Source organism: Rhamphochromis sp. 'chilingali' (assembly GCF_963969265.1).
Source record: "Rhamphochromis sp. 'chilingali' genome assembly, chromosome: 20".
In the NCBI taxonomy this organism is placed as follows: domain Eukaryota; kingdom Metazoa; phylum Chordata; class Actinopteri; order Cichliformes; family Cichlidae; genus Rhamphochromis; species Rhamphochromis sp. 'chilingali'.
In genome coordinates, this window is record NC_137947.1 from 21,908,566 (window position 1) to 22,052,744 (window position 144,179).

Sequence of the window (144,179 nt, forward strand, 5' to 3'; positions counted from 1 at the left end):
AAAAATTGAAACCTGCAAAGTGTTCCGAACACCCTGCTCAATTACGCAGATCTTCACATCTTTAACATCAACCCATCAGAGCTCAAATTTGAGTTAAGTAAATCTGATATAATTATTTTCTAATTCACAGGGATGATTAGGATGTTCCTGAGGCGACCATAATGAAATTAGCTGTTTGATTAGTGATTTCATGCAGTGGAGTGTACATTCTGTTTCTGTTTCATTAAGAAAAACCTAATGAATGGACTGCTATGCCACACTTGTGGACTCATACATATCCTCCCCAGATGTGCCCCATTTGAAAATGCAGATCAGTCTTTGACCTTCATGCCATAACAGGACCTCTGGAATATGATGGTGTCATTTTTTTAAGACAGCATTGATGTCATTATTGCTGTCACTAAACCCCCATCACAGTGTCAGTCGATGCAGCGCCCCTGCAACCAAACAGTCCTGCAGGCCTGGAAATTAGATGCAGCATCCCAGTAGGGGGCAAGCCTGGGGATCCCCAGAGGCACATAGTCCCTTGCCTGATTGCTGAGCTGAAGCTATGATGGAGAGGGTAACTAAAAGAGATGAGAGCATTAATAGTGCATGAGACATTGTGTGTGTGCTTGTGTGTTTGATGAGACTGGGATGAAAGAGTGGTAGAAAGGTGTAACACTGATCTGGGTCTCTTGTGTAACGTGTTCGGTTTTCATATGTATGACTACAGAAATATGTAAGGTAATACAAAAGGCTTTAGCTCCCAGTAAATGTTGAAGCACATCCACACAGCAGTCAGAGGAACATTCACAGATGTTCATCTGACATCTTATACAAGCCCACTGCTTCCATGGATACCGCCAAACAAACAATGAAATACTCAGTAACAAACACAAGGAGACATGAACACCTGATCACAGAGACCATTTATATAAAAATACAAATGACAAACACAGCATCAACAGGCACACATACTTTTATAAATAAATAAATAAATAAATAAATAAATATATATATATATACATACATACATACATACATACAGCAGCAACAATAAACTGTAACATTATTTATGTGTGCAGGCAACAGGAAAGCAGGCAGGCGGTTGCAGCAAACTGACTTTAATGGAATATTACACAAAAGGATGCCAGCAGGCAGGTGCAGGAAGAAGCAACTGCCAAGGTGGTGAGAGCGAGCATGAGAACCAATCTGACAGGAAGAAAGTGTAACTGGCTGGGAAAATTGGAAACAGGTGTGTGAGTGGGTGTGACAGATCAGCGGGTCAGGGGTTAGTGCGTGGCACGTGGATGTGAGAAGGAAAGACAATCTGAGGACATCTGGTGGACCAATGGTAAATGGACTTGGACTGTAACTGCAGAGGGGCCAAGAGATGAAATGAGAGGAACAAATACAACCAGTGGAAGAAGCATGATAGCATAACCCTGTCGCCTGGAAATTACACTTCTGTACAACTAAAATTAATTTCTGGCCCTCTTAAGGAATGACAAACCATATTTATGAGTGCGAGAGGGTAAATACAGCTTCCTTTTGTGACTCTCACACCAGAGTCTCCTCTGTGTTTTAGGTTTAGGCAAGAACAAAAAAGCTAAAGCAACATTTCATTGTAACAGTTCTAGTAAATCCAATGTTTTCTTCAAAACTCAAAGTGCTAGAGTATTTGCAAAAATATATTTCATTCTCTCTAGTGTGTATTATATGGATTCATGCTTCAGCAGCCTGTGGCCGTACCTTTACTATCTCTGTGCTGTCAGAATAAGAACAAAATAAAAGAAAATTGATTGGGAAGACTGCAGACAGTCTGATTGTGCAAATAAATAAGAATGGGGAGGAAGTAGGACACAAAGAAAGACAGAGGAGACATATTAAGCTTAAAAAATGGATATGTATTCTTTCTCACCCTTCTCATCTTTTTCTTCCCCCTGATAAAATTTTCTGGTGGTTTGGGTGTAGCTCAGAGTGGACAACTGAGGATTATCAGAGCAGTGATGTAGAAACTCTACGTGAACTTTGGAAAGTCTACCAGGCTGTGTCAATACAAGCCGAAGCTTAAGGAGAGCAAAGGAAGCACACATTGTTGTTCTGGATTTACCATGCAAATGTTTTTAGTCATGCATGGATTAAGAACAACAAAGCCACTTTAACACCAGAGACCTCAGTTTAAAATGTTTTTATGGCTGGCAAGCTAAACTCCGCTCTTAGAAAGGTGTGCAAAATGGGTGTCGGCACCGTTGTGTTACTCTGCGTTGATCAATAATAGAAACACTCTGGAGATGGACGGGCCCACCATTGCAGACAGAAAGACCTCCTCCTGCCTAATTTTCAGTGTTTGAAAGGAACAAATGAGAGTTGTAGTTACATATGCAGAGTTTCACATCAGTGACCTCCTGACTCACCAAAGGCTAATTATCTTTTCTGGTGTTTTTTTTTTCCACAGATACATTTGGGAAGATAAGTAGATAAACTTATCATTCTTTTTAGCATTCAAGGTCTTACCGTTCAAACCCGGTTCATAGTCATTAACATGAACATGTTGAAAAGATGTGTATATCAAAGGGTGCAGCAGTGAAGCTGTTAATTTGTTGCTGTAAGGCAAATATGAGCTCACCATTAAGTCATTTCTTGTATTTTTATTATACATTTATCAGGCAAATGCAACACTTAATTAAACAAATTGAAGATTTTATTCATTTGTTTGGTTGTCCATCATTGTTCTTGTAGAATGCAGAGAAGCATTTTGCTTTTCCAAGCATATTTCTTTCTTTGTATGCAGCAATGCAATGGAAAAACACTGTGGACACTTCATCTTTCAAATGTTCTGAGTTGACCTGGCCATTTGTGTTTCCTGCAACCATTAATCAGCTCTAGATGACATGATGGACAACAAGCATAAAGGTTGCCTTTGAACGGGAAAAAAAAGTCAATTTTAAGCAACATAGCAGCATAGCTTTATGGCAATCTATTGTGTTCCCGTGTTCACAACATCCATAAGATGGATTTCTGTGCAGTTTTCCACAGGCAGTGATGTTCCATGTGGACAAATCCTATTGATTTTAAGTAAGCCCATGACTTGACATTGTGATCTGGGTCAGGATTTCCAGTTTTTAATGTATTGATGTTTCAGTATCAAAAGCAAAGCATACATATAAAAATACTGCACAAAAAAAGTTAAAGGAACGTGTTGGAAATGTATTAGGGTGAAAAAAAAAAATCATGCTGGATATCTATACTGAAAAAAACTTTTCAACATACCGTTGCCTAGCCTCCACAGGTGTGTGTCCCTCAATAGATATAACTCCGCAGACTATCAGTGACCTACCAGCAAACCATCCATGTTCAGAGATGTTACAGGCAGCTTCATGTTCTCCAAATCTGTTGCATGTGCTCAGGGCGAACCTGCTCTCATCTGTGAAAAGCACAGAGCACCAGTGGTGGATTCTGGTTTTCTATGGCAAATCACAACTAGTACCACTCAGTGAGAACAGGGCCCACTAAAGGATGTTGGGCCCTCAGGCCACCTTTATGAAGTCTGTTTCTGATTGTTTGGTTAAACACCTTCACAACAGGATTCTCACAGTGCTCATCCTGTTACTCCTTGCACAAAGGAGCAAATACCGGAACTGCTGATGGGTTAAGGACCTTCTACAACCCTGACAAGCTCTCCTAGAGCAACGACCTGTCTCCTGGAATCTCCTCTGTGTTCTTGAGTCTATGAGTCACAGCAAATCTTCATGTATGCCATGTGCAACCTCTGTAGGGTTCATGTATTCCTATGTTACCAGCAGTGAATTGTCCCTAACCAAATGCAAAAGAGAAAAGATGAGGTGGAAAAAATTGTCAGTGGCCTTCACCTGTAGATTTCCTATTTTGGGGGTTGTCTTATTGTTGCCTCTCTAGTGCATCTGTTGTTCATTTCATGAACACCAAAGCAAATGAAACTGATCCAAAACCTCTGATTCTTAACTGAGCAGATGATGATCTGTAACGTTTGAGGAAAATACTTGCTAAAATGGTTACTTGACTGGCATTTTGGCCTCTTTGTCATGTTACTCCAGCCATTCTGGATGCTTTTTGGGGGATTTTTTTGTTTTGTTTTTTGCAGGGTGATGGAGTACATATTGTGAGTGCTGTAGCCATGGAGGTGTGATTGATCTGCAGCAATATTCAGGTGGGTGGTATGTGTCAGAGTGCCATCCATATAAATGCTGGGTCCAAACATTTCGGAGCAAAATATTGCATTGTTATGGAAATTAGCGATCTTATTCACCTCACCTGTCAGCAGTTTCAGTATGTATAGTGGGCGGATGCTGTGTGACATGGCACAGGGGTGAAACTGAGAACACAAACAGGGCTCCAACCAAAATATTGGCCCTAGGAAGACTTTGGCATTTAACTTAACACAGTTTATAGATGTATTAAAATAACAACAAACACACATGTACCAATGCTTAATTTCATATTTATGTCTAACATAATCACAAGGATAATAATATACAACAGTTAACACACTGGAAATAACTTTCACAGCATTTTTGTAGTACTAACATTAGTACGTTAGTTCCCCTACGTGTAGGATGTACAGAAAGGACCAATGATCCTTTGTACTTATAGCTTTCCTTCTGACTTTCTCAAAAAAAATCTTGTCTACAGTTACCTCACACAGACTTTCCATATTTCCTGGAATTGCTTTCAACAACTTTGGAGAATTTCTCTGTGGGTTATGGCAGCGAGAGAAGTAGTGATACAGACAGGTATAGCAATAGCATAATGAGACAAAGATAGTGACAGCTTTTTTTTCCTAAAAGAAAGGATACGTGTTTTACTCAAGCACTGCATGTCTTTTCAATTGCATCATGGTCTATCAGAGGTGCTGCTGTGGATTTCGATTGCTAAATGTCAGTGCAAACCCTAAAAGCCTATTATTATGTGTCATTGTCATCAGTACAAAGGCTGCAAACAAAATGTTTTGCATCGCATTAAAACTGAGAAAGGACTCAAAAGTGTAACCACATGACCAACAGTTTCATTTCAGCAATTTCAAGATTTTCTACGAGTACAGATTTCGTGCCATTTTGTTTTGGTATTTTCTTAAGATCTACAATCTACATCAAGGAGTCTCAGTGTTATTTTGCATTAATAACTGTATTTATAATTTCATAATTTTGTCTCCTTTGATGACTGTAAATCACAACACATTTAAAATGCTTAATGTTTCATTTGTATCCCTGTGAAAAGTCAGTCATGTTTACACATTTGAATTACAGCTGCACAGGGTCATAAAATAAACATGAGGCAGTCTTATTTATAATGAATCTGTGCTTTAATTTGGATAGTGAAGAAGCTTTCTGCAGCGAATACTGAATTTCAGATTTCCTCATAATGTGCTCCTGACCAAGCAGGGAAGACTAGAAAATCAGTTACCTGAAGACACATAATGTACCAGTGCTGGACTGAGTGGTATAACATGCCTAAAGGGGTTTTCATCTCTTCAGTCTTTTCAGACTCTGCTGAACAGAGCTGTCTTTTACTTTATGTAAAAGTCTTTGTGTTGACAGTTATGATAAGAACCTCAGTGAATACGAGCTCACTTAAAAATCACTGCACCTGCTCCCTGGATTCATTATTATACATCTGAAAAATAGATGAATTTTAATGATGAATGCAAACAGATGAAGGTTATAACACAATGCAACTTGGTTAGAAACACTCATATGTTCCAGCACTGTCACGCAGCTAGAAGTTGTAGTCAGTAAGGCGAGAAGCGAAAGGCAACTCTTGGGACATGCCGGCCCGAATGATTGCCTCGCACTAAACTGTTAACACTCTCACGGGGAATTAAATGCGCGTATGGAAGTTTCCTCTGCTAAAAGGAAACATGCAAAATCTAAAACAGGCTCTGACAGTAAAGGTTTCACTGTTTAAATGCTGTTAGCAGGTTTGTTCTGTTTAGTGTGTTAAGAAAATGATAAGCAGTCCAGCAATGAATCATTTCAGTCAAAATGCAAAGCATGTTCCATTTAGCGACCGCGGCGGTAAAACAGTCCCAAATCAATGCTTTCCTTTGTTAAGTGCGCAACCACAAACTTTTCCTTCCCCTCAGGGGTGAAACTGTTTTTATTTCATTTTTTGACTATGAAAAAGTTTTTAAAGTTCTTTGCTTTCCCCCCCGTCTTTCTTGTTTTTCTATCTCGGTAGCAGACTAGATGCATCTCAGGAGTAAGACTCTCCTTCAACAACAGGGAATAGGGTTACCTATATTTTCCAAAGGCGGCTTACCTAGTTTTCACAACGTTTAAAAACTCCATTTAAAAAACATCTACTCACAGGAAACAAAGTGTGCTTTATGACAAAAAAACGTAGTTGTAACCAGACAGCTATGATATACACCACGAGCAGTGGCATGACACCTTGTGCATGTGTAAGACGTTGGTCACTGTGAAGAGCACATTAGATATTAGTACTCAGCTCTAGCATGTTGCTCGGGGTTTTCAAAGTCCAGCTGTTTTTGATTTCTTCTCACTGCTGTCATAATTGGCATTTCTTTTAGATGCAGCAGACACCTGCACAAATATCTCAAACTCATCCAACATGCAGACAGACTGGAACAGAATTTAAAGTAAGAAAATGATCTTAACAACAAGCAGAGGGCAGGACAACTGACACCAAACAAATAAAATGTTACTATGTACCTGCTGGATGTGTAAAACACCAACTGCTAACTAACAGGTTCACCCCCCCTTTTTTTTTTTTGTTTAGACAGATGGCACTTAAATCCAAAATGTAATACGCTATGTTTAAAAAATGTATTTGTTTACACAAGAAACTGTTAATTATTATTATTATAAAGATTTTTTTTTAGAGAGCAATCTCTCCCATTTTGAACTGTGATTTAGTGGAAGAGTTATTAAAATGGCACCAGTTATTTTATAGGATGAAATTGGTGTATGAAGCTTTGTGTTAGGCAGGTTTATTAGTGTCGTTCTTTGTTGAGTCGCAGCACTCGCGGCTTCAATAATATCCACGCACAGATGTTATTGAAGCATTCTTAAAATTATTCTGGAGAACCCCAGAAGAGCAGCTTTTGCTAAAATACAGTAGATAATTGGGGTCTTATATAAAAAAAAAAGAAAATTCTTCCACTAATGAGGGCGAGATGTAGCCGAAAGTTCTGGAAGAAGTAATACAGCTGGACCTGGAGGTGAAACATTTCTATTGAAATACTTTTTCTAAAAAGTACGTGTACATGTCCGCATTGCTTGTAGACATAAGTCTAAACATGTTTAAACAACCTTCTAACACTTTAAACCCTGAACCATCAAGTAAATTCCAGAAAATTCTCCTTTTTAATAGTGTTCATTCATTTATTTATTTATTTACTTAATTATTTGATTTTGTTTGCAGTTTATTTCTTTAGAATTTATTGTGCAATTCAAAGGTTTCTCAGGGGGAGACGTAAACTTCTCCAAAAAAAAAAAATCACAAAACCTCATGTTTCAAATGTGATATAGTTGGTGTTACATCTCTATAATCTCTATAAACAGATATTTTCAAAACAAGATGTACAGAATCTGTAGGAAAGGGATAACACTTTACAGACATACATTCTATTAATACAAAACCACTGAATATTCTTTTACAACTTTGTTTTTTTACTGAAAAAAAGCCGTTAATATAAGTGAATTTGTGTTAGATTTCCCTTCCAATATTCTATTTTTGCCTGTTTGTCAAAGCCTGTCTTCTTAGCATATAAAAAAGTTGATAGGGTGTGAGCACTGACTGTAAGAAGTTCTGGTTCTTTGTGCAAATTAACTGTCTTTTTTGGGTTATAGTTAGCATATGCATCAGGACTGGTGATAAATACATATTTTTTGGGACACAAACATGATTATTCCAGAATAGTTCTATATCACCCTCTATTACATTGCAATTAATGATAGTAAACCTTGCCAATGCTAAATTGCGAATATTTAGTCAATGTTATAGCGCCATCTAGTAGCAACAGGAAATCAGCAAGTGGTAATACACATCATGCTGAAATTTTAATTGTGGGTTCCACACATGGTATGCAGCAACATGGCATATTATTCTGTGCGTTTGCTCGAGGAAAAAAAACACCTCGTGTGCATAGGAAGTGCTAGTTTGTGCAACAGCCAATCACAATCCTAGATAGCCACACTGCAGCATGCTTGAGTGTGCCAAGGTGCAAATGCCTTATCATTGCTGCTTGCAGATTTAATTTACATTATTTATATAAACAACAGGAAGTTGTGGTTGGGCTTTCTGCTTGCTATACCAGAAGCACCAAAATGTTATTAGTGGTTCCCAAAGCAACTCCTCTGGGTTCAAAAAGACATCCTTTTCTATAGAACTATACATTTATGGTTTATAATTTCAGATAAGGTGTAAATATAGCGTGATATTTATTGTGTAAATTACAGCCCCAATTAGAGTAAAAAAAAAAAAAAAAGGACAATAAAGCAGGCTTTGTGTTCTGGTAAGCCTAAAGTACATTGTAACGTGCAGCATGCAGTGTCCCTTAGTTCCTCAGTTAGTTCCACCACGCTCGTCATCACATCCAGTTTCTTAACACCAAAATGATGAAGAAGAAAACTCTCTCCTTGAGACTTCACAAGGTGACTTCACTCACCAGTGGTTGATGTTACTGTAATATATGTTGTCTATGGTCAAGACGAGATGAGTGCCCAGACTGAATGTCCACTAACTGCTGATTTTTGATGTTTATAGGAGAATTTCTAATTACTGACAAAAACACTTTTAAATTCCTCATCTGTGTACATTGAAGTATGAAGCGCTAATTGGCAAGGTTAAAATAAAGTGTGTGAAAAGCTCATTTTAACAGAACGCATCAGAAAAGAAAAAAATAATCATCATGTGCTGAGCCTTCGGGCTTGTGACACTGACAACCTCTGATTTCCTCCACACATTTCTGCATTCAGCAAATTCCCTCTGCAAACTACACTGTAAAGTGCTAAAGGGTCCCAGGAGTGCGATGTTCATTAAATTGGCTCTACTATATGTGGTAAGTAAAACTTTATAGTCTACATTTCACTGTGAACAAGTACCACTTTCCCTGACATGTGGAAACTCACACTTACTCCGACTGTTTCCTGAGCTGCTGTGAAGCAGGCAGTTGTGTGATGTAACCCAACCAAGTCAGGATTTAAAGGTTGGTGTGAGGTTCTTCTGTATTACGTCCCCCCTATGAAGCCCACGCATTCAAGGGCTCTTTAGTCAAACCCTTGCAAAGCACAGTTCAGCCACCCCATCCAGTGATGCTGCATGTTTTACTTGAAGAGGATCTTGGCATGTTCTCTGCATTGTCTCTGTGTTCTGCCTTAGGCACAACAGCTTTATGGGGCACCGTGCCACAGGAAAGGATGAATATTAATTCCTTTCCAATTACTCAGAGATTACGCAAGATAATGCAAATAGTGAGTCTTTCAGGTCTGTTTTACTTCCTACACAGAAACACAAAGCCAAAATCTGCCATTTGGAGCAGGATTGTTTGATGCAGCGATTTTCTTTCCCTTTCTGCTTGTGTGCACCTTTGGCGAGAGAGCTTTTTCTCTGTGCTGGTGAAACATGTGAGTGTAAGGGTAATCACATCTGGGAAATAATGCCACTGTTAATGTATAATACAACTAAAACCTCACCATGAATCTGTCATCAAACAAAACTTCAGTATTGATAGAGCTTTTTTGACTTGACACCTCTCAGCGTCAGAGGCGGAGCAGGAGGAGGGGGGCGGCTTACTGGGCTTAAGCCAGAGTTGTTTTTTCAGAAGTCCGGGGTCTTTTGGAGTGTAATTTCTTTTCATAGTTACATGCCTGGCTGACAACTGTATAAAACAAAAACTACACACAATATTCGAAGCACATAGTGCACGCTGTGGGAATTTACGACTGTGCGTAAATTCCCCTTAATATTGGTATGATCCGAGCTCAGACATGAGGGGGTGGGGGGAGCTGCTGCCTGCCAGTACGCTGTTGGAGAAACGCAGCCAGGCAGACAGAGGAGAACTGAAGTTTGACCAGGTAGCAAAGCAAATCATTCGTACTGTACAAATAATGTAAATATGACGGTGAATCACAAAAGATTGATATCAAACTGATCACTTGACCCATATTACGTTACTTGCTCTTCGAGTGAATCAACAAATGGCGAAATGAAAAGCCGAACAACAACAATGCTGTTTCTTTGGAGTCTTAGCTTACATGTGTGTTTATTTCCTATTTTCAGTTGTTACCCTCCACAGCTAAATAAATCGGTTTCAGTAATGCACTGATATACAAGAATGGACATAAGGAGCTTCTTTCAAAGAAAAAACTCTGGTAGTATTTTATATATTATGCTTTGTATGTTGTTTAGTATATTTTTATGCAAAACAAGAGGAACTTCAATACACAGCAGTATATTCACAGTTTAAACCAGATACTTACATACACTTTGTGGAAAACACAAGGACATTTTTTTTTACTGTACAACATCAATTTAGAGTAAACTTGTTTTGTTTTGGATAAATAAATATTGAAATATCTTTTGAATTAGTTAAATGTCAGAATAAAGAGACAGAGCTGTCTATTTTTATCACTTTCATCAAATTTAGGAGTACATATACACTAAGTTTATTGTTAATTAATAAGAAAACTCAGACGGTTCCATTCTGAGCTGAAGAAGCTTCTGATAGGTTAGTAGAGTCCATGTGAGTAAATTGGTGGCACACCTGTGGATGCATATAAGGCAAAACACAGAGCCTGTTTCTTTGACGTGGGAAAATCAAGAGATGTCAACCAAAACACCAGGAAAAGAATTGTGGAGCTCCATAAGTGTGGCTCAATTTTGAATACAATTTGGTGCCATTTACAATTAAGAAATACAGATATTTGTTAACTTTAAGAGTAAAGGGAGAAACTATGTTTTTTATATTTATCAACCTAAAAAAAATAAACATTTAGTCTGATTTGATGTTACAATTAAAAAAAGTATTTGTGTTTTTATCTGAAGAGTATGTAAATATCTGGTTTCAACTGTATATTTGATGATGTTGGTGTTTGGCTTGATTGTCAGCACAAAGAGGGAGAGAGAGAGAGAAGCAGAGAGGGAGAGAGAGAATGACGACAGAACAGAGATGGAACAAGAGCAGGTGAGACACACATGTTAGTCAAATGGTCGTTTACCAAAAGTATCACCGTATCATAGGTACTCATCGTACCTAGTGTTTCTTTTTAAGTTTTTTATTTTTCAAATTCTACAATTATTAAGTTCTGCAGGCTTGTTTGCACAACAAGGCTGAATAATTATATAAACTTTTCTGAATCTAAATAATGTACTTTGGTAGAAATAAAAAATAAGTGTAGTGCAGGTCTATGATTATTTTTAGTGCTACTATCATCTAGTTCTGATTCTGGTTCTGTCTTGGTTAAGTCCTAAGTAGTCCTGATTTTGAACTGTTGTAGTCCTGTTTTAATTCCAGATCAGTTCTTGGTCTGGTTGAATTGGGGTTTAGTCCTCGTGTCTTGATACAGCCCCGACTTTGTTCTGCCTTGCTGCTTAATTAAAAAACTAGTTTAAGGTGTCCTGCAGATGTGATATATATATATTTTCCCTATATGAAGTCATTCTTTTTTGAACAAAACTCTAAGCCCTGGGTGTATCAAATGTCTGCCTCCGCCTCTGCTCAGCGCTGCACAAAGTTTTGCCTAGCTGAATGTCAGCCTCCGGGGAAGTATCACAGGGACCATTAGACCAAGAAAAAAAAGAGGTCTTCAAGCTCCATTTAGAGCCTTGTGCTGCTGATGTTTCGGTTTGCTTTTTTGAAGCCACAAGGGTCTCTGCTAGTTGGGCTGGCATGCCCTGAAATGTTTCACACTGGCAGTTAATCACTTAGATCTCAGCAACAAAACCAACCAGGCAAAGTGAGAAAGAAATACATAAAAGAGCAGAAAGAGCATGACTGAGAATAGACACACAGTCTACAAGGAAAGAAATACTGCACAAAATAAAAAGGTAAATATTGTTATTGCAAGTAGCCAGACCTTCTACATTTTATTTTCTGTTTTTGTGATACATATTTCCCAATATAAAAACCTACTTTTCATTAGTACAAACATTATAGCATGCCTTCAATAAGGAGATCAGGACATAGTGAGTCTCAAAACAACAAAAACCGTACACCACGCTGCTGGCATTGGACCAGCTTCTTGTTTAAGCACCTTCAGACTAAGTCCCTGCTTTGAACTAGCAGATAAAAACAACAGCCAATCCCTTTAAAACCCTGCAAATCACAGACACTATTTCACAGGCTTTACAGCATCTAAGATGAGAGCATGTTTACTGACCTCTCGACTGAAGTTGTCACAACACCATTTAGATCTCTACAAACCAGCATCTCTGAACACAGATTGTTATAATATCAACACGTCATCCAGTTTGTCCATATGTCCAAAAATGTTAGGGGGCCAGGGACCTTTATGGGAAAAACAAATCTTCAGATTCAAGGACTTGTGGCTAAGTCAAATATTTCTCTAGCTGAATGGTTAATAAGCCAAGCTATGCAGTAGCAGGAACGGTGAAATGATTCCATGACAGATTTTCCCCTTTGTGTCTCAATCATATCAAATGATGAAAACAACATCTACAACTACATCCACTTGATATAAAATTTAAATGGTAAATGGCCTATATTTGTATAGTGCTTTACTAGTCCCTAAGGACCCCAAAGTGCTTTACACACCCAGTCATCCACACACTGGTGATGGCAAGCTACATTGTAGCCACAGCCACCCTGGGGCGCACTGACAGAGGCGAGGCTGCCGGACACTGGCGCCACCGGGCCCTCTGACCACCACCAGTAGGGTTAAGTGTCTTGCCCAAGGACACAACGGCCGAGACTGTTCAAGCCGGGGCTCAAACCGACAACCTTCCAATTATAAGGCGAACTCCCAACTCTTGAGCCACGATCGCCCCAGCCGCCCCAGATTAGGTGTAACTAAATCACATAAACTCTTGGTAAACTCTTACCACCTCACAGCAAGAAGGTCCTGGGATTGAATCCACACAGCAAATTCAAAAGTGTTAAATGTTTTGGTGTTAATAGTCTTCTTGCAAAAGCAGAGTTAATTTTACTCTAAGCAGAGTCACATTCTTTGAATGTAACTCTGAGGTGTAAAATGATAGTAGTTAAAATCGAGTGTTAAAAATGAGTGTTTCTCTGTCAAATCTGGAGGTGTTACAATGGAAACATTAACTCTTGACCTCTTAACTCTGAACTCCTACAGGGGCTATGACACCAACAGAGTAAATTCACAGACTCCGCCCCCAGCACGGCTCCAATCGAAGCTGAAGTGAAGCCGTTTCAGAACATTTTGCTCTACATATTTGAATTGTTTGCCATGCTTGGTAAGTCATTTTTTTTTCAAAGATTGTTTCAATTATTTCTATTAGCTTTTACTTCTGTGGCTCTTTGGAGTTGAGACAAAGCTGTGTGAAAGGCATTAGCCATGTTGCTCGCTGATAGCATAATATTCTGTTTTAGCTAGCTGAAAGGTATTGTTTGCGGGCAAATACCACAGCACTGAAAAAAAGCTTGCATGTGAATTTTCAGTCAAACCTTTGGTCAAATACGCCTAAAACAATGTCTAGAATGTGAAATGTTGGTATAATGGTGCTACTTGAAGCCTGAAAACGATCGCCCATAAAAAAAAAAACGAGCAAACAGCAGTAGCAGACGTCCTGACTGGATTCTACGTTAGCATAGATCCCTCCAGAGTTTTGTGCACACGGTTTAGGTAAAAATGAAAAAGGTTGAGGTTTTACATTTAGTTCAGTATTACCTGTTGCCTGTGTCTTTGTCTTTTGGGAAAATACTTTACACAAGTAATGGCTCAAAGAGGATTCCTTTTTTTTTTTTACTGTGCTGCAATTGTTTACTGGATTATTTGTGCCATTAATTAGTGTCAACTAATTTATATTCGATCTCCGCACAGGATATGCTTGTGAAGATGGAATATGGGGGAGAGCAGATGTGCGTTGAAGTTCCACAAAGAGATGAATGAAGGACATGCATATTGTATTGAAGAAATAAGTGATGAGAATGCTGTTATTTGCATTTACCATGTCAGACCTTTTGATAAACAAAATTCTAATGAAGTGAGAACATGTATACTGTTACATTTTTCAGAAAATGTTTTGAAATTGTGGTGCACAGTTCAGAATAAATGTTTTTCAAAAACCATTGCATCTTTTTAGTAAATGTTTATTTCCAAAAGAAATTTCTAGAAGTTCAGAACAGGAAAATTCCCGCTTTTTAGAATGAATTAGAAGATAACTCTTACGTAGTTAAACTAAAATACTCTTTGAGAGTTAATATATAAACTCTTAACACCAAGTGTTAAATTATCAACTCCAGACAGATTTGGTGTTTAACACTAAATCAGAGTTAACGTACCAACTCTCCAAAAAGAGTTAAATTAACACTCTCTGGTGTGGACCCATATAGACACTTTAATAGTGTTGAAATCAAATCCGACAGTGTTAATTTGGACATGCTGGATTTGCTGTGCAGTGTGGGGCCTTTCTGTGTGCAGTTCGCAAATTCTCCCCATGTCTGAATGGGTTTTCTCCAGTTACTCTGGCATCCTCCCACAGTCCAAAGACATGCATGGGGTTGGATCTATTGGTGATTCTCAACTGACCTTAGGTCAGAGTGTGAATGGTTGTCTGTTCTATGTGTTAGCACTAGGGATGGGTATCGTTTAGGTTTTATCCGATACCAGTGCCAAACCGGTACTTTTGAAACTGTGCCGGTGCTTAAACGGTGCTCAAACCGGTGCTTAAAGAATGGAGAACACAAAATTGGTCCAAAAACCTCTCATGTTCAGCTGTTTTTTTGTAAAAAGATAACAATGTTAGCCTTTTCTGCAGCTATAGGGGATTTATGGCATCACTCTTGGCTGGAAGCAGTGCTTAAACAATGGAAAAAATACAAACTTTGTCTAAAAACCTCTCATGTTTAACTGTTTTCCACTTTTTCTTTGGTCATTTTAGCCTTTTTGACCAGGGTGAAGGGAGTATCTGCCATCAAACAAGAAGACAGCCGCATGTAGCTATGATGATGTTTGCTAGTTCACCTTACATGCATTAATGTAATAACGTGGTTAGCCTAGGGCTGCTCAATTAATCGAATTTTAATCACGATTACGATCTGGGCTTTCAACGATCATTAAAAATGACTGAGCCGATTATTAGCCCCTCCCTCATTTATCCGCGACACCTTATAAACCGGTCCGTGGTGCAAAAAAGGTTGGAGACCGCTGATTAAGAGGACCCGAGGGAAGCTCGGAAAGCTAAGCAGAAGTTATTTGGAGAGGAGAGTGACTGCCGTTGGTTGAAAAGAGAGGTAAAAAAAAAAAAAAAAAACCTTCAGTGGTGTTGCACACTATTTTATATTATTTTTTAAAGTCATTATTCAATACATTGTTATTGTTAACCCTTTAGCCGGTCAGAGCTGCACGCTCAGTTTTGTGTAACTAATTTTAAATCCCTGTAGAACCTGAACCGTGTAAGCTAGCGCAATATTTTGTTTTACATATGAAACCAGAGGAGTTGTACTTACATCTTATGCCATCAGCTTGTCCTCGGTCACGGTTTCCTTCCACATAAAGCTTTGCAAAAATTGCATAAAAAGCACTTGCAGCAACAAAAACATAATATTCCAGAAACACGCTTTGCTGATCCGATCAGCTGTTCATAACACTTCCTACAGTGAAACAGACGTCAGCGCGAACTATGGCATGTCCGCCATTTCCTGCCCGAAACCCGAAGTGATGTCATTTTCGTGGAAAATGTAGTTTTTTTACTTGTAGGCCTTAAAAGCCTATACTGGTCATGTTTGACTTTTCTGAATAGTTTCTGGGATGCTTAGAACTCGAATTGCACTGCTGGAAATAGTTTATTTTGATGCACCTGCTGTTTTCTTTGCAAATTTGCATCATAGGATTGTTTTTTGTTTTTCCTGCAGTATATAAAAATTGCTGTATCGCCAAAATAAAACTATGAAGACACTCAAAATAAATTTCCTGTTGTTGTAAACTATTTTTTGCAACTTTTTTGTATTTAAAGTTTTGAGGGATAAGCCTCTTAAATTTCTCCAAGTAGAAAATATGTAAAAAAAACAAAAACGATTTTCAATTTTTTTGTAGTTTATTGCACTTTTTTGCAATTAATGTAGTTACTATGGACTTAATGCATACATATTATTAAAATATGGGCTACAACAGTTGTATACCAACTTCAAATGCTCCCACAAATGGCACTACAACATGTAAAAAAAATAATATAAGCTCTGGCGGACTTGGTTCTATAGTAGGTCTTAAAGGGTTAAATAAATATCGTCAAATAATCGAGATCTCAATTTCAGTGAAAATAATCGTGATTATCATTTTTGCCATAATCGAGCAGCCCTAGGTTAGCCTACTCAATGTAAATTCACACGAACAACATTAAGCTACTCACGCAGAGAAGAACGGCTGCTGCTGCTGCCATCATCATCCGTCATCATTTCTGCTAGGGGCCAGGACTCTACTCTTCAGGTTTTTGGGGGATGTTGCTAACTCCGGGTCCAATAACAGGCACCACACCCGCAGTAGATGTGTGAGGTCTCACAGCAAGCTATCAAATACGGCGCATTTTTCAGCTTTTAAAAAAAAACGCTATGCGTCGCCAGGTGTTTCATCGGATTTGAGTTGTTACCTCCTTTGACAGTATCACAGTATCAGCTTAAAGCACTTGTTGCAGGCTGCTGAGTTTGCATCTTTTGCTGTGAAGTATAGCCAGACTTTTGACCGCTTTGCCTTGGGCATTTTTAATCTGTAGCTCTGCCCTAACAGAACGTACGTACCTGGCCCCGCCTACTATCCTCGGAAACGTAAAATGATTGGCTAGAATCTAAAGTGTATCACAGCTCTGGAAAAAAAAAGCACCAAAATAAAGCACCGAAATAAAGCACCGAAATGTGCGCTGCTTTTCGGTCTGGTTACTACCGTTTATGTCAGAACCGGTGCCATCATGGCACCGGATACCGGTACCCATCCCTAGTTAGCACTGTCACAGATTGGTGGTTTGTCCAGGGTGTACCCTGCCTCTCAGCCCATGACAGCTTGGATAGGCTCAAAAAACCCCTGCAATCCTGAACTGGATAATAGGAAGAAAATGGACAGATGGAACTTACAGAATCTTCATGAATTTCATTAGTAACACTATTAACTGCTATTTGATGTAAAAAATGGCTGCTGTGAAACATGCCAATTGTCCCAGTCTGTATATATATATTTGCATTTTAATGAAACAGCACAGATTACTTTCATGACTCCTTGGTTATGGGTTGTTGACTATTGGGGGTCACTATTGGTGCATTCCATTTGATGTTGAAAGTTGTCATTTCTGTGTTCCCAGTCAGAATTTTCTGGAAGTCTGGAAGCCAAACTCCCAACTCACAAAGTCAGCACAGCCCTACCGACTTCACAATGTAAGATGGCAGCAGTGTATGTAAACAGTAAAACTTGTAATCTGCGCTGCCACTGTTTTGTCTTTATGACTGCCTAAATAAGCCATACGCAGAGCACTGACAAGCCTCCATCCATGAACCTACAGCAGCTGTGTTTTGAGTAGGGATGGGTATCGTTTAGGTTTTATCCGATACCAGTGCCAAACCGGTACTTTTGAAACGGTGCCGGTGCTTAAACGGTGCTCAAACCGGTGCTTAAAGAATGGAGAACACAAAATTGGTCCAAAAACCTCTCATGTTTAACTGTTTTCCACTTTTTCTTTGGTCATTTTAGCCTTTTTGGCCAGGGTGAAGGAAGTATCTGCCATCAAACAAGAAGACAGCCGCATGTAGCTATGATGAGGCTTGCTAGTTCACCTTACATGCATTAATGTAATAACGTGGTTAGCCTACTCAACGTAAATTACACACGAACAACATTAAGCTACTGACCCAGAGAAGAACGGCTGCTGCTGCCATCATCACCAGTCATCATTTCTGCTACACTGGCAGGGCTAGGGGCCAGGACTCTACTCTTTGTGTTTTTGGGGGATGTTGCTAAATCCGAGTCCGATAACAGGCAACCCACCCGCAGTAGATGTGCTCGGTGTGAGGTCTCGCAGCAAGCTATCAAATACAGTGCATTTCTCGGCTTAAAAAAAAAAACAAAAAAAAAAAAAAACGCTATGCATCACCAGGTGTTTCATCGGATTTGACAGTATCAGCTTAAAGCACTTGTTGCAGGCTGCTGAGTTTGCATATTTTGCTGTGAAGTATAGCCAGACTTTTGACCGCTTTGCCTTGGGCATTTTTAATCTGTAGCTCTGCTCTAAAAGAACGTACGTACCTGGCCCTGCCTACTATCCTCGGAAATGTAAAATGATTGGCTAGAAGTGTATCACAGCTCAGGGGGAAAAAAGCACCGAGATAAAGCACCGAAATGTGCGCTGCTTTTTGGTCTGGTTACTACCGTTTATGTCAGAACCGGTGCCCGGTACCCATCCCTAGTTTTGAGTGCAAAAAACAAGCTGCATTGCACCGTTTTGCTAGAGATGCATCAATAGTTCTACCTAGCAAGACACAGTCTTTTATGACTAATCCCAGCTTGAGAAACAGAACAGTGTTTCAGCATAGTTAATTGTTGAAAATAGAATTTTCAAAAATAACTATGAGAAAGTCATACATGGTACACGTAGATCTTTCGAACAAACTCAGTCCTGTTGGCAGAAAAGCTAACAAGTCTGCAAACCTTTTTGGCTGATGAAAATTCCTGAGAATAAAATGCCAGGACAGAGCAAACAACAAAAGGTACATTCAGCTACTGGTTTATTTCCCAAGGGATTGCCACAGAAGATGGAACTGCATGTTTGATTTGGCAGAGACTTGATGAGGGATGCCCTTCCTGATGCAACTCTGCCATTTATCCAGGTTTGGGACCAGCACTGGAGTACAGTAGCTTGTGACTCCCTGAGGCTGGGTTTGTATTTCTTCCCAATCTTGAAATGGGAACATCATTGTGTTAACCGCTACATCGTGGTGTCACTAGGGGAGAGTAAAGAAAGAATGAAAGAATGAATGATATAGATATATCTATATCTATCTATCGAGAGAGAGAGATAAATAAAAATCATTATTATTTCTTATTGTGGGTAATTTCCACTTTTAACAGTTTTGTTTTTGTTGTCATCAACTCTACAATACATTTTATATTTTTCTGTTTAATCAGAATTACTTTATTGCCCTGATTTTTACAGGACAATCGTTTTATTTCCATGCAAGATACAATGCAAGGTGTACTGATGTAGCTTATGGTGAACTACATTTATATATAGTTCATAAGAATAAAGCTAGCTGTTTTTAGGAGAAAAAGAGAGAGAGCACCATGCAGGTATTCAATGGAAAATGGTGGTGGCAGGGAGTACAAAGTGTGCACTGGGTTTTTTGTTGAAGTGCTGAAATAAAGACACTGCTGGTTATAGTATCTGCCTGAGTCTCTGGTTGCAGCTTTTAAGTATTGCACTTGGCGTTTTTTGAGCTTAATGCATACATGTTTTAAAGATCTCCGCTTTACATTAGTGCAACAGGATCACAGGAGTGGGTTTTAAAAAACTGCAGCAATACCTGACACAAATCATGATCTGCTGAAGGAAACAGAACTCTGTTCTACCTTATTATCTACTATCTACAGTGAAAATGAATGTGCTGTAGTACGTCATATGACAAATTATAAGTACAGCACTGCAGATTGGAGATTTAGGAATCTAAGATTCTGCTAATATAATGACATTTCAGATAAGACACACTGATAATTGCCAATGCCTGATTCAAATCCGAGTGCCCTGGGATCTTTTCTGCCTCTTTGCCCATCTTTCATCAGCCTTGAAAAATAAAGCCAAAAATACAGCTGTAATAATAGGGTGATGATAAAAAACAAATAGCCGGGCCGATGCCAGTTTCCAGTTGCTATTTTTGTACAAATTCCTTTCCCCTGACCTTATGATCTCGGATCTGATGCAGTTGCACAGACACTGGGCTTCAGAAAGCATTCTTGCAACTCAACCCACATGCTTTGCCTCTCCTCCGAATCTCCTAGGATTTGAAGACAAATGTGTTTGCAAAAATTTGAATCAACATAAACCAAAGTAAAAATGATGATCAATAATTAATATCTGTCTGCTTATTATATAATGTGTGCGAAAAAGAAAAAAAAGGCAGAATCTCCATTGCTAATGCAAAACCCTGAAGAAACTTACAGTGATGGCCATTTCAGATGAAGAACTTCATGCCCTTTTTATATCCACACACATACACACACAAACTGCTTCTTGCCCTAACGCATTAACACAGATGGACTGCCATAAATGCACAAACAGGAACCCAGCCGACCTCACACAACACTCATCAGGCTCCACCCTGCTGGCACAGAGAGAAAGAAGGCTGAGCCCGGAGGTGGAGAATAGCAAAAGGCAGAGCCAGTGTGGGATAGTAATACTACTACTCTGCTCTGCTCCTCATCTGGCTCGCCTGTGGTCAAAGCCCATCCGTTAGAGTGCAGGTCACGCACACCCAGGAATACAGATGGGCTGGTGAGTCTTTCTGCCCTGCCACTCAATGATTTAAGGGGTGAGATTAGACAAGAGAAACAACCTGGCTATGAATGAGCAGAGAGTGATCTGTGTGCTGCGTTTGTTTGGACAAAATGCGAATGTATTTGTGTTTACACATTTGTTATGCAGCACATGTGCCGTAGTGATGGCTCTTTGTTCAGTGCTTATATTGCGAGGTGTTTGCAGGGGTGTGTGTATTCTTTCATGTGCCTGGCCTGGCTGACGGTGTGTGTACCTTCAAATGTGCGTGTGAGTAAACAAGACACCGGTGAAAGCATTCATTTAGGCTGTAGAGCACAGTTTGCTGTGGCAGCACAATAGGGCGGCACTAGTGGACAAACTGTTTGAATAAACTCTTTGTAGCGAAAGCTAAATAATCCCAGGCTTGTACAGAAATCAGTGCGTGCTGGCTCAGCTTTGTGGCCAATGCAAAATTCCTCATTCAGTTGACAGTGTGATGCTCAGGGTTGATTCTTGGTTCCCCTGCAGTTTCAAGATAATGCGCTCTGTTCAGCTTCAGTGTTTAGCCTCTGACTTAATCTGTCTTGACATATAAATTGGAGAGCACAAGAGAGAGGGAGTTGGTTTTAACAGCAGTGGCAGAAGTTAACAAAATACATTAACTCCAACACTGTCCTTAAGTACAGCTCGGACACACTTGCACTCCAGTTCACTCCATTTCTACTTCCTACAATTTTTCCGCATTTATAGACACATGTTATATCTAACTTGACTGTAACTGTTTCTTTAACAAATGACTGACTCCTGAAATGTTTCGTAAGAATAATCCAGTAAACCAACATAAAATGTGACACAGACCTCCACAATAAAAGCACAAAACGGTTAGCCACACACTGGGGCGGACATTTGGTCCGATTGCATTAAATGTGGGCACAAAACAATTTCAGGATGTTATTGATGTTGCAGTTAGGTCCAGAATTTGATGGACAAAGAAACAGTTTTTTTGTACTTTGGTGAACCTCCACTGTGGATTTTAAATTGGCAGACATGCAGCTTTAAAATCAGGGGGGGGGGGGGGGGGGGGGGGGTCGTACCAATAAAATAAAATTAAAATAATAACTGTTTAGTAATTACAGCCATTTTTATGAACCAACCCCCAGAGGTCAAAAATTAATTGCACAATTGACTGACAAGCAGTTTCATGGCTAGGTGAGGTCTGTCCCTTGTTACCTCATGACAAATGAAGCAGACATAATATCTGAAGTTGATTCAAAGTGTTGAATTTATATATTCTTTTCATTTTAATTTCAAATATGTAGCCCGGGGACATGTCAGTGTATGTGAGGGAGCCCATCATTGGGCTGAAAAAAACAAAATAATATTGTTAGAGACAGAGACAAAAATTTTGCTTAAATCAACAGTCCAGTCCGCTCTTCAAAATAATTAATATACCTCAGGCCAGCTCTGGCCAGCTGAGCAACACCAAAGGGCCTGAAAAACAGCAGAAGAGAATTAAAGTGCATGATAGCAGAAATATTTCAAAAGTTAAGAAGGAACTTTTTTTACAGCATCTTACCAAGTCAAGAACAGTCTGGAGGAGGGAGGTGTATCATTGTCAAGGTCTACTACCAAGAGATGCCATCATGGAAATGAAAATTCAAAAAGCAAAGAAACATCATGTGAACTTCTGAATAAACAATTAAATTAAAAATTTAATAAAAATAACCTTTGAACAGATGAAACTAAGATTAACTTGTACTAGAATGATGGAAAACTACGGAACTACGGAAACTAAGGAACTGCTTATGATCCAAAGCATGCCACCATTATCTATTAAACATGGTGAAGGCAGTATTATAAGCATATACAGCTGCTCTCTGCTCGACCTGACGTTCAGACTGAGACAAATACTCAAAAACTGACAGGACAAAACCTGCAAATGAATAATGATCCAAAACGTATAGCAAAAGCAACCCAAGAGTTTCTCAAGGCAAAGAAAGCCCAACAGAGAGTGCTTCTCAGTTATTAAATACAAAACTCTATGAAGAAAGAATTTTAAAAAACCAATAGCAACTGAACGTGGCTGTAGTAACGACTTAGAGCACCTCGAGGGAGGGAAGGAAATGCAGAGTTTCGACCATGAGTTTAAAAACCAGCATGATTTTAAAATATTAAAACATTGTTCAGTTTGTTGTCCAGTTCATTTTGAGCCCATGAAAGGGGGGACAGTAACAGTAAATGCAAAAATATTTGTAAAACCCTTTAAATTAAAACTCAGTCTGCCCTTTAATCACATCTTGATTGAAGGTGCAAAACTTCAGCTTTTGTCCAAAAAATTATGGACCCAGCTGTACCAGAGAACCAGACCTGCAATATACTACCATAAAAATTCTGTTTCAGTGCAGTTTAGTTTGCAGACTAATATCTGCTGAAAAAAAACTTCAGTGCCAGTTAAGTAAATTACTCAAGACTCGAGTGATTTTTAAATATGTAGATCTTCAGTAGGAACCATTTGTCTTGGGGCTTATGCCACATTAATACTATATTGAGTTTCAAAGCTCTAAATAACATTCCCACCAGCTTCCAAGTTGTAATTACAACTGGGAAACTCAGAGTTTTCGGAAACTCCAACTTAAAACTGCGGAACTGTGTGAAAGCCTGTCACAGATGCCTCACCAAGTACCCCATTTGGGGTAATTAAAGTAAAACTCGCTACATAGTGTTATCTATTAACGTCCTGACTTTTTTCTGTGAGGTGAGCACTCAGAAGATGAATCTTTTTTTTTTTTTTCATGAACTCATTAAATAAAAAAAATAATAAAAGAGATCTATTGCCAGTCTTATCCTTTAATTACATCTCAATGACATTACTCTTGTACTACTTCTTAAGGAAATGTTTGAAGGCAAAACTTTTGTTTTTGGATTAGAATACTTCAAGTATTTCCTCTTTGCCCAAACGCCTCAGTTAATCTTCAGACAAAGGTAGGGTGAGTTAGTTTGTATCCTTGAAGAATTAAAACTGTGAAAACACGCATTAGAAATGCTGTACCGATGTATTAATAAATATATAAAACCTCTGAAAGCAGGAGTCTTTCTAAAAACATTTCTTCACCCACATAACTGTCATGAGGAGCACTTGCAGCTGCACAGACTGAGGAGACGAACGAGTCTGCACGTTCCCATCTGAGTTTCACGTGTTGGTGCACAGGTGGTACGACGATTTCTTCATGTGACAGCTTGATTTAAGTGAACAGGGGCGCTAATGGTCAGCAAAGCATCAACAGAGCCTCTTCATAAATGTTTCACCTCCCTCCGGAGCACGCATGCACGTGACTGCATCAGTGAGACCAGCGCGTTGCTCTCTCCAAAGACAGCAGAGTTCTTACAGCTCGAGGGGAAAATCCTTAGACAACACCACGGATGAGAAGATACTTGTGCGTGTGTGCACTTTACTTCAACCATTCAGACACTGCGATCAGAGGCTGAGTACTCACACCACCTAGTGGCATTACGGCCTTGAATCCTTTTGGTTTTGCTTTTTGTCAAGAAGTTGTAAAAACAAAACAATTCTTGCACCTGCAAGCTAATCACCTATTCACTCCCTCCACATACAACAAACTGTGAGATAAAGCATCAAATGGAGCCGCAAGGAGTCAAAAAAAAAAAAAAAAAAAAAAAAAAAAGCTGCATTTTGCCGAAGTAATTCCCATAATTAAAACCGCAGAAACCAGAACACAGCGGTTTCTGAAAATCTAAAGCAGCCTGTGCGCAAGGGGAGATGCTGAAAAGACAAACGAGTCAAGCCAGGAGGAAATGTAGGGATGAAAGAATGAATGCTGGGAAGGGGAAAAAAAACAAACAAACAGAAAAACAAAAAACAGTTGTAGTTGCTCGCCGTAGGCTGCGCAGCCTCACTGAGAGGGTTTGGACTGACAAGTTGGAAACGTTAATCTCATGCCTCTGCATTCTCCTTTTCCCCATTTTTCTCCTCCCTCACATTCACCAACAGCGGAGGACATCCTACGAATCTTGTTAAGCTATTGGAAATGCTGCGTTTTTCCTCTTTGTTTACTCATCCACTTCCTTGCCACATCGATCATCACAGAGGGAATGCTCTCTCTGCCTCTGACCTCCCACTACTGAGAAACTGCCATGAAAGCTATAATGTACAGCAGGCGGATGAAGGCAGAGGTGCCCATTGTCTGCAATCATGCGTTTTAGAATTTTAATCTGCTCTTCTGCCTGCATCTAATCATGTATTTGCATGTTGGGCAACAAAACATAAAGACATAATTACATGTTATCTGTGCAATGTTTACTCAACATGTTTCCCTGTCTTGACAATTCCTGACGCTTCACATTTCGAGGCAGCGTTTGTTGAATCGTGGTTGACACAGCTGTCGCCTGTATGAAATCAGTGTTGTCAGATAGTATATCACTACATTCCCCTCGTTCCCCAAGCTATTTGTAAGTTTGACTCTTGGCTAGCAACTGCAACAAGAATCTTTTGTTTCCATTATGCAGCAGTCAGTCAAGCTGAGGGGCCACGTTCACAAACTGTCACCGCTGAGTGCTGTTAAGTATAGTGACCATGCTTTGGACTCTCACTCTATCCCAGCCAGTTTGTCAGGGATGAGCGAGATCCAGGGGGTTTTGCACATCCACACGCACACAGGCACAAACTGGGATACAAAGTTAAGCATTCAGCAGCTGCTACACATACATGAATACAAAAAGGAAGCTAAACACCACTTGTGTTTAGTAAAGTGTTCACCTCCCGTAGCTCTGAATACATAACATTTTTTAACTTGCTCAGAATGAAAGAAAACAATAGAAGGAAGAAACCACATAGGGAGTGTACTGAAAGTAGCAACTTTTTTTTTTCTTTTTTGAGATACAACTATTTACATGTAACCAAAGACAATGTCCTTGAAAGGGGTACAAACATTTTTTTCCTCTTCCTGCAATTTTTGTTTTTAAAACAACTCAGAAATATTGTATAAAATAAAAATATCAGCTTCAGGGGAAAAAAGTAGTCTAAGCATCTGAAATGTCCATTAACTGGTATGTACAGGAGTATTTACATTCGGACCAGATTTTTTTTTTTTTTTCCTCAAAGTGATTAACAGTAAAATGCAGTTGCAGTTCTGTTCACTGCAGCCCTACAAAGCAGATAAAACTAACGTTTTTACAGGTATGGCTGTCATTCAAATCAGTGATCGTACATGTGAGCAGTACAAGACAGAGGCTTTTCCAAGGATCAGGTCAACATCATCATCAAGGCTTAAATGACACCAATATAGAATAAATAAATGGGAGCTTAATGCATGTTATCCAATGCAAACATATCATGAGCAAAAACATGAAGCTGCTTGTGGCTGGACACAGGAAAATATTAGACTCCCCTAACCAGTGTTGGTCAAGTTACTTGAAAAAAGTAATCAGTAACAAATTACTGATTACTTCCCCAAAAAGTAATCTCATTACTTTACTGAATACTTATTTTCAAAAGTAATTAATTATTTAGTTACTTAGTTACTTTTTAAAAACACGATTTACAACCTGAATAGGTGATAAAGCGATAGATCTTTCAGCCCAATTCTACTTTTTCTGCATAATCCATCATACAAAATGTTATCAAATGGAAAAGTCTCTTTTTAAAACTTGTTTTATCAGTTTTAATCTTTTAACTTTATGCATCAAGCAAAAATTTAATTATATGTAACATTCTCTGACTGGAAGAAATTTGTTTAATATTTAAACCTATTTTCTGCACATTCCAGCACATAAAATACATTTTTTTTTGTGTTTACACTCACTCTTTCAAATAGATGCAAGTAAAACACAGCAGAAAATAAATAAAGTCAAAGACTCAGCGGTCCTGTTGCTCTATTTTCACCTGTAAAGCAGGAGTGGCATAGGCGGAGGTTTACCCTGGTGCAGGTGTGCCGCAGTGGTCAGTGGAAGAATCCGCGAGTTTCTCTGTGAGTTTCTCATTACGTCGTAGCTACTCGGTGCTTGCTTGGAAGTTTAGGGTTTTTTTTCGCTGTAAAAAAGTTTTCTTCCCACGCACGATGGACGCTAATGTTTTTGTCACTTTTTATGGAATCAAACTCAAAGTAAGGTCAGTACTTCCACGCTTTAAACGCTGCACGCTCATACTCTCTCCCACACTCAATATATGATCCATTGTTGATCTGCACACAGCTGTTGTCACGAACGTCGCACTCGCTTACGTCACTGTCATGACATTCTCGCAAAAAAAAAAAAATCACGGTTTTAGTAACGCAGTGTTCCTACGGGAAAGTAACGGTAATCTAATTACCGTTTTTGCAATAGTAATCCCTTATTTACTCGTTACTCGAAAAAAGTAATCGGATTACAGTAACGCGTTACTGCCCATCTCTGCCCCTAACCCCATCCCACTTATGTTGATCAACATGTGCATAATATTTTAGTGATTGATGTTTAAAAACTACAATTTAAGCATAAATTTAGCCACTCAGATGTGCTGTGCCCAGCCACACAGCTGTATCACAAGGGGTGGATTATAATGAGCCGATGTTGGACACAACTGGGATCTCATTACGTAGGCTTTGCATTTTACACAAGAGGAGAACGCATTAAATTAAATACATTAAAAATAACTTCATTACAAACATAAAGGAAGCACAACAATCATAATTTTGAGTAATCCATCACGTTATACCAGTGAGTTTAAATGCATACTCTAATTACACACGGCTGAATTAAATGAACTTTAAATAATCTAAACAAACTAAAATGTGAGCAAACAGACAACGGCTGAGAAGAATTCTAACTTTTAGAAAAGCTCGTAATTTTCCGAGTGCCGTCACCAGTCAAATAACGGACATCCTATTAAAAGTCAGTATGTCACGCAGTCCTGATTTCTTTAACAGTAACTCATAATTTTGGTAGAGAAATGCCCTCAAGGCAAAAAGAAAAATCTAAAAATATAATGAGCCAAAGCCTACAAAAATCAAGCTCCCAAAAATTACTCGGCACAAAATGAAAAGCTTAGAAAATAAGCTAGAAATTCGATTTCCCTTAAACATTCAAGCCAATTGCAAATGTGTAAGTCAATGGGATTTTGCATTCAAAAATCATTCCATACAGGTTTTACGTACAGACACATCATTCAAACGTCTGTGAAAATGATTTCATGCTAATCTATGATTTCACCCTTGGCTTGGACGTGGACACGCACAGAAGAAAATGTAATGATCCATAAAATTTGATTCAGTGGTTCACACTCCAGCTAAGCAGCCAGAAATCAAGACCCGGCAGCAAACGGGAGACTCCTCCTCAGTGGCCTGCTACCGTCACACATCTCGGGACGATGTGTGAAGACGTCTGCTTCGTTTAACTTTCCGCGGATTACGGGGATGTAGCCTCGCGTCTGCCCGATTCTCACCTGAGGATGAATCTGGATCTGACTCTAAATGGGCTGTTAGCCGAGTGGAACTGAAGTTGTCTGCATGTCTGTCAGCTAGCAGGGCTTTGGTTCGGGTTGTGCTCCAGACAGGGAGTGAAACTTGTGTATATCTGTATGCGTGTGTTTACGCACATGTCAGTGTATGCCTTTTTTCCTCAGAGTTTAGAGTGATCGCAACATCTGCTGATCAGGTGAAGTCAAGAGAATGCTGCTAAGACTCCAATGGCCCCTTGTGGCTTCTAATGGGTAGTGGAGAACAAGAGTAACCTGGAAACCGTTTAATGTGCAGTCGGAGTAAGAGCTCGATAGTTTGCTGTCTGTTAACAGTGCTCCAGGTAGTCGATGACCCGTGAGATGGACTTCTGTCCTGTGGTGCCCATTGCACACTGTGTGGAGACAGAACAGGAAAAACAAAAACAAGTGTGTGAGGATGCCAACAACTTTACTTGTGAGGTCTCGATGCAAACACTGATGATAACAGGATGCTTCTGTTCAAAGGGGATGTTTATGAAACAGATGGTTCCAATCTTCAGCTCTGACAGGATGTGTCACAATCAAAGCTGCTGCAAAACACACATCTGTGGCGTGGTAGTGCTAGCATCACAGGAATCCTTGAATTATTTGAAAATTCTGTTTTGCAAATTTTATCATTTCGATTATGCCTCTTGGACATAAAAAAATATTGAATTGTTAATAATCTGTTGAATACATTTAGTATTATAAAGAAGTAGTACTTCATAAAAGCCAAGTGCTACTATAAGCTTTTTATTTTTTGGAAGATGAGCAACAATCAGAAAGGCTTTCATTTATTCATCTTTCAAATGTTTTGAATTCCTAAGTCATTTCATTAATAAACAGAAATAAAGGCTCAGCATTTCACTCACTTTCTAGGGGGTTCTGAAAGGAGCTGAACTGAGCTATAGAAAAACTGCAATTATTTGAAACTAAAAGGGAAAATGTGGTATTGTACAGAATTACTGGGCCTCAAGAATGTTTATTTCATCCAAGCCACTTCACTGCACAAAAATGTGCTTTTGCTCAATGGGTCCAATTAAACGGCTTTTTGTATCTTCAGTTTAATTTGCCTGAAGCCAAGGATTGCATCAACACTCAGAGGCGTTAGGAGGAGGGGGAAAAAAAGGACGAAGACCTTCAGTGTCAGTATTTTCACTACACTGTCACTAAAATATAAGTATTTTTTGTTTGTTTGTTTTTTAAGAAAAACACTTTGATTTGTTGAGCCTGTATAATTCATCATGTATTTGCATAACTGTAGATCATTTTAAACTTCGTCAATCTCAACATGCATCATCACGTAACACTGATAACAGAGGGCTGATCTGAATAGTCACACTCACAGTGAGGTTCATGAAGCTCAAGAACTTCTTCAGCATTTCTGTCATGATGGAGAAATCTCCTTTAGGTAGATTTTCTCTCACAGTAGTCACATTAATCTGAGGATGGCAAAAAAAGGAAGTGAGCAACAACACATATTATAGATTTTTTTTAAAGATCTGGACAAAACAAAATGTATAAATCTGCACCGGTTCTTACCTGGCTGCCCTGACAGAGGCAGCCCAGCAGCAGGGCTGTGTATGAAGCAACAATGCTGTCCTCCATATGCTTGCCTGCGTGCTGCAGAGCTGCAGTAACCACAAAGGAGAAAGACAAGGTTTCCCAATATATATTTAGCTGTAATTCACTGATCAGCTCATCCAACACTTCTACACAGCATTAAAAACAATGAGTCCATGATGTTCACAAGAGTAACATTAACTCCTGTTTTACAGTGCTCATGGAGGTCACATTCAAAGGACTAGCAAGTACTAAAGAACAAAGGTTTGTATTTCGCAACCTAAACTTCAATGGAGCTGCAAAAACTAATCAACTGTAACAATAGCTGGACACAGGTTTCATTATTCATTAGCAAAGCCTGTTATGATGCAAAGCATGCGCTGTGGCAGAAACTAACGACGCAGCTGAGAAAAGCATCAAGGCTAAAGCTAAACAGATTAAAGTGTAGAAGTCAATTTGCCAAAAATCATGGCAGCACTCTACATCAAAGCCTGAGAAGAACATTGAAGGCAAAACAACAAGAGCTGTTGATCTTGCATGACAAACTGACACAACATCACTCAATGACCAGAGAAAGTATGGTGGAGACTTGTAACAATCCCCCCCCCCCCCCAGATATACTTATGGGGTTCCCATGTTATTTTCAATAAAAATCATTGTTTTGTTTTTTTAAATGGCATAAATAAATAAAAACTAAGAGCAAGCAATTTGAAAATTATGTGTTATATTCAGGCTTTTATAAACAAGCTTAACTTGTGAAGACAGCACTTTGATTTTTCTTTAACAATTTTCCTTTCTTTGGGGAAAAAAAAAAAAAAGTGATGCAGCGAGATAAAATTCTACCAAAGACACAGACAGAGAATAATCAATGACATATTTTTAAAATATTGGGTGGATGTGGGTGTGCCGGGTGGGGAAAACCCCACTCGGCACACCCACAGGTCGCACACCCACGGGTGCGACCTGGCCATCCTAACCCATAGTAATTTAAAGATCAGGAATCTACGAGTTCAAAAAAAAGAAAAAGTTTTCTCCATGTCGATCTAGAAGTTTTAAAACTTTGGGAAACATTAAAAAGAAAAACTGGAAATGTCATCTCAAAGGAAACTGCCCTTCCTTTGTCTGCACAATTTCTTACACAGCTTATACACAAAACTCAGAATTTTAAGATGAATGGATTAATAAATGAAATTATTCCCATTATGGATAAATGTTGTGAATCTACCCCCTCCTCACCCCCAATCATTTGGTGTGTAAAATTCAGCGAGAATGTCATTTGAAAAGCCAGAACTGAGCAATGTTGGATAAATTAGTTTTAAAAACAAGTTTTTGTTATTGAAGACAAGTGTGGTCTCCCTTAATAGCCTTATTAGAGATTCGGTTAATGAATTCTTAATAGGGATATTTTTCAAAGCTTTATAGTTACTGGTATCTTCATCCTTATTGCAGATATTATTAACTCATGCTTAAATTGAGTCAGCATTTATTTGGATTGTAATTTTACTCAAAGCTACAAACAGCTCCTCTTATATGCACAAACCCCAAAATATCTACCTTTATTTAAGTCCAACTCTTCATCCTCCTCTTCTTTCTTCTCGGGTTGGCTGTCATTTGTTTCGGATGCCACCCACTGGATCTCTCCTGATGTCTCTTGCCACTCTCCGCTTTGGTCTAGTGCCGGTTTGGGGGCCTCACTGATGAGGTCGTCAGTCTTTGCCTCAGCCAGGATGGCAGCACGCTCCCTCTCAAGGAAGAGCTGGGATTCCAGGGGAAATAAACAGATGTGAACTCCAAACACAAGCCAAAAAACAGGAGCCAAGTAACACAGCAAATTTTTCATAATTCAAAGGGAATAAAAGAGTGGCAGTTTAGCTTGACAGCAAAGGTATTTCATCTTGGCAAAGTTAGGAAGCAAATAGGCATGCCAAATACTGTGAAACTAGCCTGTAATACTTGGGCATGAAAAGTAATTTTGAGGTTAATTGCCATTTTTTTCTTTAAAAGTTTCCAGACTTTTTGAAAATCTGCAAGAACTCTGGCTGCAGTGATGTGTTACCAGGTAAATGAGTGGTTCACGAGTTCTATGATACAGACAAAAGAAATTGCAACACAACACCCAATCACTTTGTTTCTGCTTAAATTAAGAATAGGAAAGATGTATTCAGCTCTTTAAACTGTATTAAACTATTGTTTTGTGGGGGTTTGGTTTGTTTTTTTAAACAAAAAGACAAAAGAGAGCCACATCCAGTGACTGCTAAAATATTGATGTATGAGTTCTGGCACAGTTCCTACCTTCACCAGGGCAGCCAAAGCACCGCAGGACTTGGGCTTGTCAGCCGTATCTGCCTGAGTCTCAGCTGATTCTGCCAATGTGTCAGATTGCGTTGGGTCAGCAGGCTGCATGAGGCTGTCTTCCAGACAGGTGTCGTCGACATTGTACTCCATGTCCACCAGACAGTGGCGGTTTCTGGAGCTGTACTCCACAAGGTTAATTAGTAGACCCAGACCCTGGTATACACCACAGAATACACAAATGAGACATTCACATACATACATAAACTTACCAAACAGCGTGTCAGCAACTGTGCCGTTGCGAAGATGTTTTCTGTTGTTGAAGAGAACCTTACCAGCACACGCACGTCAAATCGCTGCTCCTGGGGGATGTAGCGTGGGACTTGAAGGACACAATTTAGAGCAGTCACTATTAGCTGATCCTGTTCACCCGTCTTAGTGCTTCCCCACTCTGTAGGCAAAAATAACCTTATTATTAACCTCTGCTCACACATGTCAACATGATTCCCTGCTAAGCACCTGAATATTATAGCTCACGGTACAGACTATAATCATACAAGATACAACTGAATTCTAGCTGACCACATTAACACGAATATATTCATTTTGTACAGAAGTACACAATGAGCCATTTCATCTTTGTATATTTATAGAACTACAATCCAAACAAAAAAACTACAGTAAATTGAGTTTTTGCAGTTTTCCATAAATAGTATAAGAAAAGAAAAAGGAATGAGAATACCATTGTCATGGGTAAGGTTGAGCAGCACTCCAATAACAGCCCTCATACAGTCCTCCACCGCCTTTCCCACATTTGTGAAGCTGCAGTGAGGCAGTGCAGCAGCCGATGAAGACAGAGAGGTGTTGTTTAATGCCCTGCTGTACCGCTGGATCATATCCTCACAGTATCGCAAAGCTCTGATAAAAGTAAGAAAAAGATATTGTTGACAGAAAGTAAAAAGTGACATAACAGAAATAAAGAAAAATATTAAAGTGCAGAGTGGAAAGATAATCCTAAATGCAGAAAGTGCAACGAGCTTGAGCACAATTGATCTTCGATATACTGTGTTCATGAATGCAAACTAAGAAGAATCCATGGTTAAAACTAAGATCTAACTTTTGCTATCAATTTTAGAAACCACAGACCTGGTTATCAGTGTGGTTACCTTTATCCAAATCTATTATCCTAGGATTATTTTTATTTGCCCTAATGTTGTTTTTGATGGGCATGAGAAGCTTTAGAATTGCCCCGAGGTGATGATGAGTAAAATGATCTTACAAAAAGTAAAAGAGACAAAGTGAAAAGGACCTGTTGTCACGATAGCCACTGTGTCCCAGTATGTCTGTAGACAGTCAATAATAGCTGTAAGCAGTAGCTGGTGCTCACCTGGCAGAGGAGACAATAAGCTGAGAGTCTTTGTAGGCAATCAAGTAACTCTGATTTTCAGGGTTCTGCACTGTAACCTGTTGGCAGGAGATGAAAGAGAAATGAAATCAATAGAGGGAAAAAGTACACCAAGAACCTTGAAAACAAGACAAGAAACACAAAATTAAGGGAGACCCTTTATGTTTAGCTCGGAAAGCTGAATGGCATTTTAAGATATAGCTGATAAAGACACATTCAGTGCTTTAAGCAGAGGCATTTAATCGGGTAACAAAGGTCACCAGCCAATTCACAGCTTAGTACTCAATTACTGTTGTCCTTGAGGCTCACTCTAGTGTGACTTTGGTGCAAGAGAGAATCCAACTTGACAGAACTGTACTTACACTTTCAAGCACTCTCAGACACCTCTCAGCCCCCCATAAAGATGCTACAAGGTTCTCCTTGTCATCCTCTTGGCTCAGGTTGTCAACACACTCTTTCACTGTGGCAATGCAACACACACGACATGTGGCAATTACAAACCGTGACAAACAAAATCGTTGCATAGGTATACACATATGCACTGTACAGCATGGCTTTGAGCACATTAGTATCCAACACCCACCTTTGTCAACAATATGGTCCAGGCCTCCCAGTAGCCGGAGCTCCTCTTTGAACCAATCACCAGCTCTCTTGGAGGTTAACGACAGAAGTGTCTCCATGGCAAGGTGCCCTGTCTGCAGGGATAGAGGACAGAAGCATGTTTAAAAAAAACATCACTGGAATTTTATGTATGCTTGTATTACAAACCCACTATTGTAAAAGTCGTCTACACTAAAACACACATTTTCCCCCCTAATTAAGCTTGATAAGAAGAAATATAAACCAGTTCACCAAGAAAACATTACTAGGTAGTAAAGCATATGTAATATTAATGCTGTCATTTTATCAAATCAGCAACTTTTCTGACTGAAATATTGTCGATCAGTTGTGACAGGTCAAAACTGACAGCTGAGCTGCAGTAAGATTAGTGTATTTGCATGCAGAAGGGGGTGCATACAAAGAGGTCAGACTGACAGATTATATTTTTATGAAAAACCTTTCCATTAAAGTAGTTTAAAAATGTACATAGTGTTGCTTATTCAATAAATATATGAACAAGAGACTGTGGTTACTGATTAAATCCAAGATTCACCAGTTATGTGATGATGTTATGATTTCTTTATTGATGGACAACCTACCGTGATGTTTTCTAAGTCAAGGTGCTTGTTGTGCACAGTCTCGCACAATTTCCTGATCTTCTCTTTGACCTTTGCCATCTCCTTTGCTGTGAGCTGATCCTGGTGACCCGAGTAGTCCTGGTCTAGTTCCAGCAGCTTGATCATTAGCTCCAGACATGCCCTGTCCAGATCCATGTTAAGACGATCCCGGCTCAAAATGTACATCAGTGCAGCCGTGCACAGAGCGAGGTTCTGATAAAATGACAGATCAGGTTTTACAAAGGGGTGCAGGCAGTGTAGATCATATGGAGAAAGCTCTGGATCAGTAAGAAAAAGCTTATTGTGTGTCACTTTCACTACATAGTTCTCAAAATTACAAAATTTATACTTAGATATATATAAAAACAACATGAGTTGATTCAAAGTGCTATTCAGTCAAGGATTACAACCAGAATACAAAGAATATGTTAAAAACAGCACCAAGAGAAAAACAGAAAATACACACAAAAGAAATAAATAAAATAAAGATTAAGACAAACTGACATCAAAAAAGGTCCATCCGGTCACAAATACTGCCATATCATAAAAACATAATACCCACCACAAGCTCTTCGCTTATTTAAAGGAAAGACTAATATATTTTAAGACACTACATTAACAACAGAAAACCTACTTGTTGAGCAAAAAATAAAATCACAAACCTATTTATACGTGTGCATATCTAACCCTGGGATGTCATTTGAATAACTACTGAGGTCTCCTTGCACTCTTCTTGCATTTTGATAATTTAATACCGAAGAAACAGGGCTCGTGATTCAACACTTCATCTTAGATGGAAAAGTAATGGTTCATGTCACAAAATAAATTGTGAAAGCACAAGTTATTCAAACATTGTATTACCATCTGTCAAAACTTCAAGGGAGATGATAGAAAGAGATTGTGGCAGGAGGTGACAAAAAAATAATTAATTAAAAACAAAACTTTGACTGACCGGGTGTTGTGGAGCATCGTTGAGCATTTTGAAGACCTGTGCGACTTTCCCTCTTGCCCTCAGGTGCATCCTGAAACTGGGCATGGCACACCGTGTGGCCAGGCTGATTATACTGGAGAAATGAGGGAGGAAAGTGGAGAATAGAGGGAATGTTAAAGATAGATTTATGACAATGAAATCAGCCTACTTTTAAATTAAAATGTCACAAATGGCAAACTAAAGAAATATAGGGAAAGATTTAAAGACTAAGGCTTCAATGTTGCCCATGCTATGCATCAATCCAATGTTCTAATGGTATAAAACAACAACAGCCTGACTTTGGCTTTCTGCTGATGCACAGCATGGATCCAATGCAAGCATTAAATTATTAAGCTGTTTTTCTCAGTGTGAGAAAGAGACTGGGAATGATTCTTTTATGTGTAAGGAAATGTCAGTGTTGACTTAAACATCACCTTTCTAATTCTGTAACTTCATATATCACAAATAAAAAAAAAATGTCCAATTTATTCAATAGGTAGCAATAAGTAAAAACAAATAAATACAAAAAAAAGACTATAGGACGAAAAAAAAAATACAATGTAAAACTAATTTAGTTTATTATTATAGTTAATTATAATTTTATTATCATCATCATCATCTCAACTCATTATGACAGTTATTTGAAGCTCTTCAGTCATTACTTGACCAGTTTGATGTACAACATTGTAAACATACAGTGAAAACTTGTTGGTGTCCCAGGTGTGAGACACCTTCAGAAGTGCTAATGTTTTACATATATTAGCCCAGACATAATGTAAATATCGGATTGGGTGTGGTGTATGGCCACACATTAACTACCTGTACTGCATTTCTAGTTTAAATTATGAATAAAATCACTTAAATCCTATGAAAACATTGGATAAGAAGTGTGATTTACATCATAGTTTCAATGTTTTAACTAAATGTGATTTTGTTATCACATTTAGTTAATCAGTGACACATGATCAATAATTATTTTTTCATGGTTTCAATGAGAGAGCAATGCTGTGAAAATGAACGCAGAACAATATTAGTTTAATCTTGGATATATATTTTTTTATTATTCATAAACGCTGCAAGTGAAAAATCACAATTGGAAGTAAAATGTGATTAACAGGCTGAGGCACAACGGTGGAAGGGAGGCGAGCAAATGCAAAGGGACAGAAATGATTGAGAACTTTAGCTACACATGAAGTCTCTGGGCTGGAGTGCAATTCAATTAAAATTGATCATCTGTGCTTGTTTTTAAAGTATTAACTCTGCGTTTTCTACCTCCTTCTACTTTGTTGCAAGAATAATAACTTACTTTATGAATTTTGGTTTTAGGTACTTTTATGAAATATTAACTGGCATATGCTTGTACCAGTCACTGAACTTTGTAAACTAAGTAACATTTAGCAAGTCACAACAAAGAAATTAAAATCAGACCAAATATAGAAATGTTCCTCTACAACACAACAAAGAAAAATTCCCAGCTGGTTATTAAACTTACCTAAGGCATCTTGTGTTGAGCGGCTGACTACTCTTGAGCCCCGTCTCCAGGTACTCAAAATCATCTGTGAACTCTTGATTCTCTCCAAACTCCACCACATCGTTGAAGTGTTTCACATGCTGCACCACAGTATACAGCTGGTAGTAAGGGAAATGGGGTTAATTGTAGCTAATTGAGAAGCACTGCATCTGTCCAGACCCTCAAATTGCTCACACACACACACAGCAAATTGCTCACATTTCTAAATTCCTCTATTGGTTTCACAGCCAGCAAAAGCTTCAGGTCAGTATGATCAGCAGTTGACACTGTATGTATATCTATATCAGCAGTCACACTGTGAGGGGGCTCAGCACGACACAGGATGGAGGACCTGGGTTTATAACAGAATCAGTGTGTGGTGACAGCTTAGTGTAGCTGAAGCCATTTAACCTCAGGGGATCTGTGGCTAACAGCCTGATCTGGGGCCAGAAGGCCCATCTGTAAATGACACAAGCTGTATGGGAGTAGCACTGGCACACATCAAATGAATGCCAACCCTTCACTGGCTGAGTGTTTAAAAAGGAAGGGGGGAAAAGGGGGGGCTAGGGGTAATTCATACTGGCAAGCAAACAAAATGTGAAGTAAAAACTGATCAGAAAGATTTATCTAACAACTGCTGTTACTCAGCAAATCTGTGTAACCTGGACTCACCTCCTTGTCTTCTTTTCTGCATTTGAGTGCTGTGACAATATCCTGGTTGAGTCGTGTGGGGATGGTCTCTGACTTAATGACTTTGGGTGGCGGTGGAGGAGCTTTGAACAAGCCGTCATCTTTATGGGAGTTGCTGTCCTTGCTGCTGCTCGATAAAATAGCCTAAGGACAAAAAAGAAGCTGAGAAACGGGGCTCATACCAAAGCAACAAAATCTGTTTAATGACATGTCCACAAGATTTACCACAGCTGAACAGTCTGTTAACCACACAAGTCTTTAATAAGTGCTGTTAACAGATGTCAGACGAGGTAGTGCAAAGTTAACAATAACTTTTAAATCCCAGTCGCCAGAGTCTGATTAGCTAGTCTCTAAACAAACATTATTTCCATTGGGGTAATTCAATACAAAACATACAAGCAAACTTCACTTGCCTGGAAAAGTAATTTCACTTGAACAGCAATACTAATTAGAGCAATTAATACAGAAATTGTGGACTACTAAGAGACCAGTAAACAGTATCCTAATATGTGGACATTAAGAACACAAACACAAATAAATGGCGCTAGTTAATAGCATTTTCTTTACATAATAACCCAGTAATAGTGTTTACCCTCTCTGTGCAAAATGAATGTATACACCCTAATGAGAACTTTAAACATACAAATACACTCTTTACTCACAATGACAGATTTACATTTTTGTTCCAGTTCCTGACAAGTAAACCAAGCAGTAACCTTGCTGAAAAATTAAGACGAGGGAAAAAAAACTGTGGCTTCTCTTATAGCAATTTGAGTTTGGCTCCAAAATTAATCAATGTGTGATTGACTTGTGGTATTTTAAAATGCCTAGCTTCAGCCATGAAAAGAACACCTGGCACAAAGAACAGATTTAGTCTACATAGCCAACTTCCTCCCCCATAATATCTGATTTTTTAATAGCTCACATTGACATTTTATTATAGCTTAAAACTGAAAGGCGTGCTAACATTAGCTACAGTGGATTTTGTGCAATACTTTACCTTCAGTACTCAACTGGACTAGACTGAACTTTTGAAGCATTTTTAATGTACTTATCTGATGAGTAATATGGCTTGCCAGGTGGCACAGCCCATCCGAAAAGGTTGATATTCAGTTTCAGTGACTGAAATTCAAGTATTATAATTCTGTTAATAAGCAGATACCCGTGTTTGTGCTTTGCTAGGATCAGCTGATGATTTAGCACCCCACCAACTGGCCTAAATATGGTCTCTACATCAACAAAGTCAACATACCAGCAGCTAAAACACAAATATTATGGCTTCAAAATGCAGGTTTAAGAAGCTAATAGATGATGCCACATTCTGTCCATCTTTTACTAACAGTCTACAGTCTACAGGCAAAATACAGTATCTTACCGGAGCAGTCTGAGATCGAGAGACTGGAGGCACAGGCATTTCTTCAGGTTCGGGCTGGTTCCAGTGGCGAGCATTGTACACAGCTTTAGCAGGAGACTGAAACACAGCAAGAACTTAAAAATTTGTCAGTTAACTAAACGGATACACATATTTAGTGATTACTAACAGCTGGCATAAGAAAATACTGATGGTGCTTTCAGATTGGTGCATTTCAGTGATGACAGTTTAAAAAAAATAAATTTAAAAAATTACAACAACAACCTATATGCCAATATTTTATTCTCTAAAGAATACCACGTTCCAGCTGTAAATGAGCAGAACTGAACCCATAAACACTGCATGCTGAATTCATGTTGATAGACTAAGACAACAGCAGCCTCAGTGTAGAACACAACAGTCCCCAAGCAGCACAAAACATTTCCTGAAAATGACAGATTGTGAAACTCAATTATATCGTACAAAGACAATGTAGGAAGTTTTGCTGAGGAAGTAGAAAGAATAACTACACAGAATTAGTAAGACAGACTACAAATAACCCAAAGCCACTTCAAAACATGATCTAGATAAAGAGAGAAAATGTGGGCATTACACAAAACAGCACAGCATTACAAATCAAAGCAGAGTTATGAGAAAATATGTGCCTGATGAAGAGGTAATATCCAAATCCCCTTCAAAGTGGAAACCCATGCATGCTACTGAACGCACATTTATGGGATTCAAAGGAGACTGCTGTCAAAAGTTATTCCCTGGGCATCACAGTTCAATGCCTTAAGTCTCTGACTGTAGTTCTAACCTGCATCACTGCTGAATCACAGAATTGGATTACATAAAATGACAACCATATAAATTTAGTTTTCAGTCGAGCCTCTTACCCGCCCACTTGCTCTATTTTTCTCTGATGCTCTCCTCACTCTCGTTATCTCAGGCTATTTTCAGACAAGCTGGGCATTCTGTTATGTAAATGTCATCTAAACATCAATAAGCCAAGACGTGTCAGACCTGCTTTAAACCCTGGTCAGGAGTAAGGTCATCAAAAGTGCTAGATGACTTGTACTGAGACACTTAGATTGATCAGACTGCAGTTAAAAGGTTTGTGCCTATCCCTTGTCTATGCAGTTGTTTAAAAAAAAAAAAAAAAAAAAGTCTCATGGGCAAATATTCAAAGACACTGGATGGCACAGGACAAAGAAAACATTTGGTTGAAAAGCGAGCCAAGAAACACACGGCCAATTTTAAAACATGCTTAAATACCTTTTTGGGTCCACTGAAAATCTTTTTCAGTCCACTGCCGACGTCCTTGGATTTGTCACTTGGCTTCCCTGAGCGTGCTTTCTGGCCCTCGGTACCACCAGGACTTGAGTCATCGGAAAAGTCAAAGGCATCTGCTGGATAAACCAGATTGTTGATGATTAAAGGGAAAAAAAAAAAAAAGCATGAGTTTGTAAATGGATGGAATATTAACCAAAGTGGGTCATCCAAGCACTTCTAATTTAAAGAGAGGTTTGAAGTTTATGTCGTTACATTGGATCATGCAATAAAATGACAATTACACCAACACCAGATCTGTTTTTAAGGACTGCTTTTACCTGTATTACTGCTAGCATGACTGTCTTGAGAGTCACTGGTATGAGGGCTATCCACGCTGGAGCTCAAAGCAGCTAAGGCTGCGGCTGCCTTCCTGGCCTTCTTTTCTTTGGCTTGGGAGCTCTCATCATCACTGTCACTCTCACTCAGGTCATCAAAGCCAAAGTACTTGATCTTGTAGCTACTCTTGCCAGCTTCTGAACCCTCCTCCCCCTCCTGGTCCTCTTTGTCCTCAAAGCCAAAGAACTCTAGCTTGGTCTCGGTCTTGGTCTTCTTGGTCTTTGTCTGTGTGGGTCTGAACCTACAAACAAGAAGAATTTTTTTTTTTTAGATTATTTTGTTTTTAAGTATTGTGCCTTATGGGATTTTTCAAAGGAGATAGAAACTGAAGCAGGACAAAGAAAAAACTCTTTTGTAGAAACAAAGAAAAGAAAATGGGATTTCAAAGTGGGTGCCTAAAATTACTTAGCTGAGTGAATAGAAAGCTTTTTTGTCAATAAATGTTACTGTTTAGAGACATCTAAAAAACTGTAGACTTTACAATATAGAACAAACACTAATGCACGTTTCTCCAAATAGTTGATGTCAATAGTTTAGTTTAAAAATAATTCTTATCAAGTTAATTCCGTATAAATGGCTGACATGAGATGAGATCACACACACAATGACACAGACAGAGCACACATTTTTGCCACCATCTGCCATTTTGACTTGTTAGAGGGGATTTAACATTAATCTAACAAACTAAAGGTTCACTCCCTGCTGCCTCTCTTGCCACTGGTGATTCAATCTGACCTGCCTCTCAAAAGCAATGAAATGAAAGCGCAAGAACATATCAAACTTCAAAGTATGACCCGAAACTTTGAATTTTAAAGCCAGGGACACATCAAGGTAAAGCACATTCTTTCAGAGCAAAAGTCTGGCCAATACTGTATAACAATACGATACATGAAAGCATAATCTAAGTGCCAATGAAATCTTTATTAAACCTGAACTTCAGTAGCGTCTGCACTTTGTTCCTCAGAATATGAATGAATGACATTTTTATAAGACCCAGTACTAGTGAGAGATGAAGCAAAGTGTGTATGAGCACACAATGAAGTAAGATATAAGGTAGTATGTATTATTATATTTAAATTACTAACCTACCACATGATGGCTGCCTTATGGTATCGTGTATACACGGTAATAAATATTTAACCTGAAAATGTTTACTACAAAAACAAAATCTTGAATGACACAAGAAAATATACTCAAGTCACCCATCCATGTAATTAGCAATGGTGGATAGGCTACAATTGTTTAAATAAGAATTCAGAACATAGTATTTTGAGAATTCTCCCTGCAATGTGGCTTTTAAGACACAGAACTATCAGCCTTACCTAGTAGGTTTGGGTGGTGGTGCATCTGATTTCTTCTTCATCTGCCCTGCTTCTCCAAGGTCAGCTGGGGGAGCGAGGCTGACCAGTTCGTCAATGCTCCGCTCCATTGAGTCCTGGATGGTGACATTGCACACTGACAGGCAGGAAGGGTGGAGAACCGTGTAGTCCCGTACCCTCCCACCACCCCTTCCCACAGGCTTGGCTGCTGTTTTAGCACTGGCAGCAGTACTACTTGCACCAGCAGAAAGGGCACTGTTGGGCTTATCTTGGGCACTTGCACCATCAGTGGACTTGTTGCTGTTACTTTCTGCAAGTTCAGACGATGATTTGTCAGGACGGCCTGGCCGCTGGTATTTTTTGCAATTTGAGGCCCTCAGGGTAAATGGGGAAGGGGGAATATTGTCCACTGGCTCTGGTGGGGCCTCCGCTGAAGGCTCCACCTCTGCACCTTTCATTTCATCTGACAGCAAGCCATCACAAGAAGATGAGGATTGGAAGTCCCTGCTACCACCTGGCACATCAGTGAACAGTTTAACAGATGTGTCTATATTAGGAGAGGAGGAGGTGGACCTCTGGGAGAAGTTCTGATCATCAGAGAGGACTGTGCTTGACAAAGAGGTCCCCCATGCAGGTTTCTGGCTGCTCTGTGATTCACTTTTGTACCACGGCTGGTTATTTTTACCTACTTTCTCCTCTGTTTTTTGTTTGCCTTTGAACAAAAGAGAAGATAAATGCAGGTTTGTTTAAACAAAAGACAGGAACTACTATGCTTCTATAATAGTTAGAAATCACTGTAAAACTTAAATAAGCAGGTTAAAATAAATTTGGATAAGGAGTTTAAAAAAGTGCATGGAAAAAAATGAAAACTTACTCGTGAATGTGGCTGTTGAACATGCAGAGGACTGTGCATAAGTCACAACAGCGGCTGTCCCAGTGCTTTGCACTGTGGTGGTCTTCATCACCTCCCCTTCAGCAACTTTTGCCTGCGACACGTTGTGGGAGGTTACAGTCTTGGACTCTTCATCACTGTCAAAGCCAAACGGGTCTTCCTCACTATCACTGTCCTCAAGCCTGGGCCTTTTGGGGACCTCAGAAACGTCAGGTTTTAACAAAGGCCGTTTGGCTCCGAGCTGAGCCTTGTAGGTGGTCTCCCCCCATTTGGTGGTCAGAGTGGGCTTTTTATTGGAAAAGACCTCCTCAAATTTCGAGTTAGCCTCCCCACCTTTGCGGTTGTACGTTTTGCCGAATCTGGATGTCATGTTGGCTGCTCTATGTTACATATTCCCTGTGAACAGCAGCAGAGACAATAAAACATTTACTATACCAATAGATCATCAAGAACATTATAATCTGCGCACTTAAATTGATACGAACGACTTAGCAAAGGAGTGTTTAAAAAAAAACATAAAACAAAAACAGGCTGTAATCGTCATGAGTGGTTTGGGGAATGTTATTTATATTAATCCGGCTAAGTTATGTTTCAGCTGTTGGCTGGTAGCGCACAAATTTAGCATAGCTAGCTCAAGCGGTATAGCTTTCCAAACCATCATCGGTAAATGTGAGCAACACGACAGAAAGCGTGAACGATTTAGAGCAACTTTAATACAATTTGAAACTCTTTACCTATCAGCACATACTTACAGGACAGCTAAGTACTGTGTTAACTCTAGCTCAGTCAGCCCTTGTTTGTAAAGTTAACTACTATAAAGTTAGCCACTAGCCATTAGCTTAACATGGCTAACTATGCTAACGTAAGTCTGTTTACATTTCTCACCTGGCTGCCTCAAATGTCAGAAACCTTGCGTTTGAAACAAGTTTTAGTCTTTTGACGTAATGGTCTGAATGGAAATACTATGGTGCAGAAATCGTCCGTAATTACAAATGAGTAATAATGCAGTGTTACCTTTTAACTCCAGCGAAAGGCTAACCGTCCGCTTGTTTTTTAGCCAGCCGGCTAGGCCTGATTTCCCACTCGCACACAAATCAAGCGGGTAAAGTCCGCTCAGCAGAGTACAAACACCATTACAAAGACATCTCTATTCCGAATATGTCCACGCAGCGATGCTTATCAACACAGAAATGCGTACTTAACGCATCGGTGCCTGTAACAGTCTATATATGGTAGATAATCCGGACTTTTTGCATTTTGTAGTGCTACGGACGGCCATTAAAATATCCCCTCCCTCCTCGATGCTTGGCAAGACCCTCATGTAAAGGGCTGGTCGAAGGCAATCGACCAACCAGCAACAGGAAAGGTTTCCTGTGCGTTGAGACTTTGTGAGCAAACGCGACTTCGATTGGTTTAAAAATTAAACCAAAACAAACAATAGGGGGCGCAAGAGGACCACATTAGTTGGGTTGAACTTGAAGACGTGCCAAAGAGAAGCTAAATGAACGGCCGTGATCGGCATTAGTTCTATCCATAGACCTTCTTTGGGAAAGAACAGATGCAATATTAAAAAATGGTCACTCAATATTTGCATCGGTCCACTCAATTTATACATTTGTGAACAGCTTAAAGGGTCTAATTTCCGAATCTAATCTTCTAATGAAACCCTTTACACATGCAATACTGTGTAAATTCCACCTCTCATTTATATTTGTGTGTTTTTCCATGCAAGTATGTTTTACTACATTAGCAGTGAGTTTGGATTGTTTTTATGCTGCAAAATTAAACAGTTATTTTTCATTAAACAGATGCTTTTCAGTATTGCAAGGCAGGTCTGCATTCATATTGTGATACATTTTGACAAGATCATTAACACCGCCGGGTTGCTGTGTCTGGTCTTTGCTTAAATATTGTTTCCTATTTCTTAAGGACATGACTTTCAGTTACTGTTCATTTAATGTAGGCAGTTTTTAGGCCAGCTATTTCTTTTGTCCTCCACTTATCCAGCTTAATCAATTTTTTAGGACACCCTTGACACCATGTTGAGGTATGCAAAGTTTTCAGCAAATAGCTCTTTGAAAATGAACGTTATGGTTCAAAAATACAGTTTTATGTCTGTTGAACTGTGTTATCTTTCACAATTTTTAAAGGTTCTATAAAAAAAGGGAAACAAAAGATGTTTTTGTGACCCGTTGCTCGTAACAAAATGCCCAAAGTTACAGTTTAAAATTATGTCTTGGCAAAATTGTCTAATATATGAAGATAAACACTGGCTGTTCCCTGCCCTTTTATGTTTGAAAGACCTTCAAATAGCCTGAAGAACTCATGAAGAAAAGAGTAGTGGCTCGAGACTTTTGCACAGCACTGCTGAGCCTTTTTAATTTTATTTTTTGGACCCAAATGTAAAAGTTCGTTGTGTTGAGGATGTGTTTTAATGGGGCCACTTGCAATTATGTCTCAAACAAAAAGGCACATGATGGCTACACACACTTAGATTTAAGTGAGAAAATTAAAAAAATATATTTGAAAGAGCCAATGCTTTAATCCAGGAAAAACAATCTTCTGTAATTACTTCAAACTAGGATACTTAAGGTAATACATCCAAACAGGAAGAATTCCAATTTTCACAGTATTTTTATCTTGATTTTCATATCAGACACATGGAAGAGTGTTATGTTACTTAAATTCTTCTAGTTGTTTTCTTAGCATAACATAATATCTTACACGATCAATATAAATGTTGTTGTATGCTGCCAAATCTGATTGTTCTATACCCAGTGGAGTGAATTTTTAAACACATCCAACATACTGTAAACAGAAATCATGTATATATCACCCACGCTGGCACTAGCCTGGGGCACAGATGGTGTCAAATGAATACATAGTTCGTTCCAACAGCCTGGGTCTTCAGGGCCAAGTGGTCCCAACTGTATCAACACTGAACTGAGCATTACTCATCCAGAACAAACCTCACAACATCTCCTTAAAAGCATGAAAATCTTTTGTGGAAATGGCTGGCCTCAGTTCAGAAACAGCAAGACACTAATTTCCCACAGGATCCGCCTGAAATGTTTGAATTTCAGATGGATCCCACCCATTTCACTTAATGAAAAAAGTAAATAACACAAATAGTGTTAATATAATATTGTGATTGGGAAACAGCTGTCACACTAATTAATCTCCTGATATAAACTACAAACTGTCAACATAATACACTGACATATTTTTTAGTTTATCGGAGGATTCATAGACCACAATTAGCCAAATGTTTAGTCACTTTGTTTCCCGTGATTATTTTTGTAACATTTGGACAAACATAACATGGTTGATCATTAAGAGGCTGATAGATGAAACCTAATTACAGTTAAACATACAAACATTTGTATGTATTTGGGCCAGAAAAGAGACAGTCAGTCCACATCAAAAGCCCAGAGGTGGTGAGGTAATACGACCATGTTTGACTGATGGTTCTGAGCTCAGGTCTTGGCAATCTGGCAGTCATGACTTCATTAACGAGCAAACTTTACAGCTCATTCAAATGCACCGTATGTATTCTGTAACCTCTGGATGTTTTGCAGTCTTGGAGCAAGTGAGTCACAAACCTGTGGCATGGCCAAGTGAAATGCAGACATTGAATTTCAATGCTGAGTGTAACATCTGTCCAAAATGTTCACAGCAAAGTTGGATTTTTAAACTAGAACGACAGACTGCAACACTGAGACAAATCCATGAGATGGCAGCAACACTGCTTAGTGCTTATAAATGTAGTATATGTCATTATCAAATGTATTAAAATGTCCATTATGTCATTTAAATAATGTTTAATTACATTATACACCTTTGGGCTACTTGACATTTGAAAGGATGACTTTGTAATATAGCTTCCATGTGCTTTGTGTAAATGGAAAATTGGGCAGTTGGCGAGATAAAGCTCCACAAGCTATTGGACACATGGTCTGCAATTTAAAAGTAAAAACTAGGAAGCCGACCACTGCATGACAAAATATGTTCTACTGTCATTTAGACTTACTCGTAAAGCTGTTGAAGTGCAATTTTATCTTCTAATACATGCAGCATAATAGACGGTGCGTTTGACTTTGTATTGTATAGCTTGAAGCTGCAGTTGCAGGTCTCATGAGGTTTACTTCACTATATGTGGTAAACAAAAAATCTCCACCAAAACATTAAATGTATTTATGCGAGCCCCACATCTGTGACCACTGCATCATGGGTCGGATCTCAGTTTGGCTCGCACTCCTGTCTCTGAGGTCAGTCTGTGGAGACCCTGTCCCAACAATCACACCAGACCACTATCAAGCCCATATGAAGGCAATAAAAGCAAATTTAAACCAGATCCCAACACGCTCCATGTCCCTCTTTCTGTGTGCATATGCACGAGAGAAATTAGTTACTGATTACTTTTTTCAAGTAACTTGGCCAACACTGTTTATGTGTGTATTAAACTGAATGAAAGAGAGCTGGAAAGAGCATTTTTTAAAAGGCAGTAAGCAGAGTGTCAAAGCAAATGGAGGTAAAAAACCTTTATTTTCTTCTCCAGTATACATCACATAAACAACAAAGTATTTCTACAGTACTTTAAAAAAAAAGGGGGGGAGTTTAGAAAACAACAATTTTACAAATATGATTTGCTCAGCAAGTCGCTTAAAATTGCTTCAAATTTCAGTCAGCCTGACTGAGCAACAGTACATTAAAAAAACAACAACAACAACAACAAAACGAGTAAGCAGGTGAAAACACTATGCCAATGACTATTTTTTTAAGGTTTAAGAACACACAGTAGTAGCTTTGATCAAAGCATTAAAGTCTAAACATGAGAACACACAGGGAAAACATAGTACAGCGCTGCTTTTAAAGCATCCGTACAGTCATTCCTTTCAAGGCAATGCCAGAATTTTCCTGGATGTGAGGCACCACCGGCCTTTGGCCACAGGGAGAGGGTGCGTCAGTAAAAAACCCCTCCGATATAAGGTCCACTGGTGATAAGTAAAAGCTAGCTCCAGCAACTGTGGTGTGATTTCTGGAGGGTCAAGGGTCAATTTCAATGGGAACAACAGTGAGGATGGCATCTTCATTGCCACGGCGCACAACCACTTTTAAGGTGTCATCTCTCTTGATGGCGGCGCTGACATCGGTTGCTGTTGAAATCCTATGGCCGTTGATCGAGATGATGACATCATGCTCTTTGAGTCCAGCGCTGGAGGACAGAAGAAGAAAGAATGATTGAGGGGTTCATAAATGGAAAAACATGTGCGAATAGGATGATCTTTGTTTTCGGAGCCCGGCTATTCTAGTTGAGTTTTATGACATCAAGGCACAGTTTTAGCCTCTGAGGAGGTGTACAGATGTTTATCAAGTCCAGCTGTTCCATGTCACCTTCTATCACTGTATACACTATTTTTTTGTATGTTGACTAACAGAGCACAAAATACTGTAAAATCATAGGAACGTAGGAAATAAAAATGTCAGTCCACTGGTTTTATCCTATTGTTAATAAATCCCATACCAATCACTGAACTGATTGTTATTCTTTATTTCCACGTATATGAACTGAAGCTTATATTTGGTCATCCTCCATTGTGTTACATTTTAAGAAAATCTGTGATGTTTTTAAATGAATTAAGCTATTAAAGTAATCTGAATGATCAAATGAAATAAATGTTCATGGGTGTAGATGCCTTAACACATTAGTGGTTTAGTTTTATGACAATTTATACATCTTCTTATGTAATTTAACTATAGTTCCCTCTTTAGATTTCAGTGGAAAGAAAATATAGAGGTGAAATACTCTTCATTTTACATAGCCATAATCAGCTATTGGTAGGATTGTTTCCAGGTCTGTGAGCCTCTAAATCAACAAAAAATAAAAACACATTGACTAAAAGCACACTTCCAATGTAAAAAACAAAGTAGTAAAATGGGGATCACGCACAGACTGAGGCAGTAACCAGCAGTGATATCAAAAGCAGACTCTTAAAACAACTGCTTAATCATAGCCACATGTAAACATAGACCACCACACCTTCACTTGCAACAGCATCAATTAACGGAGCTGAAACTGGGATTTCAGTGCACTCGGTCGCCACAGAAACAATCCCTTCCCTACAGAAGAATCAAGATTCCAAAGTCCATAAACCAACATAACACAGAGTGAGATCAAAAGTGAAAAAAGCAGAGCCTAGAAAAAACAAAACAGAGAATATAAAAGGAACCACAGAAATGTTATAATGCAAAAGGGTGGGTTATTTAAGCAATGAGTAAACACTGATGAAACCTTGTAGGACAGACCACTATATAGTGGGATGGGTGAGCAGGCGCAGGAAAACCACAGTTCAGCTACTAACCTCCCTGCATGAGGTTTGAAGGAAATAGCTGACCTCAGCGTCTCCCGCGCCCTACTCTGCTGGAGTTGTGGTGGTGGCTGATTGGAGTGGGCCGCAATTGTGGGAGGAGGGGGATATTTTAGAGGGCCAAGCACTCTAGACATGCTAGAGTGAGCCATTAATTCACATGCAAGTAGGACAGCTATGTAGGAAGCTCTGGGCATGTGTGCAACCTCTTGATGGTTAAACTAGGAAAAGAAAATTAAGAAAGGAAATGAAATATACTATCTATTTGCATTTCGAGAGGCGAGCAGGGGCTGCGTGGAGAGTGATGAGAGTCTTGTGTGAATTTAGTGTAGATGTATTGTATTACGAGCCAAAGACAATATCCCATAGCTAGAGTCAGATAGAACCTCCATTTGCACTTCACTGAGATCCATAAAGTTACAATCAAGTTAGCTTCTACAGAGCCACTGTCTTTGGAAACTTATAATATATTGCTTACATTGCAGCTGGTGTCTTTGCAATGACCTCCATAACATAAGCTCCCGAGGTGATGTCAGGGAAGTCGCGGAGTCGAGTCTTCAGCTCTTTGGCTAGCCTAATGGTAGGGGGAAAAAAGGAGAGAGTTAAACACAAAATTCTGCAATTCCCTGTGACCTGGGTATAATACAATGTTTCATTTATTGCATTCTGGGGATTGAACACAATGGCTATGTACATAAAAGTGTGCAACTTACCCTGGAGTGAGAGTCATCATCCTCACACCAATATACTTCTTCTTTGCTTCTGTTCTCCCTAAGGCTGGACATAGAATATTCAGTTATCTTCTAACCTGGGTCTCTAGCTACAAACCAGAGACCAAACAGCACTTTTCTGTGTTGGAGTCTGCAGTTTCATTGCCCAAAGGCAGTGCTTTAGTAAAGGAATATGACCAGGGGAATCATCATCATTTTTTCATGCATTCAATGGGATGTGCACTGTGAATTCAGCTCGACCTCGAGGCTAAGACTGTCAAGTTGGAGTTATACTGCAACATCCTGGGGCCTCAGAGGGGAAACAAAGTGGCAGGGACTTTCCCAAAACTGTAGCATATGCACTTTATTGAAAAGACAGCACGTTTTCAGAAGGACTGAGACAATCTTCACCTTTCACCAGCCCTACTTGAGCCATATTTAGCTCCCAGTGTCTTTGTCCCTTTCATCCAACTAGAAGGTTCACTGTTTTTGACAAAGTGAGGGACAGCCAGCATACATTACAAGTGAGTGTCACAACAGGACTTCTAGAGAGCGATTCAAACGTAGCCGAATCTGTGAACAATCTCAAAGGGTATAAAGAAAATAAGAAATGCAGGTTTTGCGCTGTGAAATATGTTTCGAATCTTTGTTTGAGATCCTTTTCTCAGTACATCATTTAGAAAACCCGTGAGTAGCTTTCTGTTCTGGTTCACTGGTTTTACTTAGCGGAGGCATTAGTCATTTGTGTAACAAACAATTACATGAACTCACTTGTCCACCTCAGAATTGGTTCAGGGTATTGCATTCTCAAGGCAGTGGCCTCAGAACAGCATATGCTCAATACTGTCATCAGTGCCACCATGCTGCACCTGTGACCAAGGCAGGGATGCTGGCATGGTGGATGCTGGCATGCATGTCTGAGTTATTGCTGCAGCCTTGCATCTCCATATGAGCATCACCTCTGATCTGATTGGTCTTTCTGGAAATCTGGACAGAGATGCTGAGATAAGCTGTCCACCCTGCTAGTAGAACAATAGTAGAACAATGTCTGACACTGACACAGTAGTGCAGGACTTTCTGGATCAGGAGGATATTCATGCACTTTCTTGGCAAGCATTTAGTCCTGATATGTTTCCTACTAAACATGTCTGAGACAGGCTGGGTCTTCATGTCCACTGCACAGCTGCAGGCTGCACACATCTGGGAAAGGTGAACAATTTCTCAACAGCTTATCAGGACACTTTTGCAGACAGGCAACTGCTGTCAGAGGAATAGCTGTATTATCAAATGTACTTACTATATATGTATTATAGTGCTGGTCTATAAAAGCTTTTGAAAACACCAACTTGCATTTTCCTTTTTGATTTGCATGGATCAGGTGAAGTCTGCTTTATATAGGTAAGTTTCTGAATTTCATTTCTTATGAAACACTACTCAATGAAAAGGGCAAAAAGCATAAAATAAAAACAAACAAACCAATATGCACTGGCACAGATTTTTCTTTTTAGTTTATTGTAATGTCAAAATTCTATTAGGTAATGCTGGGCATGGATTCCCATAGCTCTAAATACAGTGAACATATCGCAAGAGATCACACAAAGATGAAAACGAAAAAAACTCCTGAACTAGTGAGCTGAATTATAGCTCATTTAACTGAGATCACGGTCCAGCTCTCTTGGCTTCTATACTAAAAGTGATTGAAGAGAGCCAGTAAAATGAGAACATTAATAATGTGTCAGTGAGAGCTCATACCTCTGGACTGCCTGTCGTATGACTCGGCCAGGAACTGTCGAATCTTGTCCGAGGGTATGGCAAAGGAGATGCCCGCTGTCACCTTCAGCGTGTTAATCCCAATCACTTCACCATCCTATGCCAGTAAACCTCAACTCAGTGACTGTAAATGGTGAATTGTAGAAGCATAAAAACATATATATAATTCTGGCTTACCAGATTGACCAGAGGCCCTCCAGAGTTGCCGTACTGTGAACCAAAAAAGTAAATAACTTATCTGTAGTAATCCGAGAAAAGAAATTCAGTGAGAAATGACAATTCAGCTTTATTTATTTACGTTGATGATGGCGTCAGTTTGAATGTAGTCCATGTCAGAGTTGCGAAGGCCTAGCTCTCTGCCCCCTCGCTGAGTAGTGCTAACAATTCCTGTAGTAACCGTATTCTGGAGGGAAAATGGGCTGCCAATAGCAACCACAAACTCTCCTGGCCTCAAATCTGACGAACGGCCCAGCAGAAGTACAGGAAGCTTGGTCTGCAAGTGGGACACAGAGGGTCAGTATGTTTATATTTGGAATCCAAGGCTTGCAGGTAAAGAAAGCATTTCTTTAGCATTGATAGGATAGGGTTTAGAGGCGCAACGTCAGCTCAACAGTATGGTCTGCAAACTAGTCCACTCATGTCTCAGAATAATTTGCATTCCTTTTAGTGATTACCTGACTTTATGGCCAAATATGCTGCAAAATCTAATAACACTTCCAGCACCTTTTGTGTTTTGTGCTAATATGCGTATTAGCATTTTAGCAGCAAACGTAAACATGCTAACGTTTCTGTCCAGTCTCTCTGCGCAATAAGCTTACTGTAGAGTTATAGTCTTGAACCCCCCTCCCCCCAACACACACACACAGACACACACACACACAGATATTTTTCTAGCCATTTGACAGACTCCATAAAAGGAATAGGGAATCATTTGTGAAACTAGCATCTACATTTAGCCTACGCTACTCTGTCATCTGCTATTTTTAACTTTTATCTTTGCATCTTTTCAGTTACAAGTTATGCACAGAATAACAGAAAACAAAACAAGTAATGCAGTTAAACTTATTCAGCTATTCTTATACTAACTTAATGCATTCACTTTAAAACTAAACTATATTTCTTTGCTCCCTCGACATCCTCCATGTAAAGTTGAGTAATATGTAAAAAAGTAACTCTGAAAGAAAATCACAAGTTCAGTGTTGCTTCATTTGCAGTCGCTCTGCTGAGCATTTCTCGTGATCAGGTGTTTTATAAGTGGACAGCAGAAAAAGAATTACAGCTAAACTGCAAGTCTTCTAAACATAACCCACTCAATGCAGCATGGTCCTGCTCCCACACAAAAACAATTACCACTTTAAAACCACAGGGGAAGGGAAATTTATGCCAAACAACCTAAAATACTGATAATCACGATGAAAGGCTTATTTGAAAGTGCAGCTCGGCTGAGAAATGATTCCTAATGGCAAATGTGTGCCAACAGACCACAGATGCTAGAAAATGGATAGATATTACAGTCAATAATGAGTACCTTAAGCTATGGTTGGGCCTGTTACACTAGGTGGTAGAAACCAGGCTGCTGAGTGCTTGCCTCAGACACCGAAAGAATATATTTATCCATCCACAGTGACAATTTCCTTCTTTATATGAAATCATCTCTGCTGGATAGTCCATAGTCAAAGCATGTGTAATGCCACATCCACATGGGTCTGTATACAGTTGTACCCAATAACCTGCAGGGAGGCAACTTTCTTAGAGGGGAAAAAAGTACCTATCCCAAGAGTTCCTCTTGTGAATCCATTTTGTTTACTCAGGGTTATAAATAGGTGGCGTAGGAGGGTGAATGTTCACAGGGACAGTAGCACATGTTAGTGTACACAGACAAAGGGATCATATAGGAAGCAATTTGCAAAATTATATCATTCCCAGCACTATATCGGGGATACCTAACTGCCAACGCATGCAAACACTTTCTCTGCATCGATGCATGTTTGCAGATGTAGATTAAATAAAGACATGCGACTCATAAGCGAATTGAAATGCATTTAGAAAACTGAGCTGCAGGAAAATGTCAGAGACAAATCTTTTCAGTGATACCGTGTTAAAGCTTTCTGTAAATGATCTCAGTGCTCATGGTGAAGTTATTATTAGAACATGACAAAGATAGTGAGGATGAGAACCTTTCAATCTTACCTCACATGCTGACAGAGACACAGATATAGAAATACAAACACAACTACTATAAATGCCGCAGGATTAGTTCCCAATTAGTGTGAGTTTGTTTCAACATTGTAGGGTTTGTTACAAAAAAATATGGCAACACGCACAAGCTACATAACTGTACGCACAATCCAACAAACAAGCATTTGGCATGCACATGCACATACAGAAAGACACCTGACACAGGAGTAGCAGTCTGTTTAATCACTCCAGCTCCCCCCTCCCGTCACACTCCATGTGAGATAAGAGTATAACCAGATGGAAACAGGAAGAAAAAGAAACACACACGCTGCGGAGAGAGAGAGAGGACATCAGGTGGATTCAAGTCCCTGCTAAGGCATTTACCCACTGCCTGTCACCATGATTCTGATAACAGTTAGTGATACTGGTTGTGTCATGGTGACTGTTGCTACCTTACCACCTGATCTGACTTTATTAAATGCAAGCAGTTTGCGGCTTAAAAGTTTCTACCTAACCCTGGGTCTCACACACACTCATGCAAAAATCACACTGCATTCACAAAAAGCATGCACATGCAGGGCAAAATGCAGAAGTTGGCTGACATGCAAACAGCACCTAGGTGAGAGGGCAGAGCAAACACAGAGCGAGTGGACTCCCCAAAGTTTCGAGAGACCCCTAGCTTACATATCACTTACTAATTGTTACTAGTCAGCAATCTGGAATCACTTGTGGAAAATCATCTCGCCATGTGAGTCCGCCTCGTCTGACCACCCAAGTGACTCACCGTGCTATTTCAGATGCACTGGTACTTTACCCAAAGACACTATAGCCGCACTTAAAGGAAAGAGGCAAGGTGAAAGAAGGGAACAACAAACACCACAAACCACAGGAAGAGAGTCTGAGAATGTGAGACGAAAGAGTGAATCAAAGTTACGTCAGGAGCCAGCTTATTACCCCTAAAAATATTTTTGGCTTAAGATGTAGAAAAAATAAAAACGACAGCCACGGTAACATTTATAGAACAACAAAAAAAAAAAGTCTGATCTGATGAGGTCTATGAGGATAGATTTTTTTTTTCTTCTTAAATAAAGGGCTCTTGTTTTGTTAGGTTTGAGACCGTTTCATTACCTCATATTATGGCAATGATGCCATAGATTATCCTCTCTTTTCTTGCCCAAAAGAATCTGTGTTTTCCACATTCTTGAGTGTTTAGATAATAGAGAGAAGTGGGCCATCAGATTGAGGAAAGGAGATTTAAACAGCTTTGTTTATGTTACCCAAAGAGGCAGCTGTAAGCGACACATTACTGAGAAAAATTCAAAGCTTTCGTAAAATCTGCTGTCACCTAGCAGAGTATTTGTTCAACCGCCTGCACACAGAGAGGTTTGGCGAAAGGACAGTGAGAAGAATATGCTGGTTGACAACCCCACAGAAAGACTTGAAAATAGCTGTAGAGTTGCTATAAAGGGATTTATCAATGTTTGATGTTAAAGCTTGGGTCGTTTGGAGCCTCATTTAAAAGCCATTACACTAACTACCTTTTTATGACTAGACCAGGTGCAAACTTTAACTCCAGGCAAACTAAGATGGACTGAGGCTTAATAGTGTCTAAGGCACATGTGGACACACATATAATCACTCAGAGAAAGGGAGGAGGTCGCCTAAGCGTGAACCCTCACAAACTGAAGTCTGTAAATTAAATCCCACACACCTGGCACTGCTTAGATATACAGCTAGACCACGTCAAAATACACATATTCAGAAACAGAAGCTCGGGTTGGGTCAGTGCATGACCTGAACTGTATTAAAGCTCATATGCAGTCACATGGCCTCTAATGTTTCCTTCATGCAGGTGTCTTCAAAGCAAGGTGGGCATATTTTACAAAGCTCTACTTTACAAAATTCATAAGTACACTAAGGTATAGGGTTTTACTTGCTGAACTTGCCCTCGAGGTTGTGCTGATGCAGTTAAAAATGTGGCAGGATTCAGCATGCTCATGCAGTACATAACATCAAATAAGGGAATAAGAAGATCACGCTCAGGAGACTGAAAGAGGCTATGCTGACTGTGTTTGTGTGCTTGTGAGCCTGAGTGGTTGCACGGTGTACAATGGACTCGTTTACATGAATGATAGCACAAGTACAAAATAAGTAAATAGGTAATTACTTCACTATTTATAGTTTGAGAAAATTTTGTAGAAGTATGTAAAGTCACAATCAGCACATAAAATAGGCATTTCCCACTTCGTAGGTGTCCACGTCACACTGGGTGAAACCATATCCTTGCTGACACCAGTGCGGAAACCACTCCACTATAGGTTCCATATGTTCTTGAGAATAAGAGCAAACATATGTCTGCGAGATTTGGACACATTTCACTCTGTAGCATGAACGCTTACGAGCACTAAAGGACATCTCAGTTCTGGCTAGACACCGCAAAACTTCGAACTGTGCAAATCACAGTGATGAGAGCAGAGGAGGTCTAGTGGGTTCGTTTGCTCCAGGGGAGAGATCTGACAGCATAATATGGTTCATTTCGCTTTTACTTGAAGTATTTACATGGCGCTCAAGATGTTTCTGTTCTTTTAAGGCTGGTAGCTACTTTGGGGTTGAGCCAACCTCTTGGCCAGTATGTGCTGGAATATGCCATACTTGTGCTGACCCTGAGTATAACAGGAGATATAAAAAATGGATCAAGTCCTCAAGCTTCATTTTTTTAACCATCTATCTGCCCCTAACATTCTCCCTGACCCTTTCCACATTTTCCGACACCGTGTCCGTGTTGTTACTGTTACGGCTCGGATGCCAGTTTTGCCTTTTGTCTTTGGAGAAGCAATCTACATTTTGATTAGATTGACAAGCAACATTATATAGCATTATGTATCAAAAGCTGGGGTAAAAAAGACAGGAAAAAAATCATGGCAAAAAGAATCTGCAGGTCATTGGCAAATTAACTACGATGGCACCTCCCAGAGCCACTGACATCAGTGTTTCCAACTTTGGGCTCACCCGTTTGATGGTAACGTGCAGGTGCTAGCAGTGCATGGAAATGGTTCCAATGAAAAAGAGGTCACTTTACTTCCTGTTTGCCTTTCATGCCAATTATTAGACCTTTTAAAAGAACTACTTCACTAGAACATAAATGTGTCATTTAGGGACATTTGCTAAATCTACTGATTCTCCTAGTCTCCATCTAATTTCAGATGAATAGCTTCTTTGCCATTGTAGAGGTAATTTTGACAAAAAGCGAAAACCTGTGACAGTAACAGGAGTAACGGAGTATTTCTAAATATATATTTGGCCTTGTATGATAAACATTGTCCATTGATATCATTTAAGCATAAGAAAAAGAATATAAATAGGAAACCTTGGATAACTAAGGGTCTTGCAAATGCGTGTAAAAAGAAAAATAATTTATATAGGGAGTATATAATATATAGAACTAAAAACGCGGAAATGAAATATAAACTATATAAAAATAAGTTGGTATTAATATTGAGGAAAGCTAAGAAAGATTACTATAATAAAGTTTTTCAGGAAAACAAAAATAATATTAAGGGCATTTGGAATATTTTTAAAGAGGTATTGGGTAATAAGAACACACCCAAAGTTCGGCCTAATTATTTTATTAATAATAATCAAGTTGTTAAAGATAAGACCGAAGTAGCAAACGAATTCAATTCTTTTTTTGTAAATGTTGGACCTATTTTAGCAAATCTAATCAGGAAAAATGATGATCCAGGAGATGAGGAAGCCTGGATAGGTGATAATAGAATGGTTAATTCCATATTCTTAGCCGATACTACCATAAAAGAAATAGTAGCAATCGTAAAAAATTGTAAAAATAAAAAATCTACTGATTGTGATGGTATAGACATGGTCATAATTAAAAAGACAATAGATTGTATAAGTACTCCTCTTTGTTATATTTTTAATCTTTCGCTACAGTCAGGAGTATTCCCTGACAGAATGAAAGTGGCAAAAGTAATACCATTATATAAATCAGGAGATAAGCATAGTTTTAACAATTATAGGCCAGTGTCTCTTTTATCACAGTTTTCAAAATTGCTAGAAAAACTCTTTGCACAAAGACTTGATAGTTTTATTGAAAAATATCAACTAATACATGAAAACCAATTTGGATTTCGTAAAAATAGGTCAACGGCATTAGCGTTGTTGACTTTTATTGAAGATATTTCATCTGCAACACATAATAATAAATACACAGTGGGAGTATTTGTTGATTTAAAAAAAGCTTTTGATACGATACAACATTCTATTTTGATTTCTAAATTGTATAACTATGGAGTGAGAGGAGTAGCATTGAATTGGTTAATGAGTTATTTAGAGAATAGGTTGCAATATGTTTATTATTTTGGCAATACTTCTGAAAGACTGAAGATTGTATGTGGTGTTCCTCAAGGTTCTATTTTGGGACCTAAACTCTTTAATTTATATATTAATGATATTTGTGACGTATCTAAAAGGTTAAATTCGATTTTATTTGCAGATGACACAAATTTTTATTGCTCTGGAGAGAATTTGAAAGACTTGGTTGAAATTATGATTTCTGAGATGTTAAGAATAAAAAAATGGTTTGATGTAAATAAATTATCTTTGAATCTGACAAAAACGAAATATATGATATTTGGCAATCGTGTAAAGGAGGATAAAGTCATTATGTTTATAGAGGAAGAATTGATTGAAAGAGTTACTGAATTTCGTTTTTTGGGTGTAATAGTGGATGAGAATTTGACATGGAAATCTCATATTGAACATATTAGAAAGAAAATGGTCAAAAGTATTTATATTTTGGGTAGTATAAGAGATTTATTAAATTATAAAACAATGCGTATTTTATATTTTTCTTTGTTTTTTTCATATATCAACTATTGTGTTGAAGTTTGGGGGAATACATATGAGAATACCATAAAACCTTTAAACCTATTACAGAAGAAAGTTATACGAATAATTCATAATGTTAAATATAGAGAACATACAAATAAATTATTTATAGAATCAAAATTATTAAAATTAGGAGATTTAGTGAAATTACGGACATTATTAATTATGTTTAAGGCTAAAAATAATATTTTACCTTTTAAGTTACAAAGAGTATTTTTGATGTGTTCAAGGGGAGAAGAGAATAGAAGGAAATTTTATTTTAAACATCAGTTAGCCAGGACTACACAAAGATTAATGAGCACAACGGTTAGGGGTATAAGACTGTGGAATTCACTTCATTATGATTTAAAGAATTGTATAAATTTACAATGTTTTAAAAAGTGTTATATGTTTAAAACGATAACTCAGTATGAAGAATGCGAATGAATGTGATGTTGGTTTGGGATTCGACCGGAGAGAAATGTCAATATTAGTTTGTTCCTGATTTTTGGTGCCCACCGGTGATATAAGTTCGATGGTAGATAGGGGGCAGGGTTTAATAAGAATATTTTCTTCTTCCTGCTCCTTTTCACACATGGTTGTTGTGTTTTGTTGACAGAAGATGTGGTTGTTTTGTTTGATTGTAGTACCAAGTGTGAAATAAATAAAAAATGAAATGAAATGAAATGAAATATGCCTATAGGAATTATGCTGTATGTCTCAGGAGGTTATTATCGTTTATTTGTTTTTATATGGTGGAGTAGCACAATTCTCCCTGTTCAGGAACCAGATGTTTCTGGTGTGTTATACTTTCTTTAAGCACGCACCCAAATTGTTGAGTATGACAGCTGCAATAAGTTAACAGATAATAAAAGCCAGGAAAAACTAGCTAAAGGTAATGTGTCATCTATCCAGATTAAGAACCAAACAGTTATACCTAGATATATGATGCCTTAGCGTAATTTTGTACTGGATTTGAGATATCTGTCCCCGATAATGCAATAAATATGAGTGGTGTTTACATTTTGGAGCCTATAACAGTGCACTTTTAAAACATTTTTTTTCTGGTTCAGAGAGGGCCTTTGTCAGGTGACAACACAAATCAGCACAATCAGTCTGACATTACATGTTACATCTCTGTGTTAGTGTAGAGAACCGAAAGCTATGCATTTTCCTACAATTTCGGGCTTCTTATTAATTGCCGGATATGTCTGAGGAAATGAAACTAACAAAACTTGTGAAAAAGATTCAAAATGCAATCTGTAGATTCATTTGTTTCCCGGAAGATGTGTCACTGCTGATTTATGAATGTAAAAACTCTAATTACACTTAAACATAAGTAGCGAGTGTGCTTGGTTTCAGAGCAGGGTTTTAAACAGGGACAAAAGCCTGTGTCCTTGTTTATATGCCACTGGAGCAAATGTGACTTTTTAAAAAAAAAAATCTGAGTGGACTAACCTTAAAACACGGGTTCACTCAGCTGCCTTTAAAATAGCTTGCAGTTGTCTCATAATTACATAGCTGAAGATGCATCATACCTTGTGTCATTAGGGAAACAATAAAGGTTATTGATAATCAGCACTGAGTCAAATATGCCGGTAATCCCGTGGGCAAGGCTGTTGCCAAGAAAACAATTACACATCAAAACAGTAGGCCAAGACAATGAGTGTCAACACCCAGTCGGGTAAAACTATGTGTGTCTATGTGTCCATTTTCCTTGGCTCTTTTCCCATACTACTGCATCTTTAGGCCTGGGAACCTTTTTGGTTACAGAGGAGAGAGATGAAGGAGAATAGATGGCTCAGGAAGGGAGGAGGAAGTGATTCATTTCCTTTTTGCCTGTCTCCAAAGGCGACACACAGTGTCTTTCCACTGGCAGAGGAGCGTGACCTCCACGTCCCCGCAGTGAGCTGTCTTACACCCATGTGGACAAATGCGGACTCATACACTTTCATAATGGTTTGAATAACTGCTTTTGTCTATCACCTCTGTTAATTGAGGGATTTCAAATGAAATGTGGGCATCTTCTGCAGAAATATTTACCCAGTGTTACTAATATAAACAGACAAAATAAACAGATCAGTGCAGGCTGCTTTATAGACATTCACATAACACAGACACAGACGCACACAAAATCCAGCCCTGTCCAAACCAACACCAGGCAAATTTCCCAGAGAGGCTGGTTAAAAATGTTGATCGCCAGTAAAAACAGTTCTATTGTTGCATGAGAACACATGGAGAATAAAAGACTTGTTTTACCACAATACAGCACTTGTAAAGCTGAGAAAAAGTTAATGACTCATTAACTTTGAATCTTTTTGAGTCACCTTATCTTCAAAAAGCTTTTTTTCACCCATTCTAGGATTTACACTTACAGTGATATTGATGGCACATTTATAGCTCATCATTTAGCCTCTCGGTGATTTCAGATGTAAGTGGGCAAAAGCAGATTTTAATTTAGTATGCAGGGGTCAGTTTGCACTATCTAAAATCATGACTGCTTGCTCTGTTGCCTACAAATAATACAAAATGTGATGGCCAGATTCAGCTACTTTGTTCACTTCTCTGGAGGCAGTGGCCTATTTTTCAAGGCCTAGGATATCCAGATAGGGGATAATGAATATCCCGCCAAGACTTTCTATTTCATGCCCTCGCCATTGTTAACAATTGCAGTTTAAATTTTAATATACCTGAATAAAAAGCTCAATCACTTTCACAACATCTTTAGAAGATGACTATCATTGAAAGTAAGGTAGAGTTCGGTAATTTTAACATTTTGTCCTCACTATTCCACCCCCTATGCAAAGCACTACCTTATCGTGGTGGAGGGGTTCGTGTGCCCCAGGGATCCCAGGAATTATGTTGTCCAGGGGCTTCTGCCCCCTGGTAGAGTCTCCCATGGCAAATTGATCCTGGGTGAGGGACCAGACAAAGAGCAATTCAGAACACCCCCATGAGTAGAACACCAAGGGAACAGTTCACTCTGCTCGGGATAGGGTTACCAGGGCCCCGGCGTGGAGCCAGGGCTAGGGAGCGTCTGTTGGCCAGGCCTTAGTCCATGGGGCCCGGTCGGGCACAGCCCAAAAAAGGGCCCCACTTTGACTGAGAAAATTGTTGGGCGGTGGAAGGAATACTTCAAGGACCTCCTTAAACCCACTGGCACATCTTCTGTGGAGGAAGCAGAGTCTGGGGACGAGGGGGATGATCGGCCAATCTCCGGGGGCGAGGTCACTGAGGCAGTTAAACAATGCCTTGGTGGCAGAGCCCCTGGGGGGGGGATGAGGTCTGCCCTGAGTTCCTGAAGGCTCTGGATGTTGCTGGGCTGTCCTGGTTGACACGCCTCTCCAATGTTGAGTGGAGATCAGGGGCGGTACCTCTGGGAATGAGAATCAGCACCTACAAATCTGAGGCCATGGCCTCAGCTGGAAAAGGTTGCCCACTCTGGGTCAGGGACGAGTTCCTGCCCCAATGGATGGATGGATGTATGGATGTTCCTAACACACACATCACACACCACAGCCTTCCTGTGGTCAAGTAGAGCTCTCGCACTGGATTACTATACAGAGCTGTAGTCTTAAGGGACTTTGAAGTAAAGAGGTAAGAGGCTTTTTAGCTGCAGAGTCAAAGATAATGCATGGCAGTACATTTGCATTTCATTAAAGCAACCAAATCACTTTCTAATAACTGCACAGATTAAGCCATAAACTGAAACATTAAAAAATATGACATACTGCACGGGACATTTGGAACATTTTGAAGTTCTAACGAGGCAGTCTGTGTTGCTCTCTATCAGCCTAAGTAAACAAATGTCCAACAGGCTTTGGAATCACTTACAGGTATAAGTGAACAGGGGTCTGAAAGACTTAAAAACCTAAAGCTTGATGGGCTCCATCACGCGCATCACACAGTGCAATCATTAACCTATTAGCTCACAAAGTCCTTCAGACATGTGGATCCATTTTCCAGGCCTTGGCCACATCACCCTCTCATTCTCTGTCCCTCTTGCTTTCTCTTTCCCCCCATACTCTCTACACAGGAACAAGTGAGCACAGCACTTTTTCCCCCTCTTTCCGTCCCCCTCTGAAGTTCCAGCTGCTGTAGACAGACTAATGTGTTCCCCAGAGCTGAGGGGCAGACCACAGCCCCAGGAACAGACTGGGCCCTGCTACCATAAACTCTAGTTTCACATAGAAAAAGAGAGAGAAAGAAAAGAGAAGAGATTCATTATACAGTCAGGGAAAACTTAACTTTAAACTTTCTCACTCATAAACAATTGTACCATTGTGGAGTTTTATTGATTATTTTTGGCTGCTTCTATACTGCTGACATTGTAAACAATTAGCTTTTATTTAACTGGAAGAACACTATTGGGGCTGGTAAGCAAAGGCAAATGATGACTGATGGGGGGGACGATGGCAGACTTTCAGCAACAAAATAGCTGAAAACTGACCTCTGTAGCTTTAAAAAATTAAAATCCCTCAAATCTTTCTGAACACAAAAAATAGAAAGCTTAAACAAGAGAATATTTGCTTTTTCTTACTTACTCTGAAAATGAATATGATATAGATATAGCCAACATCACTTTTTATTGATTTATTCATAGACAGTGAATAGGCATTGAATGAATTATTCTCTGCCAAATTCAGCTATTAACATCTTCAAAACTAAAAGATCGTGTCATTTTAATGATATGGATTACAGACTATATATAAAAGATGGATGTCGCTTTTGGATCTGAAAGTCAAACCATTCCTAACGTCCCTTTAAATCTTATTTTTAATAGCCAGCAGTGGATGATCCTCTAGTTACAAAAATGTGTGCTTTCAGAGGAGTCTAGGGGAAAACGATCCTTTGGCTACTTAGTCTGTGACCACAGACTCACCTTTACAGTAAAATGTAGTACAAAGTAGGATGTTCAACAGTATGAGTGGGAAGTCTTTGGTTTCACGGTCAGAATTGCCCCTTTACTCATAACATCCAGTTTGAAAACACTAAGATGCTGATGGTTAAGTTGCTGTGCTGGAGGCTTCACTAACCTTTGGCTACTATCACGATGGCTTATTTGAAGTCTTCCTATTCATACCTCAGATTTTATGTTGACATTACTCTGTCGTCTAAAACTGTGGTAATAAAAGAAGACTATTATGAAGTTGAAATATGTGGTTATTACACTTTAGGTGCTATAATTAAACAACCCGAGGTAATTATTCTGCATGGTTTCAATGTCCCTTTTAATGCAAACCAACTTTGCTTGCCCTCCCGCCCTCACATTATAACAGACTCATCGTCTAATTTTCCATCTAATAACTCTCACTAGTTCCACACGCTAAGTTCTGCACATTAACAGAAATCCGAGTTCCAAATGAAAATCTAAATAATGGTGCCTTTGCAAAGTGACCACAGGTCTTCTGGGGCTTCATCGCTGACACATGGTCTGGATAACTCATTCTGGCTTCATATAAAACAAACACTTCATACTCATAGTGTTGAATGTCTTGAATTATAGCAAACCTACTCAAATTACCTGCTTCTTATTTTGCAGGCAATTTTTAGTAAAGCAGGTTTGTTGTTTATCAAGAAAAAGTCTGATGCATCGAAATGTTTCAAATGCATGTGCAGTGAAAGGTTTCTATGATGATGAAGATTCTTAAACGGCCTATATCTTTATGTTACTACATGTTATAAGTACCAGTCATTCCTGAATCTGCACAGCCACTGACCATGTGCTGCAAACAAACAGGGGAAATCCCCCTCAATAAAGACCAGACTGACTGTCATCAACAGACTGAACAGGTTTTATCATAGAATGAACAAATACAAAGCACATGTCATTGCTCTTTTCTGCACTCCTTGCTCAATTTGTGCACCGAACAAAACCTGAATGCTTCAACCTCTTCAGACTTAAGGGTGGTTGGGGGGGGTCTTTGTAACATACCTCGCTCTGCAATCGTGACCAACTTTTCAGCTGTGTCACAGAGCCATGAGAGTGAGCTCCCTAATGCAGCTCTGCTATGATTCGCAGTCAATAGGCCGTGGCTCTCTGCCACACACTCCTTCACATGAATGGCTGTGATTAACATGCAACGTGGATCCCTCTGGTCCAGTAGACAGACAAAAACGCAGACAGATAGGGACATTGAGAGAACTGGAGAGAAAATGCAACAAACATATGTGCTACAAAGCAATGCGTTTTCTTTTAAATATCAACACCGTCCATAGATTTTTACCTGCCAGGAATAAGTGAGTGTCTCTGCAAATTGGTTGTGAAACAAGCATTGTAGTATCTGTCAGTTGTTTTTGCAGCTTGTTGTGTATGAACACTAACAAGATCTGGACTGACTGCAAGCCAGCTGTGTTTTAAAGACCCATCTGGTTGCACCTGCATGCTCACTTTGCTTCACTTGCACTCTGAGTACTAGGCTAAATTTGGAACACTGTCATTCCAGACTTGAATCGCCAAACCAACAAAATAGTTTTTTAACAGCAGTTTAATGGGAGAATTACAAAACCGTGAGTTAATATTTTTATTCTGTTGTGCTGGCTGTGACTTCAGAAAGCTTGGTCAAAAATACCTTTGCAGACTTTTTCACTTCAACTAACTCAGGACTCATTGGATAAATGCTTATTTGTCAAGCCTTAATTTGGCCAAATGAACTCAGTACAGTACTCAGTGAAACCAATTCAGAGACTTGTACATATATGGCAATAGACACACAAAGGTATGTCTGTAATTTTGTAAAAGCTGTTTCCCTTTACAGTCACTGCAGTATGGGACTAGATAAACAGATATGGTGGGACATTTATGTACAGTCATCAAGGGCATGGAAAACATGCTAATATAATGGTGGAATAATTGTACAGCATTTTAAAAAACAAGAATTGGTTCAGATTTTATCACTACAGTCAAAAGTCAAATATATACATACATACATTTACTTAAATCATTTAATAAGTGACTGAAGGTTCTGAAGGATCTATTAACTTGAAAAGTTAAAGAAAAGGCCAAGGTCTACTAACTTCTCAGTGATCATGATTCATTGCAGCTGGTAGTTTGTCTTTGTCAGGATAAAAAGGATTTGTTTGACTCAATGATCAATGCTGACCAATACTCAGAACAAAAAAAAGAAAGAAAAAAGAACAATGGGAGAGTCCAACGAATTCAGCAAAGATGTAAGAAGACGAATTGCAGCTTTACACAAGTTATGAAGGTGTCTTGGAGCCATTTCTAAAATACTGGATATTCAAAGATCATCAGTTCAAACAAATGTATAAGTTAATCAGAATTGTGACAACTTTGCCAAAGTCTGCAAGAAGAGCCAAAGTGTCACCCTCAGATGAGAGAAAATTGGTTAAAATGCTTAAAAACAACCCAGGAAATACCAAGAAAACAAGCCTGCCATGAACTGGAAACTACTGCAACACCAGCTTTACTGTACATAGAAAAGAAAGTTTTACACCACCATGGACCAATAGGGGGCTGACCAGGAAAGAAGGCCCTGCAACAACAGTAAGCATGACTAAAATTTGCAGCTGCCAACATGCACTAACCACATGTCTTCTAGAGAAACGTTTTACAGTCAGACGAGACAAAGACTGATATTTGGCCACAGCAGCAAGAGAACAAAAGGTGAAACTTGCTAAGGGAAATTAACCACATATTAATAAGGGTGTTTGTATATAGTTGAGCCTGTATAATTCTGACCCTGTGTGGATGACATAAAATCCCAAATAAATTCAAACTTGTGCACCAAATTTAAAGTCATTAAACATGTACATGTACAGTCATTGCACCCTGCAAAACAGATAGTTCAAAGAAATCATTAAAAACTTACCATGAAATTTTAGAAAATACTTCTATACCTGAAAATTCGATATTGTTAGAAGTTCAATAACACCCTCATGTCTGCATGCTAGCTAAGAATAAAAGCCAAAAGGCAATTAGCTTAGATGCGCATAAAGACTGTCAGAGAAATACTGAAAGCATACATTTGTCTCGTTTGTTTAATCAGTACATAAATAGAAATGTCAAATAACTATAAACAAGTAGTTAAATGCTCATATTATTTCTTGGCGAACAGAAGCCAAGTGCATGACTGCTTTGAGTCTCTACTGCCAAGTCTTTACACTGAAAACAAAGCTAATCAGCACATCTGGCTCTTGCTTAATGTTTAATGTAGACAGATGTATGGTCTTATTGATCTTCTTATCTCACTCTTGGCAGGAAAGTGAATGAGGACTATTTCCAGTATTTAAAACTATTCCTTTTATGGTGTGCTTGCTTAGATACGAAGCAAGAAAAACAAAAGCGAACAAAAAATTAATGGTGTTCACTGAGAACACCTCTAACTACCACATCTTCTATATTTTGCAAGGTTTCTAGAAGTCTGACACTTTAACTAACCGGTGCATCGATCTCAATGAGGGCGATGTCTGATTTCTCATCCACGTCTTTGATTTTGGCATCATAGGAGGCGCCGCTCTTTAGCTCCACTTTCACTCTGTGTTTATTGGCCACCACGTGGGCATTGGTCACAATTTGGCCATCTTCAGACACAACAAAACCAGAACCACTGGCCACTGCCACTTCACGCTTGGAATAAGTCATCCTGTGGAGGGAAGAAAGGGAGACATTAGGAAAGAGTAGGAAAAGGTTAGACTACTGGTATTCTTTCCTCTCCCCTTTAACAGTTTTTCCAGAATAGTAAAATAAAGCAGTACATGGTGTAATAGAAGTGTTAAATGCAAACCAAAAGTATGTATACTATATATATATATATATAAACAGTAAGAAGGTGAGTATATAAAGCTAAGCTGGAGAGATGAATAAAACAAGAGACAGATCTAAGTGAAACAACGACGGATGAAGGAGAGACAGAAATCTGAAAATCAGAGGGTTTTGACCTTCAAAAAAACCACTTCACAAGTGATGGTGACAGACAGAAGAGAGATGAGACAGATGAAGAATCAAAGTGTCAAAGAACAAGAAGCAGAGATTAAAAAGCACAAAAATCTGGTCGGATGATTTTTAAAAAGAAGATGAAAGACTAAACTTGAGAATAAGGTGCTCTACCAACTGGTGCAGTGTGTTTAAGTACACAGGTAGGTTGTAAATTCTAGGGTTTTTCAGTCTGCCCCTCCCCAGCACCGAGCACAGACACACAGGTACGCGGCTCATACTTGCGGTAAAGTTCAATGTGAACCACAGACGGAGCAATTTTCTCCACCACGTCGGCAATGAAGTTGTATTTGTGCCTCGGGCTGTCTGGATTGTCTTGAGCTGGAAATACATCATGCACACACAAATACACAAATAGGATGTCAGCCTGGTAAAAACAAACAAAAGATGCATGGAAATACTGCATGATGTAAGAGCTGTGTGAGGATAGAGAACCAACACATTAAACTACCCTTCATCATAACACATCTGGGAAAAGAACAGATGACAGTTCATCTGCGGTTGAGACTGTCTAGGTCTAGGTCTGACACACATGTACTCACTCATTTACAGAGTCTGGTAATAAACCTTACAAATAAACACTTCACACTGACATTTACCCTTATCTTACCCCATGGTTAAGGGTGAAAACAGAGCAGTTCTAAAACCATCCGCAGCTCATTTGTCAAGTATAACACACAGACAGTGTGACACTGTATGTTAAGGGACTGCCAAATTCACTGAATCACCCATCCAGCTTTGGTAAGTCAGGAAATGCTGACTGACTTACCTGCTCATTAAATCCTACTCAAATGACAGTTTAAGCAAGGCTATGAATCAAGACGTCCCCAACCTTTCCCTCTTTGCTTTTCATCCTTCCATCCATAAGCTGTTATTTTGCCACGTACTTTGAACTATTTTGTCTCACAAGAACAATTTTCAGTCATTACTTTCTCCTAGATGACAGAAATTGCAAAAGTATAATCCCCTGGATATCAGTGATTGCACTGAAGGGTAAAGAAACAACAAAGAGACACTTGAGTTGCAGTTAAGCTAACACCAGCATTTAATGAGCATCATGCTGCTGTATGGAACACCATTAAAAAGTACAGTCCACAAACATTTGACAAACTGCAGGAAGTAAATTCTTCTGCATGTGGTTGAAGTCTTGGTGGTCGCAGTGAAGCACCAAAATTTGTTTAGCGGGAGTTTGTTAGCTGTGAAAGTGTTCTGTTAGCTAGCAACCGTATTTATAAACTGAAGATAAAAGATGGATACAGATCAGTTCTGTATCTGAAAAGCAACGCCAATTCAGAAGTCACTTAAACCAGATCTCTTTCTAGTGGACTGTTGCAGTGGGCCACACTGAAAAGTTAATGAAGACATAAAATTAACAATGAGCAGAACTGAGTTTAACTTATCGGAGAGGCCCTTCACTACAGCTCACAACAGTTTCTCATGAGGCCCCTTGGAAAAACTAATTACCAACCCCTGCTGGAAGAAGTCATAAGGAAAATTACTTGGATTAACACTTTCCTGATGAGTATGTGGTTTCCATGTTGGACCCACCCCTTCCAGCACTTCCAGTTCTAAAAGCTAAAATGCTCAGACACTTCACAATGGTAGCTCAGGAAAAAGTGGGCCTTGGTTATAAACTGTTATGTTTTTAACTGAATCATAAACACAGAAAGATGCATGCATGCACACCTGCGACAAGAAGCTCACAGTAGTAGTGATTCTGGTAATATTGTCCTCCCACTTTCCCTCAGCTGAGCTGTAATGTAATTCAAATTCCTTTACACTGGATGTGGACAGAAAACAGTTCTACATGAATTTACTTGCAGTAAGGTTTATGGATTTTTTGCTCATGTTATTAAATATTAACAACGGCAGTAAGGTCATGCTCTTTGGAAAGAGACACTGTTGTTGAGTTAAGCACAAGGAATATCATTTATTTCTAATAAATTAAAGTGAAGTGCCAATATGTCCGAAACTGGACACCAAAACAGTCTAGATGAATGAACAGTGCTACAGTCCGGAGGAAAACATATAAAGTACATTTTGAGGTGAAAATTCCTTCAAGATAAACCCTTTGAGCATCATGAATCAATAATCCAAATCAATAATTTTACTAGAAATTTTTTGAGTTGTGGAGTTTTTCACCTCACGGATGTATGTACTGAAATCCATTTCAGTCTTGCTAATAATTGTCAAGCTATTTCTCTAAAAAAAGTCAGATGCCCACCTCATATTGTAATGAAAGGACAAACGAGGGGCTCACCAAAGTTAGCAGGTTTCTGGGCATCTGGCGATTAAGATTGCCTGTGCAGAATTTTACTATAATCCATCAAATGCTTGATGATTATTTCTGGGTATACGGTGTACCAAATGCTATTCTTAGAGCTAAAAGCCACTGAAAGAAAAAAGAAAACCAAGTTGCTCATAAATAAATGTAACCCCTTTTTTTCCCCCAACCCCGACATATATTTTCCTGAACTTTAAATCAAGTATTAAACATTATAAAGGCCAAACAACCTTCTTGCAATAGTATGAAGAAAAGATGGAAATGTTGGAGTAATTTCCTCCCTGCTAGCTTCAAACCCGGGGGGTTTCGTGGTCAGCTCTGATAGGATTACTGTGAGAGAAAGCAGAGCCCGGGGTCCAGAATCTGTGTTGTTTCTGGAGTGCACAAACAGGCTCCCAGTCTCTTCCACTTCACCATGTTATAATGAGTGAGGCCTCCTTGCACACATGCGGAAACCAGGAACACTCTGCTGCCACTACAATGCCAGTGTGATGATAGCAAACTTATAGGCCTAGTGGTGGTGATTTGGTAGAGACAGGATGTCATGAATCAGCCATTTTCTCCTGAGTTATATAGTGAGATAGATCATTTCATTGCTCAACTGAGCTTACAGCTGAAGCTTAGAAAGACTTTACTGTTGGAAAATTAAGTTGACTTATGAGCGAAACTGAAAAGAAGCGTCTAGATGCCAAAACGTGACTGATTCATCTTGATATGTGGAGAGAAAGTGGGATTTAAAGGCTTCTGATCACTGTCTCATCTAAGTATTGCTCACGAAAAACCTCTCCATCTGCTGAACTGCTGCTATAGTAAGATGGGATCTGTGATTGCAAGGTAATTTTCTAAACAGCTTATGTGTGTGTGACATTTATACATTTAATTAGAGTCATTATAAGGAAAGAAAAGAGGACATGCTTTTGATGGTGTGAAAAGTGGTGCGTTCAACTTCTTTTGAAAATGGGCTTGTTTAGGGTGTCACAGAGTACATTATAATAGACTCAGAAAATTTAATGGGCATAATTTGCCCGCAGGAGCTATTTGGAGATTACCTAAAGGCAATCATTTAGAAGCTAATGTAAAAGTAAGCTGTAGGTCACTAATAAACAAGGCAAATGGCTTTTTAGTTCAAAAAGCAGATTGAACTAGAAATCCAAGTAACATAGCGTTTTTCCTCATAGGCGACAAAACCAACATAAACACATATAATAGGCATATAATAACAGAATGACCAATGATAGACTGAAAAGCATTTTTCATGCAGATTGATCATATAGAGATATATACTCACTTGCCACTTTATTAGGTATACCTGTTTAAGTACTTGTTAATGCAAATATCTAACCAGTCGGTCACATATCACGTGCACATGGTGACACCAGCTGAAAGTAATTCAACTTGAATATAAAAATGGGGGGGTATTTAAGAGACTTTGTATGTGGCATAGTCATTGTCATCAAATGGAGTGGTCTGTTTATTTCAGAAACTGCAGAATCTGCTGGGAAAAAAGAAAAAGAAAAAATCCAGTTCTCTGGATGAAAACATCTTGTTGATGGCAAAGCACAGAGAATGGCCGGACTACTTTGAGCTGATAGGTAAGTCAACAATAACTCAAATAGCCACTTACTACAAACAGAGTATGCAGAAGAGCATCTCTGAATGCACAGCACATTGAACCTTGATGTAGCAGATGGACTAGGGGTGCCCAATCCCGGTCCTCGAGAGCTACCGTCCTGCAGCTTTTAGATGCATCCTTGTTCCCACACACCTGAATCAAATGAATGGCTTGTTATCAGGCCTTTGCCAAACATGATGGCATGCTGAAGAGATCAAACCATTTGATTCAGCTGTGTTGGAGTAGGGATGCATCTAAAAGCTGCAGGATAGTAGCTCTCGAGGACCGGGATTGGGCACCCCTGGACTAGAGCAACAGAAGACCACACCAGGTGCCACTCCTGTCAGCTAAGAACAGGAAACTTGAGTCTACGGTTCAAATCGGGTCTTCAAAATTGGACACTGAAAATTGGAAAAATGTTTCCTTATCCGATGACATGTGATTTCAACATGTGGATGGTAGGGTCAGAATTTGGTGTAAATACCATGAAATCATGGATCTACCCTGCTTTCTATCAGTAGTTCAGGCTGATGATGTAATGGTGTGGGGGATATTTTCTAGACACACTTTGGCCCCCTTCATACCAAGGGGGCATTGTTTAATTGCCACACACTATTTGAGCATTACTGCTGACTATGTCCAGCCCTTTATGCCCACAGTGTACCCATTTTTGTTCCGGGCGCTTCCGACGGGATAATATGCCATGTCACAAAGCTCAAATCACTTCAAAGTGACTTCTTGAACATGACAATGAGTTCACTGTACTCAAATGGCCTCCACAGTCACTAGATCTCAGTCCAATAGAGCACCTTCGCAATGTGATGCAACATTATTGATGTGCAGCCTACAAATATGCAGCAACTATGTGATGCCATAAACCGAGGAATGTTTACAGCACCTTGTTGAGTCTGTGCCACAAAGAGTTTAGGCAGTTCTGAAAGAAAAATGAGGCCCAAACTTGTACTAACAAGTGTAATAAAGTGGCTGGTGACTATATCTGTGTGCACCAAAGACGCATAAACAACTTTATAGAAAGTAAACTGGAAGTGGAGTATTTCACACTTGGTAAATTAAGAAGCGATATATTTGGTGTAACAGCAAGTACACACTCTTGTTACTCCGACTCACCCTGTCAGACACTTAGTCTAATTGCTTCGGTTTATAGGAAAGCATTAGCAGAAATAACTACTGACTATAAAAGTAGTATGATAATATGATAAACAGTAATACTGTAAATGTTAATGATTAGCAGCACACCACAAAATATCACTTGAGTTTCAGGGCAATGGCAGACTGAGACTTATGAACAGTCTTGTCAATATCACAGACATTACGCTGCTATTCAGCAGATATTTTGGAGATGGCACTTAAGGTAAAAGTGGGGATGGGTCAAGTGAGTTGCATGTAATATAGAGTGGATGTGGTGTTTAGATTTTTAAGCAGTCCAAAAACAAAATTGTTCTTATGTGGGAGGGTGGCATTCCTACTAAGCAGTAACTTATCCTGACAGAGAAGCGTATACACACTCTCACCACACAATTTAAATGATATACTGACATAAAAACAGTAATAAACCTGCTTTAAGTTTCTGTGACCTGATGAAGTTAAGATTTCACCCATATGCAAGACATATTGAGAAGTGTGGTAACTGCTAATGAAAGCCTCATAATATTTAAGTATCTATTAACAATAATCAGATGTCGGAAAGAGTTTTTTGGAGTCAGTTCAAGCATTATGTGGGGAAAACCATTCAAAAACAACATTTATTAAAAGGAACCTAATTTAAAAGTACTCTCCCCTCCCAACATACACACTCAAAGCCCCCCCTAACCTCACAATCCCATACATCCATTACCCCTCCCCACTCAACACACGAGCTACAGGTCAGGGTGTCTTTTCTTCTTCAGCTTTCCCATGCATAGGACCCTTCGTTTTATTGGTTCCTGCAGACTAAAAGACGATTTGTGTTCTCCCAAGAAAAAACCTTAAGAAATGAAAAAACATAGATGTGAACAAAGTGGATTCAGTCCAGCTGGAATTAAGCTAATGCACTAGCAAATCTTTCAGATATGTTAAGAAGGAGGGGCAAAGGAAAGGATCGTTATCAGCATGGACATCCGGTCGGAATGCAAAGAACACAGCCATCAGTTATTCTCCGGAATTTTAGGTTTGTTTTCCTTTAGATCAAAGGTAATTTAACTAACCAAAGGGGAAACTCATATAAGCTCTGAAAGAGCCAAAATAAGTTTAGAGTAAATCATTAACTTAAAGATAGAAATGTTTAATAAATTAACTCTTTTCACTCCACATTAGCATGAGAATAGTGAGGGGAAGGGTGTATAGCCCGCATACAAGGTGTGCCAGGTGGAATAGAGGATTAAAGGAACCAGTCAGTGAAAAGAAAGTAAGGTCAGCAAGTAAAGCTACGTCAAATGGGTTGTTGTCAAAGGACAGTACTGATTGTTTAAAAAAAGCCAATAAAATGTAAATAGTATGGCCCCTCTTTGGCCTTAAAAAGTATGGCAAGTATGCGCCTTAGTGCATATGTTATTATAAAATTACTTCCAGTAGGTCATTGATTTTGGCTCGCTGTACTTCTTCAATGATTCAGAACATATGAGCTTGCTACAGTGTTAAGACCATGAATCATTTTGTTTCGATGGGGCTTTTTTCCCCAGTTATGAAAGCATACAGTTGAGCTTTGCCGCTGTTTATAATACTACAATGACACACTGGCAGCTGTTTCAAATGACTCACTGAGTGATTATAATTAACCCAATTTTTCCATTCCCAATATTGATTCAATTTACCCTATTTTAATCCAGTGAACTTAATTTTTTCCATTGTGAACTCCATCTAAGGTTGAAAGCACATAATACAACCAGAAACACTCACACTGAGTTAGTAACAGGGCAGTTAGAGCAGCATGGAGAACCCATTCAAAACCATGTCCCATTTTATTGTTAGAAAATGATGTATGTCGATCAGTACAGCAGCTGCAAGAGCAGGTTTTAACCCTTTAAAAGATATTAAACCAATGCAATATTCAGTACAGTGTTTAATAACACTTATCGTGGCCCATAGACAAGAATGGAGGTACAGCAATTTGGTGTGGTGCAAAAGCATTACATTTCTCTAATTAGTGCAATTTAGGAAATTCGGACATACACAAATGTGCTTATGTTGCGGTCAGTATTAGATGACATTAAAAAGAGGCTGAGCACGGAAGAGGCTGCAGCAAATATAGTTTAGCAGAGAGAGGAATGAAGGAAGCAGGAGAATTACAGACATCAAACAGGAAAAAGAACAGATGAGAAAAGCAGACAGGCAGACATTCAGAACCAAAAGTAGACACTGACAAGTAGAACAACAAAAACAAGTCACGTGCATGTGCCCAAAAATGATGTTTTAACATCATGAGTGGCTGAAACAAGTTGCTGAAGAATGTGCGTATTCAGCAGATGTCACTCGCTGGAGTCACAGAGTACATTCTGTCTGCAACATCAGCTCTGAATTATGAGCAGCACAAACTGTGTCGGGTTTTCAACTGGATTAAAGTCTAAACAGATTATAAGAAAGTCAGCCTCACCTTCACGTTCACACCTTCATGCAACCCCTCCATAGTTCTGGTTCACAGTTTGAGAGGCACCAAGTGATTCAGTTCTGATCTCCAATACTCTTCAGCGCTTTTCCTGTCAGTCTGTGTCACATTAGTGCTTTTAAACTGCCAAAAAGTTTTTTTTCTGCACTTTAAAAAAAAAAAAAAAAAAGATAATTTTTAACAACTATGACACCAAGGTCACAGTCAAATTTTGGCCTAGTTTTTTCTTTCTTTTTTCCCCAAAATGAGCTACGCCTTTACTGTCCAGACACGAAATGACATCATGCAACTGCGCTCACATGTTTTTTCTTAACATGAGGCCAGGTTGCGGTGTATTTCAAGGCACTCAGAGGGGTTTAAGTTTCTTTTCAGTGTCAGCTCTTGACATTCTGAGTCAACAGACCTGTTCACAATTTATGTTAAAGTTGACATTTCTTTTTAAAATATGTGCTTCTGCTACAGTCTTAGTCAGCACCAGCCTGGACAGGGACAAATCTAATGCACGAAATAAAATGCAACTTCCAGCTATGGAAATTCTCACAGGGTGTCTTGGAAAATCAATAGCACTCACCACAGTCTTGCTCAGTTTCAGACATGGTTAGCTGCTCGGGAATGACTTAACCATTTAAGCTGCTTACATGACTGACAAACAAATGTGGCGATGCAGTCTGCCCTTCCACTGTGCCCACATGGTTTTTGATGTACATGTACAACTTTCCCGAAAATATGGGTTGCTAATTTTGTGTTTTCCTCAATGTCTCCTGCCTGTTTTAAACAGTCTTCAACAGAGGTGGAATTAGTGCCAGGAATTCCTTCATGTGACTGTTAAGTGTGATTTATGAGTGACAACACAGACCAGGAGTGAAAGACACTTCCACAGTCAAAAAGAGAAGAGAGGAAGAAGCTGGGGTGGTGGTGGGGGGCTGTGGCAGGGTGGATTCAGTAAGTTTCCAAGCCTTGAGGTAAGTTATAGATCTTTGATGCAACAGGTGTTGAATGTTGTCCTTTGTGTGTTTTTAAGTGCACATATGTTGCCAAATCTGAGGGGGAAAAAAGTACGTACACAGTAACAGTAAAAACCGTAAAGGACACAATGTTTTTACCACCTGCAGCATCACTAGTGATCGTTTTTTCATTCCTGGATGTTTTATGTCATGCATAAATTGTAAACAATTACACTACTAATGATGATATATGACTCATTGATTCATTTTGTACAGAATGTGCATTCTCATTTGGACTGTGCTGTTTCACAGAGCAGCAGATGCAAAGAGTGAAGTCTCATTATAAGTGAGCTTCACTGATTAGCACAAAATACCTGTCACATGACACTATGACAAAATGCAGGTCCATACTGAAACACTTCCATTTATCATTATAAATATATCTCCAGTTATATTTAATAACAGTTTATATCATACATATCAGGTTTTGACATTCCATTCTATTCAGCTAATGCACATATTTCAGGCAAAGACCACACGGCATAAAGGAATCAACCAGATTATAGTCATGTGATTGCTGGTCATGCATGCCAGAGTAATCCTAAGGTTCACATCAAGCTTTACAACAGGGCATAACTCGTGGCTTCATTCAGCCATGGGGGGAAAAAACAAAACAAAACAAAAGAAAAGCCCTCTCTGATCAAGTCTAATTGTAATGCAGGATCAAGGGCTGCACTTGAATGGCTGCTCTTGTGGTTCCAGACACATGGGGATTGTGTGCCACTGAATGCAGCGCTGAGCTACAACATCTGTGCGACCTTGAGACAATAAATGCCCAGTGAGGAATGATGGGATCACGTTCAACAACAAGTTGTAAATAATTAAGGTAAAACGGCCAAAAAATGACACCATGTTACAGAAAATGTGCAACGATTGATTTCAGCTGCAAAACTAATGTTTTTGGCTCACAACGCTCAAAAGAGAGTAGCCTATTCATGATTCTTGACACTATACTGTAATCAATTAACTTTAAACGTCGAATCTACTCCCTCCTATTTATTATCAATATCTCAGTGTGTTTTGGGTTAAGGGTGTCTTGATCAAAACAGTGTGAGTTCTACCTTTCCCGCAGGCTCCCCGCTGAATGAAAAGAACAGGTGGCTGTTGCAATTTCTGCGCCCGTCGACTGACCCTCTTCAGCTCGCAGATATTCCGGTAGGACACCCCATCGCTTCCACAAACCGCTTCGGTGGTTTTGCACACGCAAATCCCACTCTTGCTTCTCCTCCTCACCGTCACAGTGTATGCAATCCCGCCGGAGACCGAGCACTCCAGCTCCTCTCCGCACACTGGGTCGCCGAGCTTCCCACTGCCGCCGCAGGCTTCGCCTTCACCGGAGGCGCACACCGGGCAGCAGTGGCAGGCGTCGAGGGTTTGTCCTGTCGGACAGTCCGCTGGTAGCCGAGGACACATCGACTTATCACACCGGGAAGGACATCCGACAACATAACGGCTGGAGATTTGCGCATCCGCCGGCACGGCTGCAAAGGCTACGATTGCGCATAACAGCAACCAAAACATGTTTCAGACTGAAAAAGAAGCTCCCCTAAAAATTCACCAGAAACTTTTAAAGAGTTCCAAAAGGTCGCTCTGTGCTAGCAGTGTTATGGGATGACAGAGCTCAGTGCTGAGGGGGGAGTCATCCCAGCTGGAGAGGCATTTAACAGAAACTCCACTGCGTAACCAATTACGCGATTTTACGTTTTTGCTGGCACGGCATCAAACATGCAACTCACTTTCTAGATAATAACAACAAGCAGGGTGATTGGTGGCTTTACGTGACGTACTGAATCGGAAGAGTTAAATTACTGACATGTCTCCAAAAGCGTGAAGATAAATAATCAGAGGAAAGAGCAGAAAATTGCCATGACTGGTGGGAGGAAGTGATTTTAAATATATTAGTTTTATTTCAGCCTATTACAAAACTTTAAATATCAAGGTCAACTTGAAAACAAGCAAGAATATTGAGAATATCGAGACTATTTTAGTCCACCAGTGTTTCCTGTCGATGACTGATGAAATGAATAATAGCAGAATAAGGATGCATGTAGCCCAGATGTTTTACGCTATACAGCCTTCCACACATCCAGCGTCACTATTTCCTTATGCTGTAGTTATTTATTTTCCTGTTCTAATGCTTCCTTGTGAGTCACTCCTGGCACCCGCACAAGCCTCATGGCTAATTAAAAAAATCAGTGGTGGAACAATAATTGCGTGGATTGTGGGTTTTATGCGTTCATGTACACTTAATAAACAGCCAACTTTGCTCCAGTTGGAAGACTGCATGAAGACATAACTTATCTAGGCCTGTTTATCATGATGCAGGGTTAAGCACCCAGCAAGTAGGGGCATAACAAGTCTAGTACAGGTATCCAAATAAAGAATGCACTCAATTCAAGAGCAATCAACATCGTTTTGTACAACTAATCACTCAAAATATTTGTAAACATCAACTCTTGACACATTTCCAGCAACAGAGTAGCACATTTTAATTTTGGCAAACAGCAAACCGTTGTTAGATTAAGATGTCTGTGGTGAGCTGTAAGAGTCCAGTAAACTCTATAAATCAGCCTCATAAAATACCCAACACAGTTTGATAGACTGTGTTAAGACAGGCTTGTTTTTTCTCTTTTTTATGTGCCTCTTGGTTTAAATGTGGTCGACAAATACAGCAGAATATTTGTCCATGCCCCTGCTTGGGACCCTGTGGTGTGCTGGGGCTCAGGAAACCCAAATCTCTTGTATCTTTGGGGCAATTAGAAGGGGGGCATAACGGAAACAGACTGGACTCTTGTATAGCACAGGAAACAGAGTCTACAATGTAGACTGTAACCCAGAGCTGATGTTAAGAGTTAAATGACAGGGTTCATTCATTTTTTTCGCAGAAAAAACAAAAACAAAAAAAACAGAGCTGAAGCTGAACGCTCTTTAATTTCAGTCCAAGACAACACACATTGTTGGCTGATGCAAAAACGGCCGAAACCCACGCAACATCATCAGCTCCGTTATGTGGCACTACGTAGGCGAGAAACGGTGGGAAAACTTGCAGATGAAAGCAACCTCATTTATAAGGAACACCCATCCTCCAGCCGAGGACAGTGAACGTAGCCAATGATGGACGACACTGAGGTCTGTGTGATCTCGCCTCCCAAGTTTGTCCAGGCTGTGAGTGAGGCCATTGAAGGACCAAAATGGAGCTGTACTTCCACATCTGAAGCCACACCAAAGTCTGGCATCCTCCAATGAGCATAGGAGCTATGGTATATATGGAATATCAAAGAGCTGTACATCCAAGCTCATACTTAAACACACCAGCTAATTATAAATGATTTTGCTTCTTCCAATGACACCATCCACATGTACCTTAAAATGTCCACACATGCAGCATTCACAATTAACTGCACACATAGAGACGAAGCCCCTGAATATGCCATAACTCATTATCCAGCTGATTAAAGAGGCTTTAAATATTCAGTCCACACGTACCATATCAAGCTCAAGGCTGAATATGTAAGGAGCACCTCATTAAGAGATGACAAACGATGCTCATACATACGCTTTATCATCGATGTTGGAGTGGAAATACTTGCTCCATGTACACCAACTGTTCTACATTGCCAAGTTGGCTTACTTGTACAGTTTCCATTCATACTTTTGGTCCTCGATGAAGATGATTGTCTCTTTTTACTCAGCTGTAGTGTAGATTAGGTTTTATCATCAAGCTGTGAGGAAGAATTTAAATATCACGCACAATTTCAAATTCAATTTTAACAAGCAAATAGGAAAGGCCCACCTTAGTCAGATATAACGGCAAACACATTTTATAGGATTATAACAAAATAAAGTTGAATTATGTTTGCAAAAGTTCTGATACTTTGTGTATTTATATTTTATTATATAAATTGTTAATGCAGGGCTTTTATATGGAGTGTGGAGTTGATGGCTTTTATTCAAGGATCCAAAAATGGTCAGTTTCTTATTTATTGTAATTATTTTGATGGCTTGTTCTGGTTGAGGCTAATATTTCTGTAAACATGGAATTAGGGGAAGCTCACAGACACACCCTCTTTTGTTAATGTGGCTTTTTGCATGCTTCTTACATGATTCTTGTTATGATTCTTGGCTGGGTCTGTGCTGAAACATCTGTTTCATGCTTCTCGTGTGTGGTGCTTTGCACTCCATCAACTGAAACCTTTGCAGTCATCCGTGATGAAAACATAACTGGTGGTTTATAGAGCACAGGAATGTTTTCAATGACAAAGTGAAGATTTTTCTCTTGCCACAAGAGGGCAGAGGAAACTCTCTACAATCACATCAAACACTCAAATCAAACTGTGGATGCTGCCAAAAGTTTCTCTCTTTGCAGACTTTGTAAACCTCTTATATTCCACCAGACTCATGCTCTCCTGGATAAAGATAAGCACAATACTGAAACATGAGCACATTTTCAGTGTTTATTTCTTTCAAGTCATCCACATAATAAATAGAGACAATTCAAACCAATTACACTAGACTGAAAAGAGGGTGAAATAGCTTGGCTTTGCTAGGCTCTAATGCGGCAGGCACTTAAAAAAAGATTAGTGTGTATTATTTAGAAGGATTACAGTGGGACTTTTTTTTTTTTTAAATAACACCATGAGGCAGCTTCCTGCTACTAGGCTGTCAACACAAAAGTGAACAGGAACAGGACATGCCTAAAAGCATATAAAAAATAAATCTGTTTCTAGTCTGCAAACACGCAACAACCAAAACATCTGTAGATTAGAAAAAAATAATACAATTTTAGGTATTATTAAAACCTTAGCATGCAACATAAGTGGCTGAGCTTGAATACTTTTTCTGTTAAACTATGAATTAAAACGTATGCACTTGATCAATTCAGTATTATCTTCAAACTAGTAAACACAGGTTTAAGCAAATATGTCTTTCAGGACCGAGCTAAAGCTCACTCTGCCATATTGTTGTTGCTTTTCTTTTTAAATCAATATTAATTACAAAATGCATAGAAGCATAGTCCTCATCGTCTTCTTGTTCACTTGCTACTTTAAGCCGTCATCAAGACTCCAATAATACAGAGAAATATGATTCACCAGAAAGAGTGACTTGGGTTGTGACATGGTGCACACGCTGTGAAAGCTTTCAGTTTTTCTTTTTTCATCTGCACGGCACTTTGCCTTTACTACCACAAGTGGATTATTGGTTAAAACTATTTACTGTCGTAGTAGTAGTACACAGAAGACTACTTTATTTTGTCAGTAACATCAACTCAATCAACCAAAACGTTGTTGAGGAAACAGTTGCAAAAAGAACAGACCTTAACCCTCCCCATATATTTAAAAACAGATTCAAGTCAGTGGCTTGGCCACTGTAAAAAAAAAAAAAAAAAAAAAAAAAGACTCAATACATTTCACCTTGCATGATTACACACATCGGATTGTACATAACTATTTCCATTTTTTATATATATATATTTTTTAAGTCTAGCCCAGTCCAGAATTGTCAACTTTTAATTTGCATTAAAGTGAGGATTTGATCTCTGACTTGGCCTGCTCCAAAAAATAAACACTGGCGATAGTACACAAATCCAGTGTTACAATAATGAGTATGAATGGATCACACAGTTTAGTACAAGTAGATCTGAGAGGTGACAAAATGCCAGTGCTCACTTTGAACACTCTTTTCAGATGTGAGGAATTAGCTAGCACCCTTATTTTCTTGGCACAAAGTGGTTTGCAAAATTCCTCAACACTTAAATGCTTTTAACACCTCTTTATGCCTGTACAGATTAAAATAAAGCTGTTATTGAGTGCTAATTGACACAAGTTAAGTAGAAGGTGTAAATTAACTCTTGGTAAATAATAACATCATTTGAACTATGACAGCAGGCGGGAAGGGGGGGGGGGGGGGGGGGGGGGGGAGCTGGGTGGGTAGAGCCTGGGTTGACTTTGGCACAAGAGTGCAGTTCAGAGGTGAGCCAACTTGTTTCTCCTGTACACCGATGGAGTAGTTCCAAAGAGTTTGTGACAGAGCTTTGACTGGGAAAAAAAATTAATGTTGCTCACAGGATTTCTTCTTTATCTGAGGATCTCAGTCAACTTCCGCTTGACTTTTAATGTCCAGTTAAACGGGTTAGACCTCACTCACTGGCAGAACAGCATCCTCTAGGTTCAGGGGTGTTTCAGGCATGTGGGGCTCAAAGCTGCTCCGCCGGCGCCACGGTGACTCCTCAGAGCTGGCGACGTTGGTCACGGGAGCGTCGCAGGTCACTTTGCCAGGCGTGTTTCCTGCAGGGACAGGCGTGCTGGCGTGTGGCTGTGACTGGGGCGTGGCAGCAGGCTCATGAAGTGCTCGCTGTCCCATGCCAGACTGTGAGCGTGTGCCGCACGTGACAGCACTCCCCCACTCTGGGTAGCATGGTGGCACTGCAGATATGGGCGAGCGAGGGACGGGGGGACCCGTGGGGGTGCGGTAGAAAGTGGAACGGCTGCCGTGTTCCTGCAGCAGAAAAAGCACGAGGAAAGAAAGAGCAAGAATGAAGGAGACAAGAGGAGTTGTTGTTAGTGAGATGAGTCAAATCCTGACGTGTGTACTTCATGTGAGAAGAGCCAAAGTTAGTTACAGACTTGGAATTAGCGCCCGCATTTGAGGCCTGATGCAGCTTGAAGTTGTAGGTGCTCAAGAATGAAGCATTGCTAGAATATGGAGATGACGGCAGTAGGAGTGGTAGCAGTAGAAGTAGAGGTAGCAGGAAAAGTAGTGTCAGGAGGTTTTAGTTTTGGTAGTCTCAATAGGTTGCAGTAGAAGTTCAAACAGAGTGCAGTGGTTGGTTGTTGCTCATTATTTCACAGCTTTTCAGATTTCAATCTCTGAGAAAAAAAAGATGTATCAGAAGAAAGAAAAAAACTCAGTACAGGTAGGAAAAAAAAGGGTCAGCAGGAGGTGAAATGTAGGTTAGACAAACACTCTGCAATGCTCTGTAATGCACCAAAATGTGCACATGAAAGCACCACCTTTATGGCTGTATATTTTTAAACATAGCCTCTTCACCAAGATGCTTATTCACGGTAACACCATATGACATTGCAGGCCTGTGCAACTTCCTAACTATCACTTACGCGTCATAAAATTTAAGAGTAAAATTGTAGCACAAACATGACAGAAAACCACAGTAAGCATCACAAGTGTATTAAAAGTTCTTGTTTTGTTCTCGTCGTTGAATCCAAATGTCCAAAATCAAGCTCATGTCGAAATTTAGCGGACAGTGGGAGGGGAAAGATTAGACAATCTCACAGTATGAAGGGTTGGGAAAACCCAAACCTTTACTGCAGTGCCAGTTGTCATCCATTGTAGGCATTTAAAGCTAACCTGCTCTAAATTTGACTTTTTTTTTTGTTAAGAGTCAAGCCCAACCGAAACAGGATATTAAAGCCTGATGTTTTGTGATTTAAAAATTCAATATAGCCGCCGATATTTTCTTTTCATTCAGACACACAAAACAAACACTATTTATTCTTTTATGTGTCATTATTTATGATTACATACCAACATAATAAAACAAGATTATTTTTAAACGGCATCATTGCAACAAGTGTTGATTGACCTGTGTTTGTGTGAATCCGCTTTTGCCTACTGGGAAGTTGCAGAGTGCCTTCTGGTGGACAAACTATGTAACAACATGCCACAGTTGAAGGGTGTTTCCTTCTGTCCCTTTATTACTTCCCTTGTTTTCATCAACAGTCACAAATGCCAATACTGATATATCAACAAATAGCTAATATAGGCCAATATATCAGCCCAACCGATAGCTGTTTAAGAAAAAAGCCCCAACATGTCACTATGAAAACTGAGTTTGTGACTCTGGACCTGTGGATTCAGCTTTGGTGAGTTGTTGTTACACATTCACAACATTCAGAGATGTGCTTTCGGAAGTCAAGATGAAAACAAGGATTTTGTTGTATGGGAACATATGAGAAAGATAAAATAAACATACAGGCAGCGAACAGGAGGGAGGAGAAGAGACAAGCAGGATGTCACACATCTAAGACAGGTACACAGCTGCAGCAGACTGCAGAGATAACAGAGCACGGAGGGAAGAGAAACAGAAGGTGTGAAAGATGCAGTAATAAAGACACAGATACAGTTAGGCTTAAACTATTCATAGCTAAGCTGGTCAGACAGTTCATGCAGTCAGAGCATATTTGTGCATGAATACTTCCAACTTTGCACTGAAATGTCATCAGCAACAAAGAAAACATAAGAAAGCTGTGGATGAAGATGAAGGCTGCAGGGCCTTGTGATGGTCAGTTTAGAGTCATTTTGTACTGTGGCAGAAAAAAACCCTTCATTTTTAGCATTTGAAAGACTTGAAGTATGCTTGATTTGCACTGCCATGCCTGTGACAACAGCCATCACATGCAAGAGAAGCAAGCACACCTCGACTCTTAAAACACCTGACGCACAAATTGCATCCCTTTAGCTGCAAATATTCTAAATGCAAAACCCCTAAACTTTATGCTAAGCTTGATATCAGAGAGCTGCAAAACAAAACAAACAATAAAAAAAAAAAGCAAAGGAGATTGAGGGGTGAAGATAAGCAGCGAGAATGAGGATGTGAAGGGAGGAGGAGCAGTTGTTGGGTAATCACAGCCATACGTAGGGTGTGGTTGGTTCAAAGCAACAAAAAAGAAAAAAGAAAAGCGCATCAGATGTGCAGTCGGATCTGATCTGTTCCCCTTCGTCCACAAACAAAAGGACCAGCCAATAAGTGAAAAAAAAAAAAAGTATTAAAAAGCTGAACCCAGAGCTTAAAAAAGGGGGAGGGAGTGGGATTTAGACGAGCTGACATACGTGCTGCTGCACTCCCCGATTCGGGACGTATACCTCTGTATACAAGGGTTCGACAGCCGTCTGGCCTGCCGCATCTGCAACAACACAGTGCAAAGCAGGATTAGAGCAGATGGGCCATCTGCCCACTGGGAAAGGAGAAGAAGAGGTGGAAAGAATGTGAAAGGAAGAAAGGGAGAAACGGATCGAGAAAAGAGGCACAGGGAAGGAAAGACAAGCTAGAGAGAAAGACACAGAAGGCAAGAAAGGAAACCACAGAGAAACAGACGCTTGCGGATAATGACTTCAGTCTAACCAAAAGGGCCCAAATGTGGCAGAGGCTGGTTTTCATCTGCAGTGAGGACAATGGAAGTGGTTTATTTCACTGCTCACCTACCGGGTCAAGCTGCTCGGCTCCCTGCACGTAGACTTCTGAAAAGTAACTAATGCTCAACAAGTGGTGACAGCTGGTTATCCATTACCCACTTTAGCTAAATCAGTTCAGGGGCAACCCAATGGGACTGGAATTAAGTGGTAGCCATGAACTTCAGTGTCCACAGTTTGTTTCCAACTGAAGACTTTTTGCATGCCATCAGTCTCTCTATCGCTCTCACTTTGATGCAAATACATTTAAAGAAAATAATTTCAAAAAAGTAGTATTAAAAATAAAAATCAATCCCGTTTGTAGGTGGTAATGAAGAGGCTTGAGGAACATTCAGAACCGTTTTGAGCAAAGTTCAAGCTATAATTTGCCCCCCGATTATAAACATCACAATCCCCTTTACAGGTCCATAGCTCAGGAGTTAGAAATTACAAGTCTATGCCATTCTGTACTATGCAACTACAACACAATATTGTTAAAATACTATTATAGGATGAACCAATGTCATGCGGAAAAAACGGCACAGCCAATTCTCCTATTATGCATTTGTTTACAAAGAAGTAAAAGAAAAAAAAGAAAAAGATTGCCACTGAAATTGCGTGAGGACGTGTAAGAATAAGAAAAAAACAAGCGGCACAAGTGAAACAACACACAAATCAACCATATCATCTTGACTACTACAAACCACGTCACTCAGTAAGTCTCCCACTCTACTCATGCAAGTAAAATTCAGGGCTGACGTTACTTTTGATGTTAAACTTTAACCTAATTGCAGTGACTTATGTTCCCTCCCATGGTGGATTTGTGTTGTACCGTAGTAGAAGATACTTACCGTGGCAGCTGACCTCCCAGGGCCCCGCTGGGCCACAATGGCCCCTGACACAGCCTTGATCCAGCTGTGCATCTCCTCTGGACTGTCCGCCTAGTGGAGACAGACATGAAAAGAGGCAGAACGAAATGAAGGAAAGAATGAGAACATAAGGAGTGGAAATCAGGATCAGAAGTGGCGGGAAGGGTAACATGTAGTTGGTAAAGATGCAGACAGACAAGACTGAATACCAGATTCATCAACATTAGTAAGCACTCACGTCTGAGCCATTCTTTTCATCACAGAGAGTCGCATACCTGTATGTAAAACGTCCTTGATGTGGTGACAACTTCAAATAGATTATCTCTCATCATAATGTCACTACAACGAAGCAGAAAAAAAACAGGATCAAATTGATCTCATCTCTATCTTTATCAGAAAAGGTAAGCACAAACCACCGAGACAAAGACATTTTTCTGTACAATGGAAAAATGTTGGGACTTGTTAGATACCTCTGCTTGCACTCCTGGACTTTGTGAACTTCTTTTAGTGGGATCATTCTGAGAGGCTCTTTCTCCTAAAAACAAAGAATTAACTTTTCATAACACAGGACAAATATTATTTATAATGCATTCACATTTAAAATGCTGTATCTAATGGGATAGCTAGAAAAGGTGCAGAGTTTCTGGTTCACAGGGGAAGAAGGAGGTTAACTTTCCAAGAAGTAGCAAACTGCAAACACTAATGGTTGCAACTTTCTTGACACAGCACTTTGATACAGCAGACAGAGAGTCTGTGTCCTTGAGGCCTGTTGATAGCCAAATAGACAGATAAAGTTGTCAAATAAGGGCAGACCTAGACAAGGACAGGGTAAGGGACGTACAGTATTATCCAGAGGACAGTCTGTGTGTGTGTGTGTGCGTGTGAGTGTGTGTGTGCAAGTAAGAAAACCCGGAGGGAAGAAGGCATGATCGGACATGTACAGTGAAGGCATTGAATTCCACAGGCTATGAATAAAGCATGTTGGAACTCGGGGTTGTGTTTGCAGATACTTCCCCCTCGGATTCTGGAGGAAAATCAAATGTGTGTGTACTACAAATCTAAACATTCCATAAAAGCTTCATGTAACTTAATCACAGTTAATTACCAAATCTGACTTAAAGTAACTCATTGAATTCTCTTCGAGAAGAAAATATCGCCGTTTCCAGTTCCTCATCTGGGGAGAAAAAAAAAGAAAAAAAAAAAAAAGATTCAGATTACAGAAGCACATCTTTTTATACTTCTTACACATTTTACTTTACTTTTGGGTCTTTCTAAAAGTATAGAATTGTACACATAGGAGGAGCTGAATTTTCTTAGATTATCATTATATTAATTGTAATGGAGCTTACCTACTTTATTTTTTAATTGGGTCCCTGAGCAGAACTACTGCACAGGGGAACCCATCTGAACACCAACACAAGGACAAATTAAATTAACTAATTTTAAGCAAAAAATAAATAAATAACCAAAAACAGTGTCAGTGGTTGTGTCAGTGCTCACCACAGCTCCTTGCTTGACGCAGTAGCCTGACTTGATGACATTGTGGTCCTGAGCTGGCCTCCCCAGGAAGTAAGGCAGCTGGCTGTGGGAACGCTGCATGGCCTCACGCTCAGCTCTATCTGCGCCATCACCTCCTTCATGCTGGAGGGTGAAGGACATAAAATAATGTCAATTTGAAGTTCATTGTGAAAAGCAAACACCACAAATTGCCACTTTGGATTCTGTGATGACAAGCGATCAGACAATGATCCTAGTTAACTGAATTTTGAGAAAAAGACATTGGTCAAGAAATAAAAATATTCACCAGTCACTTTGTTAGGTACACCTGTTCAACTGTTAACACTCATATCTAATCAGCCAGTAACATGGCAGCATGCATTTAGTCCTGAAGACACGGTCAAATCGAGCATCACATTTAAGTAACTTTGAACGTGGCTTTGACAGGCTGGTCTGAGTGTTTTAGAAAGTGCTTATCTACTGAGATTTTCCCACACAACCACTTCTATAGGGTTTACATAGAATGATCAGAAAAGAGAAAATATCCAGTGAGTGACATTTCTCAGAGGACAATGGCCAGAGTACCTGGAGCTGATAGGAAGGCAACAGTAAATTAAATAACCACTTGTTACAACCAAGGCCTGCTGTGAATACTTAGCTCAACTAACCATAAAGCAGGTGTGCTAAAGCAGCAAAAGTAGTCATGGATTCATCCCATTTTACATCAATGATCCAGGATGCTTCTGGCGGTGTAATGGTGTGGGTGATATTTTATTGCCCCATTTTGGGTTCCAGCATTTTCATATCACAGCCTACCTGAGTATTTTGGCTGACCATGTCCATCCCTTTATCTTTTAATGGTTACTCCTAAGATAACATCTTTTGAATATGCCAACGAGTTCACTGTACTCAAATCAACTCCAAAGTCCCCAAATCACAATCCAACAGAGCACCCTTGGGATGTGGTGGAATGGGAGATTCGTATCACGGATGTGTAGCAGACAAATCTGCATCTTTGATCCTATCACGTCAATGAAAACCTCTGAGGAATGTTTCCAGCACCATGTTAAATCTCTAACACAAAGAATTAAAGCAGTTTTGAAGGTAAAAGGGCATCTAAAGTTGTACTAGCATGGTGTATTTGGTGACCTGACTGGTGAATGCATAATCACTGTTAAAAAAACAACAACCTGTGATTAACATTACGACGACTGTTGCACAGATATTAAGATAATGCAGTAGTTTCAACATCAGAAATTAAGGATCATTTCCTTTATCAATAAATTATGGATTAAAGTAGTTATCAAATGTTATTAATCATTTATTGGTTCAACAATAGTTTTGCACTTTAGAACATAGAGATATCAGTTTCTCCAAGATCAAAGTGAGGTCTTTAAATTGGTCGATTTATCTGACAGGTTAAAACTGTAGAAAAACTGTTCTGTGTTTGAAGCAGAAAATTTCACACGTTTGAGAGCCTGAACGCAGCTCTCTTTGGGCACTTTTGCTAGGTGAAAACTAATGATCTAACAGTTGGAAATAGCTTGACTAAATCATTCTAACAGATACAATATAAAAGCAGCATTTTGGGAATAGTCTAGTTTAAAAACAAATTTACACATTTTCTTTTGAAGGATTTCCCAAAGGTGGGATAAATAAAGTACATGTTATCATATGTATACATGCAAATGTAATCAAATACAATATGTGGTTCACTGCATTCACGGGTAAAGTTTACCTGTGTTTGGGTGACTATGGGCACTCCTCCAATTATCTCAGTCTTATAGGAGACTTGTTTTTTGGGCCCTGCAACATCTGGCAAAGCCTTTTGGTTCTCTGAGTTCTGCTGGCCATCAGACAACTTTGGAACCTTAAAAACAAACAAACACACACACACACACACACACACACACACACACACACACACACACACACACACACACACACACAAAAGCTTTAGGTATAAATAGCCTCTTTTTTACAAACTTCAAGCCAAGCTTCATGAAACTTTATGCATGCAAACTCTGACAAGCCTTTTATCCCCATTTCCCCTCCACATGCCCAAAACTTCATTGTCCTTTATCCCAGAACTCTGTACAAAGCAGCATCCTGTTAGTCATGCTCTGACTAACTTCCATCTAGTTCCTTGAAAGAGGAAGAAATAAAAGTTTTTCCAAGTGATAAAACATAAACCAGAAAGAGCAGATTAGAAAAGCTGAATCTGAGATGTGTGTGTGTGTGTCTTTTGTTTATCATCTCACAGTGATCTTGGTGGCTTTATTGAGAGCGTTGACCCAGTCGACAAGGTCCTGCTGATCATTGGCCTGCAGGAAGAACTTCCTCATCCCAGCATTGATGACTTACAGGTGACAAAAAAAAAAAAAAAAAAAAAAAAAAAAAAAAAAAGAGCATTGGGAACAAAAGAAAAAGTGAAAGTACATTCTTCTGTCACAATCAGGCTACAATACACCCTCTGAATTACAAACAAATACACATACAAAGACATATTGAAGAGTGTATTCAGCCCTTTCTTGTATCAGTGTCAGGACACATCCACCGCCACAGATTTCTCTGGAAGTGAAAAACAACTGAGCCAAGGGACTCTCCCACACACACCCAGCAGCATTTTCTCTGCATGGCGATGATGACCCAGCTAGACTCAGCTGTCTCCGTCTGCCACCACCTACCCACGTCTAACCATGACGGGGGGGGGGGGTGTACCAACAACCAAATATTCTCACACGGTTTTACAGCCATGAACATGAGAAAACTGCATTTCAATCATGAAGAAATTTTTGGGTCAAATGCTGATTAGCTATGGATCAGGATTTAGATGCTGAAAGAAATAAAGTCTCTTTTCTCTCTGGCTTTGCCATAAATCCTTCAGTTCTGCAGCTCAAACCGTCCCTGTGTCTCCTCTATTTCCTTCTGACACCATAGCAATAAATTACATTAAAGCTGGCCTGGTAAATCAGGCGGGGGAGAGCTGTGAAGAGGCAAAAGGCAAACTGTGTCACAATGAAGATCATTCTTCCCCGTTCTGTGTATTTATTCCAGATCTTGGACACCTCAATACACTATTCCACTACTTTCCTGCAAAATAATTCTGTCTATCTGGCCTCAAGCAGATGACCAGGAGGAAATTGTCCAACAGTCTTGAGCTAAAATCTGTCCACTGTTTGTGGGAGTGATAAACTATTCGGCAGTAGTGGAATTGCAGTGGTATCTTTGGCGCTGGAATGAAATCTGGGAGAAGGGGTATCAGATCTGACTCATAGTTACACATAACAAAACAATGCATGCTGCTGGGAAATGCAGACAAAAGCCAAAGTTCACACAGTTGCTCTTAATCTTTCTCCATCGCATATGAGCTGCAAACAAAAGTCTGTTTGAGTTTTTTTAAACTATAAATTAAATGTCAACATTGCTTCACCCTATATCATGCCTTGGCTTGCTGGACACAGGAAAAGGGGAGGAGCACGATTCATGGATATCAGACAAAATTTAAAAATAGCTTCTCACGTCTGCGAATCAGGTTCTGATTAGGATGTTGGCATCCTGTCATAACTTCAACAAGGCAACTGCTGTGTACACAGCCAGATATACACATGCAGTGTGAACATATTGTCACACACTAGTATTTCCTGCTATTGAACTGGACAGATGAAGACTTAGGCTAGTAAACAAACACTGCGATGAAGATTTACTCTTAAAAAATAAATACATCTGACAGTAGTTAATAGTTTTTATTAAATATTTTTTCCCATCTTGGCCACATGAGGTAAGAAGACAAGTACAAATAGGGCTTTATGTATTTCTTTGTTGAAGGACATTGCAAAGAGGACATCAAACAATATTAAAAAGCTATCAACACCCCATAAATTATACCCAGTCCAGGTAAAATACAAAGATTATATAATTCACTCATACAAAATGAGTGTCTTTATTACCCTTTTATTTTAACATATAAAATTAATTACCGTATACCATTACCAGAAGTGTTCATATTACACAAAGTTTCAATTAATAAGATCAACGTATGGAGAAGTAAAAGCTCAGGCTACAGACTGCTCTATACGCTCATTTTCAGTTTCTTTTGTGAAGTTATTCCAAACAGGGTCATCTCAGTCACTAAACTGAGCACTGAAGCCCCACACATTCACTGTTAAAACCTTCTGCCTGCAAGAGGCAGCCAATCAGCTTGCTTAAAGGAAGGATGGCTTTAAAGCAAAAGGATAGAAATGGAATAACTCTGGAGTTGTACGGAGGCCCAGAATTAGACAAATAAAGAATATTTTGTACTATAAATCATGCAAAACAACTCTAGTCTTCTTCTTTCCGCTGCTGCGGAAAGGGGTCGTCACAGCGGATGGATCCACATTTTTGATTTGGCACAGATGTTTACGCTGGATGCCCTTCCTAACACAACCCTCCCAGGGATTTCTAGACAAACGTGTTACCCACTACACTAGCTGCTAAAGCTACTCTTGTCAAGTCAAAAAATAAAACTATGGAGTTGGAAAAGAGCACAGTAGGTCCATTTTAAAGATAGTAAGTAAGAAAGTTCTTGCATAAGAGTCAGTTTTCTAATCACAGGGACCCACAAGCACAGAGTAATGCGACTCATTTCTAAAGACTGCAGAATCAATGTGCATCAAGATTAGCTAACAACGCACCAGAAGAAGACACCAGCAACTTATGCCTTTATAAAATGTTTTACTTATTGTAGTCAGCAATAGGTAATGCCCCGGGATATCCTTATTAACTAGTAGGTGAGAAGAATGAGACAAAACCTTAGCAATACACAAAAGACTGTTTTAAAATAGGACAGATAATAAATTCTACTTATAGAATAGTTCAACGTGGTCAAAAAAAACCCCAGGCCATTAACTGCTGGAGCATCGTGCATTTTTCTACATTAACAAACCACGCAACGCTGAACAATGCTGCTTGATCAGTGGTGGAAAAAACCTGAGAAAAGCTGTGCTTGACCATGTTGAGAGAGCAGACAAGGACAAAAAAATAGTCCTCCCTTAGGTTATATTAAGGGTATCCAGCTTAGTCAACATGTGGTTAAACTCACCATCATTGCTCATGTTTTCAAAGCAGTTCAGACATTTGTCAAGTTGTATTTTTATAAAGACGCAAGATGTTTTCCTGTTTAGTATGAATAATACTATGAATCATATTATCCAAGGCTCATTAGTGACATCATTGGAAAATGTGTTCAAAATAATATTTGAAATGCAAGATGTTAAAAACAAGAGTGAAGTCTTCTGTGCTTTTATTATGCTAATATCCTGACTGGAAGAACAGATTTGATGACGTGCATTTTCTTACCGAAGCAGAATTCTGCTTTAGGCCTCAGCTTGGTGGCATCGCTGACCTAAATAAGAACAAATCCCACAGACGTTAGTGTTCAAGCTCAACTAAAAAAATGTGAAGTCTTCCAGTTGTATATAACCTTGTAGCTCCTTTGATGATCTAGCTTACCTTAGAGATGTATGTGAGCTTGAGGGAACCAACACAGACCGTACCAACAGGCAAGTTCTGTGAGAAAAGGTGGAAAAGAAAAATACTTGCAATAAAAAGGAAGCTCAAGCTAATGATGCAATTACGCAATACAATACACAATAGAAGTGCCAGTAAGGCAGGCCTTTAGCCGTAGAAGATCAAATGTGATCTGGTCTGGGGGTGAGGTTCTGCAAAGCCAGTCGATATTATAGAGTAAGTACAGCATGTGTTGGCTGCACTCCATCCAGTTAATGTCAGTGCCTTCCTGTGTTTCTGAAACTGGGAGATCCAGATTTAACGTCATTAAAATTTAACTTTTTTCAATCTATAAAAAGAAAGAGACTTATTCAATTATTTACAATTTTTTTCCTGCTCTACATCATTTATGAATACTTGATGTAACAGGGCACTTAACAAATACAGCAAATCTAAATCAGATTATGTGCCAACAGAGGACATATTACACTATATAAAAAGTGATACTATGGGGCACAGAGTAGACACTGATGGCCAACCACTACGGTCAGTGCAAATATTACTGTAGTCTCTTTGGGCCCCTCTCAACAACATGAGTACATTCTATTCCCTATTTAAATGGATGAATACCTGCAGCCTGCACGACTGCTGCAAAACACACCAACCTCAAAACATGCTGATACTGATGCTGCACATGCGTGCTGGTTAACATCAGTTAGGCTTACGCTGGGCATGTGTGAGCCACACAGCTTCTGCTGCAGGTAAGAAAAGCACCAAACACACCTCCAGCTACAAGTTACTCCCCTGTGTTGCAGTCCACAGACAGCCCTTTCTGACATGATTTACAGGAGTGTCTGCCAATAGTTACAACACAGACACCGCATTAGATCTGAGATCCTCCTTTGTCTGTAAAATGTGGTTTCCAAGCATGTTAGAATATAATTTTTAAAAAACATAATTTATAGAGGAGGCTCTGCTATCAGTGGCTCACAGTCAAGATACACCTGCATGAAAGCCAATCATCTATATGATAACTAAAATTTGCAGCATGTAGTTTCCCAGTTTGCCTGTATGGTTGCCCTGAGGCCACCCTCCAGTAAAGCTAAGAGCTAAGCTAACACATCTCTGTGTCTTTACCTGTGGGTTGTCCATGTACCACACCAAGCTTCCCTGTTGTGTGTCCAGTATGAAGTAACGGCGCAGGAACTTGCCGCTGTTCTCATTCTCTTCGATGTCCAGAAAGCCACAGATGCGGTTCTGTCGGTCCACGTAAGGCATCGCGCCACCGGGACATTCCCTAGCCCGCTTAGGCCGGGAAGGGAGAGAGAGGAGCGGGAGAAGAGAAGGGAAAAGCGGGACGGAGGAATTCCTTAAGGACACATTGAAAAGAGAGGAAAGAAAAATGAGTGAAGAGGGTGCGTGGTGAATGGGGAATTTTAAGTTTTCTTTGTGCAGAGTCTTGCTCTCCCTTTCTTTTGCTGTCTTCATCTACTGCATCTATGGTGTCTCTGCCACCTGGATCTCACTAGGCTACAACCAGTGAGGGGATCATGTGACACAAACCACAACCCCGCCTTTATCCTTTTATATCAGCCTCACCCGCTCTCTCTTCCTCTTTTTTCCCCCTGTAAAACATACTCGACACTGTCACTCTCTCTTCCACCCAGCCTAGCTTGCCCCCCACCCCTTATCCCTCTTCCCTTGGTGTCTCGCTTTTCTCACTTTCTCAGTCATCTCCTCCCAAATTCTCTCTCATCCGATTTGGCAAGCCTCTGGCCAACCCCTTCTATCCCCTCCCTTCAACCCGCCTCCCTGCCTCCGCAGCTAAGCACCGCTTGAGTATTGCCAAAAAATACCAGTGAGCTCAGTCATGTTCGACACAAAGGAGAGACGAGAGGGGAGAAAAAAAAAAAAAAAAACAAACACCTAAAGGACCCACACAGGAGAGAGTGTGCAATATTTAACCTGCTGAGTGCTGCCACATCCCTGCTGCTCTCCTTTAATGAACTGAAAAGTAAATGTTTAGACCAACACGTCTGAATGTGCGCATCTCAATGTCAGCACTCGCGTGGGTGGGTGCAGTGTTACTGTGGGGATATAGTCACATTAGCCTGTTTAAGCTGCTGTCTTTCTGAACCAATCCTACAATATGTGAGATGAGTCTGTGGAAGGCCGAGATAAAGCGCTCCTTTTCCAGAACATTATGAGCACTGTGTGGGTGGATGAGGGCAAGGAGGGGACAAAAGGCCCGCTTGTTGTGCAGGGAGTCTAGGCTGTTAGCATCTCAGTTAGTTTCTGGATCTACCCGTAAAATATGCATCTACCCATAAAAGTCAGCTTCTGAGTCATCCTATTTCACACACAGGCTACAGAAAGGAGCAGCAGTGTCAGAGACGACCATCTTAACGCTACGTACACACCGAAGGTCAAGTGAGAGACGTTTCTGTGGAGACTGGCGACACTGTAAATAAAGTACTTTGCAAAAGTTCAGCTGAAAGCATGCTCATCCATTTTCGTGATGCAGAGAAGAATTTGACAAAAGATGAAATTAAATACACTTAAAGATAGGGAAGAGAAAAGGAGGATTATATCAAAAGTCTTAATGCAAACTAGATATAATAATAATAATAATAATAATAATAATAATAATAATAATAAAAATTAAATATGGATAACAGCTTTGTTAGCCAAGATATGTACTAAGTAGGGAATAAGGGAAATTTTTAAAAATGTATGTTTTTTTTCCTCCATACTATAACAATATAACATTAAAAAAATGATCACTCCCCTAGACTTTGTTTGACCCAAAGTGCCTTTCAATGGGGGGTTTTAACATATTTAAATACATCATGTGGATTTATTTTGTCATCACAGCATCAGGTAGAAAAATGCTTTTCATTATTCTTAGTTCCTAGCTTCTGCTGAACAGGGTTGTTTTTTTTTTGTTTTTTTACACTAGTAATTAGGGCTGCACGATTTTGCATAAAATGAGAATCACGATTTTTTGGCTTAGAATTGAGATCACGATTCTCTCACGATTTTCTTTTCCAGTATAAATATTTATTGCACTTATTAACTGCACATCAACTTCGTAACAGTTGAGACTGAACATAAAAACAATAAATAAACATAAAAACAACAAATGTCTCACGTTTTGTTGTTGCTGCAAAATGTTGTACTGCTTGAAATTCCGTCTCCACCGTTGCTCGACACTGCGTGTATAGAGCAGGTAGTGCCACAATAGAAAAAATAGTTGCGGGACAGCACAGTGTAGCATTTGTCTAGGGTGTTGATCATTTTCCTAAGTCCCTCGTTTTGCACAGTGTTGATGGGAGCCATATCTTTGGTCAGGTGATAAGTAATAGCCTCCGTAATTTCTTTGTGCCTGCGGGAGTTCGACGTGTATAGGGAAGCGCTGTATAAGGTTCCCGTTATTGATGTTTGGGTGGTTGACCGGGACCGATTTTCTCCTGTCACTTCTCGTCATCCCTGACGTGCTCTCCGTTGTTTTTTCCTGCTAATTTTAGCATCACACGGCACAGCTTCTGTATCAGTGGTATAAGGCTCCGCCCTTGTCATTTGTTGAGCAGGAAGAGTGAGCGCTTGTTTTCATGCAGATTACGTCCCGGACCAAAATGCGGTACAATCGTCGTCTTTTTTTTTTTTTTTTTTTTTAAATCGTTGTCATTTGGAAATGAGATTGCACATAAGTATGAATCGAGATCGCGATTTTCTAACGATTAATCGTGCAGCCCTACTAGTAATACTTTTTTTTTAAACCCATTTTTGGCATCTTCCTTTAGCTCCTACTTGAACATAGATATCCTCTGCAAAAAGATGTAAGAAAACACTGACTGATGAACCCATGGCAAGTACCATTAAAAACATGTAATCAGCAGCCAAAAGATTATAGATATAAAAACAAAAAGTGCAGTAAAGTCCAAAATAATTTATCAGCCACATATGACCAACAAAAAGCAAACCAATTTTGACTCGTCTAACAAAAGCTTTGCTAGCACTTCATTTCCTCACAATTACTTAGGGAACCCAAACAGCCGAAGTGAATCTGCATCAGTATGGCTGATGCTGGTATAGATGTGGGAACATGAAACATACAAAGAAAATACAGACTGGGTATGCAGCTTAAGCTCACAGCATTGTTTTGTTTAGTTTTTGGAAGAATCAGGTAGATATTTGAGAGAATCTAATTTCCATGCTTTCTCAAATATCATCACAGGATTAACTTTCAATCAATCAGGTGAGTCCAAGGTTAATACATTTATTTAACCCCTAATGAAATGTAAAAACTCACAAGGGACTAGATAAATAATTGTTTATGTTTTATATTATAAATAACTCTGTGAAATACAGCATTTCCTTCCGTTCTAAAAATTGCTGTAGGAACTCCTTTATACAAGGCAGGTGACAGACAGGAAGAAAACAATTCGACCTGTGCGCTTGCTTCTGTTTGCAAAGTTGCTGAAAAGTTTGCAAATGACCAGTTGGTAGAACACCTGAAAAGCACAGCCTACTCTGCCCTATTTGAATTCTAACAACCATAGTTGTTAGGGCAAATTTAGAAAAAGGTGGGGTAGTGAGATGATTGCTTCTGGATCTACATAAAATCTATGACACAGATAATATTATTTTAATTCCAACACACACAAGAACTTGTAACACGGGGGTCGTGCAAGGATCAATATTAGGGCACTGTTATTCAGCTTGGGCATCAATGATGTTCCATCTGTGTGTGATGATGTAAATGGTAAATGGACTGGTTCTTCTATGGTGCTCATTTACTCTACTTGAGCACTCGAAGTGCTTTATACAACATGTCTCATTCACACACATTTATAACAGTACTTTTTTTCGACAGTGTACGTGTATTCACAGCATAGTTTTTTTAATTTTTTAATACATCTGCAAGAATCTCAAGCAAACCCTTTTCACTTTGTAATTATAGGTAATGTGTGTAGAATTTTAAAGTGAAAAATGAATTTAGTCCATTTTGCAATAACATTGCAATATGACAAAATGTGGAACAAGTGAAGTGCAGAGAATACTTTCCAGACACACATGTCCAAGTGCTTTCTGACATTCACACTCCGGTGAACACATGAGGAGGAACTTAGGGTTTTATATCTTGCCCAAGGATACGTTGGCCAACCACCTATCTTCCAATTAGCAGGTGACCTGATCTATGTCCTGAGCCATTGCCATCCCATAAAAAAGGCCTGAGCAAGACTGCAGAGCTTGTAGTCAAGCCTTTAAATATAATGCAAAAACATTTCATATTGGTTTAAATCATGCCTTACACTCAGTATTGAGAAATCTACATTTCATTTACAGTTCGCATTTCACTAAGAAGTGTAAATAAACAGCAATATTGTTGATTAAATAAACAGTGTAGAGGAAGCATATATCTAGGTGTCACTTGAGTTCACATCAAGAAGGTGAGTAATACCAAGGCCTATTAAAACTTACTCACTGAAAGCAGGAGGGACCTGAATGCACCCACTCTTCCTGTTATCTATTGGTTTATCTCTTGTTGGATCAGGTGAGACAACCTTGAAACCAATGAGATCATATCCTCAGTAAACACAGCAAATATCCAGTTCTCATGATCAATTAACAACTTTGAACTTTATGGTAGTTTACAAAATTGCACTTTCATCGATAAAAAGATTTGTACAACTTTGCTCAGGACAGAGAAGCGGCGCCTCAAGGTCAACTGTTTAAGTGTTTATAGTTCTTGTTTATAAAAAAAAAAGTTTTTCACTACCACTGTTTTTAAAGTCAACATACATACTCTTAACATCAAACATTGAAGCAACAGTGGACATTTTATCAGTTCAACTAATCACATCGTATATGAAATAAAAACTGTATTTTGGTGTATAGCAGTAAGCATGACCCCCCCAAAAAAGACTGTTTTGTAAAATGGCTGATTAAAAACATGTATATGTCACAGGTCACCTGTCAATCTAGTGGGTCAACATTTAAAAACAAAACAAACAAACAACAAAAAAAACAAACGCACACACAATAACAACACAGACTAAATTCCAATGCTGTTAACCCAAGTTCTCATGGGGTCTGTAGACAAGTAATAGAGGTGGTGTAGCAAAGGTAGCACTATCAGACAGGGCTCGGACTGAAGATAGCTACATCCCTAACATCTCCTGCAGAGGAAAAATGTGCATGATTATTTATTAAAATGAGCCTTCTCCTTAAATACAGATGAAATTATTTACACCAACACATTTATGGGACTGAATCTGAACTATGTGGGCCCCCAGAAGAAATTTGTTAATGTAGACAATAATTTTTCTTTTTTTTACTTCAGTTTCATTTAAAGTTTGTGTTTGATTTCTTTTCATTAATAGTTATCACATCTTGAATTTGATTGACAATGTTTCTTAAAGGAGAATGCAGAGAGCTAGATCTAGGTCTGAGACTGCGGTTTGGGGAAGGCCTCGGTGAGGACTGGTGGCAGCTCCCGAGCCAAGTGTTTCCCAAAGAAGGCATTCCCCAGAAGCAGTGATGACTGACCGTTACAAAGATCTTGATGAATCTGTGATGAAGAGCTGGATTTAATATGGTCAAATATATTGCACTCCTTTCTACTTTCAGCTGCTCCCTTGTCAAAGGGGCTCATCACAGTGAGTATGTCTGCATATGGGGGGATATATAATCCCCCGCTGGGGATTATACAGGACATATATAGAACATAACAACACATCAGTAATTCAACTGTCAAAATAACAAATATAAGTTCATATTAACTCACCGGAGGTGGCTGTAAGCTACTATATGTTACAGTGCAAGCTACCTCTTGTGCTTAGGTAAGAGCAAATACAGAATGGACAGAGTGCAGTTTTTGCACAGTAGGTATTTTTGTGTCCAGGGTCAATGGTCATAATATCCTTACGATAATTCAGCTCCCTCGCAAGTAAATCTTTGAAAATTTTCCTTACAGAACACGCATAATTGTGCCAAGGAAAGCAATCCACACATGGCAAGCAGTGATCAGTAACCCAGCCTCTATTTGAGTAGCATATCTGGGTTTCTCTAGTAAGGATTCAAAACAGATCACTACCAGGATACTTAGAAACGCAAAAATTCTGTATGGGATCACACAGCACGGTTTTCACTGTAAATTAAATTTAGGAAAGATACAAGGAAACATTACAATAAATTGTTGAAAGTGCTAACCAGACTACAGTGAAGATTTACAAGTTTAAAGGTCAACCTCTTAAGATAAGATGGTGATAACAGCCCACTTCTTTCTAGGTCAAACATTTCCCAGGTAGACTGACTCTTTACATTTGCTGGAAGGCCTCACTAACACAAACACTGTCACAAGATACCCAAGTCATAAGTCAACATTTAGGACTGGACAGTCAGTATTTTGTTTTCATGGTCCTAAACTGCTGCTGTAACATCTAAAGTACCACAGCAACTGGAAATAGTAACTGCAGAGTAAAGGTTTATGCTGCTTGTGTCAGGATGTGGATTGAAAAAACGCAACAAATGAAATAAATAAAAGGGAGAGAAAACAATGGTAAGGGATTAAAGGTAATTAAGGGGCAGGGGACTTCACTTGCTCTTTGTGGGTCAGGCCATTCTAGTTCAAATAAAACAAATAATTTCTCACCAGAAACCTTTAAATAGAGCCCGGTTTCAGCCTTAACAGTTACTTGGTCACCCAGGTTTCTCGCACCACAGCAATGCCTAGTCTAGATTTTTCTATTTCCAAAGTAAGGCAAAACGAAGATGCTCAGTGGGTTTAGTCTACTAGCTGAGTCCTGCGCGTCTAAACCAAAGGATTTAGGAAACAAGAGTCCATAATCCCAGCGTAAATATAACATCACAACCAAAAACTGTTAGCTAACGTTGGGTATTCCAGCTTACCACAACACGCTGAAAACGGCTGTGTTAGCAGCATCAGCAGCTGTGGCTCCCTGGCCTCAACTTAACTGAGAACGATATGGTTCATGTTAGCTTGTACTTAGCGTGCCGCAAACTTGTAAAACGATTCGCAAGACACGGATAATTACAATATATCTCCCCTAATACTGCTTTTTCTTTACTGCTCGACCGTTTATAACTAGCTGGGAGAAAGAAGTTTTGTCACAAACGTTAACCTAACCCCGAGCTAACACTGGCGGCTCCTGCTAGCCCGCTTCGTTAAATATTAAACGGACAACTTCAAGTGTATGAAACAACAAAGTTATTAGCTTAATTCATTTAGTTTAACGACCCATGTCAGCTTACCCAAGTCGTCCCTCCTGTAAGTGGTGCGCTGAACCGCCGTGGATCTCGGTTGCTGTTGGGTCTGTGCTCTATACCTCAGCCCATCTCCTCCGATTCAGGACAGGGATCCAACACTGCTACTGCTGAGCGACGACCGCAGATCGTCTATTATGAAGATGATCACTCTGACGCTTAACAAAAACATCGATAGAGCTATGTCGTTTAGATTTGTATTTGTGTTTTTTTTTACTATAATTTTTATATGAATCCATGTGTAATAGGAGTATAATACAGTACAATTCGTCATATATTATTATTTCGATTAAATAATAAATAAAAACTAACACTAAATACTTAGTTTGCATCAGACGTTTGAGCAAGTATTTTTTCAATAACATGTAAATATATGTGTATGTTTATAGGTTTGATTTAATTGCAATCTGCTCAGTATAAATGTCAGGGTGACCAGATGTCCCTCTTTATGTGGGACTGGACAGTATTTTTAAGCCTTGTCCACTCGTCAGAAATCTTGGCACAATGTCCCATATTTTGACCGCTTTGCGGGACTAGCGTTGGCACTTACCCCAGTCAGGGAAGGCTTTTTATTACAGCCTCAGCCTGTCTAATGCTATGCACAACAGGGAAAGTGACAAGGTACCAAAAAAGTCAAGTTTGACAGATTTTAGTAAAAATGATGAAAAATATGATAAATAATATGAAGAGGCAGTACTGAAACCCAGAGACTGTAAGCTGGCAGTACAGCAGCTGAAATAACAGTGTAAATGGGAACATAAAAAGATTATCACATGTAACCACAATAAAAAAAAACATCTTTCTTTTCAATTATTGTTGGAGGAGCTGGGAGAGTTAGATTCAAATATAATATATCTGACTATAGCATTGTGCTAGCATTGTGTACCACTTTCTGCCACACAAACACTGTCAAACCAGTCATATTTAAAGATTATCAAAATATTTGGTGCTTGAAAAATGAGTGCAGAGTAAGAGATCTCTACATAATAATGTGAAAATGAAGCACTGGGTGTAAACCTGGACGGAAATCAGCAGAGTAGTGATTTAGCGACATCTTACGTTTAAAGCCTGCATCGACCGAGTCCTGCGATTATCCCGTGGTGATAAATAGAAATTTGTTATTGCGTAAGATGTGTAACAAATGTGTAGAGGAAGCATATATACTATGTGTAACAAAGAAACTTTTTTTTTTTATGCAAAAGCGCCTCATATTTTCTGTTTTTAGTTTATCTTTAATAAATATAACTGTCTGCTGCTATCTGTCCATACGGTTCACTCATGCAGGAGAAAATGCATGCAACTCGCAGGTCCTGCATCCAGATGCAGTTTCGGTAAATGTCTTATGTATGATTGTAATGGAGTTTCTGTGCACTAAAGATATTTATTTTCCATGCATGCCGCCTTAAGTTACAGCTAAGAGCTGTGTGACGCAAATGCATGCAATAATGTGCATTGCTTAAACTCCGTCTTCTTCTTTTAAGTCATGCAAAATGGAAACAGCTTCAGCAGTGAGTGGGATAATGGGTAGGCAGCTGCCACTGCCTTTCACAATTGCTCTTAGTCATAACAGCAAGCCAACCTGTTTGCAGCGACAGATGATGGGCGTGAACAAACACAGGAACACGTACTGTCTGCGGGCTAAGAAAACTTTGAAGAGGAGGAGCAGGCGGTGTGCTGATGTTCAGCAGGTTCCTGTGAGGTTTCTCGCTTTCTCTTCACTGTGAACTTGTTACTCCCCTCGCCTGGCGGGTTGACAGACGAGGCGACAATGGCCGACGAAGAGGAGGGGGATACCTACCGGGAGATGAAGCTTTTTCCACAGCTGTGGCCCCGCCACAGGTGCCGCTCTCAGAGTGATACCTCCGGATTTCGAGCTAGAGTTTTGTTCAAGCTCCGGGGAGCCCGCTCAGGTAGGAGAGACCTCTCACGAGTGGGCCAAGAAAAAAAAAAAGAATAAGGAAGTTTGAGACAAAGGTGCTTAATAAGCACAAAACAGGCTTCAGCTAGCTTTCTTTAATCAACAGTTAAGGTTATGCAAGTTATAGCAGTTACGTCTTGCTAGACAACATCTCCAAATTGCTTCCTCTGATTTCCTGTTCTCCAACCCAAAATAGTCGTCGTATCTCTTCCTCTCACATTTTGGGCTGAATTAAAAAAAAAAAAAAGCAAATAAAGAAGCCAGTTTTTGTTTGTTTGTTTTGTTTTATACTTAATTCTGCTTTCTTGTTCATACAATTCATACAGTTCATACATAGAACACAATAATTACCGTAGTAATTCATTGCTTTGTTGTGACACACTTGTAATTCATAACCATATAGTGGATACACCTATTTTTTTTTCTCAAAGTTACACAATAAATTGCATGGAGATCGTCTTTGTCACGTCAGGGTGTGACACATAATTAAATTCACCAGTAACTGAAGTTAGCAAGTGTGCAGTTTCAGTATAATAACAATATCGGTTATTTCTTTGGATATTAGATATCGAAAGGTCTCAGAGGTAAAATGTAAAACCAATACTCGGGGACAGGGTGTTAAAATGATGCAGTGTGAGACCTCTTTCACTGTGTTAACCATGTGTCCGCGGTGACTTTCTTAAATGTCACTGTCAGGGTTTTGCTGCCTGAAGCCCGTGGCTTGCAGGCCTATATACTGCTTTAGTGGTTTGAACCACTTCCTATCAGTCATCTACACTGTTTTAACTCGGGCCGTGCTGTTTGACCAATTCACACGCCTCCCTCTGCTCTGACACAGTTTGCAGACATAACATTTATTAATTCACTGTCTTTTGGTGAGGACTTTTTTTCTTCTTAAATGGGATCAATTCATTATAGCATACAAATAACATTTGCGTTAATAGTTAATAGTTATATTGCTTGTCTACAGTTGCCACAGTAAGTGTCCTGTGTTTACCGTTAGGCTGTAATTACAGGAAATGATTGTGGAGTGGAGCCGTTAGGAAAATAGATGCCCAAAGTTATTTATGTCTCCTGCCAGTTTGCATTTTGAACTTCACCAGTTGCAAGATTATTAAATATTTCTTATAAGTGCCCGTACATATGTAATCTTCACTCAAATCTGTTAAACATATGTAAGGTTCCAAACAACCGGTTTAGACTATACAATGACTGTAATGTGTACAAAACACACTATATTGTAAACTGAACGATTTGTAGCAACAGGGGGCGCTATTTCACCTTTCCTAACAATGATCCTTAAAAACAGCACACATCAACTCAAACGTATTACGTCACCCAGGTGTGGACTGATGGTGGGAGGCTGGGTTTATTTTGACTGAGATGATGTGAGATTAGAAATAGTGTAGTACACATCGCAAATGACACAGACCATATCTGTCATTTTACAGAATCATATTTTTTTCTTTTCTTTTTTTTTTGACTAGAAGGGATGAAGTTGATCGAGCTTCTGAGAAATGTCCCTTCCCAATATAAAATTGCTCCGGTGGGGAATATTAGCATGATTAATGGCAGAAGGGAGGGATGTTCTTTTCATGCTAAGTATGGTTTGTTTATAAAATATATGAGAATAAAAAGGAAATGCCGCCCACATACTTGAGAACATGCAAGGCAACAGGAAGCATAATTAAATGATAAAACAAAATAGGCTCTTTTAAGTAAAAGTGAATTATCTAAGCATTCCCTTTAAAAATGAATAAGAAACCACAGTCTTGTGAGATATTATGTGGCTAAATTGTAACCGGAGCAAAATCAAGGCAGAAAGTTTTTGAGTAAAGTGGGTCTGAATAAAGACTGACAAAAGATTCAGTTTAATTTTTGGTGTAATTTTCTATCACTTCCTGAATGTGCATAAGAATAACAAAGCATGTACACCAATGCACTTCACGGCTCTTAGGTTATATGTGGATAATGCGCATGCTAAGATGGCCTTTGATGTACTTTGTAAATAATATGTTGTCCTCCAGATGGGTACTGTTTCGCTGTCCTAATTAGAGAGGGATAAAGTAGAGGAGGAGATAAAATGGTACAAGAGGCCAGAAAATAGAGGAGAAAGATAGAAGGAAAGGCCAAGAACAAAAAGTACGAATTAAGACAAAGAAGAGCAACAGTGAACAAACAGACCAAAGAGTGGAAAGCAAGTGAGGCATTTGAATGCAGACAAGGGAACATTATGAAATCAGCGAAGAGCAGAGAGGAGGCAGAAAGGGATGCGAGGACTGGATGATTAAGGAGGAGGAGAGGACCAAAGCAAAGAAGACAACAGAGGAGTGTCAGCTTTCTGGTAGCTTGGCTTCTTGCGGGTACTTGCCTCGAAATTACATTGATTACAGACCCTTTTAGCCTGCGATAACTGCTTGTTAAAATGTACTGAAATGCAGTGAGCTGCCCTTCCCCCTTCACTGCCCACACATCTTTAGCTACCGATGTGGCTTCTGCAGCAGCCACTGACATACCCCAAAAAAGTTATGGTTTTTGTTTTTGGAGCGAATAAAAACACCATCTATGTTGCAGTGTTCACTTATTATAACCACATTCGACTTTTTCTTTTCAAAAGTCTCATATGGAATTGGAAATCACTAAATCATTAATTTTTAATAGATTTTGTTGAGAGCTCAATTTCTAAATCCTGGAGATAGACGATTCAGAGAAAGGATTTTTGGTTTAATATTTGCTGTGTCAATTGAAAGCTTCTAAAAAGAAAATATTTAATGTGAAATGTATTTTTTTTTTATTCCAATTACAACGGATAGATGTAGCGATGTCATGAAATGTGTGCCAAGTGATGGGGCAGCAGAGGAATCCGTCTGTAACCAAATGTAGACCACAGTTTAGGATCTATTAACTTATTTGACTATGGCTAGTATGTAGCAAAATACAACCACCTTGTTTCAGCTACATTTATGATGATATATGTTTTTTACATAATACCATCACATTTGAATTTATCAATGACCCTGCTGTGAGGCAGTAATTCCACCCCTAAAAATAACACGTCAGCGAGCTCTCAAAGGGTCATTGTGATTATACCTGTTTTGAGCAAAGCAAGACATTAGGTAATGGTTAACTCTGGTTTCTGGCGTCAAAGTTTAAAAATATTGAAAACCTAGCCTACAGCTCTGGAACCAGGCTTTATTTTAACATATGATATCAGTGGCAGATTTTTAAGAACAAATTTATATCTTTTATAACTTAAGATGCCTTTTGACCCATTTTCAACAAGCCCCCCAGGTGTGACATCCAGTTCAAGCGGTGAAACAGTTTAAATTTGTTCAGAAAAGTCACATAGGCGATACTCCCATACCAAGGATTGCAATGAATGTTAATCTTGGAATATTAAAAATAAAAATAAAAGGTTACATTAGCTAACATGCTAGCAGAAGAGAAGCTAGTTGTAATGCCTATATACAAGCTCTCCATAGAAGCCAATACAGAGAATGGATCTACAGAACATACTATTTTAACTAACAGTCAGTGTTTGCTTTTAACAGTATCAATCACTGACATTTGGCTCACCCTTTTACTAATAATTTATTACCAAATCACCAAGCTTGCCTAATCCCTGATCAACTTGAGTTTGTGTTTAAATCTAACCAAAACTTGACTGCAGCGATGTCAGATGCACAACCTATTTCATTTTCAGTAGTGAAGTGTGAGTAAGCCATACGTTCAGTAAACTCTCCTATGTGTTGCTCTACAGGGACATTCCGAACGCAATTCATCAGAACCTGTCGGCCTGCTGTTGCTGCATTTTAAATGACCTCATGATTATGCCAGCAGACAAACAAAAGGCAACTCCAAAGCCAATAATTATTCTGGATCAGCTCTGTTGTCTTGGTTTTTTAATACACTCCCTGAAATCTTCATGAACACTCTTTGAATGCTAATTCTAAGAAACTGATTTTCTTTCCTTTTTAATAATCACACTCAGCCTTGGTAAGGTTTTGGATGGACTTTATGTGTTGCTCTCACATTAAACTGTGAAAAAGAGAATAAGACTGCATCTCTTTTTGATTATCTTGTTAGATACTGGCACTTTAATGCTTTTTTAATCTATTCGCTTCTTTTCCGTGTGATCATGCGTGTGCCTGTGTGGGTGGGTGTTACTGGAGTTGATGAGCCAGTTTCTGTTCTTCTCGCTTATTGGGAGCCCTTTCATTGGACTGAATCAAAAGTCAAAGTCTCACTTTCTCTGTTTCTTACTCCCCCTCCATCTGTCTAACAGTAACTTTGTGCAGTTACTTAATAAGCCTTTAACTTTATTAATATATGTTGAAACGCCTCGGCTGAAAATGAGCAGGATGATTACTCTGCACAGCCTCTAATAATGATGTTTACATACAGCAAGTGTATGTTTAAGCGTGAAGTGGGAATTACATAATCACTCTGTATGTTAATTAAAAAATCCAGCAGAAGAGAGACACTAGTGATTAAAAAATACAGATATAAGATAGATAAATTATATGTATGTATAAAAAAAATATCATTTGATAACAGAATTAAATAATAATAAGAGAGTCAAATACAATAATACAGGAAAATACTGACACTTGACACGTAGCACTAATGTTTGTGTGTGGACACCATATTTGTTCTCAGTCCACTTAACTTACATTGTTTACACTGGCTTACACACACACATGCACACACACACACATGCACACACACACACATGCACACATGCACACACGCATATCTGTTATTCTCAGTCCATCAGCACATTTTATCGTGCTCTGACCCATTTTTTCTTTCCACAGATTGGACTTTAATGTGAAATAGATATGCTTTATAATAAACAGAAAATTAAAAATCACCTGTGCTTAGTAGACGTGCACAGCCAACATAAATATGCAGCAGATATCTAAAGGAGACACGCAATAATCCTAACTTTTGTTGATATAAAACTTATTTAATTATTTAGTGCGCGCGCCTGTGTGTGTGTGTAAATGGGAGAAACGAAGAGAGAGGAAATAACCATCTATCTGGCTCTTAGTACCACAGAAAGCGATGAGGAAAGGACCCAAGCAGGCTTGGCAACAAAAGGCTGATAAGAAACTTGAACATTAACAAAGTCCCAAAAGGCACAAATAGAACCAAAGATGAGCACAGAGACAGAGCACACCGAGGAGCATAACAGATGAACTAGCAGACAAAGGAGGAACACAGGGCTATATATAAACACAGAGCACTAATTGGGGGAGCAGGCAGAACACTAGAGGAAACCATTAACAGCAGGTACAAACAGTCAGGGAAAGAGAGAACTAACCTTCAAAGTAAAACAGGAAATAGCCAAACACAAAATTTAATAGAAACATTTAATAAGAAGGGCAGCACGGTGGCACAGTGGTTAGCACTGTTGCCTCACAGCAAGAAGGTCAATTCCAACATCAGGCCGGGGTCTTTCTGTGTGGAGTTTGCATGTTCTCCCCGTGTTTGCGTGGGTTCTCTCCGGGTACTCCGGCTTCCTCCCTCCGTCCAAAGACATGCAGCTTGTGGGGATAGGTTAATTGGATAATCCAAATTGCCACTAGGTGTGAATGTGCGAGTGAATGTGAGTGTGAATGGTTGTCTGTCCCTGTGTGTTAGCCCTGCGACAGACTGGCAACCTGTCCAGGGTGTACCCCGCCTTTCGCCCTATGACAGCTGGGATAGGCTCCAGCGCCCCCCGCGACCCTGAAAAGGATAAGCGGAAGCGAATGGATGGATGGAATTTAATAAGAAGTCAGGAACAAAGGCACACAGAGGGAGGCATAAACATAGACACTAGGGAGACTACTACTACTAATAATAACGATAATAATCTAGATGAAATAAAACTTAGACTCCTCAGTGGAATACAGCAAATACACAAAACAAAGATAAAGAAATGTTGAATTTAGATAAAAATCAAAGCAAGAATCAAGAGCACACAATGAAAAATGTAAAGCGCTAGAACAAGAGTGAAAACAACAAAACCACCCAAAAACCTTGTAACCAGACCAGAGGCCATGGCACTTCATCTTTCTTGCATTTTTTATTCTACCTGCCCTCACCTGACTCTCTCTCATTGTGTGTGAGTATGTTTGTTGATTTTTATAGAGATATGATTCTCACAAATGTTATGTTTATATTCTTGTCGTTGGGCCACAGTCTTCAGCTGTCTTCTTAACTGTAATATTCAATAAGCCATAAATGGGGTTAAAACGAGGAGGGGGAAAAGGCCACTAGACAGCTGCAGTTTACGTCCGTGTCTTTTCAGACTCAGTGTGTGTACTTAATACTTAGTAATTAATTAAATTAAGAGGTGGACAGTAAAAATTCAGTATCTGAAAACCTTGTGAAATATGACCACATCTGTCTTTCCATTCCTCCGTTATAGTGTGGAATTTTTTTTTCCATTTTTAAGGGGATTATAACAGTGTGTCATGGTCACGGTCCCTGTTCATTTAACTGAAATCCATTCTTGGGTTTCTGGTTTTCATATTTTCCTAATGTGTCCTGGTGTGTTTCCTGATTTTTGTCTAACTCTGTTTATGTGTCTGTTTGTTTTCTTGTTTTTAATCATTCTCAGTTCCTGTTTTATTTTGGTAAAGAGTTTTTTGTGCATCTCTGATATTTTTGCTTCCTTTTTGATTTCTCATTAGTTTCACCTATGCCCTAAGACTTGTGTGTTTGGACTCCTCTTTCCCCTTTCAGGTTTCATATGTGAGTTCAGTTGTGACTTTCGTGTATTAATGTTTTGCTTTAGGCTTTACTGTATGATTTCTTGAGTTATGGCCATGGTGGTTAAGCTGGTATGAGGAAGTGTTTTTTTCTTATTGTTTTTTGTTTTTATGGGTAGCACATGACGTGTGCTTGAGCTATGCAATTTGTGGCTTTTATGATGCTTTATATCACTGCATTTGAGACATATTTATATACACAATACATTACCTTTTGTTTATTTTTCTCTTATTTTCCTTTCAATTCAACCATTTATTATATTAACTACTCGTTCAACTCAGAGTCACAAGCATTGGAGCCTCTCCAAGCTGATATTGGGGCACACACTGGTTCATCATCACGAAGCTAAAACGGAGAGACTGACAACCACACACTTACAACTTACAATCACCAGGAAATTCATTTTCCCAAGGGGCCACGTAAAAAAAAAAACTGGGAGGAGTGCACCCATTTGGTCAATCCAATTTTGCGTAATATCAATTAAGCAGAACTGAGTTACCTTATTCTGCTTAATACTAATTTTATCTCTTATAAACATATAGGCGCCCTCCAAAACAACCCCAGTTTCTTATGTGACCCCTTGAGAAAATTAATTGCCCACCCCTGAGTTCAGCTCTTGCAGTTCATGTCTTTGACCTGCAGGAGGAACCTAGAGAAAACCCATGCAGGTATTCAGTTCATATTTTATTTTTTATTTTTTATTTATTTTTTATTCCTATTCATTCTATTTATCCCCTTCGTATATTTTATTTATATTGTCTCTGTATTTATATATATGTGTGTGTGTGTGTGTGTGTGTGTGTGTGTGTGTGTGTGTGTGTATATAATATTCTGTAACTCTGTAACTTCTGTCGGTGCTGTGCTTTTTTGGAAATCGAATTTCCCAGAGGAACCCACCCGAGGGATTAATAAAGTTCTATCTAATCTAATCTAATCTAATCATATTGGTTTGATTTACTAGCATGGAAGTTTAGGTATGCAACTGCCAAAGCATTAGCAATTTCAACAAACAGCATACAACAGTAAAAATGCATTAGATTATTAGGACTGGCGTGTATGAATTCTATGTAGTTTTTCTACTATGCGAGTGTGTGTTTGAATGATTGCATCTGCTGTGCCATATTTTTCTTCTGCTTCTTCTTTTTCTTCCTTCCTCTTTACGTCACTGTGGGATTTTAACCCATGGGGATGGGGTAGAGTTAAAAAAAAAATAGATGAGCATGGAGCCAGACTGGGTAGCCGTAAGAAGAAGGAAAAACTTGACTGACAGTTTGATGGAGATAAACGCAGGATGGGACTGGGAGAGAGAACGAGGACCTGAGATGGAAACAAACATTAACTTTTAATGGTCTTTTCTGGAGCGAAGGGATGCAGATGGGAGGGAGGAAGGGAGGAGGAGCAAGTGAGTAGCAGACAGTGTAGAGAGACTGAGAGAGAGAGGCAGAGAGGGTAACACAGGAACAGAGAGAGAGAGAGAGAGAGAGAAAGAATAGGAAAAGCAGGCAGACGGTGAGAAAGAGGGAGGGGGAACTGGCAAGGGGGAGGGCTGGAGGCAGAGAGGCTGTGTGTCTGGAAGAGGCAAGGATCAACTCAAACTGCTGATAATATTCCCTGGGTCAAGTCATGGAACATGACGGTAAGTTTCCTCCTTATATAATAAGCTGTACTTCCTTGTATATCTTTCTATTTTTTAAATGATCCAGTGTCTCTCTGACTTTGTGTGTCTGTGCAGCAGTAGCAGAAGCTACTGGGTCTTCACCTAACATGCTGTCCTTTGCTTTGGTTGTCACCTGTTAGCCTAGGATTGCTTTACATGTTAAGTGTAGGCATAGGCTGTAAATCCTGGGTCTGTATCACCTGAGTTATGAAACACTCTGGTTAAAATGCTCGTGTTTAGCCGGAAGAAAGAAATGAGCACACAGTGGGGGAAATAAATGTGTGCTTTAATGTCCCCATTATTAAAGCCTTTAATTATTTTGCAACTTTTGTATGAGAGTCTGACTTTCTTCAGGCTCGAGCAGTTTTTCTGGTAACGCTTTGCATTGTTTCATTATTTAAAATAAATATGCAGCGCATACCAGTGACAACACCCAGTCATGCAGTATATGCTTGAAAACTTGAGACTCAAGCATCTGTTTGGAATATTAATAAGATCCTATTGTTATTGAGTGTTGTAGAGGACTAAATGACATTAAGGGTTTCCATATCTTCACTTAACTATACCTCTAGTGTCCTGGTAGGTTCAGATTTGTTGATGACAGAAAGAGTTTTTGGCAGTGTTCATGAAGCACCGATCGTTGTGTACTTAATGTAAAAAGAAATGATTGCTTTTGAAGTCTGTTCACAGTTGCATTATAGCATTAGGGTTTCTCATATGACTGAGTGAAGACTGCATCTAATGGCTGTAACTTTGTTATAAATATTTCTATAGAGAATAGAAAACTTATTAAGGATAATAATTCCTAATGTGCTTGGCTGGAAGCCATCTTGGGTGTGCTAGCCAACATGACAATGGTAAGTCTGTACATTGGTTGGTGTCACACACAACACGAGGGGGCAGGCAGGCTATATCAGTCCCATGTTATCTAATGTAGTTTAATTACTGTTTGCTGAGGTTGTCATAACATATCACAGTGTTTAATAGCCAAAGCCCCTGCTGTCATGCGTCAATAAATCAAGACAGAAATTTTGAACAAAGATGATTGTTGCTGTCCTAGGTAAGCTTTACAATAAACTGCTTTAACCATCCTTTAATTGTGTGATTTTGCCTTCACTGGCAGACTTGTGCTGAGACCCAAATGAGTACACAAAATATTATTGCTGCGGTGAATTTGTAAAACAGTGTTTTGCAATGCAAAGCAGCATCTGCGTGTGTGCGTGCATTCATATGCATATGTTTGCACAGACCATAGTTGGTCATAGTGCTACTGTGTGGATATATTTCCTCTGCCCACTCTTGAATGCATGTGTTTTAGAGAAAACACAAGGTCAGTCTGCAGATTTGCACACGCTTGTATAACATGAGTCATTTACTACTGCGTCTGCAGTCTGCACTATATCGATGCAGGTTAGACTCCTACAGACTGTTGATAACACAACAACCTCTGCACTCAGCTGCTAAAGTTGTGATGACCTTTCTGAGGGGGGAAACCACACACACCTAACTTCAGTTATGCCACAAATGCCACTGTGCTTGTTTGTGTTTCTCTCTCAAACATGAATATTTAAATGACAGAGGAGACTTGACCTGGTAAAACAGCATAGTTTCAGACTGACAGATTGACGTACTTGTTTGACAGGTACACCAGATAAATCAGTACAACTCTCTTAAGTTTTTAAAGAGAATGATCCTCATGTCACTCTTTGAGCCACTAAGATATCATCATAGGGGAGAAGATGTTTTATTATTTATTCTGTATTTTAAACCTAAACTGTTTTATGGTATCTAACCTTTTTAAGTAACCCTTTTCAAAACAGCTCTTACTGTCAGTAAGAGCTAGCATGACAATGGCCAAAGGATCATCATCAAGCGGCGAGTCTACTCTAAAACAAATCATGTTTAGCCTTCAAAAGAGAAGCAATGTCCTGACTAACAGCCACACAACACAACTGAGCAAACATGACTGACGTGCTTAGGACAGCTGTTTTTGTAATTAACAGCAGCTCTTGGGTAAATCTAGCCTTATATAGTTAGACTATTGTGTCCTCTTAAGCCTTCACATCACACACTTTTAAAACAGTCGTGCCATTGCCATTTTCTCTTATGTGCAGTTGCTCTTACATTTTCCTGCCACGGTGGCCATTATTTTATGGCTATTATTAAAGACCCCACAGGACATTAATGGTCTTTCCTTCAGCTCTTTTGGTCCTCATCTGTGCCTCTTTCTCAGCCTTTCTCGCTCTCTTTCACCTCTCTCAAGCTCACGTTCTTTTAAGCTCTCCGGCTGCCTGTCTGGCAGGATGTCAACTATTGATTTATACAGGCAACATTTTAACAGTGATGGCGGCTTATGGGTTGTGCCAAACAGAATACAACAAACAAGAGATCAGATTTCAGACAAGCCTGCTGGCAGATGGAAAGAGGGATGACAGTAGCCTTTACTGTATTGTTGCATTATAATATTATACAGTTAATATTACCAGTTAAAAATGCTTTTATTAGGTACATAAGAGGGTTGAGAGTGGAGAGAATAGGCAAACTTGTGTTTATAACACTGGATATTAGTTAGATTCAGATACTGTATTGAGACTTACATCCATTGTGTAGAGATGAGATGATCATGAGCAGAACTACATTTGTCCAATATTAAACTATGATTTTTTTATTATCAGCAGGAAAAAAACTATAAAACTGGAAATTCTTTCTCAGTACTTAGTGGCTATGTACTGTAAAAACCTAATGAAAGAAGAAGTAAGTTTGAAGTGAAAGTTCACTAAAGGCCTCCCTCTACCGACACTAAAACTGTATCCACACTTGGTGCTGACCAAAAAGTTGGCATATTGATGGAATCAAAATGTGTTACAGTGCAATGGAAATAGTCTTAATGGGTAAATGCTGACATACACGAAACACGTGACTCAAAAGTCCAGCTTCCGCTGCACCAAACTGATGAGGCAAAGGCTTTCTCAAGTTATTACATGAAACAAACGCAATTACCAAGTTTCTTCTTAACCACTTCTACTTTGTTTTCAACATTGATGTATTAGAGAGAACTGTTTTCCATCATTTGAGGTTTGACTGGCACTTATTCAATCAACAATGAAATCTTATCACACTGTCAGTTTCTGTAATGTTTTAACGATCCATTTGGAAAATAAGTGTGCCCAACCCTTAATATTATTATACAGCAGAGCTGCACAGTATTTGTTCAATAATTGAGACTATCTTTCATGTTTTTTCTGGAAATTTTATTTAAAAAAATTCTAATTATGCATGAAAATCTGGCTATAGTAATATGCTGAATGAGAAAATGATTTAAGGTGGTTTAATACTGCAATATCTCCTAGTCTATGCAAAAAAAAAAATGCTGATTTACTGAATTCTACTGAACATTATCAAACCTGGCAAAGATGAATAAGATACTGTAAGTGTTGCTGATCATATATTTTACAGACACTATTTTAAATGAATGAAACATCACAGAACTACAGAGAATGACTAGTTTTACACTGAGACCATTTAAAATAAGTTCCTCTCTTCTCAGCTTAGTTTGCTTGTATAACAGGGCCTGTTCCTTGCTGAGTCACACCTGACTGTTATGACAGTTTGCAGTCTGAATCATGATCCTGGTTCAGACAAGTCCCGTCACTGACTCTTAAAAAGGTTAGTTAGTTCATAACACAGAAAATCCATTAGGTGAACTTCACATAGACCTCCTTAAACTGGTTGTGCTGTGCATGTAAAGGACAGCCACACATACAGAGTTATGAAAGCGCAAAATAATATTAGGTTAGGACAATTTTCTTAGACTGTGCTCTGGGGGAAAAAAAACTTTGTTTAATAAATAAATCAAGGGGAGGGGAGAAAGGCTCTGAAAAGAAGCACTTAAACAATTATTATCTCTTGTTCTGCTGAGGCTACTACTTAATATTTGATGACTCTCTTCCTTTCCTCTGGCCCCTTGCCCCCTTCACCTCTCTTGTCTCTCCTTTTGCTGTTCCGGTTAGAGAATTGGTCAATCTCCCTCTGTTAGTCTCAGTTATTTAGTGTCAGGACAAGCAGAGTCCATTTCCTGAGGCGTTACCTTGAGAGATTCATTCTCATACTCAAAGCTGAGTACTCTTGATTTCAAATAAATCCCTAAAAATCTTGCACAGATTTACAGCACAAGTATTAATTTCATCTAATCAAAATCTTGCGTCTGATCAGTAATCGGTTTTTCAGGTAGTTTACATGTGAAATGTGGTGATGCTGCTTTCATGGCATGTTTTGGTCGTTTCACTGCTCAGTTCAGTTCATTTTATGTTCACAGCAAGGCCCTTTATATTGTAAAATAAAGGCCTTACAATAACAGAGAGAAAACACCAACAATTAGACAAATCCCCAATGACTAAGCGATTGGCAACAGTGGGAAGGAAAAACTCCCTTCTAAGAGGAAGAAACCACCAGGAGAACCAGAGGGACAGACATCTGACGTAAGCAGTTGGGGTGAGGAGAGGGAAACAGGACAAAAGACATGCTGTGGAGGAGAGCAAGAGATTGATAATAACTAATGATTAAATGCAAAGTGGTGTATGAATAGAGAGTGGAAAGAGTTCGATGAGGAAGAAGCGCTGTGTCATGGGAAGCCCCCAGGAGACGAGGCTGATGGCAGAATAACTACGGGTGAAAAAAGGAACAGTATGCATGCGGGCGTTTATGGGATGCTCAGATTAAGCCAGCAGTTTGGAAACAAGTTACAGGAACGCAGTCTGATTGAGATCTGGTTACTGACACTTTGACTTGATAGTGATACTTGCATAAAACCAAACATTAAAGCAAAGAAACCCCACACTTAAAGCTGAAGAACTGAAAGTGGCAGCACTGAAGGCCTAGCATTAACAGAAAAAGTACAAATATAGCCACCAGGCCAGAGAAGTGAAGCCCCTGCAGAGGTGCCTCGCAATCCCTTGAAATAGAGTCACTAAAAAAATCAGTTTTCATGAAACACTAAATCAATATAATGTAAAAAAAAAAAAAAAAAATCTATATAATGTCATTGTCTGAACTCACTCCTTCAGTGAACTTGTGATCCTTTTGAAATGAATCCCATCAGTAAGTGTGTATTAAACTGCAAAGAAAGGTATATACTTCGAATCAGGTTTCCAGGGTCACCAGCTCCACCTTATCCAAATACGGTCACTTCTGACTCCAGAATTCAAGTGCACATGGTAGTCAATAAACCAGCTGGTGTGACATCAGGATGAGGGCATCTCTATTGGAAACATACATAATGTCTGCTATTGTCAGCTGATATTTGTCTGTCTGGTTCTAGAGGCAACACAAGCTCTACTCTTTGTCATCATGGTGTCTTAATTGTACTTGATGGTTTCAGGCAGGGTCAAGGCTCTGTGCATCAATATAAATGATACCCAAGTAGTGTGTGAGCGCACGTATGTGCGTGTGTGTGTTTTAAGGCAGATGGGCAGTGAATGATAAAGCTCATGAAATTCAAAAATGAAAATTGTCCTGCACTGAGAACAGAGACACCCATTTGAAAATATAGCATTAAAAATAACTATACATAAAAATGCATAAAGGTGTACATTAAAATATAATATCCCACCATACATGCTAACATTAATCTATGTAACCTTGTGTGTAACCATAAAACCACGCACATACAATAAACTCAGTAGTCAATGTTTAAAATGACATCATCTTTATCCTTTTAGACCTCTCATGTCTTTTTGTTGGGATGAGCTGAAATCAAGCTTGTTTCGGGTAAGGATTCATTATCTTCAAATCTTTTTTGGCTCAGTTTTCATTCTTTCTTTTTTTAGCTAATTAGCTAATGCATGTCTGACTCTGATCCATTTTGGACAGAGTCCATATATGTGCATCTCTCTGCATTATTTCAGTTATTCTGAATCTATGTGGATGGCTCCACTGGTGGAGCATAGAGCCTCTGTGGGTGGATGACCAAAGGGAAAATACTAAGTTCAATGAATATCATTTATCTATGGAAAAAAGTTACCTCATGCTATTGTGCTGACATTTAACTGAAATGCAACACGGATCTTTTTCACTGTTAATAATTAATTTAAAAAATGTGGTGTAGGCAAAAACATAAGAATCTTTGGATTATGGTAACCAAAGGAACCGGTGAAAATACCCTCTGAGACTGAATGTTGTGCTGTCTTGTCTGGAAATCAGTGTGTGTGTTCTCAGTGGTATTATCTCTGTCCTTTAACACGTGTAAATGTGCTCCAAATTCAGTATGTGTTGTGGGTACATTGTGTAAATGACATTACCTCCCAGTAAGTGCTAACATAGTCATATTCTGCTGTTAACCTCTCTAAGTACTTCCATTCTCATTCTCAGTTTTTATCCTCCCACCTCTTTACCGGCTTCCTTCCTGTTCAATTATCCATTTCCATCTGATTCGCTAATGACAGCCCCATAACTGTGTGGTTGACTTGGCAGCTCCAAAGCTAAATGTATATTGAATGGTAACACTGCATGTTACCAGCACAAAAGCAATTGAAAGGGGTCATTTGTTAATATGGTGGATCAAGAAAATGTCACATATTCTTTGGACTTGATGGCATCCGTGTCACCTTAAGAATTGAGTTAGAGTTAGGTTGAAATAAGCCACAATCAAGGGGCAGGTAATTGGGTTTTATCAAATCAGAGCAGACAAGAAGTGGTGAGTGAGTCTGCACACACACACAAAATCCATACACTGCTTCATTTTTGTAACAAAACTTCCAAAATTAGTTTTGTTTAAAGGTCAATGTTGGCTTTATTTCTCATTCTGCCACAATCCTTAAGAACAATGTTCTCTGTGCTGTGGCTGCTTAAATGCCAGGACTGCATGTGGCTTCCTGATGTTTAATGACTTATGGGGAAATGGGATCAGGGAGCGAGGGCAGCACTGCCACATAGAAACAGAATTATGAATGGAACAAGAACAACTTTGTGACAAATCATCTCCCAGTTAACCTGAAGTCAGTTTGCTTATGCTTACTTTGCTTAACACTAGATGGCAGTCTTGGCCCAAATGGTAAGTCGTTTCGTGTGCAGATCAGGCAAGTTTAATTTGCTCATGCTTGCTGCTGTGTGTGTCTGTGTGTGTTTGTGTGTGTAGAGAGTGGGAGGGAGCGTGTGTACTAATGGCTTATTTCTGTCAAGCCCTGTTCTGCAAGGTCTCAACTGACACTGTGTTGACAGTAATGATAGCCAAAGCTCTCTTTCTCTTGCGCTTTCTCTTCTATAAACACAAACACACACACACACAAAGACAGACACACACAGTCACACATGCATGCACACACACACACACACACACACACACGTTAGTTGACTCTCGTGTTGAGAGTCAGTGGCAGCGTTTGACTCAGTTTGCCACAGTTTGCCACAGTTTGCCACAGTTGTCACTGAGCAGTGATGTGTGCTCTTGTGTCTAATATTAAACAGATATTACTTGTGCGTGCTGCAAGTAGAGCACCTAATGACAACACTAGACTGACTTTGCGCTCTTTTGAATGACTCACTGCTGGGTTGGTTCAAGATTCACTACTGTCATCTTCCTTTTTAATAATAAATTGCCTGCAGGGTAAAGCCTACTGCTTTTCCTCTGGAGCTGGACTGTAAACTCATTTATGTATTAATTATAGGCTGTAAGCTAAATATATTGTCATTTCCCAAGCCTGGTTTCTGAGATAGGCTCTCAGATGTTTAATTATTGGGCTAGATGGTACTATTGGGCTGCTGGAATGTCAATAAAATAATATTTAGTGTGACTATAAATTCACTGAGTGGATTTGTTGCTAAGGAGGACCTTAAATTTGGTCTAAAAACAACTGATATGCACTGCCACACAGGTTTTAAATGACACTGTATGACGTATTGTGCAGTAAGTACACTACATATCATATTAGCAATGCAGCAACTTATTAATGCCATTATTATCATCTTTTTGTTTCTTGTTATATATTTTTAATATTGGGTAATATTGTAAAAGACCCATCACAAGTTCCAGAAACACTGTACTTGCTTAAAATTCACAGGCACATCCAGTAGAAAGAAAATCTGTCATAACTCTTTGGAATTACCTGGTTTTCTAGATTCATTGGTTCATGAAATGTGATCCTTGAGTTACTAACACACACAATTTATACATATTTATAGAGCACACTCATTTGAGGTCAAAAGATAATTTAACCCTTGGATTTAATACCTGCTTCAGCCTCCTTTGTAACCTCAAACCTCAGGCTTTAGAGGAACCTGCAGGTCAGAGATGGCTGATGATCACAGGGGGAATTTTGGACCATTTTGTACTTACAGGACTCCTTCAGCGGAGTCAAATTTCAGGATGTGAAAGGCTCTAATGAGGTCATGCCACCACATCACCCATTTATGGGAAGTACTCTAGGTTGAAATAAATTGGATTTAATATTTAAGGTAAATGTCCTGCTGCAACACACAACTTATTGTGCACGCCCAGACATAATTTTGCATGATACCAGCTTTTCCCACCCCTGACTCTAATTGCTTTCTGTTGCTGTCATTAGCTTAGCATTAGCTGGAGACGTTTTCCAGCCTGCTCTGTGAAGAATTCACAGATGGAGAAACAAGTTAAAATATTTATATTCAAATACACAACATACACAAACGTACTGGGCCTCCTACACATTACACCTTACACCTATTCAGCTCAGCTTATTGGACTAAGAAAGTGTAATGGGTTTCCGTGATTGTTTGTCCACGGAAACCTATGCCATGAAGCTCCTGGTGCACAGTTATTGTGCTCATGTTAATGCCAAGGGAGGTTTGTAACACTACAGTTATTGAGGAAGCAGTGTTTGCAACTTTTACGCATAGCTCTCGGTAATCCCACTCTGTAACTTTACGTGGTATGCCAATCTGTGGCTGAATTGCTATGGTTCCGAAAGACTTTCACTTTGATAAAGTAACACTTACAAGTGATTGCGGAATAGCTAGGATGGAAGAAATCTCACAAACGGACTTGTTGTGACAGTAGAATGATAACTCAAAGTCAGGGAGCTCTTTAAAACTATGTCTTCTTCCACAAATGTCTGAAAAACAGACCAAGGGCTGAACATACAGAAATTGTGAAATTGCATCCAGGAACTTGTTATGCAACAGTGCTAACCACCATGACACCCTGCTGCCCAATGATAATTATAATACTCTATAAAATTGCAATTAAAAAACTTAATTTTGTATTTACTGGCGTTATTTTTTTTCTCTAATATTAAAATTTGTTTGATGATATGAAACATAAGTGTGACAAGGATACATGTTCAAATTCAAATTTTATTTGTCACGTACACAGTCATACACAGTACGATATGTAGTGAAATGTGTGATAATACTGCAAATGACTGCATAATGTGTTTTTTTAAAAAAAGAGAAGACAATACACAAAAGTTAGATAGATACAATAGTTACAATATGAATTTTAACAAAAGCTGTGTAATGCACTAAGGCTACAATATTGGTTTGTGAAAATAGTTATGTAATTGAGTCACATTCACCTCAAGTTTCACTGGAGCGCAGTTCTAGGTTAGTGCCATCATTTCGTGATCTGGGCCGATGTAAACCAGCGGCTGAGAGTGTCGGACCCCTTCGCCCTTTGACCCCAGCAGCGTCCCTAATCTGCATAGAGGAATGAGAGGCATTTTCAGCCGCTCACAGGAGGAGGAGGAGGCGGGGAGGAGGTGGTGGAGGAGGGGAGGGGAAGTTACGACGTAGTAGAGAGTGAGTGAGAGAGTGAACCAAGTTTCCAGTGACTGAGCCATCACGGCGTAAAAACTTCTTTTTTTGAAATGAACTCGCTTGGCGGTGGAGGACGGGGTTTATGCGGAGATAGAGAGCCGTGATAGCGGGTTAGGGGGCCCGGTCCGGCCCGGTGCTCAAGCCGAATATGGGTCAGACCGCCGTGTCTGCCGTGTCTCAGACTGCAAGCGGTGAGTGTGTGTGTGTGTGTGTGTGTGTGTGTGTGTGTGTGTGTGTGTGTGTGTGTGTGTGTGTGTGTGTATACGTGCAGTGTGCAGTCTCCCTTCCTCTTGTCTCTCTCACACACAATCCGCTATCTTTATTCAGGAAGTCTTCTCGTTTTTTGTTTTCGTTCTTTCACATTTCTGTCGCATAACTTCGACACAGTTCAAACAAAGCGCAGCGCTAAATACCGTTAACGTCAGTGGAAGTTTGCTAAATAGATGTGTGTTCATTTTATTCTTGCATCATTTTACGCCGTGTGTGTGTGTGTGTGTGTGTGTGTGTGTGTGTAGGGGGTTTCTAAATTTATCGCTGGCTCTGCCAACCAACTGTTGTATAGCAGAAAGAAAAACTAGTGAAACAGCCTGTCTTAAAACAGGATGCAGTGTTGTATAACCCAAGAGCTGTTTAAAAGGCTGGCTTGTTGTAACTAGGTAATGAAGACTTTATGTATTTAGCAGCCAACTTGACATTGGTCGAGATGATCGGAAGGAGCGCAGATTAAACTTGTAACCATTTGCCCCTACAGTAGACCCCAGATCGAGCTGTCTATCTGAGCACAGTAAATACAGTCACGAAGCTGTTGAGCAGCACTCAGTGAGTCAACAAGTAGGCCTGGTCATTTTTATGAAGAGCAGCAGGAAATGCAATATTACAGAAGATATTAATTTTGGATAAATGAGAAGTGCTGGAGTTCTGAGCTACGTTTAAACCTGTTATTATTTAAATTATGGATTAATGTAACTCCTTAGTGAGTTAATTATCTCCTTAATGAAGACTTCTTCAGATTTCTTTCTAGTTTTTTAGGTGCACCATGCTAGTACTGGATTTGACCGCCTTTTGCATTTATAGCTACCTTAAGTCTTCGTAGCATAAATTCAGCGAGGTGCTGGAAACATATCTTTGGTGCATAATGACATGACAGCATCATGCAGTCATCATGAAGATTTGCCAGTGATGTGGATCTCCTGCTTCACTGTGTCCCAAGACCTCAGTTGGGTTGAGATATGATGACTGTGGAGGCCATTTGACAGTGTCATTGTCATGTTCAAGAAATCATCTTGAGATGATCTGAACTTTGCAGCAGGGCATGCTTACACTTTGGTTATAAAGGGATGTACATGGTCAGCAACTATATTCAGGTAGGCTGTGGCATCTAGATAGCGCTATATAAATACAGGCCATTTACCATTTACCATTTAAATGGCGCTCAGAGACCCAAAGTATGGACTGACATTATACCACACACTATTAGACCTCTGTCACTAGCCTGAACTATTAATACAAGACAGGCTGTATCCACGCTTTCAAAGTTTTTAAGTTCTAACCCTGCAATCAGAATCAAAACGTCTTCAGACCAGTTAATGTGTGTCCGATCTTCTCTTGGTGAGCTTGTGCAAACTGGAGCCTAATTTTTCTGTTCTTAGCTGGTAAGAGTGGCACCCCGTGTGGTTTTGTGCTGCTGTAGCCCATCTGCTGCAAGGTTGCATATGTTGTACTTTTAGAGATGCTCTTTTAGATACTTGAAGTTAAAACAAGTGGTCATTTGGGTTATTCTTGCCTTCCTGTCAGCTCAAAGCAGTCTGAGGGGCAACACCAAAGTGTTATCATTTCAAACTAGGAATCATGCAGATTTTGAAGATTATGAAGCTGAAGCTAATAGAAAGAAAAGGAAAAAATACTCTTAAATGAAACAGTCTAACCATCAAGTGTTTATCAGCTTTATAATGACATTGAAGCTTATTATGAGCTACAGATTGAACAAAAAGAGTAGTTTGTGTTCTTTCATCTGCATACTAAACTGCAGCACTGATTGTTCATTGGTTAATCTGTTGGAGTTCTTTGTGTATCTAATTCCCAGAGTCATTTTAATCAGCTTTTTTCATATGCAACACTGGCAAATACTGAACCCGAATGCTTTGTTTTTACAATCAAAGCCTTTTTTTCCCATCTGTAGTCCTTGGTCGGTTCGTTGAGCCATAAAGGTAGGCACTTCACGTTCAATCACACTTTTTATGGGAAGGCTTAAAGGCAGTGAGGTAGAGGATGAGACACATGACTCTGGATGAAAACAAAACTAAATCTGTTTTATGGCTCTGTCAGCATTTAAACTAAAACTCAGACTCAACTGTAATGCACTTTAGTCAACATGCAAAGGAACCTGGTGGCTATAATAATGATCTATACGTCCTGCATGGTTACATTATGACTTCATAATGATGCGGTGGGCTTTAAATGCTGAATCTACAGCACTAAGAGCAGAAGTGGAATTCTTTCTCTCAGGGTCTTATTGAAAGATCATTAACATAAAACTGAGATCTCTGAGCTTCTCTACCGAAGTTAAAACATGGTCGGTTTCCTGTTTGACTGCTTTTTGCTCTGTTACTCCAGACTTAGCCAGAGCTTTGAAGTCGTGCAAGTATCATGAGTTGAGCTCTATAATGCTTGTCCAGCCTTTGCTGGAGAAAGATTTGGAAGAAATGACCCAAGTGTTAAAACTGCAGAGCCCAGCGCCGCCCCTCCCTCCACTCTTGTCCAGCACCTCTTGTAGCCTTGTCTTCTTCTCTTCCTTTCCCTGTTCCTTCTTTCTTTAATCCCACATTTTCTCATGCCCCACCTCAGTGTCCCTTTTCCCCTGTGTTTCCCCTCTTTCATCTTTTCTTCTTCCCTTTGTTTCTTTTTGCCTCTTTCTCCCCCTCCATCCCTCTTCCTCTGTTTGTGACGCTTGCTTCTTCCCTCCCCGGTGACTTGGAGTGAAGGAAGGAAGCCTCTCCCTTTTCCCTCCTCCTTAACACATGTTCAGGCAATAATGTCTGAAAAGAGTTTGCTGGCTCTGTCACAATACATCTCTTTTACCCTTAAATATTATATCAGGCGATACATATAAGACTTTGCAGTTTGTCAAGGCAACTGGCAACTGAAGTCTCTTTTATTTGGTCGTCTGCTGTCTCTGAAGTTGTTTCTAATTATCCCACCCAGCTGCAAAATATCCAAGTCCTGACTCACCCATTTTGCATGACATTGCATTTCAGCTGTTTCAGTGTAAAATTCATTGTGGAACAATGGAGTCGAGTCAGCATCTGTAATGTGTAACAACGTCCCAGAATTAAACTGAGATTTAGAGGTACACAGTTTAATTTCAAGAGATCAAATACAGCACTATTTTAAAGCAACTGTCAGTTACAACAAATACTGACAGCATAACATATGTTGCTGTTAAACAGCAGATTGATGAACTGAAGATCTTAATTCCTCTGATTTGGTTTCCTAAAACCTGATTTTGTTGATTTATGATGGTGTATATTTTTCTTAATAGATACAATAGATTAAGGCCTGGCAAGATCAACTTTAAAAAAAACAAACAAAAAATTTTTTTTAGTTGAAAAGAAGTCAACATGTTTAAAGCTGTTATCTGTTAGTACTTACCTTGTTGACAGTGTTCGATCTATTGGCAAATAAGATTGGCAGTGGTGTTTATCTGTTTGTGTAATGTAATGAACAGCTGAAACGTTTGCTGTGTTTGATGTAGCAGTCGTTGAGCATTATTTCTGCACATACAGTAAACTAACATTGTCTGCCTCAAGGTATTATATTTGTCACCGTTATATTTGACTATGTAGACGTGTCAGTGGGCTTGAACAGGAATGGGACAACTGTGGTGTTCACCACAAAGAGGAACAAGCGCGAAATAAACAATCAAACATTTAAAAAGTAGCAAAAGAAGCACATACAGTGGGTGCAGTGGAGAGTTTTCATATTGTTTCATATATTGTTTTCATTTTACCCAGTGTCACTTCACAATAAAGACGTTTTTTATATATATATATATTGTGTCTTCTGGGGCATAGGCTAAGCTAAAAAAAGCAGCACTAACACAAGCGATAGAGTCCCAAAGACTGGTTATTCCAACTATTTTTAATCCTGCCTCCCCAGTTTACAGTATACAGTATAGTACAGCGGTCCCCAACCCCCGGGCCTCGGACCGGTACCGGTCCGTGAGTCGTTTGGTACCGGGCCGCGAGAGTTGAGGCTCAGTCGTGAAATGTATGGTTTTCAGGGTTTTTATCGGTTTTCAGTGTTATTTTGTTATTGTTTTTATCGTTAACTCTGTTTCCTGGGTCTTTTCACGTGTGTTATGAATAAATCTTCTTTTTTTGGTACCGGTACTAGTTTTATTTTGTTGTATTTATCCGCGACACCTTAAAGGCCGGTCCGTGAAAATATTGTCGGGCATAAACCGGTCCGTGGCGCAAAAAAGGTTGGGGACCGCTGGTATAGTATACATCGCTAGTCCCATAAGGTGCCGTCACAGTGTTCACAAACCTAGAAATTTTCAAACTGTGCTGAAATGAGACAAGTACAGATAAATGAGATCGTCCTCTTTTTTTTTAGTTGTTTTATTTAGAAGTTGCCAAAACAGCTCACTGACAGATTATCAGATCCATCTCGCACACAAGCGAGCAACTTCTTCTGTCACACTAACACTGTATGTCCTCCTTCACTACACCCATGACTCTTCTGAGGTTTTCCTCTTTTCTGTCTGCATGGCAGCTCCATATTCAACAGGCTTTGTCCAGTGTCCCTTCCCTGCACGTGTCAGGTCCATCTTGTCCACAAACAGCTCAAGCTGGATTGTCCCTCTGATATACTACTTTCTAATCATTTCCCTCTTAGCCACTCCCAGTAAAAATCTTAGCATTTTCAACACCGCCAAGTCCAGCTCCACCTCTAGCGCCACCTCTGTCTTTTTGTTAGTGACATCTAACCGGAACAGTGCACCCTTAGGACTGGTTCCTATACATTTTGAATCCCAGTGAAAACATAAACTAATCAACCATCATGCAATCTCTCACTAAAGAACAAACAACAACCCTGCAGCTGCAGGTTCAATTACTGTGGAGAAATTGTTAAAGTAGCTAATATCGACCGTATATTCACTATTTTCTGTTCCACTACAATGTAGCTACAGTAAATCGCCAAGTTTTTTTTTTTTCTTTAAATGTCGATAATAGTCGTATACATAAAGATGGAAATCAAGAGTTATTTAACGGTTGCCCGCCTCCAAGCATCAGCCTCTGGTCAGTTGTTTGGGGGACGGAATGATTGGAATTTCTGCAGAGTGAGGTGAGAACAATAAATTAACTGTAGGTGTAATTTTCTCGGAAAAGATGACTTATTGTTGTACTTGTGAGATCTCTGCCGTTGAACACATTCGGTGTAAGTGTAAGCACCTCATGCATGTGTCACAGCAATGCAGGCTTTAGATTTCCTGCATTGCTACACGACACAGCATGAATCTCAAATCTTCCCCTTTCCTTATGATAATTACATAACTGTGAAACCAGGAATTTGAAAAGACTGTATTACAATCGGTTCCGAAAAATGGGAAGCAGATGAATCTCTTTTGATGATTTGCTTTGTTTCTTCTCTAAACTAAGCAGTGAGTTTTCTTTTGCCTCTTCGTTTCATTTTCTTTTCTCAGCAAGTAGTCAGTCAATCCATTGTCCCTGTTTGGTTCCCACTGGAAGTTTGATAGTTGGCCTAATGGTGATGATAATCGCTGTTACCGATTTTCCCATCGTTAGCGGTACAGAGTAGCTGCTGAAATGCACCTATTGTTGTGATTTGATATCAACACAGGAACAGGAAATGAGTGTGTGTATGCAAAGTATGTGTGTGTGTGTGCAAAAAGAGGGTGCTACATTGGTCTGAGGGGAGTTGTAGGGGGCTCTGTGCTGCACTTCTCCATGTCTTCACTCTTTACTGCCATTGTTTTTATGTACATGTTTGTCCTTGAGCACTCGATGTGATAAAGGTGATCACAATACTGTTGGGAGCAATAATGAAACTATGATTTTACGAGCATTCTTTAACAAAGCAGAGTGCTTTGTTATGGTTATATTGCTCTAGTTATATTACTTCTTACTATCTGACCCTCATTTTACACTTTAGGCTAATGACACATCAGTTTTTTGTTATAATAATCCTACTTTATTTAGTTTAGATCTGCTAAAGACCACCAAATGTTTTAAAACCTGCAAAACTGTCTTTAAATTTATAGACAGAATAAGAAGATTCGATATTATTTGTTAGATATTAAGAGTTTGTTAGTTGTAAACCTGTGTGAATTTGGTTTAATCATATTTAATTGACAGTGTTCCAACAAATATTTTGATCGATGCACATTTACTTTAGCTTCAGTAATGCAGGGGAAAAAGAGAGACTTTCTCATCACCGTGGAAAATAAACAACACTAGTAGAAAAAAAATGTACACTTATGTAGACTTTAATTACTCACAGCGTGTGAATAAACAATGCATTGATCCTTCATCAGCAGTAAGCAGCAGTCAGAGATAGTTTACACTCATCAGTTTTAGCCCATGTCCATCTGTGCAGAGTGCGAATCAGCTATCTGCCAATGCTGGTGAGAGCCAACCAATCATCAGGCTATTGATAGTTTTCAATTGAGCTGAAGGTTATGAAATGGATTTGACCCACTAGATCTGCTTAGCCAGGAAATGCTTGACTGAGTGACTTTAGTTGCTGTTAGGCAAATGGTTACTTAACTTCTTTACTGCCAAAATGAACATCTGGATCATCTGGTCAGCTAAGCTGAGTGTTTTTTAAGCTTTGGTCTGGTGGAAATCTGGCAGATTTCTTTTTTTTTTTTTTGCTGACAATGGGGCTGCATAAGCATCTTAAACAGTACTGACACTGCACTGTTCTGTTTTCAACCAACTTTCATTGTTTTCTTGTCGGCAAGTATTTAGAGTGACATGAGCTGAGTGGGAATGCATTATTATTTTTATTGAGCAGGCATAGTGATTCCCTCCATGTGTAGCTAGCATTTGCAAATTTAGGAGTTCTCTAAGAATGCACTTGAAAGAATGAATTAATGAATTCCCTTAAATCGTCTCCCTTGAATAATTGCGTTTATCTCAGTTTGCAGATGACATGAGAGTCCCTGGCCTTCGGCTATTGAGGTTTTGCGATGATTCTGTATTTTTTTTTTAGTTTTTTAAACCAGGCTGCTACCATGTCAACAAATGTAGGTTGCGCTCATGAGTATATTTCCTCTTGCCAATCAGAATACAAATTGTTATGGATTAGTGTAACCAGGATCCTGGATCGTGCACTTGATCTTGCATCTTTTAAAGTTTTGTTTTCAGAATTAATTGAAGCTGTCCACATAATTGGAGAAAACAACCACCATGACTTCATGTGAAAAACATCCAAGTATTGTGTTGAAGACATATCAGCTGAAGTTGAACTTGAGCCAGGCTTTTTATGTAATGCAAATTGTAGGTGTGATGTTTTGTAATTACTTTTAATTTCTGCACATGGCTGATTAATGTTCCAAACATCTATTATTACTTAGTCTGACTGCATTTAAATATATTAATATAATAAAAATAAAGTGTTCAGCACAGTGTCTGTGAAGGCTCTCAGTCATCCAGGTCATCTTAGTCTGAGGAGCTTGGAAAGAAAAGCGTCTGGACCTCTTTAAATTGCTTGAAGAAGTTTCACCTCTCATCCGAGAAGCTTCTTCAGTTCTAAGAGTCAAATGATGGAGAGTCCCAGATTTAAGCTCTGTGGGAGTGTCCCTGAGAGGGTCATGGACCCCCTATTGATCCTCGACCTAATCACACGAGCCAAGGTGTGAAAACGAGTGTAGGTCACAATCAGCCGAGGTTTCGGGTGAGCTCATCGTGAAACTTAACCCCACCCTATCACGTGATTTCCTGAGGTCAAATGGCACAGGATGTGAATGGTCGTCAAGGCGTCTGGGAAGGGATCTCAGAACTGGATTGAGATGGCAGTCAGTTGGTGTCATAAACCACCACCTCTATTCAAAGATGGTCGTTCACAGTGGACATAGATGGCTTCTTTCACTCCTCATTTAAACTGTCCAAAATGTGAACATTGGTATCTTCAAAAAAGTGACCATTTCCCTTTAGATGCAGAAGGACGGCCGAGTTAGTCCCGTGGAGCCGGCTCTTCTATGTTGCGCCATGCGTTCATAAAGGCATGGTTTTGGGGCTGTTCTGTCATTTAAGAGCACTTCTGTGCTAAAAGCACACAGCTCCTTCAATATTTCCACATCGCTGAACTTCATTTCCTACAAGCAGCAATAACTTGACCTTTTCTTCGGGAGTGCAAATATGAAAAAAGACATAAATTACTCAAAAGTTTTTTGCGGAAAAAATGATACACATTTGCCGCTAGCTGGGCTCCACAGAGTCAGCGGTGATTCAGCAGTGTTACGTAGCTGCAAAAACAAAAGCCTTCCTCTGCTTAAATCTGAGGAATCACACACACCACCTCTCTTTCCTCTGTAAGCTTCCTGCACACACACACACACACACACGCACTTGCACACACTGTCGACATTATCCCAGAAGTTTCACAGCTCTTCTAATCTTTCAGCAGGAAGAGGAGGAGCTGTGGGAGGACAAGGATCTCGCCAAGACACACACACAAGCGCACGCACTGCAAATACTGTTAAAAACAAATATTCGCCCCTGACTGACCTGTAGAGCGCGACAAATATGACTATTTCTCAGCTTTTTTTTAACACTTGCTGACTCCATCTTAAAAACGTGTGTGGATCTGTCTTCATTTAAAGCTTTTAGTTGATAATATAGGCGGGCGTTATCGGGAAACTAACAGGAACAAGCCTTCGGCAGTAAACACCAGTAATCACTTGTTAAAGAGATGTGTATAATACTAAATAACACTACACTATTAAAATATAAACACAATTCCAGTAAATACAGACTGAAAATATAAACACCGCTATAATCCTGCACATAAAAAATGCAAACTATAGAGCCAGATAAAGTGCACTGTGGTTTGTGGAAGCTTCCATTATGTTAAGAGAGCCATTTTTCCTGTCGTCCTTTAAATGGCTACAGGAATAAAAATGAATCTTAAGTGCTATGACTCTATTTTGAGCATCATGTTGCTGTGACCTGAAGGAAGGGGGTCAGATGATTGCATATGTTTGAGAGCACTTTAAGTAAAGAGGGTCCTTCACCTTCTCGGATCATTTCAGTTGAGTAATTTGAAGGGTGGGATTCAGGCTGTTCAGTATATCACAGAAGAAGAAGAAGTATTAGAAAGGCAGAAAAATCTGTTTTATAACATATAACACATGTGTACATCGTAGATGGCCTATACTTGTAGTATTGTGCAGTATGAAGGAGTTAAAATAAACTAGTTTGACTGAAATTAAGGTCCAGTATTATTATTTTTATTTAAATTGGAAGTGTTGGTCTTGAGAATAAGAATCTCCTGTGCTCAGATGGCAGGATTATCTTTGCATATCCGTTGTAGGAGAGACCAGCTCTCCTAGAGAAAGGCTGCAAAGCCTTATGGATAATATGCAAATATAAGGGCCCTGCCTGGGTTGCACGCTGATATTGCTTTTCTCTTATTTATATGCATTTCTGCTTTCGTGTCTTCTAGTTGAGGGACTGGAGAAATCAACATCTCTGGCCAGCTGCGACGTGGCGGTGGACAGCTCTGCCAATGCCCAGAATGCCCATGCATCACGGCAGCAGCGAGGCAAGCTGTCAACCCTGGGCAAACTTTTCAAACCCTGGAAGTGGAGGAAGAAGAAGACCAGCGACAAGTTCCAGGATCTTTCAAAAGGTAGGACGTCTTGTGTGTCCGTGTGTGGATGTGTATGTTAATGACACTGTATCAACAAGCTGATGAGTCGCTTCTGATTTGTTCTCCTCAATCAAGTGTCTGGTCAATATCTCAGATTGCATTTTTGGATTTGTGTGGAACATTACGCGTGAAATGGAGCACTGTTGCTCCCAGAAGAGCTTTAAAAGGAAAAGAGTGAATGGTTTGTTTGTAGTTCTTGCTGATTGATTCCTCAGGGGTTTGGCTGGGAAATAAAGAGAGACAGAGGTAAATACAAAAACCAGAGACTCTTTTTCCTGAAAGCTGCTAGGTTTTAGCTTTTGCTTTTCCTGTGTTTATATGAAAGTTGTGTTCCTCTATGTCCCTTTAATGCTAGCGCTCAGGCAGTTTAGATATATAGGATATATAAGGTGCTAACTGGGAAGTAGAACGTCTTTCTTTATAATTAGATTATTTATTGGTGTCAAAGTTTTCGGGGGGGAGGGGTCTGAGATCAGTACACAACCACATTTCCATGTCAGTAAAAGCAGATTGTGGTGATTTACAAGTAATTTAAACACCACATTTATTAGAAAACAGTATAAAATATATTCACACAGTTGTTTATATATAGGATTTCGTTTACTTAACATTATGTGGTCTCCTTTGTCACATTTTTCTTTTCTTAATGTGCAAAATGTTTACATGGGGTGACAGGTCTGGATTGTAGGCAGGCCCGTTCGTCACCCCGTCTCTTATTTCAACGTCATGCAGTTGCAAACTGTGTAAAATGTGGTTTGGCATTGTGTTGTTGATGTGTTCGAATAAATATATTGAACTTGAGCTTGTTGGTCTTTCAGTTCTAGAGAGAAAAATCTCCACTAGACAAACGAGGGAGGAGCTCATCAAGAAAGGAGTTCTCATCCCAGACCAAGGTTTGTCCTATGTCTCAGTCAAATCCATGCTCAAGAACACATTGAATGCCACACCTCTTCTTCCCCAAATTATGACATTTACTTATTACAAAGCAAAGCAATTCACCTTGTAAGACACATCTTAACATGTTTTTTATTGTTCTTTACACTTCAAAGCCTTTTTACTTTGTCACATGTTGTTTGTGTCATATCAGGAGATGGAGAAAATGACTAAAAAGCAGCTTTTATTTCTTCTCCCCTAGATGAACCAGTCATCAGTGAAAATCTGAACGGCCATGCCACATCCAGTTTGACGCCAGAGGAAGTCAAAGTCGACATTGAGTCTCAAGAAACACTGCGGGAGGAACAGGCAACTGGCCCGGTCAGAACTGAGGAGAAACCAGGTAACCTTTGGACCAGTCACAATATAACCTTTGTCATACTTTGGCCTGTAATCCAGGGCTGGTTGGAGTCTCTAACCATCAGATTCCTGTACTAGTTGAAGTTACAAGCCCAGGGTAACAGTCTTCCACCTGCATATATTGAAGAATTATATATAGATGCATTGTTGTTATTTGTTTGAAAATTAAAGCAAGAAACGGTTGTCGCTAGAGACGTGCTAAATGCTGAGAAAACTTTACTCTTCTACAGAGAACTCACATTTTGTGGAATGTGGGGCTTTTTCGGCCCTTGAACTGTTCCATTTTTATATACTGGATCTAAATATTGTAGCTTTTTTTAGGTGCTTTGATGTCTTTTCCTCTGGGCTGTGGAATGCATTAGTATCTGCAGCAGCTTTCTGGTTGACATTGAACTCGCTGTGGGATCAATGAGCGGGTCTAATGTGTTCAGATAGATATTCCCATTATATCAGCCTGCAATAGGCATTCACAGTTTGAACAGAGCTGTATCTTCTCCTCCTAATGCCTCTCTCTCCCTGAGGAGACAGGCCACTGTTCTTGTGTCTGATGCTGCTTAAGTGTTGTGCTGTTTTCAACTCAACCCTGTTAGCATTGAACTTGTAGCCATTTGTTTGTTCATTTGTCAATAATCAGAAAGGCAAAGGCAACAAACTCTGTAAGTACAGCAACTGAACACACATACTATCGCCTACCCTGGAGCCTGGGAAGGTTAATGGGTACATATTATCTATCAGTTCTCTGGAAAAGCTGTACAAGAGCCCTTCATCATCAGCTCTGTCATACACTTTCTGTATCATTCATTTTCTCCTCTGTCTCTGCTTGTCCACCTCTCTATTTGTGCATCAGTTTGCACAGATCAGCAACTTTTATCTTCCTTCCAGCCTTTATATTAACCTGTAACTGCTGCACTTTTCCTTCCTACTCCCTCTCATCTATTTAGAAAGGTCTGATACTAAACCTAACACCCGGGCAAATCAGGCGCGACCTCGAGAGACTCAAGCTAAAAAACAGCCAAGCGCCACTCCGCCCGCATCATCCAAACCTGCCGGTGGCACCGCAGCCACGGCAAAGCACAAGGATGGTGCCTCTGGGGCTAAAAAGACAACTAAAACCACTGTCAAGACTGGGTCGTCCACACAGGCTAAAGCTAACCCCCCACGGAACACTAACACAACTGGTCGCGGGACTGGTAAGTTCAGATAGTTAGAACCGAAACCAGCTGGCCTGTCAGTGTTCATCCCTTCCCTCATTCCCGCATGGAGAATGCCCTTCTCTCACTGTTGGAAGGAAAATAGGAGTCACTATTAAGCAGTTTGTTCCTTCTAAGCATGGCTTTATGTGCACACTCGTGCAAATGTTATTGAAGTTTCTGTCAAGTGGTTAGTATTTCCCCTTTTCTCCCTCTTCACGATGTGCTTTCCTTATAAAAAGCATGTCATTTACAATATCTGCCTGTTTTCCAAGAAAGCAGAAGTAAAGATTTATCTGTGAACCTCTAGAAATGTCTGCAGTGTTTGTGTGTGTGTCAGAGGGGCTGAGCAAGAAAAGTGAGTGAGGTCAGTGTAGCATCGCCACTTTAACAAGAAAGAGAAAGAGAGCAATCTGACGAGCTTGTGTGGTTTCACTAGCATGACACCAGGGCATGATCATCCCCCTGCTTCCTGTGTATATGTGTGTGTGTCTGTGCTGCAATATATAGCATGGTTAAACGAAACTTAGAACACTGCATGTGATGTTCATGCAGTCCTTTCAGAGGATATTTGTGTCTTTTGTGGTGTGTTCAGGAAAGTGGCACAAACGTTGCTTCATTAATGTTTGAATAACTTCGAAATCCTAAGTTCACCCCCTCTCCTAAGGGTGTTTTTACCAGCACACAAAGACACTTCACATAGACTTGAAAACATACTTTAGTAGTCAGTATATCCTTAGGTATTCTGTGTTTGTCACAGTTTTAATGGAGAAGATATGTTTAGATAGTTACTCTATTATGTTTAAGTTTAAGAGTTGGTAAATATTGGAATCCATATGTGCTGCATACACTTGGATTATGTATTAATCAAAAATGGTTACGTTTTCTGGCATTGCACAGCCTAGACAAAAAACGTGATGCATTTGAAAAATAAAATTCAAGGCCGATCATACTTTAGGTGAAACTACTTTGATTGAAATAGAGAGCAAAAGTGAGACATCGCGTTTTATACGCTTCAGTTTTATCCATGCAGCCAATCAAAATGTTTCACTTGAACAGAAGGTGTAAGACTACTAGCAATAGTTCCCTGGGTTAAGTAGCCAACAGCCATTAAACAGAATATAAACATTGCTTATATTTTGGGATGATTCTCACATTATCATACGCGTGTTATTAACTACATATATTACTGATGACATTTTTACTTTAAAACACATAAATATTTGTCTTTTACAACATAGAATTTGTATAAGCATATTAGGAGGTTTTTGTGCATGTCTTCAGAAAATAGAGCATCTAGAAAAACAAAAACGTCTGATTTTCTGTCCTCCTCAGCCAAGTCCTCTCATCCAAAGAAGACGGGATGCACAACAAAAAGCACCACCACCTCCACCTCCACACCTCGTTCTCGTGCGTCAAAGGACACTGGCTCTGCAGCACAGAATGAAAGGACAGATGCAAAGGCCAACCGGAAATCAGACACTCCGACTTCATCGTCTGTACTTCAAAAAGCCTCTGCAGAGACTCTTAACCCACCTGGAGACTTAAAAGCTTCTCGCCTTTCCTCAGACACCAAACCTATTTCATCTAAAGTCTCAAGCAATGACACAGGGGGAGCTCAGGGGGACTCTGTCCAAGATCCCAAATCTTCACCTGACGCATCGCGTGCAGGTGAAGATACCCATAAAGGTGCAGTTCCTGGAACCACAAGTCAGTCTTCTCATGTCAACACTGCTACAGAACACACATCATTCGCAGATGGAGAGGCGCGCGGCAGCTCACAGAGCGATAAACAGGAGAGGACAAAAGAGGAGGGAGGAGGAGGTGGAACGAAGAAAGGAGAAACAGAGAATGTTGTTGAAAATAGCCGGAGGTACTGTAAAAATCTAGTTGGTACATGCAAGTTGCTGATTGCTTGAATTCCTTATGTTCACTTTGACTTTATCTAAGTTTGATAGCATGCATTACAGTAACCTTAACAAAGTCACAAATTAATCTTTATATGATTTGCTGTTATATGAAATTAGATAACTGACAATAAATCTATTAAAATTTGTTTAGTCACACTGTTGTGTTATTGATTCCTGCAGGTCAGCAGAGGATGAAGCAGAAAAGCCGCAGCGACCCAGGGTAAAAACAGAGCAGGCCGAGGTGACCGTGATACCCGATAGGCCGAGAGACAGCCAAACTAGTGACTCTGATTCTGACGGACCAATCCTGTACCGGGATGAGGAGGAAGAAGAGGAGGAGGAAGACGAGGACTCAAACAGTATGTTTGACAACAGTCACGTCAGCTGCAGAACTTAAAGAGAAGCTCACCTAAACAACTCAACTTCGACATGTCAGTTAGCAGGCGGGGTGTGATGTGTTTAAGAGGATGTAGTGCAGTGGGTCAATGGTTAGAACTGTTGCCTCACAACTAAAGAGCCCTGCTAGTCCTGCTACTATGGTTAAAACATATTTATTTTGCAAATAAATATGTTTTATATATATTTTACCTAATGACACATGACCTTTGGTTTTAATATAAGACAGCGTATCCTGATTCAGAGTTGTGGAACTGACCAGTAGGCCAGCAGCTCATGGCTACTGAATAGACACTTCCAGTAAAAGAATATGTCATGTCACCAGATGTGTATAAACCCTTGAATGGTTGCAGAAACACATCCATAGCTTTAACATCCTGCTCAGCTCAAGGGCTCATTGCTCCCAAGATGAAGTGAAAGAACCGTTTGCAGTCAGACTGTGAAGCTGCCCAACTTGCTGTGACGGTGCAATGTTTGCTTCGTGCAGTCATGCTGTTAAAATTGTCAAAGATGCAACTTTTGCTTGCAAAACTAACCAGCACTGGTGAACAGCATTTAATCTGTTTATCATTACATTGGACTTTCTGTTGATGTTTCAGGTTTTTAAACGTCTCATTTTCTTCATTGTTTGTTCATTATGATCCACAGCTGACCCCCCGGAAGACTGTTACTAGCCCTGCCTGTGTTCTCTCTGTTCTAGCCTCTCTTGCCAGCAAGATCCGCCGACGAGACACCTTGAACATTAAACTGGGGAACCGACCCAGCAAGAAAGAGCTGGAAGAGAAAAACATTCTGCCACAGAGTTCAGAGACGGAGAGGCACGAGCTACGCCAGCAGATTGGCAGCAAATTAGTCAGGTACACTCAAACACACGCATACAAAGTGGACTGTGAAAATGTGGCTAGGTGTTACTTTTTTCTCAAGCTTGGCATTGCTTTAGGATAACAACAGAGATTGTTGTTTATTTTTTTGGTGTAGCTGTGGGTGGTATACTGTTACAAATGATGCACATTAAAAATGTGTCCTGAAGTTTGGCCTTTTCTAACAGATGAGCCAAATTGGCTGGTGTTAAAACAGCCTTCAGATTCTCAGCAACAAAAGGTGTAAACAAAAAACAACATCTTAAGTGTTGATAATTTTGGATTTTTCTCTGCACGAGCCTGCAGAATTATTAAATCCATACCTGCTCGTAAAAAGAGTGTAAACAGTTTTCTCTTTTTAGACGCCTGAGCCAAAGACCAACCACAGAGGAGCTGGAGCAGAGAAACATTCTGAAGCGTAAGTACACTCTTCAACAGAGGTGTGACGTGATACACCTTTTTTTTTATGATCGTCATAATGCTTTAAAGCCCGAATGTCATTTATCTACCTGCAACCATATCACAAGAGCTATCATGAGGATGGTCACATTAAAGCCGGTATTGTGCTGTTTCAGCTGCCCAGCCACAATCTGTTACTGCCACTTTCAGATCTTCAGATACGACCTTGCGTGTCTTATTAATCAGATGGATGAGACAGATATGTCTGTCTAAATTATGAATTACTGCCTTTTAGCAGCTTTGTGTCTCCCACGGTGGAGTGATGTGTTCAATCACACTGTGAGGGGATTTTCTTTGGTGATCATATACCGAAGTGATAGAAGCTGGTCTGAGTCATTCGTTTTCCAACGCACACTAACGAGCATGCTTGTCATGCTACTGAACATGAATAAAATAACTCTGCTAGCGGCTATGATCTCACCTGTTTAGTTCAAATTTGTCATTCGTGCAGGCTTTTATGGTTTTAAGAATTGCCCATTACTTCAATCAGTATATTTGTTCTTGGTCTAACTGCACAAATGCATGATACCTCTTTCCCTAATATACAATGATAATACTGCTTTATTGTAGGTGAAAAGAATGCCTGTATTCCCAGTCAATAGAACAGATATACACATAGTCCATACGTGTAGTGGTTATATCCACATACATAACAGCGGTAAGGAAGTTCCGATATATTGTTTCTGGTGTTCATCCCTTTGTGGGCAAGAATTTATCTACAAATAGATTTGGTAAAATTATATAATACTGTGTGTATAATGTAATGTAATGTAAAAGTGTCAAGAGCAAGAGCAACAGCTTTACTGGGTATCTGTGTAACTTTATCCTCTGATTTAATTATTTTATTTATTTTTTGAAAGGTTGATTTGCAGACTTTAAAACGTTTCGGTCTGCAGCACACAGCCTCAGTGTCATCATAGCACATGAGAAATAATGCAAGGCTCTCATGTGTTCCTTTAAACACAGGAAGAGAAGTAACACTGTGTATGTGTTGTGCTAGGAAAGGATTAGGTGTCGTAAATCCTGCATGACTTCTGTTTCAATCTGGATGAGACCACTAGATGTCACTGACTTCTCCAGTGCCCCCTCACCAAGCTGTTTATATATATATATGCGTGTGTGTGTATGTGTGTGTGTGTGTGTATATATGGTGCAATTCAATGAATATTTCACAAGAATATTTGCCGTTCAGATTGAATCTAATTTCCCTTTTTTCGCCTTTTTGCTTTTGTTTACATAATGGCAGCCACACTGCTGCATAGCCATGCACTTGGCTTAATATTGCAAATTATAGCTTGTGTATATAATTAGATGCAGTAACTTGTTGCAGACATAGTAGGTGTGAAATCAATCTGCTGGTTCTCTACATGCAGAAAAGAATGAAGCAGAGGAACAAGAAGCTAAGCAAGAGATTAAAAGGAGGCTCACGAGAAAGGTACTGTAAATTTCACACACACACACACACACACACACACACACACACACACACATAAGAGAACAGAAAGTACACAGCACGTCTATATTTAGCTACTAATATGTTTTGCCCCACCTTATGAGTCATGGTAGTAGAAAGAAACTGTTTTATATAGAGAGATCAGGCCATCTAGTGGACTCAGCTGGAACTGAGACATTAACCAAAATACTGGGAAGATCATTTTGAAGTTTAATATTTGATTCGACTGACTGTCTACTTTCTCCTCCTTTCTCATCTGTGTGTAGCTGAGCGTGAGGCCGACGGTGGCAGAGCTCGTTGCTAGGAGGATTCTTCGTTTTAATGAATATGTGGAGGTAACGGACGCCAAGGATTATGACAGACGAGCTGACAAACCCTGGACACGGCTTACTCCTGCTGACAAGGTACTGCTCTTGTAGACTGCTTTTTAATTCCTGATATAATTTAATTTATTAGGGCTTTATGAAACCTTTACAGTTTCTATTCAGGGTGAAAATTTTGTGAATTTGTGATGTTGATTACTTTGGTGATTAGAGACTTAAAATATATGTGGACATGCAATCACACATATATGGCGAACAACCATCTGCTTTTGTAGCGGCCTCGACTTCTTGGGAAGACTTTAGAAAAGATTTCAGATCTTGGCTGCAGGAATTTGAACCCACTGGGCTGTAAGAGCATTATTAAAATCAGGCACTAAATGTTTCCTGGCTTGCAGTCGCTGTTCCAGTTCATCCCAAAGGTGGTGGATTGGGGTCAGAGCTTGTGCAGGCCAAAATCAAAAACCCATTTATGTATGGGTCTTAGTTTGTTGCAGGTTTTTTTTCTAGTTTCAACAGGACGGCCTTCTGCGTACACAGTTGTGTTTCATATTATGGTCTTAAACGTCTCTGTGTGTTTATGCTTGATGATATACATGAAATTCACCTAGCTCACACTAAGTCAGTATGTAACTGCATATATGTGCCATCTGCACTGTATGAATATTTAGCATGGCTTAACAAAATATCCTCACAGACAATAAAGACCCTCAAAGTGTGCAGTTTGTCAAGGTTTCCCTCTGCTGTTGATGTTCAGAACTGCACAGCACATAAATACAGACCTTGAGACTTCCAGCCCACATCCAGTATATTCAATTTTAGGATATCTTCTCACATTCAGAGGGCAACAGGGAAAACGATGCATGGACAAACCAAAGTAAACTGTCTGCTTGCACATTTGTACAGTGAAATCTCCGTCACCAGTCACACCGCAGACAGCCTTGGAGACATATAAATTATTTCTGATCGCACAAATCTAAACTCATTACTGTCAAATAAAAGAATGGACAGGCAAATAAAGCAAGCGACGTCTAACTAAATCCTTAACAGCTTTAAAAATAAACCTCCGACTTCACAGCATCACCTGCACAACCAGGTCAAAAAATGGATGTACTTGATGTTACTGACGACAGACAAAACAAACTTTTCATGTAAGGCTTGAGGGAAGAGTCGGTTACAAACATTACAATAAATCCCTTTAAAATCATTATTTTATAAGTTAAAATGAATGAGAATAATCATTTGTGCTGCTGTGTACTTTGCTCGATTTTTTTAACTCATATACTATTAGTTCCGACTACTTCCCCGAAGCAAAGACTGTAGCTCTGCAGATTTATGGAAATTATCTGTAAACATCTTAAAAGCTCCAAATGAGAGCGCTTAAGCATCTGAACATTTCACATTGAAACAGCTCAAAGGCATCATGAGCTTACTTGGAAAAGGTAATTGGGGTGGGGGGGCACAGTTGGCCTTGGTCTTCTAATGATGTTATTTTCTGTGTGTGTCTTTGTATGTGTGTGTTCTGCCCCCCAGGCTGCTATCCGTAAGGAGCTGAATGAGTTTAAAAGCCGAGAGATGGAGGTTCATGAAGACAGCAAACAGTTCACCAGGTACTTAAGCGGTCAATGGCATTGACCATTTAAGCCGACTCTGAAGCTTTATTATCGCTTTATCACAGTAAATGCTGCTGTTTATTAGTCACATTGATCAATATTTATATTGTTCTAGTCCCACATTAAAGTCACGATATACTCCTGGGTCGACTCCAGTTTATTTACCTCAGGCAATAATTGACAATAAAGGTTAGGTTCCCTCTCTCATTTGTTATTTTATCGGTGTGCCGAGCCCACCAAAAAGAACTTATAAACCTTTCAATAAAAACACAACTAGCGCAAAATGTTTCAATATTTGTTTACATCCTCTTTCTGAACTTGTGAAATTACATAGTTGTTGATGTTTTTGAAAGAGAAGAGATGTTACTGCAACTCATGCAGAACAGAGACATTGAGTCACCGTTATTTCCTCATATCTTATTATACTTTGTTTTATGAATTTAGAGAAAATAAGAAAAAAACCCAGCAGTGGCAGCATTATGTCTGGCAATGTTTTTGCCTCAAGACTTTATTAAATTGTTAAGGGCTGAGGGGCAGGTCATGCAACGGAGAAGAGTATAAAAGAGAAAGAAAAGTGCTTCCAGGGTGCAATTTTCCCTGTCTGACTTTAAAAATGCTATTAAAGGTGAGCCACAGAAGTCAAGATAACATTTAGGAACAAGAAAACTTTGATATAAAATGTACACGGGCTGGAAATGGAGGAAAAGCAACTTGTGCACAAACATAGTCCACATGCAAAAGTCCTCAGAGGGGATGCCTTACCTGCAAATTCATTACAAAAGTCAATATAATGAGATGAGAATGAGAACACGTGCTTTAAGAAGACAAAGTTAAAACTGAAATCTTTCCAAAAGTATGTTTTGTAAAGAAATTAAAAAAAAAAAAAGATGAGCAGAACGCTTCCTTTCTTTTGAGTCTGACAATGGAAACATTTGAAGGAAGGTCCACGATTTTCATTTTCCTTTGAGAAATCAATGAAATGCGTCATTTGTTCTACGATGCCCAGAAATGTTTTTCCTTTGTGCCATATTTTTGAAGAGGGAAAAAAAAACCCTGTAGACTTGTGCTTTTCTGCAAGATTTAAATCTATTGTTAAAACACTTCAATTAACAGCACGATTAAAATGCACCACCACCATTTTCGTTCTAAAGCCAGCAGCCGCAGCTCAAAGATAGAGGAAACTCGTGTTTGACTGTTTTTGCCTGATAACACGCTGAAACGTAGCAACGGTACATGATAAAACAATGTTCATATTATAATCTGTCTATCTACACGATTACTGCTTCCTTAGGAATTTAGAGGGTAAGGAGCAGCCAGGCTGAAAATCAAATGCACTTGATGAATTGATCATCAACAAAGCAGAAGTTTGCTGGTGTGGAGCATTCAGATGTGTGTTAATAACACAATCTTTCATAGAAATTCACCTGAAGATTCACATGAAAAGACCCAAGAGCTACACCTCAGACTCTACAGGTCTCAGCATGTTAAATGTTGAAGTTCATGACAGTACCTTTAGATAAAAGCTGAAAAAGTATGGCTTGTTTGGAATAGTTTCCAAGAGGAAGCCTCTAAAAGAACATGGCTTAGGTTTCCAAAGTTGCATCTGAACAAACCAAAGGACACACTGTCTTTTGCAAGGGAGCAGAGTGGCATAGATGTTTGGATACATACGCAGCACATGTTTGTAAAAGGAATCTGAACCAGCTGTCCGTCTCAGCGATGGAGGAGTGAGAATTTGGTCTTGAGTTAGCATTATAGGGTCAAATGTGAAACCATCTGTCTGGCAGTGTAATTGGGTCAATGCAGCAAGACAATGATCCCATAACATTCCTCCACAATGATGTGACAGATTGATAAAGTCATACAGAAAAACAAGTGTTCAAGTTATTGCTTCTAGGTAAGCATCAAGATAAGTTCAATGACTTTTAAAGATGATTTAAGATGGTGAAATGCTTATTTAATGGTTAGTTTTTCTATAGGACTGCACATAATCCTTTTTCTCACATGACTATTTTTTGCTTTGTGGTCCTCGGGATTCCCATATGCTTGTCTGTCATTCACCTAGGGACCATTTTTGATCCGACGACACCACAAGGATTACGCAGATCAATGCGGCCCTGACAGCTTAATGCTTAGCCATGTCTTCATTTCATTCTCATTCTGTTATTTGATGCCTCGACTATGTAAAAAGATATTACTATTAAGTGTCTACAGTCAGCAAATAACTCACCACAAACTGCTGTTACCGACTGTCTTTGATCACACAAACTACTCACAATGTAGCCTGACAAAGCATTTTGTAAACACCCACCTCCTGGAGTTAAAGATGCGGTCTGTTATGTGTGTTGGTTGCTTTGAATTCAGATGAGTAATTTATGTTTCTGTTAAAAAAAGAAAAATACAAGTTTGAAATTCAAATGAAAATTGGCAGCCCTAGTGTTCACTGAGCTTTGGTTTATATCGACAGCAGTTGGTTTAGTGTTTGAGGATTTTTCAAGATCTGAAAAGTGATTTCAGATGCAAGTTTATTCCCAGGTACTGTGCAGGTTACTACTCGGAGTGTTAGTAGGAATTGCTAATAAATGACAATACATTCATGTATTTCTATTATACTGTCTGTGTGTTTCTTCTGTTGTAAATAAACCTTTGTGTCTGTGTTTTCAGATTTCATCGGCCCTAAGTCTCCTCAATGCCCCGTCGACGTCAGCGCCACAAGCTCTCTGGTCCACATCTCCCAGCAGGCTCAGCTCAGTCCACTTCACTCTGGAACTCAGTCGACCTTTTTCACAGCGGACTTTTTGTCTTGTCACAGCAGGAGAAGCACAGGTGTACTTTACAACATTTAAACGTGGCTGTGTGTCGTTCAGGTTAACCAGTTCCAAAACCTTGGATGTGCGCTCATACTTTAGAAGAGCGATTGATAGGAAGGTGACACTCGCTTCACCTGCATTTTTCCTACTGAAGCACATCGGAATATCTTATGTAAAA

The 144,179-nt window shown here is 39.4% G+C and overlaps 4 protein-coding genes and 1 long non-coding RNA gene across 16 annotated transcripts in view; 2 read left to right on the plus strand and 3 right to left on the minus strand.

Moving 5' to 3' along the window:
* The first annotated feature begins 10,967 nt into the window (after window positions 1–10,967).
* Window positions 10,968–21,715, plus strand: LOC308388272. Its single transcript, XR_013970072.1, has 2 exons — window positions 10,968–13,422; window positions 14,010–21,715. It is a non-coding gene; the product is annotated as an uncharacterized lncRNA (long non-coding RNA).
* A 5,178-nt stretch (window positions 21,716–26,893) lies between these two features.
* Window positions 26,894–44,304, minus strand: wapla (WAPL cohesin release factor a). 2 transcript variants are annotated; one of them, XM_080868874.1, is made up of 20 exons: window positions 43,994–44,304; window positions 42,962–43,375; window positions 42,091–42,799; window positions 40,711–41,009; window positions 40,376–40,506; window positions 39,125–39,220; window positions 37,732–37,893; window positions 37,042–37,178; window positions 35,532–35,643; window positions 34,562–34,792; window positions 33,946–34,057; window positions 33,725–33,822; window positions 33,345–33,421; window positions 32,700–32,875; window positions 32,293–32,408; window positions 31,958–32,173; window positions 31,220–31,421; window positions 29,645–29,733; window positions 29,449–29,544; window positions 26,894–28,476 (listed from the first exon to the last, which is right to left on the minus strand). In XM_080868874.1, the coding sequence occupies exons 2-20, from the start codon at window positions 43,347–43,349 to the stop codon at window positions 28,411–28,413; spliced, it is 3,513 nt and encodes a 1,170-aa protein (XP_080725000.1). In that variant the 5' UTR covers window positions 43,350–43,375; window positions 43,994–44,304; the 3' UTR covers window positions 26,894–28,410. The 2 variants fall into 2 exon arrangements, with proteins under 2 accessions (XP_080725000.1, XP_080724999.1); XM_080868873.1 differs by having other exon boundaries at window positions 40,376–40,509.
* A 3,201-nt stretch (window positions 44,305–47,505) lies between these two features.
* Window positions 47,506–78,077, minus strand: LOC308388412 (serine protease HTRA1A-like). The gene is made up of 9 exons (XM_080869132.1): window positions 77,408–78,077; window positions 68,067–68,166; window positions 67,291–67,495; window positions 52,126–52,320; window positions 52,005–52,037; window positions 51,810–51,924; window positions 50,061–50,124; window positions 49,826–49,921; window positions 47,506–48,194 (listed from the first exon to the last, which is right to left on the minus strand). The coding sequence occupies exons 1-9, from the start codon at window positions 77,865–77,867 to the stop codon at window positions 48,026–48,028; spliced, it is 1,437 nt and encodes a 478-aa protein (XP_080725258.1). The 5' UTR covers window positions 77,868–78,077; the 3' UTR covers window positions 47,506–48,025.
* A 2,709-nt stretch (window positions 78,078–80,786) lies between these two features.
* Window positions 80,787–101,802, minus strand: LOC308388679 (pleckstrin homology domain-containing family A member 1-like). 9 transcript variants are annotated; one of them, XM_080869531.1, is made up of 15 exons: window positions 101,666–101,769; window positions 98,873–98,955; window positions 94,526–94,757; window positions 93,392–93,448; window positions 93,239–93,284; window positions 90,160–90,257; window positions 89,637–89,768; window positions 87,902–88,042; window positions 87,507–87,575; window positions 86,872–86,936; window positions 86,677–86,740; window positions 86,384–86,473; window positions 85,194–85,267; window positions 84,337–84,411; window positions 80,787–82,841 (listed from the first exon to the last, which is right to left on the minus strand). In XM_080869531.1, exons 3-15 carry the CDS (start codon window positions 94,664–94,666, stop codon window positions 82,610–82,612), a joined length of 1,284 nt encoding a protein of 427 aa, XP_080725657.1. In that variant the 5' UTR covers window positions 94,667–94,757; window positions 98,873–98,955; window positions 101,666–101,769; the 3' UTR covers window positions 80,787–82,609. The 9 variants fall into 9 exon arrangements, 6 of the variants coding, with proteins under 6 accessions (XP_080725657.1, XP_080725656.1, XP_080725659.1 ...); XR_013970156.1 differs by lacking the exon at window positions 98,873–98,955 and adding an exon at window positions 82,970–83,212 and having other exon boundaries at window positions 82,715–82,841; window positions 101,666–101,802; XM_080869530.1 differs by lacking the exon at window positions 98,873–98,955 and having other exon boundaries at window positions 101,666–101,802.
* A 10,088-nt stretch (window positions 101,803–111,890) lies between these two features.
* The window catches only part of phactr2 (phosphatase and actin regulator 2), a 37,095-nt gene continuing 4,806 nt past the window's right edge, over window positions 111,891–144,179 (plus strand). Inside the window, exons 1-13 of one of the 3 annotated variants that reach the window (XM_080868103.1) lie at window positions 111,891–111,993; window positions 131,491–131,676; window positions 132,516–132,590; window positions 132,833–132,973; window positions 133,932–134,180; window positions 135,516–136,053; window positions 136,271–136,449; window positions 137,187–137,343; window positions 137,709–137,764; window positions 139,179–139,240; window positions 139,525–139,662; window positions 141,112–141,188; window positions 143,856–144,179. The exon at window positions 143,856–144,179 is cut by the window's right edge and continues 4,806 nt beyond it. In XM_080868103.1, coding sequence (XP_080724229.1) covers window positions 111,981–111,993; window positions 131,491–131,676; window positions 132,516–132,590; window positions 132,833–132,973; window positions 133,932–134,180; window positions 135,516–136,053; window positions 136,271–136,449; window positions 137,187–137,343; window positions 137,709–137,764; window positions 139,179–139,240; window positions 139,525–139,662; window positions 141,112–141,188; window positions 143,856–143,871 — 1,887 coding nt within the window. In that variant the 5' untranslated portion in view covers window positions 111,891–111,980 and the 3' untranslated portion in view covers window positions 143,872–144,179. Of the gene's footprint in view, window positions 111,994–121,760; window positions 121,992–131,490; window positions 131,677–132,515; window positions 132,591–132,832; window positions 132,974–133,931; window positions 134,181–135,515; window positions 136,054–136,270; window positions 136,450–137,186; window positions 137,344–137,708; window positions 137,765–139,178; window positions 139,241–139,524; window positions 139,663–141,111; window positions 141,189–143,855 lie in introns of those variants that run through there. The other 2 variants (XM_080868102.1, XM_080868104.1) reach the window with 2 other exon arrangements.

Bases quoted from the DNA above. Each gene is read 5' to 3' on its own strand.
- wapla (XM_080868873.1), bottom strand. From the start codon at position 43,349: ATGACATCCAGATTCGGCAAAACGTACAACCGCAAAGGTGGGGAGGCT. The intron at 35,644-37,041 runs GTAAGTTTAATA...TCATTTCTCCAG, and splicing joins CTCAACACAAGATGCCTTAG to TATAATCAGCCTGGCCACAC. The intron at 33,422-33,724 runs GTAAGTACAGTT...TCCTGCCAACAG, and splicing joins GTCTGAGAGTGCTTGAAAGT to GTTACAGTGCAGAACCCTGA.
- LOC308388412 (XM_080869132.1), bottom strand. From the start codon at position 77,867: ATGTTTTGGTTGCTGTTATGCGCAATCGTAGCCTTTGCAGCCGTGCCG. The intron at 52,321-67,290 runs GTTAGTTAAAGT...TCCCACTTGCAG, and splicing joins TCATTGAGATCGATGCACCG to ACCAAGCTTCCTGTACTTCT. The intron at 48,195-49,825 runs GTAAGCAATATA...TCTGTCCTCCAG, and splicing joins GCAAAGACACCAGCTGCAAT to CGCTGGACTCAAAGAGCATG.
- LOC308388679 (XM_080869530.1), bottom strand. From the start codon at position 94,666: ATGCCTTACGTGGACCGACAGAACCGCATCTGTGGCTTTCTGGACATC. The intron at 88,043-89,636 runs GTAAACTTTACC...TTCACCCTCCAG, and splicing joins CCATAGTCACCCAAACACAG to CATGAAGGAGGTGATGGCGC. The intron at 84,412-85,193 runs GTATGTCAGCTC...TTATCTCTGCAG, and splicing joins ATCGGGGAGTGCAGCAGCAC to TCTGCTGCAGCTGTGTACCT.